The 144,179-nt window shown below is 36.3% G+C and overlaps 4 protein-coding genes across 10 annotated transcripts; 2 read left to right on the top strand and 2 right to left on the bottom strand.

Annotated features, from left to right (window-relative positions):
- The first annotated feature begins 61,601 nt into the window (after positions 1 to 61,601).
- Positions 61,602 to 84,204, top strand: LOC131158822 (uncharacterized). Of its 3 annotated transcripts, none has more exons than XM_058113721.1 (9): positions 61,609 to 61,940; positions 62,177 to 63,111; positions 63,295 to 63,671; positions 70,061 to 71,233; positions 71,329 to 71,487; positions 71,624 to 71,957; positions 81,958 to 82,028; positions 82,142 to 82,264; positions 83,330 to 84,204. In XM_058113721.1, exons 2-9 carry the CDS (start codon positions 62,232 to 62,234, stop codon positions 83,696 to 83,698), a joined length of 3,486 nt encoding a protein of 1,161 aa, XP_057969704.1. In that variant the 5' UTR covers positions 61,609 to 61,940; positions 62,177 to 62,231; the 3' UTR covers positions 83,699 to 84,204. The 3 variants fall into 3 exon arrangements, with proteins under 3 accessions (XP_057969703.1, XP_057969704.1, XP_057969702.1); XM_058113719.1 differs by having other exon boundaries at positions 62,143 to 63,111; XM_058113720.1 differs by having other exon boundaries at positions 61,602 to 63,111.
- Positions 84,205 to 86,563: 2,359 nt separating this feature from the next.
- Positions 86,564 to 105,112, top strand: LOC131158821 (ubiquitin carboxyl-terminal hydrolase 9-like). Of its 4 annotated transcripts, none has more exons than XM_058113718.1 (15): positions 86,582 to 86,838; positions 87,038 to 87,202; positions 94,100 to 94,354; positions 95,773 to 95,917; positions 96,142 to 96,201; positions 96,315 to 96,410; positions 97,529 to 97,574; positions 97,647 to 97,927; positions 98,057 to 98,197; positions 100,672 to 100,842; positions 101,761 to 102,018; positions 102,575 to 102,723; positions 102,811 to 103,362; positions 103,678 to 103,954; positions 104,353 to 105,112. In XM_058113718.1, the coding sequence occupies exons 2-15, from the start codon at positions 87,051 to 87,053 to the stop codon at positions 104,500 to 104,502; spliced, it is 2,733 nt and encodes a 910-aa protein (XP_057969701.1). In that variant the 5' UTR covers positions 86,582 to 86,838; positions 87,038 to 87,050; the 3' UTR covers positions 104,503 to 105,112. The 4 variants fall into 4 exon arrangements, with proteins under 4 accessions (XP_057969699.1, XP_057969698.1, XP_057969701.1 ...); XM_058113717.1 differs by having other exon boundaries at positions 96,312 to 96,410; XM_058113716.1 differs by having other exon boundaries at positions 86,564 to 86,838; positions 97,529 to 97,927.
- Positions 105,113 to 105,637: 525 nt separating this feature from the next.
- LOC131158820 (glucan endo-1,3-beta-glucosidase 11) lies at positions 105,638 to 108,201 on the bottom strand. The gene is made up of 3 exons (XM_058113713.1): positions 107,772 to 108,201; positions 106,557 to 107,650; positions 105,638 to 106,216 (listed from the first exon to the last, which is right to left on the bottom strand). The coding sequence occupies exons 1-3, from the start codon at positions 107,821 to 107,823 to the stop codon at positions 106,127 to 106,129; spliced, it is 1,236 nt and encodes a 411-aa protein (XP_057969696.1). The 5' UTR covers positions 107,824 to 108,201; the 3' UTR covers positions 105,638 to 106,126.
- Positions 108,202 to 127,990: 19,789 nt separating this feature from the next.
- LOC131158819 (granule-bound starch synthase 1, chloroplastic/amyloplastic) lies at positions 127,991 to 135,741 on the bottom strand. Of its 2 annotated transcripts, none has more exons than XM_058113711.1 (14): positions 135,556 to 135,741; positions 133,464 to 133,837; positions 133,255 to 133,335; positions 133,027 to 133,125; positions 132,801 to 132,890; positions 130,396 to 130,459; positions 130,209 to 130,309; positions 129,997 to 130,106; positions 129,660 to 129,903; positions 129,375 to 129,551; positions 129,096 to 129,287; positions 128,874 to 128,960; positions 128,640 to 128,768; positions 127,991 to 128,486 (listed from the first exon to the last, which is right to left on the bottom strand). In XM_058113711.1, exons 2-14 carry the CDS (start codon positions 133,821 to 133,823, stop codon positions 128,370 to 128,372), a joined length of 1,851 nt encoding a protein of 616 aa, XP_057969694.1. In that variant the 5' UTR covers positions 133,824 to 133,837; positions 135,556 to 135,741; the 3' UTR covers positions 127,991 to 128,369. The 2 variants fall into 2 exon arrangements, with proteins under 2 accessions (XP_057969694.1, XP_057969695.1); XM_058113712.1 differs by having other exon boundaries at positions 133,464 to 133,842; positions 135,556 to 135,717.
- Between the last annotated feature and the right edge of the window lie 8,438 nt (positions 135,742 to 144,179).

Below are 144,179 nucleotides of genomic sequence, written 5' to 3'. Positions count from 1 at the left end.
GCTGTTTTACCCAGCATTTTTCAGCTGTTACACATTTACCCAGCATCTTTCAGCTATTTTATCTAGCATCTTTCATCTATTTTACCCAACATCTTTTAGCTGTTTTACCCAACATCTTTCAACTGTTTACCCAACATATTTCAGTTGTTTACATGGTTGCATTAACACTCACAAGCACCATAGTCCATATCATGTTTTATTCACAATACATTACTTACTTAACCAGCATCTCATATATTTAACATATATTTGCACAGAATCTCATGCTACACAATTTAACATTAAAATTCATACATTTCCTGTAAAATAAGCCAACCAACATTTAACGTTTATATACCGAAAATACCTTTCATTTCTTACATAATTATCCTGAAAATATTTTCCACTTTCATCAGTTCATTTTCGCATATACATATCTAATAAACAGCTCTAAACTCAAAAAAAATATAATTTAAACAGTTGGCATTCTAAACTCATACCGAAACATATACATGTATATATAACACAATTTATTTTCTGTTAAATTCATAAAAATTCTGATTTTATATATATATTTTTCTCCTTACTTGGTTTCTTAAACTACGCCAATAGGGATTTCGAAAAATACTTGCGGCGCTCACCCGGACCCTGAATCAAAAATCCTAATTCCATTAAATTAACCTTAAATAAAATATTATTTAAATATTTTCTAGGCTCATAAATTCTAAATAAATAATTATATCCTTAAATATAGTCAATTCACCAAATTTTCCAAATCCCACTTTCGCTTTGGAGTGGGGCCTAGAAAACTCCAATTGGAAATTTACTTATGTCAAAATGATGATGATCACGACTAGGACCCCATGGTAGTGCCTGATCGTTGATTTGACTACAGATTTAATGAGAAATTGAGAGATTAGGGAAAATATACCTTTCCCTAGGAGTGGTGCCTACGCCGCTCCCACGACAAATCCCTCCAGTAGAAATGTCGGTGGCGGAGTTAAGAATCCAACGAAACCTTCCGTTTCTCGATTGGCGCTCGTTAGGCCGATGAAATCGAAGAGAGAGAGAGAGAGACAGAGATAGAAGGAGATAACGGAGACTGGAAGACGGACTGAGAGCTAAAGAGAGGCACAGAAGAAGATGAGGGATTGGATTTCAAATTGAAATCCAATCCATCTTATTACAATTAATATATATTATTTTAATATTATATTATATATATATATATATTTACTTAAACTTATATTATACAATAACCTTATATATATTTATAAATATCTCTATTTCAATTTTTTTTCCACATTATTCCTTTTATTTGTTTATTTAATTAACTAATTCAATAATGATTAATTAATTAATTAATTCATAATTAGTTTTATTATTTTTTTCATACTATTTCTTTTTACTTGTTTATTTAATACATTAATTTAATAATGTTTAACTAATTAATTGATTAATAATTTTTATTAATTAAATTTTTTTAATTTTTTTTTGGCTTATTACATATTTCCTTTACCTTAAATCTGAAAAGCCCCTACTAATTTCTGGCCCTATACCCACAAGGTTCCTAGATCAACTCCCTGAAATCAACATCCTCCAGAACCAAATGTCAGTATTTTTCTGTATACAACACTTCTTATAACTTTAGGGAAAGCAGATTCTAAATAAAATACCTTACCCTAGATTTGGGATGAATTTCAAACCAATTTCCCCCACGATCAGTTCCGGTAAACTTGCAGAGAACTTCGCTAGGAGAGTCGTGGTGGCCTCAGATCTTCAATCCGACGAGAAATAGGGCCAGGATTGAAGAGAGAATGGGAGGGGGGTCGTGAGAGAGAGAGGGTTTCTATGCTGAAATTTCATTCAAAATTCCGAGTTTTAGCTATTTATAAGGCCAAATTCGTCGACGAGACACGTCACCTCGTTGACGAGTCCTTTAGAAAATTCGTCGACGAACTTGCAAGTTCGTCGATGAGTTTCAATTTGCCTTAAACCCTCTCTCGGTATCTTCTCGTTGACGAGATGGGTCTTCGTCGACAAGATCCTGAAGAACCCTCGTCGATGAGACCCCTGTGTTTGTCGACGAGTCCTGTAAAATTTTTTTAGGTTATTACATATACAATGAACGTCGTTCAAAAATATTTTATATATGTATTTATATATGTATTTATATATGCGTACCAACTGTGTCACCTCTGTTTATCTTATGAAATTTTATTTTGACCAGGCCAACCTTCAGGGAGCGACTGAACTGCAATGGTATCTGAGCACTACCTTAGACAAGGTATTTCTTAGGTATCAAACATGGAATTAAGGATCCTAACAGAAAAACACTTTCGTATTGACGCTAGCTTAATGACCATCTTTATTAACTCATTAACGTCTAGATGTATTATATTATTATGCTTTTGTCATATATATATTTTTAGGGTCATCACATTAAAATAATTGTCTGATTAAACACACAAATTATCAGTTTAAGAATTTCTAACAATGAAAGTAAATGATTGTATTCCATTCAAACACAACTGCATAATAGTCACATTACAAGAGAGTACTCTATTGCACAATCAAAATGAAAGTGTAAGAGTGACATGAGATTTGTAGTAGTCCAATTACTAGACGTATATCCACTTCACAAGGAAAAACTAACTTGAGCTCTTCACTAAGTTCAGATACTTCATTACTTAAGAGTATTGCTTAATCACGACAGCTGTCCTAGACTTCACAAGCCATCTCAACTCACTTTAAAGAACCACTGTCTTATCTCACTCAACCTTTTTTGGATAACACTCATTAGACAACAATCGCCATCTTATCTCACTCAAACCTTTTTGGCAAACACTCATTTGATAACCATCCTAAGCTCACTCTCAAGACAACCATTATAATTCACTCGAGTTTTCTCAACTTATTCTTTTAGGCACCAAGCTAAGGATCAATGCAACCACCCATGGGGCCTTAGCCCCATTCGAGAATATATCCTAATTTATGAAGAAATGAAGACAAAACTTACAAGGTCGTATCTTAGTTTTACTTGAAAAAATTGTTATTTAGAATGAGAGAAGCTAAAGATATTCAAATGTGCCTTAGCCTAATACAAAAATATTAGAATAAAATATTTTGAATATGTAATACAATAAATAAGAAAATTAATCAAATAAGCTTATTGCAAATGTGTGTACTTTGATTAGAAACTCAAGGTTGAATGAGCCCCTCGATATATAGTGCTTAGACAAGAGGTCATTTGAGCAAGAACCAACATTGGGCACTTAGCAACTCTTGTCACACATTAAAAGGCCAACTATCAATTTTCTAAGGTATAGGTCTCATTTGGACATATAGACAAGTAACATCTTTGACTTTTGAGAAATGATTAGTTGATTTCAAAAAAAAAAAAAAATCAATTTTGGTCTAAGAAAAATCGATTTTTTTATTTAACATTAAGTTGACAATTTGATAATTTGAATTTTCAATGACAATGTTGTTGTGCAAACTTATGCACAGGGGAAACAAACGATCTTACAATGCAACAACCAACAGTGAAATATATAGAAAACACAATCAAGCAGATTATATGAAAGTATTAAACCAATAACACAAATAATCACATGGTTCGGTAATGCCTACATCCACGGAAGCAAACGATAGTGATTTTTCACTATCTTCTGTCTAAAAACATAGAGTTACATCATACAACATATATATATAACCCTCTCGAGGGTCCCCCCCCCCCCCCCGAAACCCAACCTATGTTGTAACGCCCCCAATAATAATTCACAAATAATTAAAAATAATGACATCATCCATGCTATTTTTTATACCACACATGCCATATCTACGAACCCAGTGGGGTCTCAGGTAATACCATCCCATAATAATTTAAATAAACAAACAACGAAAGCAAAGTATACTGTTACCACCATTCATACCAGAGTACTACCTCTCAACCTTAATATCAACATCTCCCTAATAAAATATTACAGCCCAGAGTAACCATAAACCACTAGATATAACCAAAACAGTGTCCCAAAACTACTCACTTTCAGCTAGCTCGTCTAGGTCGCGCCCTAAAGCTCCTAGACTCGATTTCCTATAGGTCCTGAAAATTTTGATATATTTATTAGGGTGAGACACTTCTTAATAAGTCAGAATAAATTATTATTAGTGTATGACTAACATGAGTTTTAGTGAAATCAGACACCTCACTTAATTTACTTTAGCTGGCAAATATGGCATTTGTATAATATAACCCACACCTACACAGTTGGAAATACACATTTTCTTTAAACCAGTTCCATAAATAATATCATTTACATAAATTTACATATATGCATAAAAGAAACTCCCTTTTGGACAAACAACATCATCATGTATAAACCCCCACGATTGGGTTGTGTGGTCCGAAGACTGGACCTACTCCTGGCTGGCCTACCATCAAGCCTAGTCAAACCTCATGTCTGCAAGTCCGATTTGCCTACCCAGCCTGGTCTAGACTCCAGGTGGGTACACAACCCTTCCGTGGCCAAATCAAATTTTCATTACCAACACTTCTATACAAAACAATGTGGTTGCACTATCTCAAATACTAGTTACGGTACCGTGCTCTCATCACATCTGGTCCTCATGGTTCTTAAACCATATAATGCAATTTAAGTAATAAAATTGTAATGAAATTCTCATTTTTGTAATTCAGTATAAAACCTGCCATATACACATTTTCATATAAAACTTCTCATATCGAAACCCGGCATTTAGCTGCCATATCTAACCCAACATTCAGCCATCATATCAAACTCGACACTCAGCCGTCATATAAAACCCAACATTCAACCGTTATATCAAACCTGACATTCAGCCGTCATATCAAACTCAACATTCAATCGTCATATCAAACCCAACATTTAGCCGTTATATCCCATTTCACAAATTCCACCACATTTCCAGTATTTCCTTCAAATAGTCCAAACTCCATTTTCACGATATAATCCACAAAATACTTAAATTCAATTATGCAGTAAAATATGAATAATCTCATGCCACATAATTTTTAAATTAATAATCCATAATATACCAAACTGCATGGGAAAATATATTTTTAATGAAAACAAGGTCTGATCATCTCCACAATTTTATTTAACCAAAACTATATTTTTATGAAACATAAATGATCAATCAACACATTTTAGGCTTTTCTCAAATACGTATAATAATCCAAAACATCTATATCATTTGCTTGAATCACTCAGAAGATCATATATAACATATATGAGTTCATATACTCGAATTTAATCAGTTCAAATTTAAGACAAAACTGACATAATTTATTCCTCTTATTTGTTCCTGAAAAACCACCTAGAATGATCGGAAATGAACCCTAGCTTTCACGATCCTATCGCGGAAAGCAATCCGGCAAGCCGAGCAAGAACGAGGAGAGTGATTTGGGGGACTTGCTAGAGCCTCGGGAGGCCGTATGAGAGAGAGAGATGCAAGAGAGAGAGAGACACGAGCTGTAACGGCCTGCTCATTTTTCACATATTTATTATTATTATTATTATTATTATTATTATTATTATTATTATTATTATTATTTTATATATCAGTCAGCATCAAACCAAATCCACACATCACACATACCAGCTCAGCAGGTCACAATCCACCCGGACCCGTGGGTACCAGGAATATAATAGAACATACAGCAGAAGCCTACGCAGCAAAAAATATAAAATCATATACGTCTCATCATAATGTGCATAACACATACCAGAGTACTACAAACACTATCTCTCAGTATATACATCCCAAAAATAAATCTAGGGACAATTCCCAAAAAAATCCTAACTGTCCCTACCAAAAACTTACCCTTCCAAAGAGGGCAAACACTGCTCTAAATCAGCGGGTCTTTTCCGACTCTCCTATCAGGGGCTCCTGAAAACGTATAAAATTTAGGGGTGAGACATCTCTCGGTAAGGGAAATAAACTAATACTAGTGTGTGGCAACATGAGTAATTTCGTGTTCAACATATATCATATATAACACATTTAGTACTGTTTCATCAAATCTGGGAAAACATATATATATATAAATCAACATGGCAGAACATACTGCATTTTCATAACATATCCCATCTCATATCATAATAATAATAACATAAAACAATCCTGGTAGGTTAGCTGGCTGTTGTCATGTATTACCCCATATGACTGGGTTGTGTGGCCCGAAGGTGGGACTCGACAATGGTTGGCCGACCACTGCCAAGTTAATAGTCCAGTCTGTAGGTCCGATGGGTCTACCTAGCTGGTCCGTACACCAGGGGCGATAACAGCACACTCCTCAAACATAACCACATCGACCATCCAATCTCACACCACTCCGTATAGCGGTGTTAACACAGATATCATGATCACGAGGACCATGGACACATAGCAATAGTACCGTGCAAGTGCTAGCCTAAACCAAGCCAACCAGGTTCTGATAACATATACATATACTGAAACCGTGATACATAAATATCTCATTTCATTTATTTTCACATCAATTGTATCATTTCACATATATTCATGTATCATAAAATCATCGGCCCGTACGCCGGTATTTCACATTTTAACATAGCACGGCCCGTACGCCAGCAAATCACATAGCACAGCCCATACGCTGGCAAACCACATAATCACATAGCCTGGCCCGTACGCCAGCTACCCATAGCACAGCCCATACACTAGCAAATCACATCACATAGCCTGGCCCGTACGCTAGCTACACATAAAAATCTCGGCCCGTACGCCGGTTTTCATCATAAAAATCCGTACCATCCACATTCCCAAAAAACAGTATATCACAACATTTTTACTCATGCCACACCACAAATTTTCCACATATTCAACATACGTTCATTTTCACAGTATTTTGCAAATATAAAACATATATATAAACATTTACATTTTCCGTAAATCAAATGCTAAGTATATATATATAAAAGCATTTTCTCAAAAACAAAACTAGCTTAGTTTATCCCCTTACTTGATCTCTGAACAGCCCCTAAGAAACTCTTCCTTGCACCCGCAAGGTTCTTAACTCAACACCCCTGAAATTGAAAATTCGCAGAATTAAACCCTAGTATTTCAACGTGTATAACATTTCTTATATCTACCATTAAGTCAAATTTGGCTTAAAAGCCTTATCTCAATTCAGGGATGACTCCCAACGTTTCCAAACAAGACCCCTAGAAACGAAAATTCTCAGTATTAAACTTTAATATTTCCATGCGTAGAACGCTTTTCTCAACTTTCAAAACTCCAAAAATTGAGTAAAAAGTCTTACCCTGAATTTGGGATGGTTTCCTCCTTGCTTTCACCGACGATCCGCTCCGATAGATTTGGAGAGAACTTCCCCAAGAGCGTCGTGGAGACTTCAGATTGTCGATTCGGCGAAAATCTGGCCTGAAATCGATGAAAGAAGGAGAGAGGACCGAAGAGGAGAGAGAGAGAGAATGAAAATTTCTTAATTGTTAAGTTAAAATCGGATTTTTTCATATTTGTAAACCCGTTGGACTCGTTGATGAGTCTGACCTTCGTCGACGAGTCCTTCACAAATTTCGTCAACGAAATTCAGTCAACTCAAAAACCCCTCTCGGCATTTTCTCGTCGACGAAGCCTTGTGTTTGTCTATGAAATCTCTTAAACCTTCGTTGACGAATCCCCTATATTCGTCGACGAAATCCTGCTGAACTCCCTTTTGTTTTTCCCTTCCGAAATGCAATGTCATCGACGAACGTGGATACGGCCTCCTTCTGTTTCCAGTTTCCATTTTCCTTTCCTTATTATTTAAATTTCATTTTAAATTCGGGTCGTTACACGAGCCCTAATTTTTTAGAGAAAGAGGGAAATGTGATTAAATGAATAAAACAAAAGATTCCCCACTTATAAGCCCCTTCCTCGCACAAAAACGTCAACGATTTTGGCCCTGCCAAACTGATATTCTCTCCTTTTCTTTTCTTTCTATTTTATTTTATTTAATTATTTTCTTTTCTTGGTTCAAATTCCTACATATGCAACTTCCCAAGTCAAAATTTGAAAACCAACACTGAGTAACTGAGAAAAATCATCGATGGTTTCATACATACCATCGATGGTTTGAAGCCGAGACCAAACAGTCGATGTAACATAGTATAACTGTGATACCTCATGGAAGAAAGGTTTAAAAGGATTAGATGTTACTACCTATATCAACAAGGTGCATCTTTCTTTTCGGAAGTTTTCCCATAAGAACTACACGGTTAAGCGTGCTTAACTTGGAGTAATCTTGGGATGAGTGACCTTCTGGGAAGCTTTTTCAGGAAGTGTGTGAGTGAGGACAAAACACACTGAAAATGACACGTGTTCGTCTGTGAGACTAGTCATTAGTCTGATAAGGCCCACCACCCTATTGTCTAGTCCAGGTGGAGGAAGAGAGATGTAGTGCTCCCTAGCAGACCTAGGTTGGGGCATTACAAATGGTATCAAAGTAATTACCGAGCCGGAAGTGTGAGGAGATTCACATTGCCTGGGTTTGGAAATGTGGGTTCGCAACGAGGACGTTGCGTTCTGTAAATGGGGGAGAATGTGATACCACATGGAAGAATGGCTTAAAAGGATTAGATGTTACTACCCATATTAATAAGGTACACCTTTCTTTTCGGGAGCCTACCTATAAGAACCCCACGGTTAAACTTGCTTAGATTGGAGTAATCTTGGGATGGCTGGCCTTCTAGGAAGTTTTCTTAGGAAGTATGTGAGTGAGGATAAAACACACTGAAAAGGACATGTGTTGGTCTATAGGGCCAGTCATTAGTCTGGTAAGACCCGCCCTCTATTGTCTGGTCCAGGTGGAGGATGAGGGACGCAGTGCTCCCTGACAGACTCAAGTTGGGGCATTACACTTTATGTTTCCTATAACCCTTTTTGTTGTTGCCAAATGGGGGAGAAGAGGGCAAAATTGGGTAACATATGAAAATATTTGAACTTATAAATCTTTCTGAATTCTCATTGCGCATATTGTCAGGGGGAGCCTTTCCAGGTTGTACCTACTTTTGGATGATGTATTTGTCATCATCAAAAAATGGGAGAATGTTGACCTTATAGGTCATAACCAGTTTTGATTATGGCAAATACTCTGGTATTTAATGTTTATCAAGTTTGTGTGCACGCTTTTACTAGCAAGATCTCTTAATGGCATATGAAGACTTGAAGACTAAACACATAGAAGATTTATGTGTGTTGTAATTTACTTCATGTTTATTCGGGTCTGTAATAGTAATATAGGAAAAGGTCCGTAATAATCACTACATATCATACATGTAGATGCAATAAACTCAAAAGACCTTAGAAGGACCTCAGGCCTTGCACAAACATACAAGATAGTTGTAAGAACCTGACTCGAGATAGGTATATTAAATAAATAAGAAAAGAGAAGGAAAATTAAAAAGGTAAAAATTTGCAGGCCTCGTCAACGAGGCTTCTTTTCTCATCCACGAAGTCTCTTGTGCAGCTCGGCAACGAGATTCAGTAGCCTGTCGACGAGGAGATACCGAGGGATTTTGGGAAATCCTAAAATCTTAGGTTCATCGATGAGTGCAACTTGGTGTCGATGAACTTCCTTCTACAGCTCATCGATGAGAACACCGTCTCGTCGACAAGTCTGGCTGGGTCAACCAAGTTATAAATATCTAAATCACTTGCTTAAGAGTTAAGAAATCAAAATCCTCTCTCTCTCTCTCTCTCTCTCTCTCTCTCTCTCTCTCTCTCTCTCTCTCTCTCTCTTTCTATAACTTGAACACCCTCTCTCCCTCTCTAGGATTTTAGGCTATTTATTGCTAGAATTGACGATCCGACGTTGCTATGTGGATCAGGAGGAGAATCTCTACATTTATAGCTGATCAGAATTTCGTTTCGAGGATTTTTGGGTTTTAACCCAAAATCGAGGTAAGGCTCCGAATCTGTTTTTGTTTCAGTAGATATGTCGAGAATAGTAGTGCAAGGAAGTATTGTTCTTCGTTGTTTAAGTTTTGGGAACTCGGTTCCTAGTTTTGGAGCTGTAGAGTTTGGGTTTTGGTATTCGGAGAAAGGTAAGGTGATTTTATTTATCTCAGTTATTTTTGAAATCAGAATCGCTAAACATTAGTTTACGATTGTATGTATGATTTTCCTACTTATTTGAGAAAATCTATCGGGTGAAAATATGAGATTTTCGGGTTAGAGTTTTGGGAAAAATCAGGGATTTCGGGTATCATCTCTATTTCTGTTGGAAAATCATATGTTGTATAAAACTGTGATATTGAGATGATTGTACCTATATTTGTATTAAAATGTATTTTCAAACTGAAAATGATACGATTTGTTGTATACTAAATAAGTGTGGAATGAACTGTTGTATGTAAAATGTTCTAGCTGTGTGAAAACAGCTGTGATGACTAATTATCATAAGCTGAGAGGTATAGGAACATGAGTTCCAAAATTGTTCCAAGTTTTGTGAAATTTGCCACGTCTCGACTAATTACAGTGGGCAAACGCCATGTCTTGACTAAATACCGAGGGCAAGACTGTCCGACTCTATATCCAAGGGTGTAAAATATCGCCTGTTTATTCTAGTTGGACACCAATGGGTGTGAGTGGACACTGTATTAGCAACGATATCTCTGTGGGGCTTTGGCTAATGCCAGGTTATCAGGTGCTTCGTGTAATGCGGCCGATTTCGGCCGAAGAATGTGACGACACTAACCGTATGTTTTGTATCGTATGTATTGGAACTGGATTGCGAAAAAACTAGAACTATTTTGTGTTATGTTTTATGTTGAAATAACACTTGTATGTCACACACTAATATAACCTATTTTATTCCTTACTGAGAGGTGTCTCACCCCGATAATATAAATATTTTTCAAGTCCTTCGAGTAGCCGTCACTAGTGTCCTAACGTAACAGGAGCGTGGTTGTCAGTTAGCTGTGTATAGTACTTGTGTAAGTATGGATTTTGTAACTGGGTTGTCATTGTTGGGTTTTGTAGACACCCGGGGTACGTACTGTATTTTGGTAGTGTAAACTCTAGTTATGTATAGACTCTGGTATGGTATGATGTATGTATAGAAAGAACATTTCCACTGCGTATGTGATGTGTATGTATGTGTATATGAAAGTGTATAGGGTATACGTGTACCCCACGGGGTCAGACCCTCGTTCATTGTAGTATCATGTATGTTTTAATTGATACATAGACAGGTTAGGTTACTAAATTCACACCTAGGGCCCATCCGCAGGTTCAGGGCATGACAACTTGGTATTTGAGCTGACTAGGTTGCTAGGTCTTGTAGACTTGGTTAGGCGTGAATATGTGTACATACCAGAGTATATGTAATGGTCTGCTTATCTAATCATATAATAAAACATATTTAATAATAAGGTCAACCCGCATGGACAATAGGGACACATGACATTCACAGCGGAAATCTAAGCAACAGTAAATGTAAATCACATTCTCATAACCACAAAATACATAATACCAGATTCATAATAAAAAACACTGTGTTTATATACAATCTCCCAAAAATACAAAAATCTCTTTAGGATCCCACATCAAAATCTCCTGATCGTAGTTCAAATTTACCCTCTATTGGGGTAGCACAACAAACTCAACGGCGGCCTCGATCCACCGGTCCTTCTGGGTTTCCTGAAAATTATTTAATGTTCAGGGGCGAGACACTTCTTAGTAAGGGAAAATAAAATAAACACAGTTATGTGGCAACATAAATATTTGGTGCAATTATACATATACAGTACGTTTCATATGCCTGAAAACATTCATCATAACATACTAAATAATCATATACTTTCGTATTTTCTAATAAATCATACAGTTCATAAAATGTCTGATATAACTAATAATACTGAAAATTCACTCAGGATGTATAGCTAGCTGATGTCATGTATTACCCCCCATGATGGGTTGTGCAGCCCGAAGGCGGGACTTGACAATGGTTGGTCGACCACTGTCGAATCAAAAATGTATGTTAGTACGATGGGCCCACCACACCCTAGTCCAAACCGCCAGGTGGACGTCTACAACTCTACACTGAAAGCCACATCGACTATCCATCTCCCACCCCCTTGTGGGGCGGTTAGCACAAGTCTGAACATAGTAATCTGATATGTATAGCTACGGTTCCGTGCTCCTATAACTGAACTAAACTAACATCCAGGTTCTGATAATATATAATACATGATAATATAAAGTTTAGTGTAAATAGATTGATAGCCTTTTCTGAAATAACATACATACATATAGCCTTGCGCCAGTTTCTTTCATATTTGCGGCACTGCGCCGAACATTCATAAATACGGCCTTACCCCGAAATCATACATAAAACATGGCTTTGCGCTGACTATCAATCACGGTCTTGCGCTGAATATTTCATACATATCATTCTAAATAAGTAATTCATTTATCATGTATTTTGAGAGTATAACGTACCGCAATATTTCATAACTTTTGAAAATCATACTTCATTCATAAAATTGTCATAACCTAATATTTATCATGTAAAATAATATTCATTTCACACAATGCTGAGTAAAATTGTACATTTCATTCTGAAATCATATTTCCTGTATAACAGCAGTATTTTCCCAAATATGCATTTTCTCAATAATATTCAAATATAATACATGCTTTCCTGAAAATTAATTTACTGATAAATACTAATAATTTACATGGAAAATAATTGTTTTAGTTTATTCCCTTACCTGAAACTGAAAAAAACCCCCCCAAAATGTACTCGTCCTGCACTTGCAGGGTTTCCTGTTCAACACCCTGAAAACAACAACTTCTAGAACTAAACTTCAGTATTTTTCCATGAATATCATTTCCTATAACTACGGTAAGACCAAATTTTGCATAAAAAGTATTACCTTAAATCATGGATGAATTCCAACTCTGCCCCACCAACGATCCGCTCCGGTAGATTTGCAAAGAACTTTCTCAGGAGCGTTGTGGTGGCCTCAGATCGTCGATCCGGTGAACAGTGGATCCAAAATCGAAGAGAGAGGAGAGAGAAACTGTAGGGAGGATAGAGAGAGTGTTTTTGCTGATTTTTATGCCAAGGAGCATTGTGTCTCTCCTCCTCCACTTGAACCAGACAATAACGGGCGGGCCTTATCGGACTAATTACTGGCCCCATAGATCAACATGTATCCTTTTTAGTGTGTTTTGTCCTCACACACTTCCTGAGAAAACTTCTTAGAAGGTCACCCATCCCAAGATTACTCCAAGCCAAGCATGCTTAACTGTGAAGTTCTTATGGAAAGGGTCTCGAAAAGAAAGGTGCACCTTATTGACATGGATAGTAACATCTAATCCTTTTTAAGTCTTTCTTCAATGGGGTATCACATTCTCCCCCACTTACAGAATGCAACGTCCTCGTTGCGAACCCATATTTCCAAACTCAAGCGATGTGAATCTCATCACACTTCCAGTTGGGTAATTGCTCTGATAGCATTTTGTAATGCCCCAACCTAGGTATACTAGGGAACATTGCATCTCTCCTCCTTCACCTAGATTAGACAATAGGGGGGTCTTATCATACTAATGACTAGCCCCATAGACCAACACGTGTCCTTTTCAATTTGTTTTGTCCTTACTCACACACTCCTTGAGAAAACTTCCTAGAAGGTCACCCATCCCAATATTACTCCAAGCCAAGCTTGCTTAACCGTAGAGTTCTTATGGGAAGGCTCTCGAAAAGATGCACCTTATTGATATGGGTAGTAACATCTAATCCTTTTTAAGCTTTTCTTTCACAGGGCATCACAGGTGGTGTTCTGTGTTTTTCCTGGAATGACAATTTTAGTAAAATCATGGCAAACCATTGATGATTTTGTGTTAGTGTGGTAGGACAGGCCTAGACCCGTGAGAGTTGTAGTTAACATAATTAGCTTCAATGATTGTGTTAACTGTGTGTGATATAAGAATTCTAATCGATTCCTATCTTACTTTCAGAATGGAGCCCAAGGATAACAACTTGAATAGTGGTTCCAAAGGGACTATGAGTGACGAGGCTCCTTCTGTGCCTCGGGGTTTGATGAGGCAGGTCATGCAGGAGATGGGCGAAGTGTTAGGAGACGTGAGCATTCTATTACAATTATGGGTTGTACCATAAAGAGGTTCACCCGCATGCACCATCCGACGTTTGTGGGAGGACCCGTCCTATAGTAGCAGAAAACTGGGTGTAGAAGACCGAGGAGATATTGGAAGTTTTGCACTGTACTGACCAGCAGAAGGTTCTCTATTCTACCTTTCAACTAGTAGGAGAATCTGAAACATGGTGGACGGTTCTAAGTTTGCTTGAGAAGCAGAGAGCTAGTCCATCTGGTATGACTTGGAGCCACTTCAAGGAGGTATTTTTCAAGAGATACTTCCTGCTTCCACTCATAATACAAAGACCGATGAGTTCTTGAGCCTGACTAAGGGAACTCTGATGGTGCAAATATATGAGAAGACTTGGACGTTCAAGAAGGGTCTGAGGAAGGACTGCTTGTGGGTATGTTGCAGATTCGAGAGTTCTCTATTTTGGTGGATAAAGCCACCATAGTTGAGGCTGACCTCCAATGGGATAAGGTGGTACAAGAACAGAAGAGGAGGCTAGTATCTTCTTGTTTTCAGACTGGTTCTCGGCAAGGACCGTGGAAGAACTATGGTTCAGGTTATCGCAAAAATACCGAATGGCAGGGTCTTTAGGGGGATTTATCTCTCGTGCAATGCACCAGGTGTTGTAAATGACATGATGGTGAATGCCAGTCGTTCTGGGATAACTGCTACAATTGTGGCAAACCGGGCCACATATCCCGAAACTGTCAGGCACAAAGGAGCGATGTGCTTGCATCGAGCCAAAATCGGGGAAGTAATCAGGTACCTTAGGGAAACTATCAGGAAAACATGACCCTGACAAAGGTGTGCTCACTTACTCCAGCCAATCCTGAGCATGCTGGAAACGTGGTGACAGGTACCATGTTATTGCTTTCGAATAGAGTTGTTGTTTTATTTGATTCGGGAGCAACCCATTCTTTTATATCTACAATTTTTGTGAAACTATGTGGGGTTGAAACCCAAGTGATGGATGAGTGGTTGTGTATGGATACACCGACTAGGAGTGTGACGATCTGTAGTAAGATGTTAGGAAACTGCGCAGTGGTTATTCGGTGAAGGCTGCTACCGGTGAACCTAGTAGTGTACGATATGTGTGGAGTTGACGTCATACTGAGGATGGATTGGTTATTCTCTAGTTATGCGGTGATTGGTTGTTGTAGGAAAGTAGTAGTGTTCAGACCTCCGGGGGAGCAGGAATATAAGTTTGTGGGATCGTGTGTGCGTTCGATGCCACAAATTCTATCAGCGATACAGGTGATAAGGTTATTTTTGGACGGTTGTTAGGGGTACCTAACTTGTGTGAAGGAACCACCACAGGATGATTTAAAACTTGAAGATATTCGAGTAGTTAACGAATTTTTGGATATATTCCCGGAAGACTTACCCGGTTGACCTCCTGATCATGAGGTGGAGTTCACTATTGAATTGCTACTAGGAAATGCACTGATTTCTAAAGCTCCATACTAGATGGCTCCAACTGAACTTAAAGAGTTGAAAGAGCAATTGCAGGAACTACTGGATCAGGGCTTTATCAGACCTAGTGTTTCGCCTTAAGGAGCTCCAATATTGTTCGTGAAGAAGAAGGACGGGTCGATGCGAATGCACATTGATTACCACGAGATCAACAAGGTAATAGTGAAGATCTGATACCTGTTGCCTCGAATAGATGATCTATTTGACCAGTTGTAGGAAATGCATGTAGTAACCGGGAAAAAAAAAATTTAAAATAATAATAATAATAATAAAAATAAAATAATAAAAGAAAATTAATTAATTAAATTAACAAGTAAAATGAATAGTATGATAAGGACAAAATATATATATATATATAAAAGTAATTATGATATTATATATATATATATATATATATATAATACAAGCTTCTTCAAAAAAAAAGAAAAAGCTTTGAAAAGTCAAATAAATTCAAACCACAAGCTTAAGCTTTGAAAAGTCAAAAAAAAAAAAAATTCCAATTTGAATTGGATTCATTTGGTGTGCGTGAATGCACTCTTCTCTCTCTTCTCTCTCTCTCTTCTCTCTCTCTCCTATGACTCTCTCTCTCTTCGATTTCGGGCTCGTTTTACGCCGGATCGACAAACCGAAGTGACCACGACGCTCCTGGCAAAGTTCTCTACAAGTCTGCCGGAGCGGATTTTCGTCAGGGAAACGAAGTTGGATTTCATCCCAAATCCAAGGTAAGGTTTTATATTCAATATTTGGCTTTTTGACAGTTGAAGAAAGTGATATATGCGTAAAAATACTGAACTTTAATACTGAAAATTTTCAGTTCCAGGGTATTGATTGGGAAAGTTGGGAATTATCCCTAAGTTGAGGTAAGCCTTTTTAAGTCGAATTTGACTTAGTGGTAGTTATAGAAAATGTTGTACGTACGAAAATACTAAACTTTAATTTTGCGAATTTTCATTTTCAGGGTGTTGAGTTGAGAACCTTGTGGGTACGGGGAAGATTTTCTTAGGGGCTTTTCAGGAATCAGGTAAGGGGATAAATTAAACTAGTTTTGTTTTGAGAAAATGTATGTATATATATATATAGCATCTGGTTTCAGGAAAAATAAATATATTTATATATATGATTTATATTTGAAAAATACTGTTTAAATGATGATATGTTGAATACGTAGAAAATTTGTTTAGTGTGGCATGAGTATAAAAATATTGTGAAATACTGTTTTTTTTTTGAATGGGGACGATATGGATTTCTATGATGGAAAACCAGCGTACGGGCTGAGATATTTTTATATGTATATGTGATTTGCCGGCGTACGGGCCGTGCTATGTGATTTGCCGACGTACAGGCCATGCTATGTGATTTGCCAGCGTACGGGCTGTGTTATGTGGTTTGCCAGCGTACGGGCTGTGCTATGTGATTTGCAGGTGTACGGGCCGTGCTATATTAAAATGTGTAATACCGGCGTACGGGCCGATGATTTTCATGATACACGTATATATGTGAAATGATATGATTGATGTGAAAATAAATGATATGAGATATTTATGTATCACGGTTTTAGTATATGTATATGATATCAGAACCTGGTTGGCTTGGTCTAGGCTAACACTTGCATGGTATCGTTGCTATGTGTCCATGGTCCTCGTGATCATGATATCTGTGTTAACGCCACTGTACGGAGTGGTGTGAGATTGGATGGTCGATGTGGTTATTTTCAAGAAGTGTGCTGTTATCGCCCCTAGTGTACGGACCAGTCTGGGTAGACCCATCGGACCTACAGAGTACTGTTTGACTTGGTAGTGGTCGGCCAACCATTGTCAGGTCCCGCCTTCGGGCCACATAACCTAGTCATGTAGAGGTAATACATGACAACAACCAACTAACCTACCAGGATTGTTTTTATGTTATTATTATTATGATATGAGATGAGAAATGTTTATGAAAATGCAGTATGTTCTGCCATGTTTTGATATGCATATGTTTTCCCAGATTTGATAAACAGTATTGAATATGTTATGTATGGTATATGTAGAACACAGAATACTTATGTTGCCACACACTGGTATTAGTTTATTTCCCTTACTGAGAGGTGTCTCACCCCTAAATCTTATACATTTTTCAGGAGCCCCTAATAGGAGAGCGGGAAAAGCCCCGCTGATCTAGAGCAGTTGTTTGCCCTCTTTGGAAGGGTAAGTTTTTGGTAGGGACAGTTAGGTTTTGTGGGGATTGTCCCTAGATTTCATTTTTGAGATGTATATACTGTGAGATAGTAATTGTAGTGACTCTGGTATGTGTTATGCACATTATGATGAGATGTATATGATTTTATACTTTCTGCTGCGTAGGCTTCTGCTGTATGTTTTGTTATATCCCTGGTGCCCACGAGCCCAGGTGGATTATGACCTGCTGAGTTGGAATGTATGATGTGATGATAATTTATTTATATATAAAAAAAAATATATGTGAAAAAGGAGCAGGTCGTTACAATGCAGGTCTTTTCGAAGATCGATCTACGGTTAGGGTATCATCAGGTAAGAGTTAAAACTGAGGATGCTGCGAAGACTGCTTTCTGAACCAGATACGATCACTACGAGTTTCTGGTCATGCATTTTGGGTTGACTAACGCTCCGATGGTATTTATGGACCCAATGAACAGGGTTTTCCATGAATATTAGGATTAGTCTGTAGTGGTGTTTATTGACGATATCTTGGTATATTCTAAGAGTTCGAAAGATCACAAAAACCATTTGAGATTGGTACTTCAAGTACTACGAGAAAGAAAATTGTATGCTAAGCTAAATAAATGAGAGTTCTAGCTAAATCAAGTCGCATTTCTAGGTCATGTCGTGTCGAAGGGTGGTATCTCAGTTGATCTTGGTAAGATTGAAGCAGTGGTCGATTGGGTGAAACCGAAGAGCATGCAAGAGGTTTGAAGTTTCCTAAGATTGGCGGGTTATTATCGTTGGTTTGTGGAGGAATTCTCTAAGTTATCTGGTCCTCTAACATGGTTGACAAGGAAGGGTGTGAAGTTTGACTGGACCGATGATTGTGAGCAATGTTTTCAGGAGTTGAAACACCGACTAGTCACTGCTTCGATTTTAACCTTCCCATTTGAGGACGGTGGATTTGTGATTTACAGCGACACATTGTTGAAGGGTTAGGGATGTGTGCTGATGCAATAGGGGAAAGTAATTGCTTATGCTTCTCGACAACTCAAGGAGTACGAAAAGAATTACCCCACGCATGATCTGGAGTTGGCAGCAGTAGTATATGTGTTAAAGGTCTGGAGACACTATTTATACGGTGAACAGTGTGAGATCTTCACAGACCACAAGAGTCTCAAATACTTTTTTCACACAGAAGGAGTTGAACACGAGGCAGAGAAGGTGACTTGAACTGATCAAGGACTACGAATGCATTATTAGCTATCACTCAAGGAAGGTTAACGTGGTAGCTGATGCGTTGAGTCGGAAGTCAGAGCATGCCACAATATTTGCAGCAGTAGGTCAGCGTCATATCAGACGGGATCTGGAAAGTCATGGTGTGGAGTTGGTGGATGGTAATTATTAGGCTTTCAGTGGATGGTAATTATTAGGCTTTCATTACTAGCTTGGTGATCTAGCCGATGTTATTTGAGAGGATTAAAGTTGCGCAGGCTAGTGATGTGGAGTTAGTTGAGACTATGGAGAAATTGCAGTAAGGGTTGGCTACAGATTTTAACATCTCCGAGGGAGGTGTGTTAAGATGCGGGACTAGACTATGCGTTCCAAACAATGAGGGTATAAAGAGGACGATCCTGGAAGAGGCCCATCGTTCTTTGTATACGGTACATCTGGATAGTACAAAGATGTATCGGGATTTGTGTGAATCTTTCTGGTGGAGTGGCATAAAAAAAGAGATTGCTCGATTCGTGGAGCAATGTTTGATGTGTCAGCAGGTGAAAGCTGAACATCAGAGGTCGGCAGGGTCGTTGCAGCCATTAAGTATTCCAGAGTGGAAATGAGAGCATATTTCCATGGATTTTGCCACCGGACTGTCACCAGCGTTTCATGGGTAGAATGCAATTTGGGTGATTGTGGACAGGTTGATAAAATCTGCTCACTTTAGACCGATGAAGATTAGTTACTCCTTGAGTAGGCTAGTAGATCTATACATGCAGGAGATAGTCAGAATGCACGAGGTACCGATGTCCATTGTTTCAAGTCGAGACCCGAGGTTCACTTCTCGATTCTGGAAGAGCTTACAGGATGCACTAGGGACAAAGCTTACTTTCAGTACAACGTTCCACCCCCAAGCTGATGGACAATCAGATAGGATGATATAGATTTTGGAGGATATGTTACTAAGGGTGAGCATAATTTGAGGAAAACTGAATTAACTGATTTAATCGGCCGAAGCCAAAATTGGTCAGTTCGGTTAAGGTAAAAAACCCAGTTCGGTTGGTTTGGTTGGGATTCACAAAAAATTTGGTTAATCAGTTTCGATTTGGTTAACAGCAAAAAATAATTCAGTTAACCGATTAACCGATTTATTAAATAATTAAAATTTAAATATAAATTATGAATATAATTGTTATTTGTTAAGGACGGGAGACGGGTTAGGGTCCTAGGGATATCCGGATAGGGCTCGAGCTTGGGAGGAAAAAGGGCGGAGGCCCGACGGGTCTCAAATCGACAGACTCAGTGGAGGGATTTGGGGCTTAGGGATAGGGTTTCATTTGTGTGAAGTTCCTCTACCACTCTGCGCCGCAGCTCTCCATCAAACCACCAACCATCTCCTTCTCGGCTTCTCCATTCTCCACTTCTCACTTCACCAACAATGAATCCCCTCTTCGGTAGCTCGGCTCTCCAACCTCTCTTGGTTTCACGAATCCCTCCTTGGCACTTCCCTCGAGTGGGCGTGGCGATGACTCTTCAGTCTTCACTCAGTGACTCAGCCACTTAGGTACCTTCCACGATCTTCCCCTTTTCCCCTCTTCTCTGTCTTTTTTTCTTGGTGCATTTTTTGCGTTGTAATTCCATGGTGAAAATTGGATAGATGTGATCTCGGCACGTGCTCACAGTATCCTATATATTTTCCCCATTAAGGCAATACTCTTAGCATAAAGGCTGTGTTTATAATTCTGACCAGCTCCAACGAAATCTAGTTCATTACCCCCATCCTTCTCTCCCACTGTCTCAGTTTTTTATGTTGTTTGTTTTTTAAATATTCAAGGAATTTTATGTATGTGCTTTCACACTGTTTTGATAATTATTGTGAAAAATTGATTCCTAATTTATTCTAATAAAATATTCATCCTCATAAATTAATTTTTTGAATTTCACATTCCCTAGCTGTTAGAGCATGCAAATTAACAGATTTTGGGAGGGTGGGGGGGGGGGGGGCTCTTAATTAATTAATTAATTCATTCATTCATTCATTATTCATTTTCAGGACTCTTAATTGATTAATCAATTCATTCATTCATTATTCATTTTCCTCAAATTTCTTGCATAAATTGGGAACTTGGAACAAGGCTTGGGTAGAAGCTTTGTGGATTATGGATTTAGCTCTGTGATTGATTAGATTGATATTGATGAAACTTATCCTAGACAAGAGGTTTTACGTTTTTAGAAAATAACTCATTTCAAAAGATTACGACTTGTCTACACTCGCTAAAGGTAGATTTTTAATTTTTAAAAATTATTTTGCATATTTATATTTGAAAGATGAAAATCATAATCCATCGAAGTTGTTATGTGCCATTTGGATGAAATTGTCACTTTGACTTTGATGAAAAGAAAAAAAAAAATTTGTGTCATATTTCTATTAGTACTGTATTAAATTTCTATAGTTACTTTAATTTTGAATTTTAAGATGTAATTTTATATATTAAGAGCTTTCAATAGGAAATTCTTGCTAAAATTTTATTTTCCTTCATCCCTGTTCTTTTTTCCTAGCTAATTTCACTAACACCAAGCAAGAATCTAGGAAGACTAAGAGTAGAAGAAAATACCCCAGTTTTTACTTAGTTCATTCAAATTTATGCTTACCAAAATTGTGACTAAGTATTAAACCCATGCCCCCACACTCATTTCATACTCTCAATTGACTTGACTTAAATGATATTTGTAGGGATGCTAATTAAAGTCATCTCTACCTAGCATTATAGAAGTTATAGTTTACTTGTTTAAAAAGATCATGTTTTATGAATCGTGCATGATAAGGTGATAAAACATTGATGAAAATGTTAAATTAATATCTTAATAACTTTTACAGATTTTCGATTAACAACTTACTTGGTGTTCGAAAACATAATAAAGTTCATTAATTCACTTTGATTCAAGTTTTTTGTCTAAGTTTAAAATTTAATAAACACAAAAATAAATCTATGATAGACTTTACCCTTCTTTCTTTTTTTTGGCCCATTATGACCCATAATGGTGTTCTTCTATGATGGACTTTACCCTTCTTTTTTATTATTTTTTTTCCAGATATTAAAGAAAAAATGAGCAATGGCTTGCCTATAGAGGTGGAGGTGCCAAACTTGGAGGAAGCAATAATGATGCAAGCTAATTCCCAACATCAGCCTTCAAATCCTAGCATGACAAGTGAGAGTGCTACTAATCCTCCTACTCAATCTAATCAAAAAATGAGGAAGAGAATGAGACCAAGATCTAAAGTGTAGGATCATTTCTCTAAATTTGTGACGAAGTCTGGTAAAATTAAGGGTAAGTGTTATTATTGTCATATTGATTACTGTGCTGATCCTAAAAAGAATGGTACGGGCACACTTAGATATCATATGGTTAGATGTGCACAAAATCCACATGTTGAAGAAACAAAACAGACACAATTAAATTATCAACCAGCCTAAAAAAATGTAAAGGGCTTAGAGGCAACTCTTACAAATTGGAAATTTGACCAAGAAGCAATTCAAAAGGCATTATCTTACATGCTTACTGTTGATGAATTGCCTTTTAAATTTGTAGAGAATACGGGATTCAAGCATCTTAAGAAAGTTGAATGCCCTCGTTTTCGAATTCCATCAAGATGGACAATTTCTAGGGATTATTATGACCTTTGCATGGAAGAGAGGTTAAAGTTGAAAAAGTTTTTGAAAATCTCCTCTCAAAGGGTTAGTTTCACAACTGATACATGGACTTCTTTGCAAAAGGTCAATTACATGTGTTTCACTGCACACTTTATAGATAATGATTGAAAATTGAACAAAAAGATCCTTAACTTTTGTCCAATTTATAGTCATAAAGGTGAACAGATAAGTATGGCCATTGAGAGGTGTTTGCTTGACTGAGAGTTGATAATGTGTTTACAATAACTGTAGATAATGCAAGTTCAAATGATGTTGCAATTGCTTACATAAAAAGAAAAGTTTCAAATTGGAGAAAAGACATGCTAGGGGGCAAATTCTTGCACATGAGATGCATTGCACATATAATTTACCTAGTTGTGCAAGATGGTTTGAAAGAAATGGGGGATTCAGTTGTTCGTGTTAGAGACGTAGTCAGATATGTTAGGCATTCACCTGCTAGGTTGAAAAATTTCTAGCGTTGTGTAGAAGTAGAAAAAATAGAATGCAAAAAGATGTTATGCCCAAATGTTAGCACTCGATGGAATTCTACTTATCTGATGTTAGACACAACTCAAAGATATGAAATGGTTTTTGATAGATTTAGGGATGAAGATCCTTCATTTAGAATTGAGCTTGAGACTAGGGATGGCATACCAAGTAGTTTTTATTGGGAAAAAGTCAGAAAATTTGTGATGTTTTTGGAACACTTCTATGAACTCACTATACGAGTTTTAGGTTCTTTGTATGTTAGAAGTAATACATTTTTTGATGAAATTAGTGGGAGTGATTGTTTTCTAAAAAAGTGGGAAAATAGTGATGACTTGGAATGGAGTTTAATGAGCATGAAAATGAAGGATAAATACAACAAGTACTGGGGAAACATTGAAAAAATGAATAAGTTAATTTTTGTTACATCTGTTCTTGACCCTAGACGTAAGTTGGGATTTGTGCAATATGCTCTTTCTACTATATATGAAGGTGACAAAGGTTTATTGGTGGGGAAAAAGGTTCAGGATACAACATTTGAATTATTTGCTGAGTATAAGAAGTTGTCACAATCTAAAAATGAAGAATCAAACAAAAGTGAAACTTCAAACTCCACATACTCCATTGGTCAAGGTGAAGTAGTAGAATGAAAGTTCAAAGTTTTGTATCAAAAGTAAAAGACTCAAATTGGAGGTGGAGATAATAAATCAAAGTTGGATAGGTATTTTGGGGAGGATTGTGAAAAGGACGTGGAGGGCTTTGATATTTTGGAGTAGTAAAGGTTAAATAGTCAAAGGTTTCCCGTCCTTTAACGTATGGTTCGTGATGTTTTAGCAGTACCCATCTTTACAGTTGCTTCAGAGTCTACTTTTAGCACAGGGGGGGCATGTTCTCAATGCCTTTAGGAGTTCTTTCACTCCTAAAATTGTTCAAACTCTTATCTGTACACAAGATTGGATCTGGGATTCATATACTCCAATTAAGGTTGAAAAAGACATAGATGACCTTGAAAATCTAGAAAAAGGTAATTTTATATTTATATATTGTCAAAAATTTTCATTTGTTCATTGAATGATTAATTATTACAACTTACAAGTGCTTCTATACAATTTTTTAGAGTTGTCAAAGGTTGCATTGGAGTCCACAATTGGTGAATAAGCCAAACTGTTGGCCTTACAAGGCTTAACATCTTATTTTGATGCTAACAAACAAGTAGAACTTAACATATTTGGTTAAGTGATGTTATTTTAGGATTCAATGATGAATGCAAGGTCAAGTGTTTAGAAGAATTCATGAAAGCTTGTACTTCAAAGAAGGATGATTATACGAAGCTTAAAGCAGGGATTCAAAAATGGATTTAAAGATAAAGCTTGAAGATAAAGAAGAACTCAATGAAAAGCTTGAAGTATCTTAAAGCTTGAAGATGAAAAGACCAAAACATGGAGACTCAAAGTTTTCAAGATTAACAAAAAGTTTAGAAGTCTTCATGTAAGTGCTTTAATATTTAAATATCTTTTGAAATATTGTTGGAGCTCTTTAAAGGACCAATATGGACTTAAGAAACTCATTTTTAAATCCTTGAAAATATTTTATGAAAAATCACATCATGAGTGTAAAACTGAAATTGAAAAACCAAAAAGAAAAACTAGTTTTTTGTCTGTCCAGCTGACTGACTTAACCAAGGCAAAATCACTTAGCCGACTAGCAGTCAGCCGACTGACCCAAAATATACTGTGTTTTGCCAGCCGACTGACAATTTCTTGAATTAATTTTTGGGAGACAGAATGGTGTCAACCACTTGTCCAGCCGACTAACCGTGTGATTTTTTAACTACCCAGTCGCCTGTCCAGCCGACTAACCCCACGGGTTTTTATTTTTAAACCCCAACGAGAAGATTTCAAAAATTGGTTTTTCAAAATATGAACGTTGTAGAAACATGGGAAACACTTAAAGTCACTTGGGGAATAACAAAACTAAGCCTAGAATGCCTATAAATACTTCTTTAATCTCAAGATTTCAAAGAGACAAGCAATTACACAACACACTTGTATCAAATCTCTCAACCTCTTTCAAAGCTTTGAATTGCTCAAACTCTTCCTGAAGAGAGATCATCTAAATTGCTTTCGAAATACCAACCCAAGGTTCTTATATTGAATTTTATCAAATCACAAAGGAACCCTTGGTGAATTCTACTCTTAAACTTCAATTCTATTTCTTTGTGGTATTTAAATTATTGAAGTACCTAGAGCTAAAATTGTACTAATCTACTCTGTTTTGAGAGTGCTTTGTACGTAGTATTTTCTTCATATTTTTTGTAGTTCTTGGACGGTTCGAGGTGTTCGGATCATTGGCTAAGTAAGGGGATATTGCTTAGAGAAGCGGACTCTAGCTTAATTAAGGAGTGATCGAACGAGGGGACATTGTTTGGAGAGGCGGGCTCTAGCCTAATTAAGGAGTGACCAAACGAGGAGACATCGTTTGGAAAGGCAGGCTCTAGCTTACTGAAGGAGTGTGTAAAGGTTTTGTTCCGCCCGGTAAAGGAACTGTGATAGTGGAACCCTTTGGTGGTTTGCCAAGGGCGAGGACGTAGGCTGTGTTGAAGCGGAACCTCGTAAAATCTTGTCTCACTCTCTCTTTCCCTACTCTTTACTTTCAAAACATATTTAAATTATGTAGATGGTTTAAATTTGAAAATCATATAAACTACATATATTTGGAAATCAAGTAAACCTTAAAGTTTGATTTTGATTTGGGTTGTGGAAACTAAAAGGGAGTACGTTAGTTGAACCATTCTTTGCGGAAACCATATGGGAATACGTTACTTGGCTAAACACCCCAAAGATAAATTAACTTAAGAGTTTATTTGAATTTTGAAGTTTGGAAAGAGTAATTGGATTTTATATTGAACATCATATTGAAGAAGAAATTTCATATATACAGGGCTTTGTTCAAAAACTCACATTCACCACAGGGTTGAAAACATTAAAAGCTGAAAGTTGCATATATTATATTGATTGTGACTGGATGGTATAAAGATTTGTTTTATATTCCAAGAATCTTAAATCTTAAATGATTTTATCAATCTAAAAGTGCTGTAGTGAACTTATATTTGGTAAATAAATTGTGGTTGTGTTGATTTGGAAATTGTGAGTTTGATTGTTTTTCCTTTCAAAGTGTGGTTGAAGATTGAATGTTTAATTGTGTTTAATTGTATTGTTGATTGATTGTTCAAAAGAAATCAAGTTCTTGTTTGATTAACAAAACAAATAAACAAGTCAAAGAATTGGTTAAATATTAAAAGAAGTTAAGGAATTTAAAAGAACTAAAGAGAAAGTTTTAAAAAGCCAATTCACCCCCCCAATTGGTAAGCTATTCCTAATTTCACCAAACAAAGAAAGACAAAGGGAACTATAACAACTTGCATAATAAACTGGGTATTTTTTTTTAGTATTTTTTATACTATAACATTCTACATGCTCTGATACCATACTAGAATAAACCCAACCATAAACCTAAGCAGCAAGAAGCAGAACTGAATAAACATATCCATATGTAAATATATACAATACCACACCACACAATACCAGAGTACTACATGTTTTCCAAAATATATACATACGTCTGTTCCCCAAAATACCCTTAACTAGCTAGGGTATACAAAAATACTCCCAAAATGAACTCACTCTCCACTGGCAGGGTAGTACAGAAGCTCCTTCTATCTGCGAGCCTGGTCAGCTCGCCTACCTGGATCACCTGAAAAATGTTTCAACACTGGGATAAGCCAATGCTCAGTAAGAAGAAATATGCTATTACTAGTGTGTAACAAATGAGCTACTATATTATGAAATCTATTATCAAATAAACATGTCTAACTGAATATAAGTGATAAAATACACCACCCCTGTCCCTACTGCTTAACATGATAGTATTGGAGTTTATTATTCAAAATACTTCTAGTATAAGTAAGTATGTTTCCTGTTTCTGCAAAACTATACATACGTAATAATAACTGAAAATGTTGGCTATCTTTGTGTCATGACTTACCCCCTCATGACAGGGTTGTGCGGCCCGTAGGCGGGATTTACTGTAGCTGGCCAACCAAGAATAAATCATTATACTCCATAGGTCGATCTGCCCACCTCAACCCATATCTGGATGGGGAGCCTAACCTCTTCAAGGGCCTAGGTGAATGACCTTACCACGTATTATCTAAATAGGTGGTTGCACTCATAAAGTAACATAGTATTTGTAGCAACGGTACCGTGCTCTGTAGCTGCAAGTCCAACAAGGTTTGATACTATATAATATATTTCTATATACAATTATCTGATTTACCATGATTCTGAAATAATCGTGATAACCATGATGTTGCATAAACTGTACTGTAAATTTGATAACTGTATAATCATAACACTGCAACTGCATAATCATAACAATAAAACTGCGTGATCATAATACTGATATTCGTATAATCATGGTACTGAGATTTATAAAATCATGGTACTGAAATATCGTAAAATCAGAATACTGAAATATTGTAAAACATATTTTCGCACTATATTCATATTCACAAGCCACACGATACTTTAATTCATAATTTTCGTAATTAAATAAACTGTATAACATTTTAAAAATACCTAGCATAGCATATTTCCCTTACCTGACTACTGGAAAGCCCCTATAGAATACTAGCCTAACACCCGCAGGGTCTCCTACAAAACACTCTGAAAACAATATTTGCCAGAACTAAATATCAATATTTCATCGCCTACAACATTTTTTATAACTACCATAAGGCCAAAAATAGGTTAAAAGGTCCTACCTTGAATTTGGGATGAAATCCAACTCAATCCCACCGACGATCCGTCCTAGCAAACTTGAAGAGAACTTCACCAGGAACATCATGGTGGCTTTGGATTGTCAATCCGGCGTCTGGTGGGGCCGGAAAAGAAGAGAGAAGTGAGAGGATCCGTAGGAGAGAGAGAGAGAGAGAGAGAGAGAGGAAAGAGAGAGAGCGGTGCAAAAAATGAATAAAAATCCAGTTTTTATCTATTTATAGGGCTAGATTCGTCGATGAGACACGTCACTTTGTTGACGAATCTTTCAGTAAATTCATCGACGAAATTCAGAGCAGCCTGAACCGTCTCTCAGTATTTTCTCATCGACGAAGCCCTATATTCGTCGACGAAATCCTTCAGACCTTCGTCGACGAAACCATGTATTTGTCAATGAAATCCTTCAAATCTTCATTGACGAAACCCTGTATTCGTCGACGAAGCTTGGCCGTTTCCTTGAAATTATTTTATTCCCCAAAATGCAATGTCGTTGACGAAGTCTACGACCTCCTTCTGTTTCTGCATCTATTTTTCTCTTCCTCTTTATTATTAAAATGCTATTATTCTTCGAGTCACTACATTAGTTTCATATTGAGATTATGCTTAAGTGTTTTATCATATAAATTACATGCTATCAATTATCATTATTGACAGTATATAATTTATTGTTTTGACAAATTGTTGAAAACTTAGAATTTTAATGGTTCGTCGTTTTCATATATTTATAGGTTACAGCTTTTTGTGCGATGGTAGGAAGGACTTGTAGTAAATGAATGGGTTGGGTTTTGGTGGAAGTCATATAAATTACATGCTATCAATTATCATTATTTTGGTTTGTTGCAGGTGAAATAAGTACATGGAAATTGTAGTTTGTAATGTAAGAAGTTGAACAGTGGGAGTTTCTAATAAAAGAAGCCATGAAATTATTGCCGTCAGCTGATGTATGAAGCATTGAAGCCCTAGTCTTTGTTTTAATTTTTCAGAAACAATTTATATTTCATGTTTGTTTTTTAATATTATTTTGCACAAATTTTTTAAATTGGTCTGTAATATAATATTAGGGACATTGAACTCTTGAACTCAAAGCCAAGTAGACACTGCAGACCTTTAAATTTCATGTTTGGTCAATGATTATATTTTTTTAGGAAGATTTTCTAGATTGTTTTAGGAAAAATTTCAAGATTAGATTGATTAGAATTTCATGTTTGGTATGTAGACGATTTTATTTTTACATTGATTAGGTTTTGTGTAAGCAGGGTTCTATTTTTACATTGATTAGATTTTATCTAAGCAAGGATAAGACACCTAGCTGACTAGATTTGGGCCTCTGATGGTTTCATTATAGATTTTTTTTTTCTTCAAAATTAAGAGTGTAACGACCCGAATAATAATGATTTTTAAATAATAAAGAGGGAGGGAAATGGAAATAGAAACAGAAGGAGGCAGTAGACTACATCGACGATATTGCATTTTGGATATAATAACCCAAGAAATTTTCCAAGCACTCGTCGACGAACACAGGGGTTTCATCGACGAGGGTTCTTCAGGATCTCGTTAATGAGAAGATACCGAGAGAGGATTTTTGGGAAGTCTAAAATTCGTTGATGAGGGTGCAGATTCGTTGACGAACTTTCTACAGGACTCGTCGACGAGGTGACGTGGCTCGTCGACGAATCTTGCTGTATAAATAGTGCAAAACTTCATATTAATGCAAAAATTCAGTGTCGTTCTCTATTCTCTCTCTCTCCTATGGTTCTTCTTCCATCTCTCTTCGATTTCGGCCCCATTAGTTTTCGGATCGACAATCTGCGGCCACTACGACTCTCCTGGCGGAGTTCTCTTGAAGTCTGCTGAGGTGAATCGTTGGTGGGATCGAGTTGAATTTCTTCCCAGAATTAGGGTAAGGCCTTTTATTCAGTTTTTGGCCTTCTGGAAGTTGTAGGAAATGATGAAGACAAACAAATAATGGTGTTTTGTTATGGTGAATGTTGTTTTTAGGGAGTTGAGTGGGAAACCCTACGGTGTAGGACCGATATCTAGTAGGGGCTCTCCAATAGTCATGTAAGGGAAATATGCTATGTTAGAAAACTCTTTTACGATTTCAGCACGGATTATAGATTTTTATCAAATTATTATTCAGATTATATATATATATATATATATTTACAGTTTCCAGAACCTGTTAATATTAATATTTATTTGTGTGGCTTGAGTTGATAACAGCACAGTACTACTATATTTATAGAATTTGTGAATACCATGTTTATAGTTATTAACAAAAAAACCATGATATTTGCATGTTTATAGAATGACGAATTTTTCAGTGTACAATATATTTAGAAATATGCATTTTTAGTAATTTCAGAATAATACGTTTATCAATACCATGATGCCCCAATTTACAGATATTCAGACAACAATTCAGTTATACAGAAATCAGATTTTCAGTCAGTTTTATTTCGAATTTCAGATAAATTCTATGGGGTTATGGTTATTTTAGAAACCATAGTAAAAATAGTATGTTACACATATCAGTTACCTATATAGTATTAGACCCTAATGGATCAGACAGCAGAAAACGGTACCGTAGCTACAGATATTCAGTTTAGAGTGCAACCACTTTACTCAGATAGTAAGTGGTATGAGGTCGATCGTGCCCACGTCGGGACAGGCTCTCCAACAGATATGGATTGAGGGGGCCGATCAGACTATCAGAGTTCAGTTGACTTTCCCTGATTGGCCAGCCAAGATAGGTCCCGCCTTCGGGTCGCACAACCCTATCATGAGGGGTAAAATCATGACATACAATCATCCAGGGAAATTTTTCAGATATTATGAGTACTATCAGACTTTCAGAATTAGTAGTATTAATATGAAAAGTAATTTCATACAGAATGACATGTTCAGTTATGTAGTTAATGGTTTTATTATACGTTATGTAATATCAGCATTTTTAGATTCAATTATTCATATTATTTTTAAATCAGATAATTTTTACCAAACTATAGCTCAATAGCCATACCCTAGTAATAGCATATTTTGTTTTACTGAACGTTGGCTCATCCTAATGTTGAATTATTTTTTAGGTGAACCAGCTAGGCGAGCGGAGCAGGCTCGCAAGTAAAGGGGCTATTGTATTGCCCTTTTTTAGAGTGAGTATTTTTGGGTAGCATGTTTTTTTTTTATAAACCCTTGGTATCAGTAAGGGTAATTTCAGGAAAATAGTGATGATTGTGTATTGTGGGTTGGTTTGACACTCTGGTATTGTATTATGTGTGGTTTTATTTTATATGATTGGCCTTCCGCTGTTTAGGTTAATGATTGAATTTAAAACTAGGGAAAAAGATTTTATTTTATCAGCAGGTCGTTTCAAAGAGTTTCTTAATTAAGCTGACGGTGGATAACGTAACACTGTAGCAGTGTAAATTTTATTCTTACAGTTCAATAGTAAAATGTCATTTTTATTAATAAAATTAATAGATAAGGTGTTTAATTAAGCTGGATTTGGTAAAAAAAATTTATAATTGTATTATGTTTTTAGCAATTAATCCCAAATAATTTTGGTTAAATTCGGTTAAATCGGTTAACTGAATTACCCGAATTGGTAATTCGGTCAGGTTCGGTTCGGTGTGATTCAGTAGTTCGGTTAGTTCGGTTAACAGCATCATTTAACCAAACTTTTCGATTAATTCAGTTAATTACCCAAATTTGACCGAACCGACCGTTTGCTCACCTCTATATGTTACGAGCTTGTGTATTGGACTTCGGTGGTAGTTGGATTTAGTTTCTACCATTGGTGGAGTTTGCCTATAACAACAGCTTCTAGGCTAGTATCAGGATAGCACCGTTCGAGGCATTGTATGGTTAAAGGTGTCGATCTCCTTTGTATTGGGATGAGGTCGGTGAATGAAAAATATTGGGTCTTGAACTCATACAGCATGCTTCTGAGAAGTTTAGATTGATTAGGGATAGGATTAAATACGCTCCGAGTAGGCAGAAGAGTTATGCGGATGTTCACTGCTGTGAGTTGGAATTCGAGGTAGGGGGTAAGATATTTCTAAGAATCGCTTCGATGAAAGGGTTGATGAGATTTGGAAAGAAGGGCAAGCTGAGTATAACGCCCCGAACCCTTAAACCCGGGTTCGGCACTTTATACCTAATAAATCCCTAATAATCCCTAATCCATAACATATTCAGCGGAAAACATAAACATAATCTCCATATAATATAAAAACCATAATCAATAATACCAGAGTTTACTACCCCTATATAACATCCATACTATCCATCTAACACCTGCATTACCATAAATACATACCTCTCCAAACATTCCACTATTTTCACAATCATTCCTTTCATAACTGACTTAAAACACAACAACATGAAACATAAAATATATACATCCTCAAGTATTAACAAACATATACCCTTTCTCTTTATGTTCCTAAAAAATGCTCTCCCTAAACTCAACCTCAAGGATGTCCTAAAAAAGAAATAATCATATTCAGTTGAAACACATTTCAGTAAAGGAAGAAACAATATATTAAACACAGCGTGTGGTTAACATAAGGTACATAAATATCATTTTAATAATGTTTGTAAAGCATTTTCATAAACATTGAAATCATTCTCTGAATCTAAACAATCACACGCAAATGTTTAATGTAATAACCTGAAAAAAAATAATAAAAAATTAATTTAAATTATTAATTAAATAATTGGTTAAACACTATTAAATTAATGTACTAAATAAACAAATAAATGAAATAGAAAAAAATTAAATTAAATTAAAATTATTTATTAGTAATTAATTAGTTAAATATTATTAAATTAGATTAATTAAATTAAATAAAATGGTGGTGGTGTGTATATATATATATATATATATAAATGTATGAATATATAAGGATAACATATATATATATGTAACACCCCGACCCCGAGGGGCCTGGGATATTAACTTTTTACTACTGATTTACAGCGGAAGCAAAATAAACTCAAATTTTTATTAAACCAGAGCACTAATATTCCATATTACAATCATTTATTTCAAAAGAAGGAAAATTACACAAACATAAATATCTGAAACCATACTAATATTTTTAATCAATCTTTATTTTTCTAATCCCCACCCGCATGCTTGCTAAGCCTGATTCCCGACATGTCCTTCAGAGTTATCTGAAATAAAATATGATTGGGATGAGACGACGCTCAGTAAGTAAATAAGATTATTATTAGTGTGTGGCCAAAATGAGTTTTTAAAGAATTTCGTAAAACAATAATGAATACTATAACTTCAAGATTTCTTTTAGAATAAACATAAATTTAACAATTTCTGCATAAAACTTTTGTCATCAATTTCAACAGTAAATTTTTAAATCATATACTATAACTGCTAAATTAAACTTTTAACTTTAAAACTGTAAAAATATTTAATGATAAACATACATATACTTTTCCTTATACGTTTTCCTTAGATCGTCATATAAGCACCAAAATGATCCTTTTCACGTAAACTTACACTTTTCCTTCAAATTATCAGTAACTTTGTACACGTAATTAAATATGTATAAACATATATCGTAAAAACCACCCTTAGGCCTGTTTGCCGTAAGTCATGTTTACCCCCATGACTGGGTTGTGCGGTCCGAAGACTGGACTTAGCTGGCTGGCCGACCAAACTAAATCAACGTACGTAAACTTTAAGTGAGATTTTCCTTATTAAGTCCTGGACTTAAACCAGGTGTGCACTCAGGAGAAATCCACTAACATAAATAACCACTCTGTAAACAGTGTGGGTGCACTCTGATCCGTATAAACTTTAAGCTGCGGTACCGAGCATCTATAACTTTGAACTTCCGTTGCCATAAGGGGTTTTAAAATCATCTTATTATAATTTATGCAAATTTAAAAATAATATCGTGAAAATCTCATCTTTACTCATATTTTCATAAAAATGTAACGTAAAAATAAACTCATGCCACACAATTTTTGTGTTAAAAATATATATAATTTTATTTTTGAATAGAAATAAATGCTGAAAATTTATCCAAGGGGATTAGAACATTTCTTAACCCAAATATAGATGCAAGTATATTAAAGATAGAACTGGTATAATTAAATATGCGTAAAAATAAACTCATAGAAATTTTGTGGAACTAAGTAACATAATTAAAATTTTACGTACATAATAAACTCGGGTATGAATTTAAAATAAAAAGAAACTAACATAATCAAAATTTACTTACCTTCTTCTTTTACTGTGTGCTACGAACACAATAATTATCTTTAAGAAATGAGATCGGAAAAAGTGGGTGATTAAGAATTTATTCAAAAATTCTCTCTCCACCACAAATTCTTTCACTCACTAATCCTTCTCTTCCTTGGAAAATTGTTGTGAAAAATCAAGGTTGAGAGCTCCCTATTTATAGGAAAATTTTGGGGAAGAAATAGAATTTATAAAAGTGTGGGGAGATGGGTGAAATTAAAATTTTTAAAAATTAAAGAATGGGCAAGGGATGGGCAAGGTCTGGGTTAAGTGGAGGCTATTTGGGAGTGCTTGCCACCATTCCCACTAAATAAATTTTTAATTAATTACTTACCTAATTAATTAATCCATTACCTAACTAATTATTTTATTATTTTATTATTTTTCTTAATCATTATTATCATTATTATTATAATTGTTATTAATTTTAAACTATTTTTAGTATTTATTTATTTTATTATTTATTTTTGAACAAGAATTTAATTTGAATTTTGAAAACTCATGTGGGCCCCACACGGTCTTGTGGGCCCCACACAACTTCGAGACCCGAATGGATCCTACGTAACTCGAATAATTCTTATACGATTTTTATGCATCCTAAATAGCTTCGAGACTCGTGTAAACCTCCATACGGCTTCGGGACTCATGTGGGCCCCACACAGTCTTGTGGGCCCTGCATATGATACTTACATTATTATTATTTTATCATATATTTCTACAAATTATGTCAGTCAAAACATTATTTTATGTACATATTTACGTATATAAACAGTGTCTACCCTGTTTATCCTATGAAATTCCATTTTGACCAGGCCGACCTCCAGGGAGCGACTGAGCCGCAATGGTCTCTGAGCACTCGCTTAGACAAGGTCTTTCTTAGGCATCAAACATGGAATCAAGGATCCTAACAGAGAAACACTTTCTTTCTTTTTTTTTTTTTTAATACTAACTATTATTATTATTATTCATTTTTTTTTTTCTTGGGTTATTACAATATATATATAAGTATATATAATATAATGTGATATTGTTATAATTTATATTATAAAGTAAGTAAAATTAAAAAAAAAAAAAAAGGAAGTAAAGGCCCAAAGGCTTCCTGCGAATTGCAGGAGCTTCCCGCGCCGGCCTTCTTCCTTCTCTCTCACCTCTCCACTCCTCGTCTCCGTCTCTCCCTCTCTTTTCAATTTTTTTGCGGATATTTGACCAATCGAAAAACGGAAGGTGCCGTTGGATTCCTAACTCCGCCACAGACATTTCTACTTGAGTGGATTTGTTGTGGGAGCGGCGTAGGTATCACTCCTGGGGAAAGGTATATTTTCCTTAATTTCTCAATTTCTTGTTAAATCTGTTATTAAATCGATGATTAGACACCACCACGGGGTCCTAGTCGTCGTCGTCGTCATTTTGGCGTAGGTAATTTTTCAATTGAGATTTTTTAGGTCCTACTCCAAAGCGAGAGTGAGATTTGGGAAATTTGGTAATTTGGCTATATTTAAGGGTATAATTATTTATTGAGTATTTAAGGGCCTATAAAATACTAAAATAATATTTTACTTAGGATTAATTTAATAAAATTATGATTTTTTATTCAGGGTCCGGGTGAGTGCTGCAGGTATTTTTTGGGGTCCCTATTGGTGTAGTTCAAGAAACTAGGTTATGGGAAAAATATATATTAAACCAGAATTTTTATGAATTTAATGAAAAAATAAATTGTGTTATATATACATGTGTATGTTTCGATATGGGTAAAATGACAACTATTTAAATTATATTTTTTTCGAGTTTCAGGATTGTTTATTAGATATGTATATGCGAAAATGAACTGATAAAAGTAGGAAATATTTTCAAGATAATTATGTAAGAAATGAAAGGTATTTTCAGTACATAAACATTAAATGTTGGTTGACTTATTTTACAAGCAATGTATGAATTTTATTGCTAAACTGTGTGGTAAGAGATTTTGTGCATATATATGTTAAATGTATGAGATACAGGTTAAGTAAGTAATGCATTGTGAATAAAACATGATATGGACTATACTGCTTGTATGTGTTAATGCAACCATGTAAACAACCGAAAAATGTTGGGTAAACAGCTGAAAAATGTTGGGTAAAACAGCTAAAAGATGTTGGGTAAATATGAAACAGCTAAAAAATGCTGGATAAAACAGCTGAAAGATGTTGGGTAAATGTATGACAACTGAAAAATGTTGGGTAAAACAGCTGAAAGATGCTGAGTAAAATAGCTGAAAGATGCTGGGTATGAAATGTAATGAAATGAAAAGGGAAATGAATGGAATGAAAATGAAATGTGAAATGTGAACAATGTAAAATGGGAAAGAGTCACTTAAAGTGAAATGAAATGCAATGTTTAAGCTATGAATATAAACGAATGTGTATGATTGAATAATGACATGAAAAAATAATGTATTATGATATTAGAAGTATTTATGTATATAGAACATGTTACGTTTGGGCGGGGTGCACTCTTTGCCTGAGGGCTTGCTGAGTAAGGTGAGTGCACTAGTAGCTTCAGAAGTGGTAGTAGTTGCATAACGTACTAGGACAGAGGGAACCTACTTGTATGGGCGGATAGATTTCCCTATCCTTAGGGCCTTTGCCAGTAAGCTATTGTTGAATAGTGTGAGTGCAAGATCAATTTAACACTTGATGTGACAACCCAAATAAAAATGGAATTTGAATAATTAAGAGGGAGAGAAATAGAAACAGAAACAAAAGGAGCTACGTGTTTGTCGACGACATTGCATTTGGGGGATAAAAATAATTTTAAGAGATTGCCTGGATTCGTCGACAAATACAGGGGTTCGTCAATGAGTGTAGAAGAAAATTTGTCGACGAATATAGGGATTCGTCGACGAGAAAATACCGAGCGAGGTTTTTGGCTGCTCTGAATTTCGTCGACGAATATAGGGTCTCGTCAACGAATTTTAATGAAGGATTCGTTGACGAGGTGACGTGTCTCATCAATGAATTTGGCCCTATAAATAGCTAAAAATCTTATTTTTATTCACTTTTAACGCTCCTCTCTCTATCTCCTCTCTCTCTTCTACGTCTCTCTCTCACTTCTCTCTTTGATTTTGGCCCCGCCAGTCGCCAGATCGAAGATTTGAGGCTACCACGACGCTCCTGACGAAGTTCTCTACGAGTTTGCCGGAGCGGATCGTTTGGGAAACGAAGTTGGAAATCATCCTTGAGTTGAGTTTCAGGGTATTGATAAGGAAATCCTAGGGGGGGTCAGGCTAGAATATATTAGGGGCTTTCTCAGTAGTCAGGTAAGGGAATAAACTAAAACAGTTACTTTCCATACAAATTATAATTAATTATGAGTAAATTTATTTTCAGAAAAGCATATGTTATAATTGTATATTATGGATGAAATGTACGTTTGGGAAATACTGCTATTATGTTGAAATGTATACGTATATATGAGATGCCATAGAATTACGATTTAAGAATAAGAAGTATGATTTTATACAGCACATATGTGGCATGAATATTATTTTATGTGAACGTATTATGATATGAAAGATTTTATGAGCAAAGTATGTTATCAGGTATTATGAAAAGATATGTTATGTTAGGATGATTTTAACGAATGTATGATAATCGATTTATTTTCAGAATGTATATACCTGAGATGATTCGGCACGAGGCCGTATTTACAATATATTCGGCACGAGGCCGTATTTATGATATATTCGGCACTAGGCCGTAATTATGATGTATTCGGCACGAGGCCGTAATTATGATATGTTCGGCACGAGGCCGTAATTACGATATATTCGGCACGAGGCCGTAATGATGTTATGTATGATCATGTACTATATGTTATCACAACTAGGATGTTCGTTTAGTTCAGTTCAGGGGCTTGATACCATAGCTTATAGATCAGATTAGTGCTAACCACCCCACAAGGGGGTGGGAGATGGATAGTCGATGTGGCTTTCAGTAGAGTGTGGACGTCCACCTGGCAGTCCAAACCATGGTGTGGTGGGCTCATTGTACTTATAGACAGATTTGACTCGGTAGTGGTCGGCCAGCCATTGTCGGGTCCCGCCTTCGGGTTGCACAACCCGTCATGAGGGGTAATACATGACACTAGCTAACTATTCATCCTGGGTATATTTTCAGTATTATAGTTATAACAGATGTTTTATGTATGTTATGATTTATTAACAAGTATGAAATTATATGATTATCCAATATGATATGATGAATGTTTATGGTGTTATGAAATGTACTGTATACGTATAAGTGTCTTAAATATTCATGTTGTCACACAACTGTATTTAGTTTATTTTTCATTACTGAGAAGTGTCTCACCCCCGAATATTAAATGATTTTCAGGAAACCAAGAGGGACCGGCGGGTCAGGGCCGCCATTAAGTGGGTTTAGCTTCCCTACTAGAAGGGTAAGCATTGAACTAGGATCAGGAGATTTTTGTTGTACGATCCTAGTGTTATTTTGACTTTTTTTGAAAAATTATAAATAAATACAGTATTTTGGGAATGTAAATAACTCTGGTATTATGTTTCATGGTTGAATGATTGAGATTTTATTTTACTGCTGCTTAGGTTTTCGCTGTGATTGACAGGTGTCCCCACTACTCATGGGTTTCGAGTTGATTTTTCCATTTATTACGTTATATTTCTTATTAAGAAATTTGAGGTCACTACACTTGAGGTCTTACTGAGTAAGGTGAGTGCCCTAATATGCTTTATTAGTGACCTTAGGGTTACCTAAATATCATAGCAGAGGGGTGCTACTTGTATGGGAGGGTATCACCCCTATCATTGGGTAATCTCGTGGGTTAAATCTTTTGCATGTGTTTAATTAGGATCAGAGAATGGTTTCAAAAATTGTGTTAACGATTTTTAAATGTTAAATATTATGTTGTTATATACCTCATGTTAGCCACACGCTGTGTTTAATATATGGTTTCTTCCCTTATTGAGATGTGTCTCACCCGAATATAAATGTATCTTTTTTCAGGATTTCTTCAAGATCGAGCTTTGAGGGCTCAAGGTTTTATAGCATTATTGGGCAATAGAAAAAGAAAATGGTATATTTCTATGTTAATTTGGGATGTATAAAATTTATATTTTATGTTTTATGTCTTTACGTTTTAAGTCTGTTAAGAAATGATGGATTGTGAAAATACTGAATATTTTTGGGAGATATGTGTATATATGGGAATGTAGGTGATGGATGATTTATTATGTATTATAGTTAGAATTAGTAAACCCTGGTATTATGTTATATGGATATTATGTTTATGTTTTCCGCTACGTATATTATGATATATGGATTATCAGGATTTTATTAGGTATAACGCGCTGAACCCAGGTTTAAGGGTTCGGGGCGTTACATTTAACCCACGAGATTACCCAAGGATAGGAGTGATTACCCGCCCATAAAAGTAGCACACCTCTGCTATGATACTCAGGCAACCCTAGGGTCACAATTAAAGCATATCAGGACACTCACCTTACTCAGTAAGCCCTCAAGTGTTAGATTGATCTCGTACTCACACAGTTCAACAATAGCTTACCAGCAAAGGCCCTAAGGATAGGGAAATCTACTCGCCCATACAAGTAGGTTCCTTCTGCCCTAGTGCATTATGCAGCTATTGCCACATCTGAAGCTATTTGTGCACTCGCCTTTCACAACAAGCCCTCAGGAAAAAAGTTTGCCTCGCCTAACCGTAACGTGTTCTACATACATAGATACTTCTAATATTATAATATATTATTCATTTCTATCATTATTCAATCATACATATATGTTCATGTTCATAGCTTAAGCATTGCATTGCATTTCACTTTACATAATTCTTCAACATTACATCATTCACATTGTCATTGCATAACATTTTCATTTCATTTCCTTTGTACTACAGCTGGTCTTTAGCCATCATCAGTTAGTCTACAACTCTTTTTAGCTGTTATTAGTTAGTCTACACAAAAGTGTGCTAGATCTGCAACATGGCTGTCTTTCAGCTGTCTTACGTTTACATGGTTACATTTAACATACACAAGTAGTCCATTTCATATATTATTCTCAATGCTTTACTTACTTAGCCTGCATCTCATGCATTTAACATATATTTGCACATAATCTCATGCCACACAATTTAACAGTAAAATTCATACATATTCCTATAAAATAAGTCAACCCATTTTAACATTTATATGCTAAAAATAAAATTTCTATTTTTTTTTTACATAATTATCCAGAAAATTCATTTCATTTTCTTCAATTTATTTCCACAAATACATAACTAAATAAGTGGTCCTAGACTCAGAAATCATAGTTTTACATGGTTGGCATTTTAATAATTCACACCAAAACATACATATAATATAACGTAAATTATTAGCTTTAATTTCATAAAATCTGATTTAATATATAATTTTCTCTTACCTAGTTTCTCGAACTACGCCAACAGGGACCCCGAAAAATACCTACGAACCCTGAAATTAAAAATTTTAGTTCCGTTTCATTAACCCTAAATAAAATAATATTTTAATATTTCCTAGGGTCATAAATTCAAAATAAATGGTTATACCCTCAAATATAATCAATTTACTAAATTTCTCAAATCCCATTATCGCTTTGGAGTGGGGTCTAGAAAATCTCAATTGAAAATTTACCCACCTCAAAATGACAACAATCGTGACTAGGACCACGTGGTGGTGCCCGATCGTCGATTTAGCAGTAGATTTAAAGAGAAATTGAGACATTAGGGAAAATTTATCTTACCCCAGGAATGGTGTCTACGCCACTCCCACGACAAATCTGCTCCATTAGAAATGTCGGTGACGGAGTTAGGAATCCAACGACACCTTCCATTCCCTTATCCACAGCAAATCCGTTCGAGAAATTGAGGAAGAAAGAGATGAAGACGAAGATGGAGTTGCAGCAGGTTGGGCCTCCTCTCTGTTTCTGTAGTTGCGTTGATCCTGAAGCTTCCCAGCTTCAGGATCTTTATATATATATATATTATTATATTAACGTATATTAATATGTTATATTGTATATTTTAATTAATGATTATTATTATTTAATTAAGTATTCAATTTAGTTAATTATTTAATTTAATTTAATCAATTTTAATTTTAATTTTTTAATTTTTTTGGGATCACTACACTGAGCTTGAGGTATATTGGGTTATTCGAGACACTTGAACGAGTGGATTTAATAGCCCACAAGATTACATTACCTCCAACGCTCTCTAGGACCCATGATGTGTTCCACGTATCCATGTTAAGAAGGTACGTGTCGGCCGTCATATGTGATTAGTTACGAATCCCTAGATATTGGGGATACTTTAGCGTATGGGAAGATACCCGATCATATTCTGGACCAAAAAGTTCAAAAGTTGCGTACCAAGAAGATACCGTTAGTGAAAGTGTTGTGGTGGAATCACGCGATTGAGGAAGCTTCTTAGGAATTTGAGACGGATATACGTCAGAAATATCCACAGTTGTTATGAGTAGTAGCTTTGGTAGCAGGATCGGTATGGGTATGTATGTAATATCAGTTATAGTAGAAATGGCATGTGGTTAGTCTTTAGGAGAATTTTGTAATATTGTGAGCTTCCAAGATGGTATGTATGTAACCATGGTATTCCTCTACCATAAGTGAGGGTATGTATGTATTTGGGACGGGGCTGCTATGTGGGTGGCCGCCAGCTATTTCTAGAGTCGGGTATGCATTTAGGTATGTTGTTGAGTTGGTAAATGAGAGATTACAAATTTTGAGGATGAAATTTCATAAGGAGGGGAGGTTGTAAGAATCCGACTTGAGATAGGTGTATTAAATAAATAAGAAAAGAGAAGGAAAATTAAAAAGGTAAAAATCTACTGGGCTCGTCAACGAGGCTTCTTTTCTCGTCGACGAAGTCTCTTGTGCAGTTCGGCGACGAGATTCAGTAGCCCATCGATAAGGAGATACCGAGGGATTTTGGGAAATCCTGAAATCCCAGGCTCATCGACGAGTCCAGCTTGGCGTCGATGAACTTCCTTTTACGGCTCATCGACTAGAATGCCGTCTCGTCGACGAGTCTAGCCTGGTCAACCAAGTTATAAATATCTAAATTACTTGCTTAAGAGTTAAGAAATCAAAATCCCCTCTCTCTCTCTCTCTAGAACTTGAACACCCTCTCTCTCTCTCTCTGTAGGATTTCGAGTTGTCTGTTGTCGGAATCAACGATCCAACGTTGCTACGTGGATCAGGAGGAGAATCTCCACATTTATAGTGGATCGAAATTTTGTTTCAAGGATTTTTGGGTTTTGACCCAAAATCGAGGTAAGGCTCCAAATTCGTTTTTGTTTCGATAGATATGCAGAGAATAGTATTGTAAGGAAGTATTGTTCTTCCTCGTTTAGGTTTTGGGAACTTGGTTCGTAATTTTGGAGTCATAGAGTTCAGGTTTTGGTATTCGGGGAATGGTAAAGGGATTCTGTTTATATCAGTTATTTTTTAAATCACAATCGGTAAACATGTAGTTTACGATTATATGTATGATTTGACTACTTATTTGGGAAAATCTATCAAGTGAAAATACGGGATTTTCAGGTTACTGTTTTGGGAAAAATTTGGGATTTCGGGTATCATCTCTATTTCTGTTGGAAAATCGTATGTTGTATTAAACTGTGATTTTGAGATGACCATACCTATATTTGTATTAGACTGTATTCTCAAACTGAAAACGATACAATTTGTTGTATACCAAATAAGTGTAGAATGAACTGTTGTATGTAAAATGTTTCAAGTGTGTGAAAACAGTCATGACGACTAATTACCATGGGCAAACGCCATGTCTCGGCTAATATTATGGGTGAGAGTGCCCAGCTCTATATTTGAGGGTGTGAAATATCGCCTGTTTGTTCTGATTGGTCACCGATGGGTGTGAGTGGACACCATATTAGCAACAATATCTCTGTGGGGCTTCGTCTAATGCCAGGTTATTAGGTACTCTGTGTAATGCGGCCGATTTCGGTCGAAAAGTGTGACGACACTGACCGTATGTATTGGAGCTAGATTGTGGAAATACTAGAACTATTTTGTGTTATGTTTTATGTCGAAATAACACTTGTATGCCACACACTGATATAACCTATTTTATTCCTTACTGAGAGGTGTCTTACCCTGATTATACAAATGTTTTTCAGGTCCTTAGAGTAGCCGTCACTAACGTCCTAGAGTAACGGGAGCGTGGTTGTCTGTTAGCTGTGTATAGTACTTGTGTAAGTACGGATTTTGTTACCGAGTTTTCATTGATGGGTTTTGTAGACACCCGAGGTACGTATTGTATTTTGGTAGCGTAGACTCTAGTTATGTATAGACTCTGGTATGGTATGATGTATGTATAGGAAGAACATTTCCGCTGTGTATGTGATGTGTATGTGAAAGTGTATAGGGTATACGTGTACCCCATGAGATCAGACCCTCATTCGGTGTAGTATTATGTATGTTTTAATTGATATAGAGACAAATTAGGTTAGTAAATTCACACCTGGGGTCCATCCGTAGGTTCAGGGCGTGATAATAGCCCTCAATATCACTTATATTATAAGGGGAATTAATTGAAGTGAATAGGACATAAAAGGCCAAATTTGTGAGGTTTCTGGCGACCAAACCCTTGGTGTTTAAAACACCTCGGGTGACCGAACATTTGACCAGTCTAAATATTGACTTGGTTTCGAGCGGCCGAATCTAAATGAACCTAGCATCCACGGGCGATCGAATTGCTACTCTGACTTTTCCCACAAACTCAGCAGCCCGAACTTATACGTTCAAAAAGGTCTCAGGCAAGCGAAAATATGAGTTCGGCAAATCGAACTTAGGACTGGGTGACCGAAACGCGAACAGAATGGAAATCACCTTCGTTCAGCCAACCGAACCTTGACTCGGGCACCCGAACTTCAAAAAACTACTTTTTTCATTGAGTTTGTTTGGGCGACCGAACCGTGGATCAGGCACCCGAAAACTCTCGGGTTATTTTTATTTTTACCTCGATTAAGCACGGTTAAACAATGTTAACTTTCTTAAACATAATTAAAACATTTTTAAAAATTACCAGCGTGTCCCCAACGACTAATTTTTGTCCCTTGTCTATATATAGTGTTTCATTTGTAAGGATTAGGGATTGATTAGCAAAAGTGACTAAGCCAAAAACTCTTTGAATTTTTCCCAGTCTATATTGTTCATACAACTTCCAAATACTCTTCTACTCCGCATTCCTTGATTATTTAAGCCTAATAAAAGTAGTTAAATTGTCTGTGCTCCACTCTAAAAAGCCCACAACTCTCATTTAAAGTTTGTATTGCTTGATTTTTATCTTGAGAGTTAGGCTAGAGTTTTTCTCACTGATTTGAATAAACAAATCTTGCATGGGAAAACTCATTGGCTTTGGGGTCCTTACATTGATATTGCAAGATTCCTTAAGCATTATTTTTTTTGGTGTGCAAAAATTATTTTCTACAAGATCATATTTGAATATCTCCTTGTGCTTAATATTGAGAAAAACTATTTTTGAGATATTCTAAATTTTCATTGGCTTGAATCTTTGAAACTCTAAATTGAGATTGAGATTTTATCATTACTTAGTTTCAAATATTTGCTTGTAGATACACTCTTGTGCTTGATTTGAGATTATCACTTTTCTGAGTGTTGATTGCACATATACACCATTGAGCTTATTGTTCTTACATAATTAGTGTGTTCTGATTATTATTGGTACATATCTGCTTGATTGAGAAGCATTTTATTTGTACGCATCTTGTATTGATATACTGTTATATTCCATGCGTGGCTTGAGGGGGCGGTAATTCAGTCCGGAAGGATTGGTTGTAAAGGTTTGAAGTCAGCCCTCTGCTAATTGACCTGGTTGTATTTAGGTGTCACTCCACTCGTTAAGTGAACCCATAGTGTAATCTTTGTGCTTGTGAGCCAAGGCAGGGACGTAGGCAGTTTGCCGAACCTTGATAACATTTTTGGTGTCGTCTCTATTTTACTGTTTTATTATGCATGCTTAGTTAAATTACTTGTGCAATTTAATTTCTACTATATATATATATTGATTTATTTTACATGCACTAGATTGACCTTAAGTTGTGTAATACTGTTGTTAGTGGATTAACCTAGGGGATTAATTTTTAAAATACCAAATTCACCCTCTATTGGGATTACAGTAAAGCCAACACAAATCATATACATACCCGTTCATTCTCGTGTCATATACATACTCATTTATTCCCATATCATTTACATACTTTCTCAATCCTCATAATCATATTCGTATTTTTTCATGTCTCATATTCATATTCACATTTCCTAGCCTATGGGTGCCCACCAGCATATAGCACGTCGCGTCTGTAACTCACGACTGTTCATTTCTTATATTAATTTCACATTCTTTCATTTCTCATATTCATATTCACATTTTCCAGCCTATGGGTATCCACCAACCTATAACACGACGCGTATGTAACCCACGACTGTTCATTTACTTTTCACTTTTCATAACATTTTTTAGCTTATAAGCATCTACCAATATATAATACTCATCGCATTTGTAGCTCATGGCTGCCCTGAGGATATTCACATCGTCATGTTTTCATCCCATATAACCGGTTTGTGTGGCCCGCATGCTGGACCTAACTGCATTGGCTTACCTGGTTAGATTAAAACAGGAAACTCGTCTGTAGTATGATTGGCCTACCCAATCCTGGTCCGAACCCCAAAGGATAACACAACCCTTCTCAGGCCCAATTGACTGTCTCGCTACACTTTGTTCTAGACTTGTGGTTGCACTAAAACAATGCTAGCCACGGTACCATGCTCAGAATACTATGGTCCATCAGGGTTCTCATTTTCACCTTTATGTATTCATATTTCATCATTTCTGTATATCCCATCATAATAATAATATTCTCAACATTTTCTGTATCATTCTCATCATATCAATAATATACTCAGCATTTTCTGTTTATAACAGCTCTGTGCATATCACGTATATTATTTTTCCAGTAAAATATATCTGTATAACACATTTTATCATATCTTTGTAAAACATAACTGTATATCTCATATTTCATTATTTCTATATACATCATATCCATATAAATCTCATGTTTGTATCAAACATATTAGGGTTTCTCACATTATCATTTCTGTATAAAAACATCTTCATATAACGTATATGTACTTACATTCCATTTTATCACAATCCCAGCATAAAATATTATTTCACATTCCTCATGCCACACAATTCGTCTAATATTCACAAGGAAAATATCATAATATATAGTCCCCAAGGAAAATATTCATATCACCGTTTCCGCAAAACTATACTCCAAATTCACATTTTCACATATTTCACTTAACCAGCAATTTCAAAAATAACTGTTATAATTTATCCCCCTCACCTGGCTTACTGAGAGACCTACTAAAATTCCTAATTCCATGCCCATGGCGTTCGGAGCTCAAAACCCTGAAATAATTTTTCCCTAGTTCAATCAACTCAACCCTAGAATAATAATTATTTTAATATTTCCTAGACCCACTGTAATGACCCGAAGAATAATGGTATTTACGTAACGTCCTCAAATTCTATCCATTTTTTTTATATATAAATATCCATACCTAAGCAGCGGGAACATCAATCATACAACCATTCACATATATATACACTATACAATACCAAAATCCAATGTATATTCACCATAGCCATACAAGACTAACCCCTCCAGCATCATCTACCCAAAAACATACACAACTCTGTCAAAAACTTACCCTATAACCAGGGTAATCAACACTCTCTCTATCCGCGAGCCTGATCTGCTCGCCTAACTAGCTCACCTGAAAAATGTTAAATTAATGGGGTGAGTCAACGCTCAGTAAGTGGAAATATGTTATTACTAGTATGTGGCAACTAAGCTAAGAGTACTTTTAAATAATAATTGAACTGTAATGAAATAAATAATCTGTAAAACATATCTTTCTTTCACAATTTAAAATATACTGTATCGTCTGTATTTTTTACTTTTCATATTGATAATACCATACTATACTTATCATATACTGTAAAACTGTATACATATACATAATTGTGCTTTATCCCTAGGACTCTGTACGTCATGATTTGATCCCTCATGATAGGGTTGTGCGGCCCGTAGGCGGGACTTAACCTAGTCGGCCCTCCAAGTAAGTCATCATACTCTACACTACCTCAGCCCGACCAAACTGCATCCACTCCTAAGCGCGGGACTGGCTGCTACCTTGTCTAACCGGCCCCCTCAACCAAGCGTACTGGGGAGTTGCATCCACTCCGAGCACGGTTAGACGGTACCCACATATTATCTGAAATATGTGGTTGCACTCTATCTGTATATAGCAACGGTACCGTGCTCTGTAACTGTATCTGTCTGTAATCTTTCTACAGGGATCTGATACTATATATATATATATATATTCTTTTACTATTTTCATCATGTTTCCAAAATTACCATAACGCTATCTTTTTGTACTGTAAATACTGTAATCTCTGTATACTGTATCTGTAGCATCTTTATGCTACCTCTGTATATCTATCTGTATACTCTGTCTATATACTTTGTATGTTATGGTAATAGGAAAACATGGCATGCTATAACTCTGTATATACTGTTATGTATAAAGTTGTGATATATATACTGATATGAGTAAAACTGTATACATGTATATGTGTGTGTGTGTGTGTGTGTATATATATATATATATATCTGTATCATGAAACTATTCGTATAAAAGTTGTATATGCATGTAAATTTCTCTGTATAATCTATATGCATTTAGTATAGTATGATACATTATAAAAGCTGTATAAATTCTTCATCACGTGAAAATCTACTCAAGCCACACAAGCATTTAAATTCATATTTTGTAAATACTATATAATAAACTGGTATAAATACGTGTTTATGAAATCTTTGATAACATTATGAAAACTCCTAACATAGAATATTTCCCTTACCTTAACTTTGAAAAGCCCCTATAAAATTCTAACTCTATACCCGCAAGGTTCCTAACTCAACATCCTGAAAACACAATCCCTCAGAACAAAATATCAGTATTTTCTTACCTACAACATTTCTTATAACTGAGGGAAAAACAAATACTGAATAAAATGCCTTACCCCGAGATTGGGACGAAATCCAAACCGACTTTTCCAATGATTAGCTCTGACAGACTTGTAAAGAACTTCGCCAGGAGCGTCGTGGTAGCCTCAGATCTTCGATCCGGCGAGGAATAGGCCTGGAAACGAAGAGAGAAGTGAGAGAGAGAGACGTAGAGAGAGAGAGAGAGAGGAAAGAAAGAGAGGTGCTGAAAATGATAAAAATCTCAGTTTTCCACTATTTATAGGGTCAGATTCGTCAACGAGACACATCACCTCGTCGATAAGTCCTTCATTAAATTTGTCGACGAAACCCTATATTCATCGACGAAATTCAGAGCAGCCCATTTTTCGCTCGGTAGTTTCTCATCGATGAAACCCTATATTCGTCGACAAATTTCCTCATGCACTCATCGATGAATCCCCTGTATTCGTTGATGAATTCTGTGAAAAATTTTGGGTTATTACAATTTAAATATTAATGAGAGAGAAAAATGGAATTAATAAAAAGGCGGCAGCAGACTTCATCGACAAATGCGACGTGGCAATTTGGGCTTGTCGACGACGGTGTGCTTCATCGACGAGAAGATACCGAGAGTGGGTTTGGACAATTCTGAATTTCGTCGACGAGGAGTGAGTTCATCGACGAATTGTCTTCGTGACCTCATCGATGAGATGACGTGGCTTGTCAACGAAGGCCAGTGTATAAATAGGCCAAACCTTCATTTTTTTGGCTGAAACCCTGCAAGAATCTCTCTCTCTCACTCCTCATCTCGTCTCCCCTTACTTCTCTCTAGGATTTTGGGCCGATCTTTTGCGGTTTGATGATCCGAGGCCACCACGACACTCCTAGGGGAGTTCTCTTCAACTTTACTGGAGTGGATTGTTGGTGGGGCTAAGTTGGAATACATCCCAAATTCAGCGTAAGACTTTCTACTCAATATTTGACTTTCCAACAGTTGTAGAAAGTGTGGTACGCATAGAAATACTGAAATTTAATTCTGGAAAATATCATTTTCAGGGTGTTGAACGGGAAATCCTGTAGGTGCGGGACTGTTTATTTTAGGGGCTTCTTAGGAATCAGGTAAGGGGATAAATTAAGCTAGTTATTTTATGAAAATTATAAGTAAAATTGTATAGCATTTGATTTCAGGAAAATATATGTATATAAATATATATATTTATATATATATGAGTATTATGTTGGGAAATACTGCTAAAAATGATGATATGTTCTGAATATACATAATACCCATTTTGTGTGGCATTAGTAGATTTTATGATGAATTACTTTTTTCTAGGAACATGATAATATTATAGATTTTTAAATAATGGAAAATCGGCGTAAGGGCCGAGAGTTTTATATGTTTTGCCGCCGTACGAAACGAGCTATGGATATGTTTTGTCGGCGTACGGGCCGAGCTATGGATATGATTTGCCGGCATACGGGCCAAGCTATGTTAAAATATGAAATGTCGGCGTATGGACCGATGATTTTCATGATGTATATATATGCAAAATGATGTGACGATTAACTTGGCAATTGTTAGTAAGAGATATCCATGTATCACAGTTTGATTATATGCTATATGTTATCAGAACCTGGTTGGCTTGGTCTAGGCTAGCAGTTGCACGGTACCGCTGCTATGTGTTCATGATCATCATGATATTGTGTTAATGCTGTTGTACGGAGTAGCGTGAAAACGGATAGTCGATGTGGATTTAAGAAGTGTGGACGCCCCAGGTATACGGACCAGGTCTGGCAGACCCATCCGACTTACAAATTGTACTTTTGACTTGGCAGTAGTCAGCCAACCATTGTCAGGTCCTGCCTTCGGGCCACACAACCCAGTCATGTGGGGGTAATACATGACAACAGACAGCTAACCTACCAGGGTTGTTTTTGTATTATTATTATATGAGATGATTTATGCTATGAGAATTCAGTATGCTCTGTCATGTTATGATTATACATGTTTTTCCCAAAAATGATACATACAGTCTTACTGGTTATGTTTATGTATATAATTATATGTATATCACAGAAATGCTCATGTTGCCATACACTAGTGTTAGTTTATTTCCCTTACTAAGAGGTGTCTCACCCCAAATTATATGAACTTTTTAGGAGACCCTAATAGGAGAGCAGATAAAACTCCGTTGAGATTGTACAATTGATCTGCCTTCTCTAAAGGGTAAGTTTTGGTAGGGTCGGTTGGATTTTTGTTTGAAATGACCCTAGGATTTTCTTTTTGGGACGTATATACCTAAATACAATGGATGTAGTAACTCTAGTATTAAGATGGATGGTTTTGTGTTTATGATATTATGATTTTGTGTTTTCTGTTGCTTAAGCTTCCGTATTGTGTTTCTGATATATCCTTGGTACCCACGAGTTCAGGTTAATTATAATCTGCTGGATTGATTACACTGGTTTGTATTATTTAAGGAAAAAAAATAAAATGTATGGAAATTAAGCAGGTCTTTACAGTTTGGTATCAGAGCCTAGGTTGCTAGGTTCTAAAGACTTTAGAGTGCAGCTGAAACGATACCAAAGTCTGGGAAAATGATTTAAGGTTTTGTTCTACAATCTAGAGGCAGGACTTTCGTGGTGGTTTCTATGTTTTTCTTGGGGTGACGATTCCAGGAAAACCATAGTAAACTATTGACGGGTTATGTTCCTAGAATGTAGGACTGGGGTTAGAAATAAGCTAAGAATGTTGAGATAAAAGGTTAGGTTAAGTCGGTAAATTATAAGGATAGGATTTCTGAGTTGCGTTTGTTGTTTTTCAAGATGGATCCAGGAGGAGGTAGTGCCCATACGAGCAACAGTGATGGGGCAGGGCCCTCAAGTGCATGTGGGATACATTCTGACGCAATACTACGCAGTGTGGCTCAGCAGGTTATGGGTGAGATCGCTAGGAATTCCAGAGAGTAGGGAGGTCCAACTACAGGCATTGGGTGTACTATAGAAAAGTTTACTAAGATGAATCCTTCGACAATTTCAGGAGGGGTTGATCCTGCAGTTGCTGAAAATTGGATGTAGGAGATTGAGAAAGTTTTGGCTGTGCTACAATGTATAGAAGAACGGAGGGTCCTTTTCGCCACCTATAAGCTGACAAGAGAGGTCAAAAGGTGGTGGACTGCTGTAAGACTTCTGGAGCAACAGAGGACGATGTCGATAGCCATGACTTGGGATCGGTTTAAGGAATTGTTCTTCGTTATATATTTTCCAGCTACTGTCAGGGAGGCTAAAGTGGAAGAGTTCTTGAGTCTGAAGCAGGGATAGTTATCAGTCCACTAGTATGCGGCTCATTTCATTGAGCTTTCTCGCTTTACCCTGTATATTGTCCCTAATAAGGTGAAGAAAGTAAGGCAGTTTGAAAGAGGCTTGAGGCAGAGTATATTCAAGCAGGTGGTAGTGTTATGGATCCAGGATTTTGTTGAGTTAGTTGATATAGCAACCTGGGCAGCGGTTGGTGAGCATCTGGATGTAGAGAAGCAGAGACAGAGGAAGAGATCTGCATCTTCGGGCTACAAGTAGGATCCTAAACAGAATCAGTGGAGGAGAGGAAATCATGGTAGAGGATGGAGGCAGGAGACTGGAGGATGCGAGGTTTAGGTAGTACAGGGTCCTTATGTTTGTCAGACTCATGGGAGGAGACACTGGGCAGAGTGTTGAGCAGGTGGAGTGGTTTGCTATCGCTACGGTAGACCGAGATATATGGTGCGAGACTGCCTTACACCACCAGATGCAGCTCCTACTCTTAGACTATACTGGGGAGGTTATCAGGCGTCACGTGGGGGTCAGCAGAGGAATATGACTCCAACTAGAGTGTTCGCTCTGATTCCGGGTGATGCTGAGACGACCGGTGACGTGGTGAAAGGTATGGTTAAAATGCTTTATTTTAAATTTATTGCATTGTTTAATTCAGGAGCTACGCACTCATTTGTGTCCTTGGAATGCCCTAGACTATATGAGGCAGAAATATAGTTGTTAGATACTAAGTTGTTGGTATCTACATCGACTGGGTTAGCAGTGAGGTGTAGTAGGGTACTCCGGGGTTGTTCAGTTGATATTCAGGGGAAAATCCTGTTCGCCAATTTAATAGTGCTAGATATGCATGGGTTCGATGTAATATTTGGTATGGATTAGCTAGCAGCTAATTTTGCCAGCATAGATTTCCATGCACGATAAGTGATATTCAGACCTCTAGGAAGAGCAGAATTCAGGTTCGTAGGGTCACGTGTACAATCCCCGCCTCAGCTAGTTTCAGCTATTCAGGTGAGGAGACTACTACTGAGCGGTTGTTATGGGTTTGTGGCTTTTGTGAAGGAGATGTCAGAGAATGAATTGAAACTTGTTAGTATACCTGTAGTAAAGGAGTTTATAGACATTTTTCCAGATGAGTTGCCAGGTTTGCCACCTGATCGCAATGAAGATTTTCCTATTGACCTACTTCCAAGTACAACATCGATTTCTAAAGTACCTTACCGAATGGCGCCAGCGGAGTTAGCATAATTGAAGAATCAGCTGCAAGATTTGTTGGATAAAGGCTTTATATGACCTAGTGTATCTCCGTGGGGAGCTCCAGTTCTATTTGTGAAGAATAAAGACCGGTCTATGAGGATGTGTATAGATTATAGGGAGATTAATAAAGTGACAATTAAGAATAAATATCCTCTACCCCGTATAGATGATTTTTTTGACCAGCCCCAGAGTACACGGGTGTATTCGAAGATTGATCTTAGATCCAACTATCATCAAGTGAAAGTGAAAGTCTAAAATGTCTCGAAGATGACCTTCAGGACCAGGTACAGGCATTATGAATTTCTTGTTATGCCGTTTGGTTTGACGAATGCTTTTGTGGTATTTATGGACTTGATGAACAGAGTCTTCCACCAATACCTAGACTAGTTCATTGTTGTTTTTATTGATGATGTACTAGTCTATTCGAAGATCTATGAGGAGCATGAGACGCACTTGAGGCAAGTTTTACAGACGCTACGGGAAAAGAAGTTCTACGCTAAGTTTAGTATATGTGACTTCTGGCTTGAGAAGGTTGTGTTTTTGGGGCATGTTATTTCTGGAGATGGTGTTTCCATGGATCCTACTAAGATTGAGGCAATAGTGAATTGGGCTAGATCGAGAAATGTCCAGGAGATCAGGAGTTTCTTGAGGCTAACTGGGTATTACCATTGTTTCGTTGAGGGATTCTCAACATTATCAAGACCTCTGACACGACTGACTAGGAAGAATGTCAGATTTGAGTGGGACGACAGCTGTGAGCAGAGTTTCCAGGAATTGAAGCAGAGGTTAGTCATAACACCAGTATTGGTCATCCCATCAGGGGGTGAGGGTTATGTCATTTACAGTGATGCGTCCTTTAAAGGACTTGACTGTGTATTGATGCAGCATGGCAAGGTGGTGGCGTATGCTTCTAGACAATTGAAAGAGTATGAAAAGAACTACCCTACTCATGATCTTGAATTGGCTGTAGTAGTACACGCATTGAAGATTTGGAGACATTATCTGTATGGCGAGCGGTGTGAGATCTTTTCCAACCACAAGAGTTTAAAGTGTCACTTACAGGGAACTGAATATGAGGAAGAGAAGGTGGTTGGAGCTTATTAAGGATTTTGATTTCACTATCAATTATCACCCAGGGAAGGCTAACGTGATAGCTGATGTTCAGCAAGGAATTGTGGGATGAAATGGGTGAGCGGCGAGTTGTGGGACCAGAGCTTGTTCAGCAAGCTTGTGATAAGGTTCAGTTTATCAAAGATAGAATTAGTGTAGCTTAGAGCCTACAGAAAAGCTACGCTGATACCCGCCGCAAGGAATTGAAGTTTGATGTTGGCAATCATGTATTTCTGAAAATAGCTTCGCTAAAAGAGGTTATGCGATTTGGGAAGAAGGGTAAACTTAGCCCTAGGTTTATCGGTCCATTTGAGATTTTAGAGAAAGTAGGGCCGGTTGCCTACAGGCCAGCTTTACACCTATGTTGTCCAGGATCCACGACGTATTCCACATTTCCATGTTGAGAAAATACGTCCTAGAGCCTTTTCATATTATCAACTATGGTGAATTAAAGCTCAGTGATTCACTGATGTATGAGGAGGTGCCAGTACAGATTCTGGATAAGAAAGTATAGGAGTTACGTAACAAGAAGATTCCTCTGGTAAAAGTTTTGTGGAGAAATCACGTAGTTGAAGAGGCTTCTTAGGAGTCCGAGGAGCAGATGAAGCAGAAGTATCCACAATTATTCTAAGAAATTTAACCGGGTAAAATGTAAGTAGTTAGATAGTATATCTTTTGTAGGTACATGTAATAGTTTACTTAGTGTAGCATTTTAGTTTTGGGGGAATTTTCTTTTGTATATGTAATCTCCCAAGATTCAGAATGTAACCACGGTATTCCTCCTCCATAAGTGAGGGTAAGTAATAAAATAAGCAGACCCTTTTTCTTTTAAGGGATGATGAGTTACATGAACAGTAAATTTCAAGGACAAAATTTTATAAGAAGGGGAGAATGTAATGACCAGAAGAATAATGGTATTTAAATATTAAAGAGAGAGAAAAATGGAATTAGTAAAAAGGGCGGCAGCAGACTTCGCGTTCGTCGAAGACGTGGCAATTTGGGCTCGTCGATGAGGGTGTGCTTCGTCAACGAGTAGATACCGAGAGTGGGTTTGGACGATTATGAATTTCGCCGACGAGGAGTGAGTTCGTCGACGAAAGCTAGTGTACAAACCTTCATTTTTTCGGCTGAAACCTTGCGAGAATCTCTCTCACTCCTCATTTCGTCTCCTCTTACTTTTCTTTATGATTTCGGGCCGTCTTCTACCAGTTTGACGATCCAAGACCACCATGACACTTTTGGGGAAGTTCTCTTCAACTCTACTGGAGTGGATCGTTGGTGGGGTTAAGTTGGAATTCATCCCAAATTCAGGGTAAGGATTTCTACTCAATATTTGACTTTCTGACAGTTATAGAAAGCGTGGTACGCGTAGAAATACTGAAGTTTAATTATGGGAAATATCATTTTCAGGGTGTTGAACGGGAAACCCTACGGGTGCGGGACTGTTTATTTTAGGGGCTTCTCAGGAATCAGGTAAGGGAATAAACTAAGTTAGTTGTTTATTAAAATTATAAGTAAAATTGTATAACATTTGATTTCAGGAAAATATATGTATATAAATATATATATGAGTATTATGTTGAGAAATACTGCTGAAAATGATGATATGTTCTGAATATACATAATACCCATTTTGTGTGGCATTAGTAGATTTTATGATGAATTAATTTTTTTTTTCTAGGAACATGATAATATTATGGATTTTTAAATAATGTAAAACTGGCGTACGGGCTGAGAGTTTTATATGTTTTGCCAGCGTACAGGCCGAGCTATGAATATATTTTTCTGGCGTATGGGCCGAGTTATGGATATGTTTTGCCGATGTACGGGCCGAGCCATGGATATGATTTGCCGGCGTACAGGCCGAGTTATGTTAAAATATGAAATGCCGGCATACGGGCCGATGATTTTCATGATGTATATATATGCAAAATGATGTGACAATTAACTTGGCAATTGTTAGTATGAGATATCCATGTATCACAGTTTGATTATATGTTATTAGAACTTGGTTGGTTTGGTTTAGGCTAGCACTTGCATGGTATCGCTACTATGTGTTCATGATCATCATGACAGTCGATGTGTTTTAAGAAGTGTGGACGCCCCTGGTGTATAGACCAAGTCTTGCCTTCGGGCCACACTACCCAGTAATGTGGGGGTAATACATGACAATAGTCAGCTAACCTATCAGGGTTGTTTTCGTATTATTATTATATGAGATGATTTATGCTATGAGAATTCAGTATGTTCTGTCATGTTATGATTACACATGCTTTTCCCATAAATGATACATACATTTTTACTGGTTATGTTTATGTATATGATTATATGTATATCACATAAATGTTCATGTTGTCACACTAGTGTTAGTTTATTTCCCTTACTGAGAGGTGTCTCACCTCAGATTATATGAACCTTTCAGGAGCCCCTAATAGGAGAGCGGATAAAGCTCCGTTGAGATAGTACAATTGATCTTCCCTCTCTGAAGGGTAAGTTTTGGTAGGGTCGGTTGGATTTTTGTGGGAAATGACCCTAGGATTTTCTTTTTGGGATGTATATACCTAAGTACAATGGATGTAATAATTATGGTATTGAGATGGATGGTTTTGTGTTTATGATATTATGATTTTGTGTTTTCTGCTGCTTAGGCTTCTGTATTGTGTTTCTGATATATCCTTGGTACCCACGAGTTCAGGTTGATTATGATCTGCTGGATTGGTTACACTAGTTTGTATTATTTAAGGAAAAAAATAAAATGTATGGAAATTAAGCAGGTCGTTACACCCACACACTCCCAATAGCTAATTAAACATTAAAAATAATTAATGGATATAATTTCATTATCCTTACCCTAACCTTTGAGTGGTGCCTAAGAAACCTAAATTAAAAATCTAGTCCAATTAAAATGATGAGGATCGACGCTAGGATCTCGTGGTGGTGTCCAATCGTCGATTTGACTAAAGATTTGAGAATAATTTTGGGGGGGAGGGGGAAAGAGAGAGAGATTACCTTATCCCAAGAGTGGTGCCTACGACGCTTCTACGATAAATCCACTTTAGTTAAAATGTCAGTGGCAGATAATGGAACCTAGGGGTATTTTCCGTTCTCCAATCAGCGCACGTTTGGCCGAAAAAATCAAGGAGAGAGAGAGGCAAGAGAGACGGAGACGTGAGAAGAGAGAGAGAACGCAGAGACGCTCTCTGCCTTTGCACCTTCAAATTTAAGTTTCCTAAACTCTCAGGAAACTTAACTTATATTATAATATACTATATTATATTAATATATTATATTATAAAAGTTAAATAGTAATAATAATTATTAAATTAAATAATTAAATTAAGTTAATTTTAATTTTAATTTAATTTTATTTATTTTTGGATCACTACCTCTAAATATTTTTTGGATCGTTACAAAATATCATTAAAAAAAAAGAAGATATTTTGCATACTCAAATAGTTCGACATTTGTAAGTGCACATGTGAATGCATCTGTATGAGTTTATGGGCTTGCTTCTATGTATGCATCTATTATATCTGGCCAGTCTTTTATTGAAGTTAAAATCAAACACTTTACATTTATTTAAATTTATATAAAGCTTATAATTTGTTGAGTTATGACTCATATTCAAATGAGTTATTCACTTGAAGTTGAACCCTTCATGCATAAAACCTTTTTGTTTACTTAGACTAAGTCTAGTGAGGTACATTAGGGGGAATGCGGGCAACCCTCCTCCAAGACAATACAATACATTTTATTAGGGCGTAATGTAATTGTATTATCATATAAAGGTAGTATAGGATTTTTCATATGGGGTTGTATTTACATATTTTAGTCGAAGGTTGAAATCCTAAGGCAGTTTCTGCTTAATGATAGGGAAAATTGCACAGGAACTCATTGGACATAAGCACATTGGCAAACCACGTAAATTCATGTTCTTATTCTTTCGATTAATTTTCTTTATTTTTTGTATTTATCGTGTGTGTATGTACGCATAACCTTAGGGCATGATTTCACAATAGTTTTGTCTATTAAAATCCAATCCCAACAAATTTGTTTTCCTAAAAGAATAAAAGTGGGTGCATAAATAATTATTTTTGGTGCTTATTTCAACACACACACATGTGCAAACTTTTAATTAATAATTTTAGACTATTTTCGTTATCTTTACAATTTAGATCGTGATTTGTAGGTTTGATCATGATCCTTGGTCCCCTAAAAAAGAGAATAAAGATCATGATTTGTTGGTTTGATCATGATCCTCAGTCCCCTAAAAAAGAGAATAAAAAAAGTTTGGAGGACTCGAGATTGACTCCGAGTGATCAATCTGATGTTTAAAGTCACAAACTACAAACAAAAGTAGAGCATGACAACGTGTATGAATTGAGTATTTTTTAAGTGCCTTACCTATTCCCCACGTCTGCATTTTATAATTGTTTAGGTATCATTTCTACTAATGCTACTTTATCCATTTAAGGATAAGTTATACGAGAGTTATGGACTTTTATCCAATAGTTACATGAGATTGTATAATCCTTTAATCCAACTTTTAGTTTTTTTTTTTTTTTGGGGGGGGGGGGGACATTGCACGTATTTATTATCCCCTAAGTGCCTTTACATTGCACGTATTTTATTATCCCCTAAGTGTCTTTAATTTTGTCACCGGACAATTGTCTGCTAATTTTGACCAAAATTTTTGTCACATCAATTTTACTATCCACCCCTTTATTTATATATAAAAAAAACAATGAAGATATCAATATAATTAATTGTTCTCTTAAATGTATCTTAAGCATTGTTTTCAACCAGCAATTTAGAATATTTTATTTCACAAAAAATGAAATAAAATGACAATTAACTAGCAACTTAAATAAATTTATTGGAAATGCTTAAAAGTAGATTTACAAGTTTGGAGATGCTTTAAATAATTTGAAAAAATACTTACGCCGTGTTTGTGAGCATATATTACGATCTTCAATTTTTATTTATATGAATTTTTATTTTACAAGATTTAAGAATAAGTTATCTTAAGTTGTGTATTGTTGGCAAGCATAGTTGATAATAATTTAAATTAACAATTTAGTTATTTCGACATGCCCAACAGTGTTATTTTAAGCTAAAAAAACGTGTTGAAGTTTCATACATATTATATCATGCATCATGTTATTTTAAAAGTGTGCACTTTGCACCTTGAAACTAAGTATGCAATGTTATCGTTTGTTAGCTTATAATAAATTGATGATTTATGTCTAACAATATAACAATGTTGTTATAAGACCAAAAAAAATGATATTGATTCTATCTCTCGCTTTCATTTTGTTCTCTCTTAAATGCACTTACTGTTGAGAATTCCACTTGTGAGTTTGTCCCATATTGGAAAATTAGAGTGGATGATGAGTGCTTATATACATTGTTGGGTCCAATACCCAATAGGCTTAAGCTTTTGGGTTAAGTTGATGTTCACCCATGTGTATCAAGTCCACCCATGCGTTCCTCCGGTCCTAACAAGTGGTATCAGAGACGACGGTTCATAACTCTAGGTGAGCGACATCGTAAAAGTCGAGACGTGAAACTAATTCTCCTGACGTGCTAATAGTTTGAGGATCAAGTGTGTGGCTGAGGCCAGTAAAGATCATCTAGGTTGGGGATGGATCCGCATAGGATCAAGAAGTAAGAGGTAGGATTGGTTTGGAGGCACGTGGAATGCAATCTGATGCACGTAAGACGCCAGTGGTAAGGCCTACTTGAGCAACGGTTGGAGACTTGAGCTTACTCCTAGAAGGGAGATGATTTTCGTTTAAGGGGAGCAGTTGGAACTTACAAGTGAAGGTGAGATTGTTGAAAATTCCATTTGTGAGCTTGTCCCACATTGAAAAATTATAGTGGATGATAGGTGCTTATATGCATGGGTGGGCCCAAGACCCAATAAACTTAAGCTTTTGGGTTAAGTTGGTGTTCACCCATGTGTATCAAATCCACACATGGGCTCCTCCCGTCCTAACACTCACACTTCACACGTCACAAATTATAACCTTTATAATCACTTGTAAATTTAAAAAAAAGTGCACCACTAACCTTAAGTTAATTCAACTATAAATGAATGGGAAATTAAGCATATACTTATAAAAAAATCACATTTTACTCAATAACCACTGTTCACCCTTCAATGTGCGTGTCAAAGAGAGAGTGAGAGAAGTTATTATGTTACATATGTAATTTTGATAATTGTCAATCCTGCTTACAAACCACTTGTAGCTTACGTATAAAAATTGTCGCAAAATTTGCAAGACATCATCTATATGTTGTCAAAACACCATTTGATTTCGTAAAACATGGCCAATAATATTGAAAACAAAAAAAGATATTTTGTTTTGTGTCTTAGTCTTGCCTAAACTTATGTAACATATTGTCAATTTTAACCCACTAAACTTCATAGTTTTGCTCGATAAAAGGATTCTCATATGATTGTTATAAGATCAAAACAAACTTCTCTGTATGACTTCATGATATCCATATCATAGTGGATCACAATTTGTGTGAGACTTGTGCTAAATGTTAGTACTCTTATATTGATTCTGATACCAAATATAACAATCTCACACAACTCTCGTGAGACATTATCTACTTTGGTTCATTAAATAGCATATCTTTGTCTTATAAAGTATGCCTTACAAGGTTGAGACATAATCCTTTTATATAATCAAGATCTCCCAAATATACACCTATTGTGGGATCATGACACTTGGTTCGGCCTACATACTCAAGATCATGGCAGTCGCAAAAACTTATGCCTCCACCTAAAATCGTAAACACAATCATCATCACTTTGAGAGAGCCATCATTAACACATAAACCTTTGCATTTGATTGAAATCGTCCAAGAGCAACATGAACTTGGATGGCTTGAACTTCGTATCTTCCTATCATCAATATCAATTGCCACCAAATCAAGCTAATCTCTAATAAACACTATACAAATGATTCATATATTACATGCATTTTTGGGTCATGGTTTAAAGATCCTTTCGCATACTAGGCTTTTTTATTCAACCACCAATTCCTTTAACAATTTTGATGATTCAAGGGCAAGTATTAATCCAATACACACAAACTAGAAGTAACAAAAATTTTGACTCATATGTTAATAGATGCAACTAGAACTAGGCGCGTCAATTGAAATGCAAACCCTAATTTTGTCTATAGGCAAACAAATGAATAATTTGTATTGTTCAAATTCACATTAACCTTTTTTCTACTATTTTTTTTGAGTATAATATATATAAAAAAATAATTAGCATCATATGTTTATAATGAACAATGTGACGAACAGAAAGAGAGGAGAGACTTTAGTCTTCGAGTCCAGCAATATTAGTGATAGCAAGATTCATAAACTGTCGTAATTCCAATTTTTTTTTATTTTTTAATACTAGAATAGAAATGTAAATAAATTTTATTTTTTGGCCCTCGTGAAAATGACATTTATCGCATCGGGTTCGGGGATATTTCGGAGCCGAGCCGCGCGAACACGAACGAGACGGACGCCAATCCGTTCATACCTGGATTTCGCTACCCTCGTCGCTTCCGCTCCGTCGCGTGGGAGTCAGACGGCCATCTTCATCGTCGTGTTGCAGTGTCCTTCCCTCCCCACAAAGTCCCAACCCCGACTCCGCCTCTCTCTCGCAGACAGTTCTTCAGCCGTTCCTTTGTCCAACAACCACCTCACGCAAGCTTCAACGAGGTCTCAGCGCCGATAAACCGAACCAGGTACACGCAACCAATCCACCGGAGCAGTTTCGTCATTTTCTCCGCCATCGAATCCACAAGTTTCCAGCAGGTATCTTTTTTTCAACTCCATTTCCTTTTGATGCTTCAATTGGGCGAGACTAATTAGAAGCCCCGCGTGTTAGATTCTAAATTCATTCCCTTCGGCTCACAACCGCGAGATTTAGGTTTAGGATTGGGATTGATGTTCTTCAACATGATTTATTGTTGAATGCTTTAACTGGGCGAGACTAATTTGAACCCTTGCTTGTTAGATTCTGAAACCGTTTTCATTCCACACACAATTAGTTCTAGGGTTTCGATTGCTGGGGTTTTTAGGAATTAGGGCACGAAACAGGAAGCTATGAAAGGGCGGTCGCACCGTCTTCCGATCTCTGACCCTCCCGATGACTGGATTGACGAGTCTTGGACAGTGGATTGTGTGTGCGGAGTGAATTTTGATGATGGGGAGGAGATGGTTAATTGCGACGAGTGTGGGGTGTGGGTGCACACCCGGTGCTCACGCTATGTGAAAGGGGATGCTTCATTTGCTTGTGACAAGTGCAAGAGTAAGAACAGCAGTAGGAATGACAATGAGGAAACCGAGGTTGCTCAATTACTGGTTGAGCTCCCCACTAAAACAATGAGAATGGAGAATGATATTAGAAACTCCTGTCCCCTGAGCAATCCTCCTCGACGACCTTTTAGGCTTTGGACTGACATGCCAATTGAGGAGAGGGTACATGTTCAAGGCGTTCCTGGTGGGGAACCTGCCCTTTTTGGGGGCCTGTCATCAGTTTTCAATCGGGAATTATGGAAGTGCTCGGGCTATGTGCCCAAAAAATTTAATTTTCAGTACAGAGAGTTTCCTTGCTGGGAGGAAAAGCGGGAGGCTGATGATGGAATTGAAGAGGAAAATGAGAATCCTGTTAAAAAAGGTGCTGGTGTACTGTTTTCGTTGTCAAAGAAGAATGTGTTGACAACCCCTGTGGCTACTTTGGTTGGCATGAGAGGCCAAACTGGAGAAGATGACTGTGAAGGGAAACTGTGTGAGGATTTAAATGTCAAGCACATGCAAAATGGTGCGAAGGAGAGAAGCTTGCTTCGGCCCATTGTTATCCATTCGAGTAAGCGGAAAAAAGAAGATCTGGGGACATCCAAGGATCGGAGTGGAAAGAAGAAGGTCAAGGCCACGGACAAAGAGTCCGATGTGCAGAAGAGAGGTACACAGACGACCAAACCAGGTGATTTCCTGTCCTTTGCAAAAGATTAGGATGCTATCTTCAATTATTTTTGGTATTTCTTATTTTCTTATCATTTGAAAAATTGAGGATACATTTCTTTGCAAGATTGATGTATCACAGTCCACTTATTACTTTAAACGCCATGCATATGTTTACTACTGTTTTGGTTTTGGTTTTACTCAGTGTTTACACCCAACAATGGTGCAAAACAATTGGAATTTTATGAAGACAGAGGTCCCAAGATTCCCAAGTCTGATACTCATAACACCAAGAGCGAGAATTTGAAGGACAGTGTGGCCCGAGAGCCTGTATCAGATGATACATTTGCAGTGGGCGATATTGTTGAGAAGCCCCAAAACAGCTTGGCAGTTAAAGAGCAAAATCCAGAAGCCTTTTCCTCTGACATCTCTAAGCATAATTCTTCAATTGGAGCAGGAGCAAAGGAAGACAAGGCTGTTCATCAGGTTCCTGCAACAATTGAGGGTTCTTTCAAAATGAATGATGGCACAGGATCAGTTTTAGAAAGGAATGATATTGGGAGTGCTCTTGTAAATGAAGAGGTATGCTTTAATGTGGTGCATGTCTTCTGCTATCAGTGTAATTAAGATATTGTCATCATTGTTTTACTTGTGGGAATTTTTTAGTGTTTTATCCATACTGTCTCAAACACTGGTAGGTTCAGGAATTTGGTTTGTTGTTTTAAACAGATATCTTATCCCGCAGTCAATGGCTACCATTGCCTCCATCACGCTCCCAACCTAACCTGTAATTAAATCACACTACTATAGGAAAATTTTGGTGATAATTTCCGTAAAATATAGACAACATCACTATTTTGTTATTACCATCGGTCTGGTTGCTACAGTAACAGAAGTGAGGATGGCACTGCCAGTGCACAAATATCCATCCCTGTATCACAGCACAACTGCTCTGGCCACAATCTTTTGTAAATGCCGTGGTGCCACTACCTCAGCATCCTTGCTACTACTATCATGTTTTCCCACTCATCCACTATTCTTCTTTTTATGTTTTCAGTTTTCACCATTATAGCAAACAAATTAAACAATGTGTTTCTTCAATTGTAATCATTCAAGAATGATTGCCCTGAGCCCTCTGCTCAACTCTGATGTTTCTTCCGTGGATATTCCTTTGGGGTAAACACTGTTGGGTTTGTTGATAATCTGACAAGTGTATGTCGTCCTTCACTTTGATCTGTATTGTGTTCTCTAGGATTGGTAGTTTTAAAGTTTTTATCATGTTAATGGTAGTGGCACAGCGTTCTACAGGTCTAATTCATTTACCACCAGATCTGGTATAATGCAAATGTGGATTGGCCTGTTCTGTTTCAGCTTTACATGTTGAACTATTTATACAGAATCAAACTATAGTTATTTCTTTCTACTTCCAGATAAAAAGTGACAAAAATTATAGGAAACAGTGGTTCTGTTGAAGGATTTTGGGTCAAATCATTTTAGGCAATATGGACCTCGTTGATGTTAATGTTCAGTTCAACACTGAAACACCAATAGAACACCCGGTGGGTCCATGGAAAACTAGTTGCCAGTGGTCTCCACTCATCCTCAATACACAAACTCTCCAGTGATCGCTCTAAGATGCAGGTTTTTTTTTTGTTATTTTTATTTATTTTTTGTTTGTTTTATTATTATTTTTTAAACTAAAAAAAAATTTAAATCTGTATAAGCATCCACAAAATTGCCTAGCAAGGTTGCCTCCTGGGGAAAAATTGTGCTTCAGAAAATTTCTAAACAATGGTCAAAATCCAGCCTCATCTAATTTGTTTATCTTCTGCCTTGGTGCTAGATTTCTTTTCCTTAGCTACTCACTTATTGCTAAAAAGCCATTTGTGCTGGCTCCATAAAACTCATTTATCTATCTATTTTGGTGTCAATATTATTATAAAGGAGATTTGTTTTTATTTACCCAATATTCACACAATTTAACTATTCACACATGCACTCCCAAATATATTTGGTTTATAAGATTAATCTTACATTTGCCTTCTTCCCTCTTGATATATTATATTAATTGTCTATTATGGAAATATTACTGTATACCATTTTGTCCAATCTTATTCTTTTGTTTGTAATGCTGTCTTGTGGGTTGTGACTTGTGAGAAACAACACTATTCATTTGACACACACAAATAGAGAGAGCTTTGCTACTTTCTTTCCTTTTGTGTTAAGCGAAAAAAACATGGTTTTTAAAAGAATTTGATGGGGGTATTGTCATTAGGGATCCTACAAGTATTTTGGAGGATATTGTCGGTTTCTTTAGAAATTTATACGAGGAGGAGAACCCTTATCGTCCTGTTATTGAGGGCTTGGATTGGTGCCTGATCTTGGTTGTTTGTTGGTTTGGATGGTGCGAACTTTCAAGGGATGAGATTTAATCAGGCCGTGTTTAGAATGGATAGGGAAAAAAGCTCTAGGTGCGGATGGGTTAAATTTGGTCTTCTCTCAAGATTGCTGGGATGTGGTTGGGGTGGATCTCTTCAAGTTGTTTCAGGACTTTCTTGCTAATGGGGTAGTCTCCATGAGTATGAATTCGACTTTTATCACCATAGTTCTGAAGAAAGGTTCTTCTGTTAGAGTTGGTGATTTTGGGCCTATGAGTCAAGCTAATAATAGGACTAGATAACATACCAATTGAAGTTTGGAAATGTTTAAGGGATAAATGAAGTATATGATTAACTAATCTATTCAACACCATTGTAGAAACTAAGAAAATGTCGGAGGGATGGAGGAAAAGTAGGATAATACCTTTTTATAAAAACAAAGGCAATATTCAAACTTGTAATAACCATCGCGGAATTAAGATCATGAGACATACGATGAGATTGTAGGAAAATGTTATTGAGCAAAAAATAAGACTAGAAACGAGGGTTTTAGATAATCAATTTAGTTTTATGTATGAAAGGTCGGCAACAAAAGTTATTTATCTTTTAAGAAGATTAATGGGAATGTTTAAGGAAAAGAAAAGGGTCATGCATTTGATTTTTGTTGACCTAGAGAAAGCATGTGATAGAGTACTTAGGGAAGTCCTTTGGTGGGTTTTAGAGTAAGCAGTAATTATAATGAAGTCTTTAAGGATATATATGATAGAGTAACAAGTAATGGTAGGACTGTGGCAAGGGAGTCTTAAAGAATTTCCTATTACAATAGATGTACATCATGGTTCTACTTTGAGCCTTTATCTTTTTGTGTTAGTGATTGATGAACTCACTAGGATTATCCAAAACAAGATCTCTTAGTGTATGTTTTTTGCAGATGATATTGTCATGATTGATGAAAGTAGGAGTAGAGTGGAATCTAAGTTAGAATCTTGTAGAACTGCATTAGAGTTTAAATGTTTTAGGATGAGTAGAAATAAGATAGAATATATGAAACGTAATTTTAGCAGCGTAAGGAAGTGTACTAGAGATAAGGATGATAAACTTGATAGTCAATAAATTAATTGCTCTAGTAGATATTGGTATCTTGGATATATTATGCAAGCGGAAGGAGAAATTGAGGAGGATGTGGTGCATAGAGTTAAAGCAAGTTGGGTAAAATGGAGGATTGTATTAAGCGTGTTGTGAGGTTTTAGAATATCTTTAAAGTTAAAAGGAAAGTTTTACAAGACGACTATAATACTAGCCATGTTTTATGGATTAGAATGTTGGGCAACTAAAGGGCCGTTTAATATCACTGTCAAAAATTAGAGAAGCAAAAACTAAAAACTAGGAACAAAAATTAAAAACTAGAAACTAGTAACCTGTTTTGTAAGCATTTTCAAAATTAATGCAAATTAAAAACTTAATTAAAAAATGCTTGTTTTCATCTTTAAATCAAATAATATTTTAAAAATATGATTAAAATAATAAAATTACGAATAATACACATTAAAAAATTACTATAATTAAAATAAAATTTATTATATTATTTTATTTAATTGTTCTATTTTCAAAATTCACTTTATAAAAATTTTATTGGACATGACAATTGAAAAATGGTAAAAGTATTTTGTAATTGGCTATATTTTTAATTATATTTAAGTCCATATGATCATTTAATTTGATTTTAATTTAAAAGTGTATAAAATGAATAATTTAATCCAAAAAAACTATTTCTGAATTGTAAAGGTTTTGGCAACAGATTTCCAAAATAACAGAAAATCATAAAATTTGGTTTTTAGTATTTTGTCTAACAGCTGAAAACTGGCAACAGACCAGAAAGCTGACATCATAAACAAATATGTTTTTATAATCTATTTATTCATTGTGGAGAAATAAAAACAGAAAACAGAAAATAGAAACGATACCAAACAGGCTCTAAGAAACCTCATATGCAAAATGTAAAATTTGCCGAAATGCGAATGTTCAGGTTGATGAGTGGAATAACATTAAAAGATAAATTAAAGAGCAGACATGTATGCAAAAAACTAGGCATAACACCGGTCGGTGACAAGATAAGGGAGGGGTGGCATAGATGGTTTGGGCATTTGAGACGCAGACTAAACAACACACTAGTGAGGAGGAGTTAGTTATTGATTTTGGTATTAAAAGGGGTGTTGGTGGTAGACATAAAATAACTTGGAATGAGATTGTGATGAAGGACTTAATAACTCTTAAGCTAGCAAGATATATTGCCCTCGATTAGGTGAGTTGGTAAAAAAGGATTCATGTAGCTGACCCCACCTAATGGGACCTGAGGCTTGTTGTTGTTGTTAGGTTGACTATGAGTGTTTGTAAGATCATTGCTAAGGTTCTTGCTGATAGGATGTAAGAGATGATTGGGAGTACCATTTCTAGTTCTTAGGCAGCTTTTGCAGGAGGTATGCATGTATTGGATGCCGTTCTTGGGGCAAGTGTGGGGGATGCTAGGATGTTTAAGAAGCAGAGCTGCCTGCCTAGTTCCGCCTTAAACAACTCTGATCCTCAGTTCTCATTTGCGGAAAACTGACTCTTGACATGTGTGTTTCAACTTGGGCATACTTATGTGTGCATATATATAAATATATATATATATATATATGTATATATATTATTATTAAAATACACCACTTATTGCAATTTATTAGTAAATAAGTATGTTAAAAAAAAGCTGCTTTTGTGCAGACTTAGGGGGTGTTCGACAAAATTAAGCATTAAGCACTGAATGCTGAATTCAGTTCTGAATTTGTGAACTGGAATTAGAACTAAAATGAACCCCTGAATGCTGAATAATTTTGGTCGTTTGACAAAATGTGCATATGAATAATTTTTTTTACGATTTCAACCCTTAAACATTTTTATGAAACCTAAAAAAATAAAAAAAAAAGAAAAAATTTTTAGTTATAACTTATAAATAAAAACCAAATGTATATAAACTGAACAAACTGACAGCAATTAAAAGTTGCAGGTCTGTTTTTGATGTATTGTGCAAAAGAGTGAAAAAATTTTGAAACGTGCTTAAAAATTGCTGGTCTGTTCTTAATCCCTCTTCCTTTTCTTCTTCTTCTTCTTCTCTCACATTCTAAAAAATATTAGAGAAAATTATTATGCTGACAGAAATTATATAAACTGGTATCACAGAAGAGGATCCTCATCAGCAAAGCATTCTCATGTTCCTAGATTCCACCAGAATCCTGTGCGTGATTGTGTGTGGACAAGAGAGAATAGGAGCAACTGTGTGTGGAGAAGAGAGAAGAGAGAATAGGCGTGACTGCATGGAGGAGAGGTGCGATGGCTGTGCGTGGAGGGCCTGGAGGCTGTGTGTAGCTGAGTGTGGAAAGTCAGAAGAGAGGACAGACATGACTGTGCATGGAGAAAAGAGGAGAGAAGGGCGTTTAGGGTTTGGGCTTTGTAAGTAATTTGGTGTTTTTAGGGGGGGCTAATGTGTTCACGTGTGGCTTTAATTTTGTGCTGACCGAGTCAGCATATGAGGGAGATGCTGATTCGGTCAGAGCCAATTCAAAGTTTATTCAGATGCTCAACAAACACTACCAGTTCACTGAATGTTGGACCATTTAGAGTCACCCAGCCTCTATTTAGAGGCTATTAAATGCAAAAAAATGCCCCCTTACACTTGTTCTATAGTCAATTAGCCCAGAGTTGACGTGCTAGTCTTTGATGTGAAGACCTTAGAGATCCTGTCCCCCAGGCTGCTGCATGATTGATCATAAATAGTTATCAATCTATTGCTCTAGAACAATAGTCTTTATCTTTTCAACTAGGACGACTAACTTTGATATTAAGAAAACTTCATTAATTCAATTAAAATAAAATGCTTATTGCAATTACTAAGCAAACAAATATGTTAAAAAACGATTTCACTGTACGAGTTATAACTAATTTTACAATCACCCCCGCAAGCTTCCAGTGCAACGACAGAAGCCTGTTAAGAGATTTTTTTCCCTGTATTTTCTGTATTTGTTGATCATGAACAGTAATCAATTTATTGTGCTACTTTTAGAACTGTAGTCTTGATTCTTGCGTTGCTCTCATTTTTGAAACTCCTACTCTTGATTCTATGAGTTTCATGTTCTTTTAAATGCCTTTCTTTTGGCAATGATAAAGTCATGATGAATTGTAATCTATTTATCCTTCTTGGCAAGCAGTTTTGATTGCCAGAAGATAGATATTGCTCTAAGAAGAAATGTTATGATGGTTCAGTTACTGGCTTACTGCTGAATCGTAGTCTTGATTCTTGCATTGCTTTCATTCTTGGAACTAGTACTCTTGATTCTATGAGTTAAATGTTTTTTTGGATGCCTTTCCTTTGGCCAATGACAAAGTTGTGATGAGTTGTATTTATCCTTCTTGGCAAGCAGTTTTGAATGCCGGAACATAGATATTGCATTACGAAGAAATATTATGATGCTTCAGTTACTGGCTTACTTATTTTTGAAGTTAATCTGACTATTTTTACTTGTATGCTTTTGGTTGACATTTCATTCATAATTGCATTAGGGGGTTAGCACGGATGTTAATAATTTGGATGCCAGTGTAGAGCATTCTTCTAAAAGTGTTGTGATTGATGTACACAAGACAAAACTCTCTGAAGATATGGCTAGTGCTGTACTGGAAATCAAAGACGATCTGATTCTGCAAAAGTCAAATGGCAACATTTCAGTGAACTCTGGACAGCCTCTTGTTAAAATGAAAACAGAAGAAGATTTTGTTAACTGTGGAGGGGTCATGCTTTCTTCTCCTTCTGTTGAAGTAAAGTTGGAGGAGATCAATCACATGGCTCAGCAAGGGGAATCCGGTGATCACCTGCCTGAAAATACTACAGTGAATGCTGCTTTGGCAAGCAGCTCGCCGTCCAGTGACTGTAAGGTTCAAGATATTGACAGGAGTTCCAATGCTGTCAATGATTGTCATATTGACAAGCCTGATGAGTTATCTGCTGATCTTCATCAGTGTAAGCGAGAACTTGAGTGCTCAGAAAGTTCCATGGTTGTTCAAAAAAGTTCTAAAGAGCCCAGACATGCTTCAGAACTTCTTGAAGAGCCCTCAAAATCTGGTAGAACAAGCTCAAGCCCCTGTGTTCTACAGAGTCAGTGTAAAACAGTATCAGGTGTTGAAAAATCTTCCTCCCCTTCATCCTCTGTTATGGTATCCAAATCACCGATTTCTGATAATTGTAAAACTGTGAATTCTCACAACCTTGCTTCTGTTACCAAACAACGGGTAACGTGTAATATTAGTATGAAGAAGGATCATGCTGCTAGTGACATAGTGGGGGAGGAAGACAGGCATGGAATGCTGAGGAAGACAGTGAAGGATCGTCCAAAATCCTCTGCAAATTCTGCTTTAAAAGCATCACATTTGAGCAGGATTCCACATGCTTCTGTTTCCAAGCAGCCCTTGCCAGATTCTAAGGATCCAGCGATGAACTCATTTTCCAAGGCATCTGCGGCGCATAATGTTGCAGTTACTTCAGGAACTGGTGAATCTGCTGGTTCACTGCAAACACAGAGGTCTTTACCTGCAGAAAATAAGATTCCTGGCCCTGGTTTAGCACAAAGAGGTGAAAAGTTTAGCCAGTCCACTAGCGTTCCATCTTCTAAGTCAAATCATACATCATCAACACCACACTCTGCACCGTCATCTGCTCCTACCACCCTAAGTGATGAAGAGGTGTGTACAGAAGTGCCATTCTTTTTTATCAAAATGAAGTTATGACATGATAGCTTGACTTTTGATGTGATTTTCTTTTTCCCTTTTTTTGTCAGCTTGCTTTACTTCTGCATCAAGAACTCAACAGCTCTCCTAGAGTACCTCGGGTGCCACGTGTGCGTCACACGGGTAGCTTTCCTCCGTTTGCTTCTCAAACTGCTACAAGCATACTAATAAAGCGTTCTTCCAGTTCTGGAGGAAAGGATCATAGTCTGGTAAGGCCCTTACTTTTCTATGTTCCTTAATGGAATATATGAATAAATTCACTATGTATTTTTCAGTGTTTGAAAGCAAAGGTTGTTAATATTTGTTTGGTTTCTGTTACAAGTTCTGTCTAAAACATTGTTATAGGTTTCTAGGAGAAGAAACAAGGATGTACCCAAAGATGGGGCTCACAGTTCTCGTGAAATTGATGATGAAGCTAAGAAAACTGATCGAACACTGCCATCACCTGATCAGAGGAGACAGGATTTAGCATATACAGTGGATGCTTCTATCAAGAGGAATATAGATGATGACTCTTTAAAAGCAGTAGATTCTGTCAAGAAGAATATCCCTCCTGCCCCAACCATGGCTGCAAATAGTGGTCCCTCTTCCTCTATTGAGGCCAATGACTTAATTTTGTCATCCACACATAATTCACCAAGGAATACATCTGATGATGAGGCCCATCAAACTCTGCCAGGTAGCTGTTTATCTGAATAATTCTTTTTGTTGTTGCAAATTTTTGGTCAGGGTTGGGTACTCCACAGTTGGTCCTGCAAACAAAGAACATAGGCCGAGTAGAGTTCTGATGCGTAAGTTAGAAAAGAGCTATAGGGATTCAAAAAAGGGGATTAAGGAGTAAGAATGATTTTGTTTTTTCCCCCGTTGTTCATACTTTCTTTAAATAGAGATCAACTTTCATGGAAGTTTGGGGCAATTTTCCCTCAGATGGTTACTTGGTACTGCAAATCAGCATATCACTGACTTGTAGATGGAACTTTGATAGGCCTGCTTTAGTCCTTGCTTCACCATGTGAAATGTTAAAGTGGCACCACCATTCCTTGACCTGGTTAATTTTTTTGAAGGGACCAAGGTGGTGCACCCTCACTCGGAAAAGAGAGGACTGGCTGTTCATGTTAAAGTCATCGCTAGAAGGGGTGTGCAGGAATGTAGGTTGAAAATGTTGCATTTCTTGGCAAATTCTGTGCGTTTTTTTTTGAGATTGGCTAGCAGTACCATTAATAGAGAGTAGTGCCATTAATAGAGTTTTTTGGGCAAGAAAACTTTCTGCATAAAAGCAGAGAGTCCAAGGAAACATCCTCTCTGCATAAAAGCAGGGGTAGGGCTGCATACATGTGATGACCTTCCTGCTACCTCGCAAAGTGGGGAGCCTTGTGGTCTGGAGAGTTGGAGATGCCTTTTTTAATGGGTGAGAAGACTGCTCCACGACTAATTCCTGCATATGCACTCGGTGGTGATTTGGCATACTTGGAATTGTCAATGCTTCTACAAGGGTTGGCATACTCAGATCCATGTTGTCAATGCTTTTAAAAGGAATAGTTTCTAGGACAAGGATGCACTGGAGTCTAGTGGTTGTGGAGATGATCAGTTCGGAGAGTGCTTTTAACAAGTTCTCAATTCTTGGATATGGTCGGTCTTGATTAATTAGAACGTAGCTACTTCTTCTTTTGCTTTTGATGGTACTACTTCATTAAATATTATTGGTTCTAGGCTTTGAATGTCCTTAACACTTGGTTGACCAGTAATTGTGAATCATTGTAAACTCTCAAATAGTTTGTGCTCTAAGCTAAAGTTAGCCTGATTACAACGCTTCGTGCATGGCTTCATTATTTGTTGCTTTGAATTCAAACAACAGTGCACACCCTGTAATGCTTTCATTTAGAGAGACCAAAATCGGGCAAGTTCCACTCCCATATGCCATAGAGCTCCCACATAAAGGGTTTATATTGCATCCTCTCCAACCCCATGCTCATCTAGGAGGGTGCATGCTCTTAAATATTGTAGAGGTTTATGGCCAATGTAGGCTTGAACTTGCTCAACTCAATTGACCATGTCATTAGCCTTCCGAAGTGTGGAGCTTCTGTTGCACTTGCTTGATGGGGTGGTTGGTCACTTTAATGATTGTGCGGACATATAAGTAGGCTTTAGCTTCCTTGTGAAATTATAGAGGCGTAGTCCGACTTCTTTACTCATTGATATCATAATTTTGGTCCCTTTTTATACGAGGAACATGATTATTCCTCTTCCTTGACTAGGATTGGACTAACATTGTAGCCAAAACTTGCTAGGTATAAGCAAAAAAACTCACTAGGCACAAGTTTGGTTACTCGAGGTGATATTTTGAATCTTTTAAGTTCTTCTGAGGCATTGTAACACTACTCATTCTACTTGAACTCTAGTACCATTTTGAGTGAAGAATGGGAGGCATGTTTTGGCTGCCTTGGAGATGAACTAGCTTGGGGCTACAATTTTTCCTATGAGATTCTAAACTTTGTGGATATTCCAGTTGGTGATGTGCTTGACAAGGCTTATTTCTTCTTCAGATGTGCTTCAACTTTCCTCCTTTTTATTTTTATTTTTATTTTTTTATTTTATTTAAATTTTAACCACAAACTGGTGAAGTTATAATAGAAAACCTTGAAGGCACATTTGGTTAGATTAAATTTCATCTAGTATTTGTTTCAAATTAGGAGACCTATGCAGGCTCTCTCGCTCCATGTTTGTGCTCTATTGCCAGAACTCTTAAGACAATTTCTCCTTCTTTTGCAATGTGAATTTGCTTGGAGCATATGGAATATGCTTTTTGGTGTTATGGGTGAAAGCTAGGTTTGTCCTCCTTCGATTGAAGATTTTTTAGATATATCCTTTAGGATTTGGTATAAGGAACGATGGACAACATTATGGAAGTGTGGTTTTTTCGTGGTATTATGGTACTCAAATATTATCTGGGAAAAAATTAAACTACATGTTGGTTTGGGAAAAAATTAAGTACTTAGCCTCACTGTGGTGTGTCGGTCATGGATTTTTTAAAGAGGTGAACTTCCAGGATTTTCAAAGAGATTGGAGGAACATGCTGACTTGATAATCTCTTCTCTTGGGCATTTTTATTTGTTTAGTTTGGGATTGTCTTAGTTTGTCTCAGGAGATGCCTCATTCTTTGTAATGCCCCGACCCTCTAGGAGGGCCCGGAGTGCTACTAAACATACATAACATACATTTCTCTGATACCATACATATACAACCCACCCAAATAAGGGGAACGGGTGTTCCATACTGATCATCATATGCATACACAGCGGAAATTACATACTAATGCATCAAACACATACTAGAGTTTCTAACTGTTTCCCAACATACATACTACATCCATACTTTGCTATTACAACCTCCAAAAGGAACATAGCTACTGTCTATGACTCACCGGTTCTGACAAAACAAACAACGATGAAAAACCAGCTTGGTGGTACGCTAAACTTGATCCCTCGAAGGACTTGAAACATGAATTGTATGATAGGGTGAGACACCTCTCAGTAAGACGGATTATATTATCATCAGTGTGTGGTTAACATGAGATTTTGTGTGTACATATTACGGCTAACTTTTAAATCATTTAACTGGCATTTTAAGACTATACTGAATTGTATATCTGAAAATATATACTGCTGGCTCAATATAGTTCTTTCTATAGGAAATATGCCCATATATGCCTAGAAGATACAACCTGTACTGCTGACTTAGCATCGTCACGCTAAACATAACATACGACATGCTTACCCCCATGACGGGTTGTGTGGCCCGGAGGCTGGACCTAGCATATAGCCGGCCGGCTATACCTAAGTCAAACATAAAGTAGTACGATGGTGCCTACCCTATGCCCGAAGGCAAGGTCACCCGGAATTACTGCATCGGATGAAGACCTTAATTTCTGCATCGGGGAGTACTTTACTTAGGCCACCAGTCGCCTTTCCCATACCACACTCTATCTAAGATGTGTGGTTGCACCTCTACAATATATATATATATATATATATATATATATATATATATATAGCTCCGGTATCGTGCTCATAACATAACATCATATCAACAGGACTCTAGAGTCATATATGATAATTTACATCGTATAAAATTGAAATCATAATTCATTTTCATGAAACTACAAAAAACATTAGTTGTTCGTAGTTCTGTAAAATTATATGTTGTATACTGTCTTGGTAAAAACAGGCATATTATATCTGTCATAAACTGTCTCGATAAAAATCGGCATATCATAAACTCGACATCTAGCTGTCATATTACATATCGACATATAGCCATCGTATCATATCTCAACATATAGCTGTCGTATGATATCAATATTACACAAAACTTGCTCATTTATGCCAATTAAAACTGTACTTATGCCACACAATTTTTCATCAGGTAATTCATAAATACACAACTGCTTGATAAATAAATACTGTATTGAAAATAGGGGTATGAGTATCTCTAAGTTGTTATTTTACTAAAAATATAGATATATAACTAAATACAAGAAAAACGAAGATAATCAACCCTACCGCCTTTGGTTTGTTGTAAAATACCCCTATGGTTTCAAATCCCAAATTCCCAACCAGTGAAAACGTTTAGAAAGTTGAGTACTTTAATCTAAAAATATCATAATTGAATTTAATCGGTTGGTTTTGGAAATAAAGTCGGTTAACTGAACCGTAGGCTCGAAAACCCTAGAAAAGCCATAATTTTACACATATAAACATTTCCAACATTTTAAATCGGTAAAATCTGTAAGATTAGTTGACATAATATAATCCCCTTACCTGTTTTCCTGAAAAACGCCCCAAAAGGCCGAACCCCTAACTTTTTGGAGTGGGGCTCCAAATGCCCAGATAAAAAATTCACTCCGCTAGACTTGTAGAGAAATACTCCTTGATCTTAGTGATAACTTCCTATTATTGAATATGGCAACGATCGGCGAGAAAATCGAGGAGAGAGAGTATAGTTCGTAGATTAGAGAGAGAGAAAGAGAGAAAAGATACTTGGTTTCAAAATATCTTATCTTTCTTCTCCTTCAAGTCTTTGACTCGACCGCCCTCGTCGATGAAGTGGAGCATTCGTCAACGAGCCGCAGAAGGTCGTTCGTTGATGACCATAAGGCTTCATTGATGAACCTGAAGCCCGAAATTATTCCGGACTCTCGGTATCTCTTCGTTGACGAGGACTTGAACTTCGTCGACGATCCCTAGAAAGGCACTCGTCGACGAAAACTGGGATTCATCGACGTCGACGAGGCCATGCTGTCCTTGTTTCTGAATTTTCCATCCCTCTCTTTTATTTATTTATTTCTTGGGTTGGGTTACTACATTCTCCCTCTTGTAAATTCTTTATCTATTAATTATACCCTTTTTTTTTTTATCAAAAAAAAAAAAAAAAAATTCATCCAATACTTTCTTAGTACTCCAAAAAATTTCCTCCAAGTTCAAGATGTGTTTCTAGCTTGTTGACTTTTGACCATGTCGTCAACATGAGCTTCTATATTTCTTCCAATTTGAAAGGCATCCTTGTGACTCTCAATAGTAGAGTATCTACTGGTTAGTCAATCTTGGCGAAATGAAGATATCCTTGAGGCAGGCTTTGTTGCAATTTGTTTATATTTTATTTATTTATTTTGCTAGGTGAATTTGTTAAGATTTGTGAAATCTATGTAGATAATCTTTCTTTACTAAAACAACTTCAGCAAGCTACTTGGGATAATTTCTCTCCCTTATGAAGCCGCTCTAGAAAAGATTATGAATCCCTCCAATTGATTTTTGCATTTGGGGGTAAACTTTTGCTTCTTCTATTTCACAATTCAAGAGGCTGGATGATGCAGGGGCAGCATCAAGGTTCTGCAGCCATGGAGAAATTAGAAGAGAAGAAGGAAGGGGAAGGGAGGAGAGAGGAGATACCAGGGGGAAAACTCACCTTCATTTCCATTAAAATTCATCAAAAACTGCCTACATCATGGCTTTCACACACTATTTATAAGAAAGCCTCTAAACATATGAAATTACACACATACCTCTAAAACTGCATCACATTACAAACATACCCCTAGCATACACAATTACTACAAGCGAGCCCCCAATATAAATAATCCTAGTACAACAAACTACACGCATATAATTAAACAACTAAATAAATAAGCACATTTGAGTTTCATACCTAATAAACCATTAACCCTATTCTTTGACATAGGCCTCCTAATTGAATCGAAATGATCCATCCAAATTGCCGCTTCTCGTCCTACTACATCAATTCCCTCCTTTTGGTAAGAACTTGACTCCGTTGAGTTGGGGAAAGTTCCAAGGAGTCCATCACCATGAATAGATTCATCTCGTTTCATAAGAAAGGAACTAGCAGTACGCTTCAACTTGGTGAGTGGAAGAATTCATGATGGCATCAACTTATACTTATTTTTGTCAATGGTGAGAGAATAAGAATTTTCATATCCATCATGCTTCACCTTCCTATCAAATAACCATGGTTGGCCCAAAAGAATGTGACATATTTTGAGAGGAAGGATATCATATTGCACTGTCTCCATAATGGAACCAATCTTGAAGGTTAGTAAGCAGCGATTATGGACATTCAAGTTGGTTTTAGTCACCCAAGAAATTTTGTAAGGTTCGAGACTAGGCTCAACTTCCAAATTTAACTTCTTCACTTCTTCTTCAAAAACTACATTGTGCAACTACCAGGATCAATAACCAAAGTACAAAGTTGTTTTTGGCATATCACTTGAGTTTCAAAGATGTTGGTCTGCCTCCAATCCTCTGTCTCTTTAACCTTATGGGAAGAGAGCATATGTCGAAGTACTAAACAGGATATTGCTATCATTACCTAAGTCACTTAAAATTCAACTTCTTTAGTATCATCATCATCATCATCATCATCATCATCTTCTTCCTCTTCTTCCTTTTCTGCAACAACCATGAATTAGTTAGGACATTGTGCAGCTCGATGTCCAAAACCTTGACATTTAAAGCATTTGAGTGATGGTTGGCTTTTAGAAGTTGTTTTAGAATGCTCAGGATTCTTCCAAGAGGAGAGGTATTAGTCTGAACACCTTTTACCAAATTGCTCAACTGTCTTCTTTCGTACCACTCCACTAGTACTCTTCTCGACCTGAAGAGCTGATGTAGCTCTAGGAATATTCCATTGCATGTCCTCTATCTGAGTGGCAACCTGCACTGCATCCCCAACTGTGATGAGACGACATGCAGCGAGTTTGGAGGCAATAGCTGGTTTCAACCCTTTTCTGTATAAAGCTATCATAATGTCCTCTTTCCATTCTATATTGGCACGAGTAGCCAAATGATAAAATCTACTAGTGTATTCCATCACTGTCTTTTCTTCTTGCTTCAAGTCAGAGCTGGAGATGAACATGTTGCTGATAATTGGAAGGCACAAATTGCTCCTGCATGGTTCGCTTGACCTCATCTTATGATGTAATCTCACCAAATCTCCTTCCTCTAAAGATTTCCCTTTGTTTAATCCACCAAATTCGAGCAATTCCCTTTAATTTTGGTTCAGCAGAGTACAACTTTCCAGCCTCATTCATGTCATGCCATCGAAAATAGTACTCCAAAGAATACACCCAATCATCAAATTCATCAGGAGAACCATCACCATTAAAATCTGACAGTCTGAGGGACAGCAGCAATTCTGCCATCTTGTTTGGTAGGAAATTCCATAGGCCTTTTACCTAAGGCTGCAATTTTGGTTGTTAGCCTATTCAAAGCACCAATAATAGTTTCCAAAGCATTTTCCATATTTTGTACCCTACCGGATAACAACTCCACCTATGCAGACAATTCAACATTGGCCACCATGATGCACTAATATGAAGCAAATCATCACAAATTTCACTTTCAATTATTTAAGAATAATCTTCAAGTCACCTTTAATCTTGAGTATCACGCAAAAATGAAACAAATTCACCAGAAAAACTCACAAATAGCAGCAATAAAACCTGACTTTTGATGCTGGCAGCGACAATTTCTAGGGTTTTGTGCCAAATTATCTTGCTTGCTTACACAATTTCAAGTTGGGAACCAAAATATCATGCTGCAAATCAAAATATCATGAGAAAACACCAATTTATCGTGGCTGGGAACGAATTTCTCGTGATTCTGGCTGCGGGAGGGAAGTCCGGCAGAATCCCACTTGCAGTCGCCGGCACGTGGGGCATGTGAGTTGCCGGAGGCTACCTTCCGGCAAGGATTTTGTGGCGAGTGGTAGATTGAAGGGTGGTGAGTCAAGTGGTGGTGGTGGCGTGAACAAAACTCCAGCAATGGTGGATTTTGAAGGGGGCGGCTGGAGAACTCCAGGTGGCGTGTGGGGCTTCACGGCTGGTTGGTTGGTGATGAAATTGAGGGGAAAGGTTTCTGCGCCGGGGGGGGGGGGGGTTCTTTTTTGGTGGTATGGGTGGTGTTGCTGATGGCGGCTGGAAAGTGGTGTTTGAAGAAATGGGGACACAGTTGGAATTTTTTGAAAAGTTCTGAAAATGCAGAACTGCTTTCAGTTTTTATTTTTTTGTTAAACTGAAATTTTAGATAGGAAATGATGAGACGAGAGCGTAAGTGCGTAACAGAGAAGAAGAGATTAAAGTAGAGATTGGAAGATGATGAAGAAGAAGCGGAAGATGGAACAAACAGAGATTAATTGCTGGACAGAGACTGCTGCGAGTAGAGGAGACAGCAACAGAATTTAGAAATCTGAGAGTTGAGAGAATTATGGGAGAGAATTAAGAGAAGAAGAAGAAGAGAAGGAGATGAGAAAAAGACAAGAAGAAGAGGGCAGACTGCTGTTGGGCTTGTTTTTTCAGGTGAGTTGTCTCCTCCTCGAGGTTAACATCACATTGATGGTCCTGATCAGGTTAATTTCATCATCATTAGGTTTCCTTTCTTCTTGCTGTCTTATTTGGGTGATCTCATGAATCTTTTTTACATCCCTTGTCGGATGAAGGGATCTATTGCATTCTTCAAGTGTCGATAATCCTTAATATCATGCTCATAGTCTTGATAGAATTGGTGTGCTTAGAGTCCGCTTGAATGGGTTTAAGCCACTTTTTTGAGCTACAATTGTTTGTCTTGCACCCCCTCTTTTTTTTTGGTTGTGATTCCATATCCATCCTTTCTTTCCCTTTCTTTCAGCCCTTTCTTAGCTTAGCCTTTCCCCTAGTTTGCATGGTGTCCTCTGCTTTGCAATACTTTTGCAATCTACAATAGTTTGGAAAATGCCTGTAGAAACCTCTTGGAGAGGGAGCACTCCCTGCAAATTTTCTCTCCTAGGTTTTGATATTGAAGTGTCAAATATACTCATGCAGATCTAGCCTCTATGATACAAGCAAAAGTTTTTTGCATCCAGCTGCTGCTAATGAACAGTTAATGAATAAAACACTAAATTAGCGTGCTGCCTTGTCGAGGTTGATTTATTTAGGGTTGTGGTGAAAGCTTTATATATTATTGCATCAGGTGCTCCATGAAGAACCATTAAGGCGCTGAATGTCTCGTGGTGATCTAGTAGAGCTCCATTACTTGCATCTGAGAAAACACTGGGATAATGGTTCTTCAATGATTTGTCGGTGAATTTGGGGGTTGGATGAGGGGTAGGCGCTTGCTCTAATCTATTCTTCCAACCAATTTCTATAATCAGTTGTTTTTGGTTCTTTGTTGTTAAGGAGGTTGGTTGAGGGGTAGACGCTTGCTCTAATCTTTTCTTCCAATCAATGTCTATAATCTCAAAAGTTCTTTTTGGTTCTTTGTCGATCACAGGCTCCTGTCCAGGCAACACATTTGGTAGGGTGCTTTGGGGAATCCATGCTAGTGCGCCCCTCAGAAATGCTTTTGTTTGGCCTAGGAAGCCTGGGGTGTGGTGTTGTGTTGTGCTCTGTTCGTGGTGTGAGTTGCTTTGGGCTATTAGATTTTGCACATTATGAGCTTAAATTCTCATTTGGTCTTGCATATTGTGGATTTGTTCTAGGGAAGCGCAATGTATCCCACGGGGCATGCACAGGTGCTGGATTTGGTTGGCCTGATGGGTCTTCAGGACGGGAAAATACCAAGGGATGGTCATTCCAGTCTTCAAGGGCCTGATAATATGAGTGTTTCAATGGGAACAAGAGTGACTGATTCTTTTTTTGTTTTGATTCCCATAAGTGGTGTCAAACTGATGCAGTTTCAGTAAAATCTTTCGGTGCTCCAGTCAGAAAAGGGTTACAGACGCAAGAAATGGGAGTAGTGAATAAGAATGGACTTGCCTTTTTTTTTTTTTTTTGGTCTTAGGATCATGCTTTCTTTGAGTAGAGAGGAACTTTCATGGAAGTTGTGAACAGGTTTTCCTTAGAAAACTACTTAAAGTGGGAAAAGTGGGTCTTAATTACTGACACATGGGCTTCTTGGCATGTCAGTTGTGGGGATAGTTTTTATTTTCTAGGTGGCATTTTGCCCCGACCTCACATGTTCTAGTCAAAAGACCTTATTGCAATTATTGTCATTGTTGTTGTCGTTTTGTTATTCTTGTTTACACTTGACAACTTATTTCAAAATGGTTTCAATCCAAATTTTTAACTACTTTGATTTTCTCCCTCATTTACTAAGCTTAATATTTATTTGTTAATTTTGTTGCTCACACTACAGGCTTGATTAGTGATATAATGAGCAAAGGTGAGCGTATGACTTATGAAGAACTCTGTGATGCTGTCCTGCCAGTATGTTTGCTTCCACTTTACACATGCCTCTTGTATATGCTTGTTTTGCATCGTAATGAGGAAAGAAAATGGCTCATCATTCCTCCCTTTCTTTTTGTGTATTTTCTTTCCAGCACTGGCACAATTTGCGTAAGAACAATGGTGAGCGTTATGCATATTCAAGTCATTCACAGGCTGTTCTTGACTGCCTGAGGAACCGAAATGAGTGGTCCCAATTGGTTGATCGGGGTCCTAAGGTATGCTTATGAAATTTGTCTTCAAAATTCGTGCCTTAATGTGTGTGAATGTGATTCATTGACTTGTCACAGATCCCTGGGGTTGAGATTTGACTAGTTTAGTAGGAAACTAATGGCCATCTTAGCTCAACCAGACTGTAGAACCTATTTAACAAGTTTTGGTTATTTTTGGTCATATTTTGTTATTCCAAAACTAGTAACTGGATTATGTTGCCTTCTTGCTGTGTTCTTTAACTAATTGCATAGCAAGTGGCCCTCTTTTTTTTCTTTTTTCCCCAATAATAAATAAATTTATTTTCTTTCCTGCGGATAAAACTTACTGGTTTGATTTTAATAATAAAAGTTAAATAAGAGTTATATGGTAATGACTAGTTTGATTTTAATAATAAAAGCTAAATAAGAGTAATATATTAATGACTGGAAAACGTAACTATTTCTACGAGTATGCATATCTGTTTTCTCTCTTTGGAAACAGTGGCTAGTTTGCTTTGCACAAATGAAATCTAATTAGCAAAGAAATCTGAAGAGCTGATGATAATAAGCTGTTAAGAGTTGAATTACATAAATTTGTTGGGAAAAAAGTTAACCCAGGAAAATTACAATGTGTACAGCCTACGAAATGCAAGAAAGATTGAGGAGCTAAGGTTGTGTTTGTTTGAATTGCTGACATGGGTTTTTGAGGATTGTTAACTATTAATGTCGAAAATGAAGTAAAGGATTGCTAACATGTTTTCTTTTTGGGATTGTTGTTAACTATTAAAATTAAAGAAATGAAGTAAACATTTAGGATTTTGTCATTGCAGTAATAAATCATGTTTTGCATCTCAACATGGGGAAAAAGCTGTACATGCTCCTCAAGTGGGTGAATTCAACAGACATCATCCTGTTTCCTGTATCTCTTTGCCCTAGTTTTTGTGTGTGTGTGTATACTTAAGATTTGCCTGTGAACTCTTCTTTGTAAGTGTAAACTAAGTCTGAAGTTGAATAATTACAATTTTGCCTGTGAAATTGCACTTTGTGATTGTAATCTAAATGTGAAGTTGATTAATCCATTAATCCTTTCAGACCAATACGAGTAGGAAGAGACGCAAACTTGATGCTGAGCCTTTGAATTTTGACTTAGACGATAAAGAGTACATCAAGGGCAGAACTGTGAAGGAGGCTGAAGGAAAGAATTTCGATTCCCACCGAGAAGAGTTCCCAAAGGGAAAGCGCAAAGCACGGAAGCGCAGGCGACTGGCTCTGCAGGGAAGAGAGATAAGGGATGTTAGAAAGATCCGGAAGGCAGATGTGCTTACTGATGATGATTTTGGTCCTTTTTCCAATTCCAGTGAGGAGAGCATGTTCAGTGAGGATGAAATTCAAGAAGGTGGAACATGCCTTGGTGGAAGTGAGGCTTCCATAAGCTCAGATGAGATGGGAACCTTGTTGTAGTTGAAAGTGGTTGATTTGTTCTGTTGATTTTATTTCACAGCTTTGGGAAAAGGGTTGTCTGCTATGGTGGAAAAGCGCCCCTTTTTCGTGTGGCCAATGTATGCTTGAAATCATCCTGCAGGCTTCTTTGGCATACCTTTCTTTCAATCAAGGCAGCTATGCTGTATATGGAGCACTCCTGCAACTTAGAAGACAGTTTCCCTTCAGGCCTATGCGGAACGAGGATTTTGTTTGAGACCTAATGCGAGTTCTCCCTATTCAGCTTTAATGGATTGACTTCATCGTGAGTGGGTCTCGGTGCTGAATGATAGCTGGTGTGGATTCAAATGTGTATTGTGTAAAATTAGTGTACATAGGTGTATTGATGGGATTGGGGGGGGGGGGGGGGAGAGGGTAGATGCATATGTGAGAAGCTTTTCACGTTGGAGCTTATTAGCTATTCATGTAGATTTTCAGCAGCTTGCAAAAATTCTCAAATGGAATGTAGTACTTGTAAGTTCATTTCCTCTTCTGCATGTTTTGTATTTTGGTTGTGAGGGTATGGCAGTGCCCTCCCAACTACTTGTCAGTTTTTGTGTTGCAAAAAGATGCACACGAACATTTTTTAAGAAAGAAAAAGATAATTCCAATTTTGTAATTCATACTGACGACCAACCCAATAAAAAAGTTCTGCCTATTGTACTATCCATAGGCTTTGGGAAAAGGACTTTGTGCTAAATCTATAATATAAATGTGTGAAGGAATGAATTTTGATGAATCTATATAATGATTCCTTCCCCTAATTCAGAGCAACATAAGAATATAGTCGCACTACTATTAAAATAAAGCTTTACATATGAATGCCCTAATTCAGAGCAACATAAGAATGTGGCCGTACTGTATGTCTTGATCACATTAATAAATTTCAAAATATGGCATGTACCCTTCCCGTCCATTATGCTGTTTTTGCACCATCATGTCTCCTGTATTTGCCCTGCATAATTGCATTGGGAGCTTTGTTTTACATTCATATTTTCAAATGCAATATGAAAATATAGATGTAAAGCATTTGACATTAGAAAGGCTGCTGTTTACAGAAGGGATCTAACCTTTTTTTATTTTTATTTTTAGTGGGGCACAACTTTGTTAGGAATTCCAAAAAGACGTGAAGGTTAGGTTCACATACAGGGCATTGAGTGGATCTAGATCCTTAAATGTCAATCATACTTATTCTTTTTAACACTTCTTTTTGCTACTTGACTGCCTACCTGGTTTATAAACTTGGTTTAAGTATTTTCTTCTTTTATATTGTCGAAAATAGAAACTTAACCTAATTATCTACTATTAGATTTTACTATAGGGTTGAGCTCATAGAGGACATTAACTAAAAGATTTCTCAGTTACATCTTTTTTGACAAGATTTGGGTTTTATAAAAGAATATAAATATGTTTTATCAAAGAACTCTCTCTCTCTCTCTCTAAAATATAATTTTTGTTAAGAAGACATTGGAAGCATTCTTCTTCTTTTTTCTCTTTCCATTGATTTAATAAAAATAATAATTACTAGTGCTTTTGAATATCAAGACAAAGATATATTTATACTTGGGCAAAATAGATTCACCTCTCCTAAGGTTTGACAAAAAGATAGCAACCTCCCCTAAAGTTTCAGGACTTTCATTGACCTTCCCTGTGCCTGAGATTTCAAGAATTTTAGAGATCTCTTTTGAGGTTTGATAAAAAGATACAAATTTTTCCTTATATTTTGCAAACAGATAAGTTTGAATATTTTTTTACTAAACCTCAAGGGAGGTCTATAATATTTTAAAATCTTAGGGGAGGTTTCTGAAATTTTGAAAACCTCAACAAAGATAAGTGTCTTTTACCCTTATATTTTTAAACTACTAAGTTCTTGTGTATGATATTCAAAATGAGTAGATTAGTTTTCAACATACAAATATATTTTTGTTATATTTTTAATTTTTTTTCTTAAATTCAAAATACTTTTTTCACAACTTACTTATAAATTTTTTTATGTACACAACAACAACAACAAAACCAAACCTTAGTCCCACTAAGTGGGGTCGGCTATATGAATCCTTTTCCGCCAATTTATGCAATCATGGACCATTTCTTTTGATAGATTCAAAGATATTAAATCCTTACTCACTATCTGCTCCCAAGTTATTTTAGGTTTACCCCTACCCCTTCTACTGCCCCCCACAGTAACTAAGTCACTCTTCCTCACAGGTGCACTATAAGGCCTACGTTGCAAGTGTCCATACCATCTGAGTCGTCCCTCCCTTATCTTATCTTCTATAGGAGCTACACTTAACTTACCACGAATATGTTCATTCCTTAATTTATCTTTCAATGTTATACCACTCATCCATCTAAGCATCCTCATCTCGGCAACTTTTACTTTTTGGATATTATGTTTCTTCGTCGCCCAACATTCTGATTCATATAGCATGGCTGGTCTTATAGCTGTTCTATAAAATTTCCCTTTTAATTTTAAGGGTATTCTACGATCACATAGAACATTTGAAGAAAAATCATTTCCATTACATTTACTTTCTACATCGAATACTATTAAAAATAAAAAATTTATTTATATAATTAAAAATACTAAAAAATAAACTGTACAAAATTATCTATTCATTGATTTGGTATATTTTTTATTTTATTTTTCACTTTCTTAATTAATCAAATATGAAAAAATAATCTCTTCCCTACTTTTCTTTCATTTCTTTAACATTTTCTAAGCTCAAATAGGAGGAAAAAAAAAAAGAGAATAATTTCTGTGTGAGGAGATAATTTTCCCCCCTGAAATTTAAAAAAGAAGAAAGTGAAAATAAAAAAGAAAGTAGAAGCATACAATTCTTGGCCAAAAAGAAAAGAAAAAGAAAATGAAAAAACTTGTTAATTCTGGTTCGGGCTTTTGGCCGTTCTTTGGTGAGGCTATAAATTGTGCGCGACTCAAAGTTCGGAAGGTCCGAATGGTTGAAAAAGACGGTAAGAAGATTTCTGAAGTCTTGTCTGCAGGATCCGTCCGCCCTGCAATCTAGGGTTCGTCCTACACGTTCCTCTTCAAATTTTCGGACATTTTCGCAACAGTCTCTTCTTTGCAGCCCGATTTCTTCTGCGATTTTCACTAATTCACGGTTTGTTCATTTTCTCAATTCTTGCTCGGAATCTGAGCATAATCTATGTTCTTCATCACTCTGTTTACCCCCAAGTTTCTTGTATCAAAGCTTTTGTTGAATCTGGCACGGATTTTGTTTGGTGATTTCTTGAGTTTTAATTGAATTTACAGATCTTTGCTTAATAATTTTTACTGATTTATTCATCTCCGCCTTGCAGGCTTAATTGGATCATGACGATTCCTGATTCGGGCCTTCTGATGGAGAACGGAGCAAGTTGCCTGCCTTACACTCCGGAGGAAGAGAAGCGAATCGTGACTGAGTTGACAAATGCAGCGGAGTCCAATTTGAAGGAAGGGAACTTGTACTACGTTGTTTCAAACAGGTGCCTGGAGTTATCATTGATTTTATTTTTGATCCCGCGGATTTGAATGTTGTGCGTTATTTTGTGCTCGAAAAGATAAATTTATCTCTGCGTCTTTTTTGTTTTATTTTGTTTTTTCGTTTAATTTGTGCTCACCAGGAGATTCGTTGCTTTCTTTCTGTTTGTTTTGTTTTGTATTTATTTTTGTATAATAATCATGATATACCTGAATTGTCGCACCCTGTGCTCAAGCACAAGAAAAAAAAATATAAATATTTTGGTTTGATACTGAACTATATGACTCAGCCAAAGTGCATAATCGGCTGATTACATGCAGGTACTTGGTGTGAGTCTAGGTTTGTCACTTACCTTGATTTTAGTGGGCTATGTGAAATTAAAGGATGGTGCACGTGTGGAATGTGAGAATTCTTGTATTCCAAATGCTTCTTTATAGTTACTATAATTTTGTTTGAAAGGATGGTTCATCTTTTTGTTGAAGTTCTAGAAATGTAGTTTCATTTCTTTGTAAAATATGATGAAACACATGAAACACTCATGTGAAGCAACAGTAGAAAGAAATTTTGGTCACTTCTAAAATTTCCCTAGTAAAGGTACTAACAATGGAAATGTTAGTTGTTTCACTGATGTCTTTAGAATGAGGTTGGAGCTGCAGTGAAGGTCTTATACACTAGAATGGAATCAGGAGAGAAATTTCTGTTTTTTATTAAATAAACCAATTGAAAGCCTATCTTAAGAGTATATGGGAGCTTTTGGTGGCTGCTTCATCTTTCTGCTGTTGTAGCCTTTCTTCCAATGATAGCTTGTTCACTTGAAGCAAAGGTGCTGATTATATGGCTAGGTCAAGATTCTTAGAGGTTTAGTGGGGGTATGTTGCTTGTATGTTAGCCTATTTACATATTCATATATTAATTCCACAACACTCTGTTTTGTTTTATGGAAAATGACCATTGAAATTACTTTCTACAATTTTTGATGTTTGATTCTTCTACAAAATTTTAGTCAAGGAAATAGGTCATCTGGTTAATGGAAAAAGAACCTTCTAATGAACAGCATTGTTTCAATATAAAGTTGTTTAGTGGAAGTTGCTAAATGGAGGTTCAACCTGACTATGTTCACTTGACAACATTCAATTCTACCCTTTAAAGGTTAATTTCTAGGAAAGCATTTACTATGCAGAATATTTTTTGTAAGGAGGATTTTCTATGAAACGAACTACGAGCAACAACAAACCAAGTGTTAAGTCGCACTAAGTGGTGTTGCCATGAATCCTTTTTGGCTTCCTTGTCGATTTACACAACCTTGGGCAATTTCAATTTGAAGGCTGTTAAATTTCTACTCATTATCTTATTTCAAGTTATTTTAAGTCTATTCTCACCTTCGTCTCCCACTAACTCTCTCATCTCTGATACCATTTGGCCTACTTTGTAGGTTCCCAAACCATTTTGGTTGCCCTCTCTTATCTCTTTTTCAATAGGTGCGATGCCTAACTTACTGTCAATATCTTTTAATGTTCTATCACTTATCCACCTTAGGATTCTCATTTTAGCAACTTTTACATTTTAGATATGTTGTTTCTTAGTTGCCCGACATTTTAATCAGTATAGCACAGCTGGTCTTTAAGCTACCCTATAATTTTTAAAATTTTTTTTTTCTTATTCTAAGGGGGCATTTAGCTTATAGAATTTTGCATCCAACAAAGTTTAATATTACTGGAATATTAGATTTCTGTAATCATATTACCGTTCAAGCACAATTCCTCTGTTTGGTTCACTAATAATCAAATTCTTTGGAATGTTGTTCATTTAACCCCCCCTCTAAAAAAAAATTCATCTCTGATCTTCAGAGAACACAGTATTCCTCCACTGTAAGCTCGATTTGCCAAAATCCATACTGCCAAAATTGCTGAAAATTTTGAGGGAAGAATGTGTTAGAGATCTGGTTGAGCCCCTGCCATCAAAATCACTGCCCAGCCTACAGACCACTGGAAGCCAATGCCTAGCTACTCGTCGTGGAAATCATCAAGATCTGGGGAGCATTCGTGATGGCTTCACTCATCCACATCTCATGTTCTCTGTGGAGACATTCAACTACTTACTATTGGTTTCCGCACCAATAAGCCAGATTGTCACCATCATTGACTTCTTTATTGCTTGATCTGTCAGTGGAGCTGAGGGGGCTTAAGTGGTCGTCTAAGGCGCCAGCGGCCTTCGCATTGCTGTTTTCCTGATGTTGGGAGATGTGCACCTTGATGCTGCCGACCTTGGAGGGGGAAAGAACCATGGTGATGTGAGGTAGAGATGTGGGTTTTTGGTTGACATTGTCAGCATAAGGGGGGGAGCAAGGTGTTGCAGAGGTCGGGGTGCTTTAGGTGCTTTGGGTCAATGGCAGAGGAGAGGCACTATGCTCTTCCAATTGCAACTTCCCCCTATCAAGTATACATTACCCTAACTTAAGAAAGTTACAATACGACCTCTTAAATGGTAATAATATTTTCCTAAAATGTAGTTAAATGATATGATTGGTAATGTTGAATGGAATTCTAAATTTCTTTTGCAGACCAAACATGGGTAGATAATCACGTTACCGGAATATATAGTACTAGTATTCACATTCCATGAACCAAAATTCCCCTAAGGGTATTCTACGATCATACAACATGCCCAAAGGACTTCTCCATTTTATCCAACCTAGTTTAGTTCAATGTATTACGTCTTCTTCACTTTCTTCCTCAACTTGCATAATAGATCCAAGCTATCGAAATCTACTGGGGTTATTAATTTCTTGACCATCAAGAAATGTTCTCTTTATTTTTGCTTTGCTTGGAAATGCCCTCGTATTGGCTAATATTTACCCTCGTTGGTGGGTGTGTGTTTTCCATACTCATGAAGGTTTTAAAAGCGATGCATTGCTCCTGCTCATCCAAATGTTTCTTGCTGTTATGTGATTTTTGTTAAAGCAATTCTCTTAACATATGTTTCTCTTTATTTTCTAGGAATACATGCTGCTAGAATTCTTTGACTTAAAAGGCGTTCTTGAGGTGCGCCTTGATGCATTTTGAGGTTAAAATACCCCCAGATATAATATAAAAGGCGAAAGTCCCCAAAGGCATATGTGTTTTGGAATTGGGCGTTTGCATGGGCCAGAAATACTCACATTTCACGCCTCAACAGACGAGGCATGCACATTTTGGGTCTCATTATTTGTGCAATAAAAAGCTTCCATGACATTGGCTTACTCTCTCTTTCCATCGGTCGATGTTCTCCAGGAAGACTCCTCCTTCAACAGGACGACTAGGTTGTCTCTCTTCAGCCAATCTAGCACCACGACTCTCTCTCTCTCTCTCTCTCTCTCTCTCTCTCTCTCTCTCTCTCTCTCCAATCATCGACCAACCTCAGATCTTTTGCAGATCTGTGCCCTTGTTTTCTCAGGCGATTTCTTTCCCACGTAGAGGATCTAATTCCGGTTTTCGATACCCTTCTACCCACAGCTGCTCCAGATCTTGGTGCAGAAGCCTCTCTCTTTGACACTCAGCTGCTTCGGATCTTCATGCAGAAGTCTCTCTTCTCAGAACCTAGCTGCTTTACAAAAAAGCATCTCTATGTACAGACTTATCTCACTTCAGAGAGAGAGAGAAGAGAAGAGAAGAGAGAGAGTTGTGACTGAGTCAAACTTTTTTAATTAAGAAAGGCGATGAGTTTGGAGTTAAATATTTAAGCTTGGATGGGCACGTGGCAGTGGCCCTGTAATTCATTGCCGATACCCCACAACTAGGACTAGCTTGAGCTTTAGACTCTTTAAGCTATTTTTTGGGGTAAAATTTAAAGAAAATGCTTTATTTTAATTATCAAATAAAATTCATATGATTTTTAATATGTATAATTTATTTTTATATATTTGTAAATAAAAAATTAAATTCTCAAAAGGCTTACACCTCAACGCCTTGAGGCTTATGCCTCACCTTGTTACGGTTAAAATGCCTTGCCTTACGCCTTTGCCTTTTAAAACATTGTTAGAATTATTTACAAGGGAAAACATGTTTAGCATGCAGGCTTCTCTGATTTTGTATGGCATAATATACACACATACATACATACATACATACATACATATATATGATGTGCAGAGGCGATAACATGTTTATCTATTTTTGCACCTAGCCATATGTTAAATTTCCCTGGGTTTTTGGACAACTATTGCTTTTTAAGTAAATATAAGATTATATAAGAGATTCAGAGACACTCTTGGTGAAGATTATCATTTGAAGTTTATTATTGAGATTTGTTCTTATATGGGAATTGGGAAGCTAAAATCACTTTGATTATCATGAAGTAAATAATGATTATAAGGATGAGAAATATAAATTTTGAAATAAACTATAATTTAGAGTTTAGACAATGACAACAACATGGGGGTGATACCTGGCATGGTTATGGTGAATCTAATGCAGTTATCTCATGAATAGTGTATTTGTGTTGAAGTTTAAATGGATGTCTCATTCTTGTATTAAGATTTCTAAAATAAAAAAAGATTACATAACATTAGCTTTTTTACCATACTGATGGAGCAACGCGGATTGAGGTAGGAAGAAAAGATTTGATAGCACTCCCATTTTTAGAGGAAAATTTCTTTATTCATGTATAATGGTGGAATAAACACGGGCTTTTACTCAATGGTAAGTATGTGAGATCTAAACCTAGCCAAAGATTCAATCATGGAAATAGCCTCCCCGAGCATGTAGGTAAGATTGCATGCATGTAGCCTATCCTAGACCGCGAATGCTTCAGAGCTTGTGAGTTTTAAATATTTTATATGCATAATTGCAGAAGGACATGCAAATGATCCCACCTGGCAAGAGATAGGCTTAGTTATTGTTGTTAGCATATTTACCATCGTGGTCTTAATTTTCTACAGAATTGTTGAAATTTCCATTGAAATTTCTGCTACTACCACCTCTGAAATCAAAATGGCAGTCAAATTTTCGCCTTGCAAAATCGCCATCCAAATTATGAACCAAAATTTATTAAAATTGCAACATTTCAGAAAATTTTTTCAAAAATTTGACTATGGAAAAAAATTTACCTGAAATTGAAATTTGAGATTCAAAACCCTAATTCTCTTTTAATATATCTTCTTTTCTTATTTAAAATAAAGGTCATTACGAGAAGGGTATGAATAATAACTTTCATATTTTTGAAACTGCAAATGGACATTAGCTACGACATTTTATTTGGCCTTTAAATTCTAAACTAGTTGTATTTGTGTAATAACTAAAATTTAACTGATTTCTGAATTTTAACTATATTATATGAATATGTTTAACGTGGTCATTGCATTGCAATTAGTGTCCCCATACCTGTCACCGATGCATCTTATTTACTGTATTTTAGTTGTAACTCTTGCATTATATTGTCGTAGTAGTTTCTTCAGCCCCCTCCACCCCCCCCCCCCTCTCTAGGGGCAAAAAAAAAACTCCATGCTTTCTTCAAGTTTTCAATATTTTTGAAATTGAAGCTGAAATTGACATTGACTTTGAAATTTCCATTAAGAAATTCCTGTACTTTTGGAGTTTAGAAATTTATTTGAAAAAATTGGAATTTAAAACCTCATTCAACATGAATGTGTTATATATGTCTGAAAAATGCCAATTAACATACCTGTGGTTACACAACAGCCTTTTTATGCTGTGCTTAATGTTGTCACCCCCACTGCAGACTCTGAATACAAGGTGCTGCTCAGAGGGCACATCAAGGAGGCTTTTATAATTTTATTTGATTTAAGTTTATATATGTAAGAATGATTGCAGTTCCTTTACACATGCCTGCACACAAACTTACGATGAACTAAGCAGAATATTTTGAAGGGTTAGAATTTTTAAGTGGCTAAGCCTCTGAAAATTTATATTTTGGTTCCTCTTAGACTCCACCTGTGATGATGACCTGACAAAGTGCATGTCCTTTTTTGTTTGTGTGACAAGGAAATCCATACATATACTGGATTGCCTACTTTATTATCTTTAACTGGATTGGAAAGAGTTTTCTATGCTGGAAACAGTGATTGAGTTCTTTCATCAAATTCAAAGATTTTAGTGTTGTGCAGTATGCAGGATCTCCTGCTTGTTGAACTAGGATTGAGCTTTTGCATGTTGATTAAGAAATGAGTTCTTTCCTTATTGAATTCAACAATATTTTATTGTTGGTTAATATGTATGAGCCATGGGCTTATTTGTAATGCGGCTTTTAGATATGCTGATTGAACATTCATGCAAGCTGCACGATGACCTAAAATGACAATAATTCCATTGTTTGATCTTGTAGTGAAAATACACATTTTTATAGATTTGTGAGTTTCTACAACTTGCTGGGCAGTTATAACTTGTCTTAGTTTTGGCTGTATTGGGTTTGTTAAAGATGGTCGAGGAAAGACAGAGTCGCGGGGATGAAAATGACACCGAAGTTTGCAAGACTATTGAGTTAATTTGGGGAATGGGATCCACTATTATGCTTTCTTTTGAATGATTCAGCTGTGTGGAATCTAAGGAATTGGATTGTAACCAAGGAATTTGATCAGACCAATGTTGAAAGTGTGGTAACTTCAGGATTTTGACAAAAAATTTGTGATGACCGTTATAAGTTTGAAAAAAATATGTTGTATTTTTATTTTAAGTTTGTTGCCTTTTCCTGAATTGTCATATTGCTTATTATTTTCCATTATCTAATAGTTCCTGTGATAGTTACATTACGTTTTTGGGGGGGTTTGTTCTTCCACTTGTGACTGATGGGAGCTATTATTTTTATGGATTTCACCCTGAAAATCTCTTTTATTTATATATTTTTCTAAGATCTTTTGTAATTAACTTCAATTGTGGTTGTGATGAGATTCCATTTGTTGTTTGAGCAGGTGGTTCACAAGTTGGCAGAAATACATTGAACAAGGCAGTGGTGAATATTCAATTGGTGGCCAATTCCCCAATTCTCAGCATATGAAAATTATTCCATCGAAAATGGTAGAAAGACCTGGACCTATCGATAATTCGGACCTTGTTTTGAATGAAAATAATTGTGAGGGTGATGATTTAGAGCTTATTAGGACACTGGAGGAAGGGCATGATTATGTATTAGTTCCTCAAGGAGTTTGGCAGAAGCTTTTTGACTGGTAATTAGTTAGCATTTGTATTACCTTATTACTCAGATACTCTTGCTGTATCATTGTTGACATACTTTCCTTCCTAAATACACCTGATTAATAAATAAGAAGCTGTTTGGGACAACTTATAAAAATGACTTATGTGACTTCAGGTAAATTATGTTTTCCTATTTTAATTACCAAGAAAAAAAGGTTATGCGAGCCATATGTCACATTACTACACAAATCATTTTCACAAGTCACCGCAAACACCAAGCCATGTGAATGTTAACAAACTTCTATTTCTCCGAGTGGATAGATTTCTCTCCTTGTCTGGTACTTCTAAGGTGTCTTTGCATGCTTTTTGTAGCATTTTATGAATGCTTTGTCATGTAATGAACATCCAACTTTTTTCTCTTGTTTCTCAGCTCTTAAAAGCAGTTGAGATTTTAGTTAAGGCTTTACATGGGTTTGTGCTGAGAGAATAGTTGGTATTTTTTGTTGTAATACTGCAGGCAGTGACGGATCCAGGACTCTACAGTCAGTGGGGGCTGAGGCTCTCATGTATAACACATTTTAATTTTTTTTTAATTTATATATTTCATAATATTTAAACTTTTAAAATTATTCATTCATAATTATGAACTATTATATTTTTAATTTAGACATGACATTGGAATACTGGCAAAAAAGGGAAAAAAAAACTCAGTTTTTTACTACATTCATTTTGAAAAAAGATACACCTTACAATTATCCTTGATGAATTTTCATGTTTTGGATGCTCCATAATCAACTTATTTGCAATATGCTACTGAAAATCTCTCTCTGGTTCTCAATATAAGTGACTAAACAATTTAGGGTTCAATATGAAAAAGAAAAAAACACTGGGATTTACCTAAAGTTAAGACTCATAATAAATAACTCATGTTGCTTTTAAGAGCATGGATTTTGTGCCTAGGATTTGAATTTGTTTGGATTTAGACCAAAGTCACAAAACTCAGTACAATTTTGGATTACATTTTGTCCAAATCCACACATATCCAAATCAGATACATCTCCCAAACACAGGGTCAATGTTCTGAAATATTTTATGACATTTTTTGAAAATTATAGGAATCTAAACTTGTTCAGTTGAATTAGTCCCCAAATAAAAACTTTAAAAAATTGAATTGCCCTCCCTAATCTTGTTTATTTGAACTTAGAATCCATGTTGAGTGAGTGCAATTCTAAAAAATACTACTTTTTTAATCCCATTACGTAGATATGTTATAATTAATTTTTATAAATTGAGTGGGGACTATAGCTCACACTTGTCCCAATGTGAATGTGGCCCTGACTATAGGCACCGCTGCTCTAGTTTGTGTCCATACTCTTATGGTATAAATGTTTAAATTTTGGTACATTTCTTTTGTTTATATGTACTTATAAGTTTTCATTGTGTTTGCTAGGTATAAAGGAGGACCTGCATTACCTAGAAAGTTAATTTCTCAGGGTGATCTTAACAAAAAATTCAATGTGGAGGTTTATCCTCTGTGTTTGAATATAACTGATTCCAGAGACAACAGCCAATCTGTTGTAAAGTTGAGTAAAAAGGTAATACATTTCTATATTAAAAATTTTCAGTGAATTTCTATCTATATTCCATATGATGTGGCTATTTTTTAAGTTTAAGCTAAATACATGCAGCATTGGCTCGATGCTTTGCATTCTGGGTTGCTGTTACTAATTGGGCATCTGTTTCTAAACCTTAAAGACATGCCTGCGTAGGGAATGTGATTGTTGATTATGCTGCTTCTAACTTGGTTGATTTGTTTCAGGCTTCTGTAAAAGAGCTTTATGAAAGGGTGTATGCAGTTAAAGGAATAAAGCAAGAGAAGGTCTGTTGTATGATATTTGTCTTTAGGTATTCCTTCGTTTACCTTCAATTATCATACTTAATAGAAACTCAACTTTATATTTCCTTTTATTTTTTGCGGCAAAAAATCAGCAGGTTCGTATTTGGGACTATTTTAATAAGCAGAAGCATACAATATTGACCATTTCAGAACGAACTCTGGAGGAGTCAAACTTGCAGATGGACCAAGATGTGAGTACCCTAGACAATTCGTTGTTGTGGGCATATGTGGTTCATTCCATCTTTAGATAAATTTCTGCACTAATATTTAGGATGTGAAGCATGCAGCTATATGTATCAGATGGGTAATAGTCCAAGAGATGTTTAGGGCCTATTCAGTTGTGGAAAACAGTTTTAAGTTTCCATTTTAGTTTTCCAAAAAATTACAAAAAAGTTAGCTAAACTTTCATTTTACAATGTTTTTATGAAATAAATGAAAATAACAATAAAATGTTTTGGCTCTATTTTCTTGTGGAAATTGTTTTGTTTTCCACTTCAGATTTTTTAAATAGTTACACAAATGCTGCTTCCAAATTTTATATAGAATATTAGGATAACATATTTTTATTGTTTTTTTCCTGGATTTCTAATTCTTTACTTTGCATTATGGAGCATGGAATTTGGATCTTGAATTTTGATTTGTGTGAAATATGTATTGAGTTTCTTCCAAACTTGCCCAAAATCCATGATGTCATATGCTATCTTATATAATTTTGTAAAATTGAAAAATAAGTTGTCTTTTTTGTATTATTTTTGAAATTTATAAATAAAAAATGAAACATTATTACTTTTAAACAAACTCTTTATTTTTTACCTTTTTAATTTGAATCTTGAAAAAATAACGGAAGATTATTAGAATTTAATTGACATAAGAATTCAAGAATATCCTTGAATCATGTTGATAGAAAAAACTAAAAAGGAAGCTTCCCTCAAATAGTCTTGAGAGGCTTATTGTTATTGTTGTTGTTGTGTTGTAAGCCATCTATGCATGTTATGGTCTCCATTTTTTTTTTCCCCTTTTAAATTCTCTGCTGTGTTTTTAGGATCTGATTCAGGCTAACTGTATTTGCTACCATGATGGAAATACAACAATTTCCCCTACTATCTCTATATGTGTGACCAACTTATTTTATCAACCTGGCCATGGCTGTGTTAGGATTTGCTAAAGGATTATGATTACTTCTGGTGATTGATAATCATGAATATTGAGATAAATTAATGGGTACTTTGGACAGACTCCTGCCAAATGATGAGGAAGAAGTTTTGGTTTACCAGTTGTCTGTTTGTTGATATGTCCTTTTTCTCTGCAGATTCTTTTGGAGGTGCAGCTTGGTGGAAGCTGGCCATCTGGGTTTGGTATGGATTCTACTGGAAATCAGTTAGCTTTGGTACCAATAGAACCTTCAAGATCATCGATGACAATTGCAGGGGGGCCAGCGCTGTCTAATGGCTATTCAACAGGTCACAGTTCCAATTTGTATCAGGCTAGTGCTTTAAGCTCAACATTTACAGATATGGAGGAAGGATATGATGCTTTGAATACCACTACAAAAGGAGATAGGGGAGGCTTGTCCGGACTACAGAATTTGGGAAATACTTGCTTTATGAACAGTGCTATTCAATGCTTAGTCCATACACCACCTCTTGTTGAGTATTTCTTGCAGGATTATACAGAGGAGATCAACAAGCAGAATCCCTTAGGGATGCATGTATGTGGCTGCTCTTAGTTATTGTTTCATCCTGCTTTTTTAATAAGAAATTAATTTAGATTGAACACATTGTGGAAGCTTACTTAAATCATGTAGCATAGGTTCCTAACATCTGTTGTAACTGTGCAGGGTGAGCTTGCTCTTGCATTTGGTGAGTTGTTGAGGAAGTTATGGTCCTCTGTCCGAACTGCAATTGCACCACGTGTATTTAAGGGAAAGCTTGCTCGGTTTGCTCCTCAGTTCAGCGGCTATAATCAGCATGATTCACAAGTTAGTACTGCATTATGTCACATCACTCCTATGTTTAATGCTTTAGTATGTGTATTTGAATTTCCCTGGAGGCTCCATTTTCTGTGTATACTTTTTGCCTTGAGGGGTTTGAAGGAAAATTGACAAAGGATCAATTCCAGCAATACAGTTAATTTAGGTTGGGAATTAATGTTTTTCTGATGCTTTTTCCTTTTCTAAGCAGGCGTTATAATTACATTGTAGTTGTACCATGTTTACATCTATTGATTCTCCATTTTATTTTATTTTCTTTTTCAATTCTGTGGAGCTGATTGAGTAATTGTAATTTTTCCATCACCTCTAATCCCTCATGTAGGCAAGTGTGTAGGCACCTCATAATGGGGCATAAGGCTTGTCTGTTGTTGTATGAAGTGGGATTGTGTGGATCTTGTGACGCTAAACTTATTGTGATGGTGCCAGGGGTTATATTTGTACTTAAGCATTTACTGATTTGAACAAGACTTCTCTTTGAGGACAAAAAGAAGTGCATTCATGAGAAGTCAAATGGTTGTGGGTTATATATGTATTTATTTATTTTTGAAGAGTACTTGTTTATTACTAGTTATCAATGTTTTAAAAGGCAAAGGCATAATGAGAAGTGTTTTAACACTGATGACACTAGGTGTGAGCCTCAAGGCTTTATAGATAAGCTTTTTGAGAGTTTTATTTTTTTATATGTTGAAAAAATAGGTGAAATTAGAAAACTAAAGATAAAATTTGAAAAAAAAAATTCAAATATGATTTGTAATCTACTGTTAATCCAAAGCATACAAACTTAAGTTCATTCTAGGAAATCATGCCAAGAGATAATCACAATATTACAGAATTCAAATTGTTTTTATGATCCAAGATGTAACTCTAAATTGTTTTGGAAAGGTCAAGGTTCAAAGAGCTTAGAGATTCACTCATATTAGAGCATTCCTTAATCCTTTCATATATACGCCCGATTAAAGGTGCCTGCCCTAGTTTACTAACCAAATCTGAGAAAAAAAAAATTCATAAACCGAAATGCATAAGCGTCAACTACAAAAAGTGCAAAAGGCTCCTTTTGCTCAAAATACATAAGCCTTTCTGTAATATGTGTTTGCCTTTCAGGAGTTGGATATTTTAGACTATGCCCTGGCCTTTGGGGCATTTTAGGCATGCCTTGTCTTGAGATGATCCTTCATTGTGCCTTTTAAAATATAGCTCTACTTAAAAACCGGATTCACATGACTGAAATGTGAGAGATCTGCTGGTTAAACTTGAAGAAATTTCTTGAGAAACATTGCCTATTTCTTGAGAAATATGTGGCCGTGTCTTGGGAGCACGTGGCCAATCGTCAGCTGCCCCTGCTTGCCAGATCTGGGCCATGAGTTTACTTGTGTGTTTCTCAGGGCAGTGATTAATTTTCTTAAACAAAGAAAATGGCCGCTTGTTTAGATTAGTTAATGGCTATGAATGGTCAACAACTGGAAAGTGTGCATTATAAAGAATTATCAGTCTTTTGAGGTGTGCTAATGAAGCCTTTTCTATAACTTTATTAATGACTGCATCGTTGAGCCGGTCCAATTGGCATTGAAAAGAATCTCAAATTGATCTTTGTTATGGCATGTATCTGCGATTAAACATCGATCCCATTGTATGATGAGCATGGAGATTGGATGTCTAGCGGTCAGATGTGCTAAGGATTGGCTTTCTTCTTAAGGCTAGTCTGTTGTCATCAACTTTTTGTTGCACAAGGGTTTGACTGTCTTGTGATGGGAAAAGTTGCAAAAGTTCTTCCATATGACTTGTCAGCATGAGAAATTGCCAATGTTTGTTGAGCTTAGCATTAGCGCTGGGGATTCTTTACACTGGGTGAGGTGAGTGATGGCGTGTGGTGGGTTTCATGGACAGGTAATTTTTGGGAATTGGTGATCTACATCCCAAGCGGGTGCAAACTTTTATAAGTCTCTTGATGCATTGCAGTTATAGTGTCTAGACTGCAAGTTCATCTGAATAGAAATTATACTGTTGCTCTTCCACATAAATTATGAACCTCTCTTTCAAACTAATATGATAATTGTGTTTATTGACTGAGTGATGCTTTGTATTACTTGGAATGACACTGGAATTTTGCTCTCTAAAAAGTCGTCATTTTAACTTATGTTTGCATTTTTACGAGGTTTCCAACTCTCAACTTGAGCAACTTAATATGCATGATGACTTAAAATTTGATGTCCCATTTCTGTCTTTTCATGTTCTGTTAAATTGTTTAATGAACTAGTTGAAAACAATATTTGAAGGCATATATTTTTCAACAATCAATCATATCTTGGTTCCAGTTTTTTGTAATGTGTTGTTTAGCTGTCCAAAAAACCCGTTAGAATTAGTTTTTTTTTATTTCTTTTATTTTTTGAATTTCTTAGTTTCTACTTGCTCAATGTATGTGTTTTTATATTTTAAATGACCATTTTTTAATACTATTCCTTTAGGAACTCCTTGCATTCTTGTTGGATGGGTTGCATGAAGATTTGAATCGTGTTAAACAAAAGCCATATATTGAAACAAAGGACTCAGATGGTCGCCCAGATGAGGAAGTTGCAGGGGAGTGTTGGAAAAATCACAAGGCACGGAATGATTCGTTAATTGTGGATGTTTGCCAGGTGAGCAATTTATTTATCTATTTATTTGGAATTTGATCGCATTAATTTTTCTTTGAAATATATGCGTAAATAATGTGCTATTTGTTCACATAATGCTTCTACAATAACTGTTGAAATATTGAGTAAAGCAATCAAATTACTTGTTTTTTATTGCTTAGAAAATATTTTAGCATAGACGTTGTGGTATTTTGATGTGATGCAATGTATGCAATATTCTAACACATACCAATATGATAATTATTTTCTATCTTTCGTTCATTGGGATACAACAACTAAGCCTTACTCCTGACTGGTTAGAAGTTATCTTGTTGCATCATTTGAAGGCATTGCTTTTTTACGTTGTTTCACATTTATTTTATAATTATGAACCTGGGACACTTTGAATTTGTGTCCATTGTTTATTTCACTTAAAATTCCAAAAAGTTGAAGTAGGCATGGTAAATGCCCACCAGATCAACTTGCTTTCATCAGCCATTAGAATTCATTGAAAAGTATGTGCTGAGACAGTACTTAATAAATTTCCTCTCTCGAGTCATGGTTGTGTTACATAGGTTTCTTATGGAAGCATTTATGCTGTGCGCTCTGTGACTGGTCTAGATCTTATTATCCTTTAAATTGCCTGTTGATTCTTATGGAGCATACTGGCGATTGACAAGTCCATCACAGCAGGTGGATGGAATTATTTTGTATATAAATTGATTTCATCATTTGTATCTTTGCAACAATTTTATTATTTTATTTAAATTGTCCCTTGGACTATTGTTTTTTCTTTGCCCTGGAATCTTTTGTGAAGTGTATCTGAGATATGTCACATGTTGGTATACCTGTGTTCTAGAGTAATCGTTGCTTATGGAACCTTAACACTTGACTGTATTATTTGGTTACTAAAGGAATTAAATGTGTTGACAATCTGCACAGGGTCAATATAAATCGACATTGATTTGCCCAGTTTGTGGCAAAATTTCTATTACTTTCGACCCCTTCATGTATTTGTCATTGCCACTGCCTTCCACAGTCACTCGGATGATGACAATAACTGTGTTTTATGGCGATGGGAGTGGTCTTCCTATGCCTTATACTATAACAGTGCTGAAACATGGCTGTTTTAAAGACCTCAGCCAGGCATTGGGTTCTGCATGCTGCTTGAATAGTGATGAAAGCCTTCTGCTTGCCGAGGTAAGCCCATGTTGTTTTTACTGATTCTTTTTCTTTCCTGTAAATAAGGGCTCTATGTGAAGGGGAGCTTAGGCACAATGGTAAGGTTATCGCCGTGTGACCTGGATGGAGGTCACAGGTTCGAGGCGTGGAAACAGCCTCTTGCAAAAATGTAAGGTAAGGTTGCGTACTATAGACCCATTATGGTCCGCCCCTTCCCCGGACCCTGCATACGTGGGAGCTTTGTGCACCGGGTTGTGTTTTTTTTTTTTAAAGGGCTCTACGGACTACAGCCCTAAATTTAAGGTTTATAGGGAGATGATGGGTGTTGGGGTAATGGGGAGTTGTGGGTCTACAGCCCTGGGCTCTACAGCTGCATTATAAATTTATTAATGGGGACCATTAGTTGATAATTTACTTCAATTTAAACTTGTTGAAGAAGGGAACTTTTTAGGAAGAATGAGGCAAACAACACAGGTTGAAAACTGCCCATCCTCCCTTAAATAATAGTAGAGATTATTTTGTTTATAGTTTCTGCCGCTCCTGCACTCTTTAACACTAGTATTTCAATTTTCAGGTCTATGAACATCGGATATATCGATACTTGGAGAATCCTTTGGAACCATTGTCTTCAATAAAGGATGATGAACATATTGTGGCTTATCGACTTCCAAAGAAGCGAGCAGGATTGACAAAAGTAGAGTTGATTCATAGATGCTTAGAAAAGTAAGTTTTGATGTTAGGCATAATATTGCCTTTGCGGGTCTGGAAAAATATTTTTCCGATCCATGATTAACATTCTAGTTTTTCCAGATGCACACCTGATAGTTTGAAGGCTGGTGAGAGGAAGCTTTTGGGAACACCACTGGTTACTTACATAGATGACCTACGAACTGGAGCAGACATTGATGCTGCTGTTGACAGAATGCTCTCTCCTTTAAGAAGGAAAACAAACTTTTCTTCTACAAATGCCAAGGAGAACGGTATTGTTTCTGAAGCTGTTGATAAACCATTGAACAACTGCAGTACTCGATTTGGAACCGGGGATGACTCAATGGATGGCAGAGACTCGGAAGAAATGTCCACCAGGGAGTTGTCTTTTCAGCTTTCCATTACTGATGAAAGGGGTTTGAGCTGCAAGCCTATTGAAAAGGACTCTATAATAAAACCCGGTCTATCTGTAAAAGTTATGTTGGATTGGACTAACAGGGAACATGAATTATATGATGCCAGCTACCTCAAGGATCTCCCAGAGGTTTGCAAGAATGGGTTCACTGTGAAGAAAACCAGGCAGGAAGCAATTTCCTTATTCTCTTGCTTGGAGGCATTTCTAAAGGAGGAACCTCTAGGGCCAGATGACATGTGGTATAGTACTTTAAAAGACATTTTTCTATGGCAGAGTTTCACATTTGCAGATCAATTACAATTTCATATAAACTTAGTGGCGACACGTGTCCCACCAAGGTTCAATTTTAATGTATAATATAGATATATTGTTATTTAATTCTTGGTAGCCTGGAGTTCAGATCTTCAATTTGGGTTCGTATGAATTTAGACAAAATGCAATACAAAATTGTATTGACTTTCGTCCAATCCCTCACATTCAAATCCTAAGCCTGAAATCTATGCTTCCAAATATTTTTAGGCGCTTCTCTAAGCATTTTTAAAATTTTGATGCAGGTATTGCCCTAGGTGCAAGGAGCATAGGCAGGCCACCAAGAAGCTAGATTTGTGGAGGTTGCCAGATATTCTTGTTTTCCACTTGAAACGATTTTCATACAGCAGATACCTGAAGAACAAACTTGATACCTTTGTGAATTTCCCCATCCATAATCTTGATTTGAGCAAATACGTGAAAAGCAAGGATGCACCTTCGCAATCTCACATGTATGAGCTATATGCCATCAGCAACCATTACGGTGGCCTAGGTGGAGGGCACTACTCTGCATATGCCAAGGTAAAATACATGACCCCAGCTCGGTTTATGGGAATATGAAACTAGTCTGATGCTTTATTATTTTTTGTTTTAGCAAGATAAACACATTTTTGGATTTGTTTGGAACTTGAAAAAAAATAAACTGAGAAAGATACAGGAAAATGTGAGAGAACAATATCTATAGTAAAGTAGCGAAAAACCTTTGGTTTTTCCTAGTTTTCAAGCAAAGCTTGAATAAATTTTCATCTTAAGGGTGTTTGAGATATAAGGACAAAGGAAAATTGATTTCTTCATTATTTTTCCCCCTTTTTTTTTTTTTTTTTCACAAAATCCTTTATCAGAACACAGCCATTATGATTCAGTATCATTTAGAATTTGGATCACTTTCACAAGTTGGTTTAATTGTATCAATTGTGCAGTTAATAGATGAGAACAGATGGTACCATTTTGACGACAGTCACGTTTCCCCGGTTAGTGAAGCTGAGATCAGGACCTCGGCTGCTTACGTGCTATTTTACCAAAGAGTTGGATCAAAGGTGGAGCAGGGGCACCGTCACTCTGTTGTGTAGATGCATGAAGGCCCTGTTTGGGGTGTGGACAGTTGCATTTTGCAGATTTTGCAAAGATCATAACCATATTTTGCGGGAAAAAAGTTGAGAGATTTTGATCGTGGTAAGTAGCTGCGCTTGCAGAAACATGGGTGCCATTTGAACGAAGAATGGGGACATGTTGATTCACATATATGGATGTAAAACCTGTGGCAGAGGATGTGTTGGTCGGAGCATTGTTGTGGATTAACGTTGGTTTTCTGTTTATTAGTTATTTTTATTGATCAAAAGCATGGCAGGAAGTAACATTGATTTACCTCACTATTATAATTTATGAAAAGAAATTTTGGCATCTCTGTGAGGTAACCAGCTTTTGTTTTGAGATGCCTGAATAAGCCTGTGTTTAATCATGTAGTGCATATATTAAAATATGTACGCCACAGCTGAATCTGATTCTGCGCTGAACCTCGCTGTGGGGGTTTTCCAGGCGATGGTTGACTTCACTTTATGTTGAGAGTATGGATTTTGAAGGTAAATTTTGATATAATGTAATATAAAATTATATTAATTTATTTTTTAAATTCATGTATTCGAATTTAATCATGAATGAGTATGATTTTGAATTACTACCTTTCACATCTTTTAATTTTCTGTTCACTAGTGACTTTTGTCTGCCCTTTTCATTAACCATTCCCATTTGATTCAGACATTGGCTGTGACAACAAATTAGGGGAGTGCAGCGAAATAGTAAAAAAAAAGAAAAAGCAGGTGCTTCGTTTTGACAAATCTCCCTCTCTCATAATATTTTGGTTTTTGACAACTAAATGTTTCACGAACTGCATACAATGTTCTGTGATTTTTGGTAATCTTGAGAATGTTTTTCAGTAATTGTACCATAAAAGATGATAAATATGAAAATGGGCGGCGACTGATAAATTTATCAATTTGTTAATTCACTTGTCCTAAATTTCTTTTTTATTTTAATTATATAGTTGTGAAAAAGGCTCGGAATGATGTAAATCACATTGAAAGTTACCTTGTATTATGAACAATCCATGAGCAGAAAGCGGTAGGGTAAGGCATGTCCAATATAATCAAATGAGAATAATTTGCAGCGAGACCCATTTGAAGCAATTTTACGTTGGCACATCCACAATGGAATAGAATAATATTCTTATTGTCGCTACCCTAAGGAACAAATGGGATACAATCATACCTGATCAATGCATATGTGGTCTACCACATAGCACCCCTAACTGCCATAAAAAGCAGCATATATAGAAAATATAAAATCAAAAGGGAAGAAAGCAGCAAGCAATGGTTGGGTGACAACCCAAAAGGAGAAAAGTGACGCCCATAATTTTTGTGCTTTCAGCGGAATTGAGGAACCTACCCCTGCCTACACCCTTCAACGATCAGTGTTGATTAGAGATTGAATAACTACAAAAGAGTAGTGATGTGGGTGGATGTGCAGAAATGGTCGCGTACAAGCAAAGACAAGAGAATTATCTATATGGCCTTTCCTTTCCTCTCTTCCTTTCTCCCAATCTCCCTCCCTCCCTCCTTCAATCTCTCTGCGGCTACCTATGGCTTATCCGATACGAGAGAGGAACAGTGTAATTTGATGCCCTACGAATTTTCAAATTTAATATTTGTTTACACCGCTCTGGAAGAAGAACAGTGTAATCCAGCTCAGGCATGGAAACAAGACGAGGCTCATCGAATGAAATCTCTCCTGCAACCAATATATACAACGCATTGATCAGTCTATATTAACAGAAACTACCCATCAACCAGGAAGAAAAATGAGGCAGCAGAATTAACGATTAATTGGAAATACAACTGTAAACGAAGCTGAACTTACTACTAAGCTACTGTCTGTCTATTTAAGGTTGCCAAAAAAATTATTATTACCATTGGGTGTCTATTCTTCGAAACGAGAAAGCCTTACTTTAAGAATTTAATGGTTTACTAAACAAAAGGTATTATCATAGAACAAGTTAACAATCTAAATTCATTAAAACAAAAAAGGAAGGGGCGCACGTTAGATAAAATCAGTAAAGCTGCAGACTCACCGTGGCAAAAGAAATTGACAAATAACCCGTGGAGGAGCTAGCCGGCGGCGACTCCTGCAACGGCGGGGAGACGGTACTTCCGCTACTCCCGCCGGTACTTCCGTTGAGTGCGAGCTGATACGCGGGCGTTCCGTCGGGCTTAAACAGCCCGTAATTCCTTTCCGAAGTCGGTCCCGGTTTCATGTTCTCATTGAACAGCGCAAAAACGTAAATGTTCAAATCGGAGCTCGGCCTTGACGGCGTCCCTTTCTTCTGAGCAATCAGCTTCATTAGATTCCCGTTGTACTTCTTTGCATTCTCCAGCGTCGCTCCGACCTCGTCCTCATCGCCCTTCGACGGCCATCCCGTCTCTGAGATATGCACGGAAAGCTTACCGTACCCCAGCGAGGCTAGAGCAGTATAAACGGCGTCGATCTGCGCGAACAACATGTTGTCGTAATGCAGATTCGTGCCTGGATCTACAACTCCTTGATTCGGTTGAAAAAGAACGAAATCTATTGAAATCTGCTTCGGACTCCCCTTGTAAGCGAAGTAAGGATAAGCGTTAATCAGGAACGGCGATCCAGATTTTTGGAGGAAGCTCAAAATAGGCGAAATGTATTGGCTCAGATCTTGCCGGAAAGCGCCGGCGGACGGCGGATAAGAGGTCTCGAGAATCGCTAGCGAGTGCGCAGTTGTAACACAGACCTGCTTGTCTAACCGCAGATTAACCAAAGCTTTGTGCACGCCTTCCATAGCGGGAAGGAGGCTATCGCTGAGGGAAGTGTCGTTGAAGGTCAAGATCTCGTTCCCGACAGTGATGCAAGTGATATTAGTAGCTGGCAAGTAAGGCTGAAGGTTGGATTTGATCCAGGCCTGAGCTGCGTCCGGATCTCGCATCTTGGATAAGTACTCGTTTCTGACCCCCACTATGAACTCGACGCCCGAATTCGCAAACGCGTGGAGGACTTGGGGGTCAGCGTCGTAGAGCTTCACCTTCGTGGCGCCGATCGCTCGGACCAGCGGAAGGACGTCGCTTGGTTGCGGCAAGTTGTTGGCGATCAGGCCGTAGTTGATGCCCATAGAAGCAACCATCGCAGGAAGTAACACCAAACCTACACAATTTTATATGAATAAAAAAAGAAAAAGGAAAAAGAAATTAAACAAACAAACAAACAGCAGATTTAGCTTGGAGATGGACACAAAATGAATGATGAAACAGAGAAACTAATATACCTGAGAGTAGAGGCAGCACTGAAGAACAGCAGAACGTAGTGAGGTGGTCCATGGTAGCTAGCCGCCACTTGCAGGCGGAGAAATCGCAAATCGGGGGAGATCGGCGGAGACGGCAGTGCGGGGGCGGCCGGTGGAGATGATTGGCGGAGGAAGGGAGAAGAATGTTACTCTCAGTGTGGGGGTGTATAAGTAGAGGTCGGGAATAAAATATCTTGAGATTCCGTCGGTCGTCAATATTATAGATATTTGAGTGCCGGAGGAAGGGGCGGCGCCGCCGCCGTGGGTGGCTTGTCACAGAGACAGGGAGAGAGAGAGAGTGGACGGTGATGCTGTTAGGGAGTGCGCAAAATGGACACGCAAATGTGAAAGTGAAGGTGCTGAGGCAGCAAAATGGGATAGTGGAGGAGGATGTGCAACATATAATATAATAATAAAGTGTTCTTAAATTTCAGTTTCCCCATCTATACCTATTCACAATTATTCACCCCTTGCAAAAATAATCATACTTATTTTTTATATAATAATTAATAATAAAATTAATGGTTTGATGATACTTTTAAATTTAGATTTTAAAATTTGTGAAAAAAAATATACAAATTTTGGCATTAGGGAGGTCATAGGCCAACCATTCGATCCTATTCAATAAGCGGAGCTCGTTAATTGCTTGTTCTCCAATCGGTGATATGGGTTTCAGTCACACATTTATGTTTCAAGAGTATCGTGTCCTTTCTAATAATAAATAGAGTACGTTACATAAGTTGGTACCATTTTAATGGAATCAACATGACACCCTTTGATCACTGAGTATTGTTCCTAAGAGCATTCGAGATTTACATATTTAGTAATTGATTATATATCTTGTTCGAAAAATTGAAAACCACAAATAAGCGTCTTGCTTTCGAGATGATGAGAGACCTATATATATATATATATATATATATATATATGAATTAAAATACAAGTTGACAAAATAATTAAAATCATAATTTTTTTTTCAAAAATAATTGAAAATTGTATAAACAAATCAATTTTTATAATCCAATTCTAAAATAGATATAATGCCAAATAATCACTTAATTTTATTCTGAAAACTAAACTTTTATTATTAATTTAGCACAAGAAATTATCAACGGTACAATTATATAGCATTTTAAAGATATTTAGCTATAAAAAATTTTCAATCTTTTAAATAAGAAATCAATAAGAAAATGAAACTTTAACTCCTAATTATATAATAGCTTTTGACTTATATACCATTCACATTAGATTTTATTAGACCTCAACCTTTGTTTTAGTCTTCACTTACAAAAATTCTAATAATTAAAAATTAAAACGTGTATGTTCGATATTTCATACTCTCATATTTAATATATTCTTTTTCAAAAAACAAGAAAAGTGAATTTATCTCGTGATATTAAAAAATAAATTAATCTTCATAACTATTCGTAAGTATTAAAAAAATCTTTATAACTATTCCAAAATACTCTTAATCTATATTTAGGAAGCTTTTGGATTTGAATTTGTATATATTTAATTTAGATAAAATGTAATGTAAAATTATATTAAAATTTATCCAAATTTAAGCATTGAAATGCATTCTTCCAAACACTACTTATGATTATATGCTATAATGTCCTCACGAGCATGGTGCGATGGAAAGACACTGACACATAAGAATAGAACATTGTGTGTACGAGTCTGGTTGATGCACTCAGCGCTAACAGTGCTAATAGTTGACTAGGTTTGACTCAGTCTAGTAACCTGTAACCTGACATGAGTCCTTGGCTCGGATTTGACGAATGTCCAATCGGTGCTCAGAAATCATGTCCGCATCTAAATTTACATGGGAGGTGCATCGGGGGGGAAGGTAGCTGCCCTGTGAATTTGGTGCTGCACCGAGGGGTTCGAAGGGCTCGTCAATGGTAGGAGTTCCTACAAGAATCAATATATATATATATATATATATATATATATATATATATATATATAACTACTATTTTGAAACACTCTATATTCCTCAATTCTTGTTTGTCGGAGAAAAATGTATAGAAAGGAAAAATAATTAATATAGTGTAAACAAAATATGTTAATACGATGCGTATATAAGGTGTTGGGCTTAACGTTGGGTAAACCGAAGTGGCGGCCTAAGTGGCGGCAACGGCATGTCAGTAGCGGCGGCGCCGGCCGCCATTCTTATTTGCATTATACGTCGGCATATAATTCCAAAGTGGGGATTAGGATGCCTGTGACTAGATGCCGTTGAATTAATTAAATTTTTTTAAAAAAAACCATGCATTTTATCATTTCTTTTTGCTTTATGGAATTTATTCACTAGTTAAATTTCTTATTTTTTTTTTTATAAAGTTCAGGGGAGGTATATAATATTTTTAAAACCTTAGTGGAGATTTTTGGTATTTTCGAAACCTTCGAAAACATCATTGTCTTTTTGTTGAATCTGAGGAGAGATGAGCGTCTTTTATAATAATTTTTAATAAATAAGTTATTTAGTTTTTGTAAAATCATATGATTAATTAACATATGATTATACTTTTCTTATGTTTGGAGAGATCTTATATTTAAAGTTGTACTAGATTTTGATAAAATGTAATACAAAATTATATTAAATTTTGTTTAAATTTACCCAATTATAGATTTAAATCTAAGGTCCAAAATTTATACTTCCAAATGCAGCGTTTGTGATGATTTTGTTTGTACTTGTTAAACTTTTTATACGATGGTCTAGGAAATAAGTAAAAGAAAAGAAATATTATTTTTATTAAATATTTATTAAAATTTAATATACATTGTTGGTCCACAACCTACAAGTTTAAGCTTTTAAATAAAGTGATAATCTAACATGATATCAAAGTCGATTTTCTGAGATAATGAACTCGCTCATCTACCTTTTTCAATTAAATATTAAGGTATTCTCTCAAGTAGAAAGTCGTAACCTTTAAAATTCGAATTTTGATCATTTAATTAAGATAATTTTGAGTTTACTACCTAAGCATTCTTAAGAAATAATGATTTATGTGCTAATTTTAGTAAGAGCTTTACAAACATGCATTTTAAATTTAACGAGCTTAACTGAAACCCAAAGAAGCACATCATCATATCCCTAACGATGATTTGCGCGAAATTCATCAAATTAAATTTGAAATACATGTTTGTAAAATTGTAAAAGAGCTAGCATTATCTAATTATGAACATTTTTCCCAAAAGGCTAAAATTTTTAGCACAAAAGTCGCGAAAATGTCAAAAATTATGAATAAAAATGATCAATTGGGGTGTGATAACTAATTAAAAAACAGCAAGGATGCTTGATTGGTAATTAAAAGAAGGAATGTACCTTCAGTTGTTGCTGGGGTAGGTAAAGGTACAATATAGATTTCAAATGAATGGGAAGGGGAGGAGGACTATGGAGAAGAACACAACTGATTAACCACCAAACTAACTAACTAACCAACTGACTAACAAAAACCATTTGAATCATTTTCCTCTTGTCACAATTTTCATAACAAACTCGAACTTTGGTGGTTCAAAATCAAAAATGGTTTTTGGATTTTGACATTGTACCAAATTGAATTGACAATTCAATGTAAAGCAAGGTATAAATATGGTGGGGGCTTTGGTTAGTTTCATATGGCATCATCAATTAGTTACTTATAGTTATTGCAGTTGGTGCCCTTTGTCTTGAGAAATCATTATGTTAAGTTCAACCACCAATTATACTTTATAATTACAAATGGTTAGGCGAGGATGATGACCACGATCATTATTATTGAGTCTTTAAGTTTTATTAGTTGAGATTAGTAACTTTTTTTTTGCGGTCATTTCAATAATTAAGGATAATTTTAATACAATTTTAGTACAATAACATCGTTGAAAATAAATACCAAATTGGTATTATGATCAAGATAAAGATTTTTTTTTTTTTTTTCTACAAAACAACATTCATATCAAATTACTAATTAACGAACATCTTCCGAACATTGTAAAAAATAAATAATTTTGTATCGTTATCATCCTCTTTCTAATTTCCACCCCCCTCTTCCGACGTAGCTTATCAAGATTGATTTATGAAAGGGGAAAGGAGAAAAATGAGAAGAAAAAGCATATATATATATATATACATATATTTGGTTGTAATAGCCCTATTGCAGTTATGTAATGGTTGTAGTGGCTATTCCATGACCATACGAGTTTGTAACACATGTCACTGTCACGACTATGATTCATAATCCCATCAATTTAGCACAACGATATCAGGGACCAAAAGTTTGTTGCGAAACATATTATGTAACGGGAGCAGCAACTAATTAGAACCATTGTTCATAGTGTTTGTTTTAAGGTTGGTAACATGGTACTTCTAAGAATTCTAGCATAGAAAATGTTCCCTAAATAAATGGCATAATAAAGAAGCCTGAAAAATATGGGATGCTTCATGTGTTTAGAGAACAAATAAGTGAAATCTTTTAAAGAATTCATCTTTATATATTTTTTTAGACTTTATATAATGAAATATGTGCTATGTTGGGGTTTCTCTAAGAATTTTGATAAAATGGTTGTTTTAGGTTACATTGCATTTATGAGCATTCATGTATTTCATGCATAGTCATACACAATCTTTATCATAAGTATTGCCATTGAGAGTTGCTTATAGAGTCGGTGTATCAGAGTTATAGTGCCAAGAAGACCATTGAGATAAATTGAAAATTTTGGGTTTCAACATTGAATAGAATAAAGCAATTTCCTTGCATCCTTATAATACTTGATGAAGAGTTGGAATTATGGGAGAATACTTGGAAAACTAAATGTTGGGTCTGGAACAGAGCCATTGTCGCAACGTCCCGGAGAAGGGTCTGGAATGGCAACGAATAATAATATTATAAATTGAATATAGTTGCCACTAACATGTTTTTCAATTAGGTGCAGTTAGGTCACCTAATTACTACTTATTGATTGAACTCTAGACTAATCCTAGGTCAAGAAACTAGTAGTCTCAGTCTGCTTTACCAGAGTTAGGATCGGGAGTTCAGTTATGCGAGGGAAAGGTATTAGCACCCCATACACACCCGTTCTATGAACGCTACCTAATTAATCATGAATTACCCCTAAATTAAAGCTAATGGTCTTTAATTAACCCCCTTTGAAATAAACAAACAAATAAACAAATAAATAAATAAATAAAATTTAAAATAAAAAGAAAAATCAAAGTGACATTAAAAATGTTTAATAAGACCTCCAAACGAGGGGATTTTGTTAGATAAACCCCCTTTAGAGATAGTACATGTGAAGTCGGAAATACCTCTTTACCTGTTTTAAAATCATTAAGACGCACATACACAAAAATAAAATAAAATAATCAAATTCAAAGAAAAAGTATCTTTAAAACATTCCCAAATTTTTTTCAAAAATTTTGAAAAAATTTCAACATTTTTTTCTAAAATTTTCTGAGATTTTTAAAGATTTTTCCTCATTTTTTTTGGTATTTTATTTTCCACTTTTAAAAAAAAAAAAATTGAGCCAAAATAACTGAAAAATATTTTCCTGACTTCAAAAATATTTATTTTCCAAAATTTTCTTAAAATATTTTTTTTTCAAAATTTTCTTTATTTTTCCTAATTTTTAATGATTTTTATTATTATTTTTCCTCCAATTTTATAAAATTTAAAACTAATTAAAATTTAAAATAAAATAAAAAAAAAACTAAATGGTTTAGGAGGTTTGAACCGGGTCAACTGGTTCGATTTAATGAGGTGTCATGTGTTGCAAGGTGACGTCAGCATGACGTCACCCCTGCCATATGGTGTCATCCAATTTCCCCCCTTTTTCCTTCCTCTTTTTTTTTTTTTAAAAAATTATTTCTACAACAAGGTGACGTCACCCTACAATGCGGCACAATCCGAGTGGCTCAAATCATTTAACAAGGATTGCTGACGTGGTCAAGATCTACCGTTTAGAGAAAACACAAAATGGACAGCCAAGATTCGGCGACGTCGATCTTGAAATGCTTGGCCAAGAATGCGACATGTGTCACCATGCGGTGGTGACACGTGTCCCACTACCTTAGATATAAAAACTAATTTTTTTTTTCATTTTTTCCCTTCCTCTTCTCTCTCTCCTCCCCAATTTCTCTCTTCCTCTCTGTTCTTCTTCTCTGTTCCTTCTTCTTTCTCTCGGCTCTCTTTGAATCCTCTTCTTCTTTCTCACTTCTATTTTCCTTCTCTTTCTTTCTTTTCTATCAGCTTTCTTTCTCTTTATCGGCTTTCTTTCCTTCTCCTCTTTGTCTTTCTTTGCTTTGTTTTCTTCCTCTCTTTTTCTCTTATGTTTTCATCTATCTCATTCTTCTTCTACTATTCGTTTCTCTCAATCTCCTCTTCTTTTCTCTTTCTCTTCTATCTCATTCTTCCTCTATTTTTTTCCCATTTTTTCAAGTTTTCCTTTTGATTTTTATTTTATTTTGCAGGTCAAATCTATGCATAAGAAGCAAAAAGCACCATGCTCCCATATTCAAATATGGACCGAGGACCCTTAGATAAGTTTCCTCGCATGATTTTCTTTCGTTTTCCTTTTTCGTTTTCTTTTATTTTCTTACGAAACAAACACTACCCACTATCTTGAATTGGATTTGGAATTAAGCCTTGTTTGGGTCTGTTGGGTTAGGGTTTGTTTGAGTGAAAGCCTAGTTTGGCTCAGTTTGACTCTGTGGTGAGTCAATCTTATTTTGGGCCTCTGTTTGATTTCCGACCCACTATTGGGCTCAACCTATCATTTGGGTTCAGACCCAAAGTTTATTTAAACATATTTGGGCTCAGGCCCACTGTAATAACCCAAAATAATAATAATAATAATAATAATAATAATAATAATAATAATAGTCATTTAGTTAGTATCAAAACGAAAGTGTTTCTGTATTAGAATCTTTGATTCCATGTTTGATGCCTAAGAAAGACCTTATCTAAGCGAGTACTCAGAGACCATTGTGGTTCAGTCGCTCCTTGGAGGTCAGCCTGGTTAAAATGGAATTTCATAGGATAAAACAAGGTAGACACTGTTTGTATACGTAAAAAAGTACATAAAATAATGTTTTGACTGACATAATTTGTAAAAATATATAATAAAATAATAATAATATAGGTATCCTATGCGGGGCTCACAAGATTGTTTGGGGCTCACATGAGTCTCGAAGTCGTGTGAAGGTTTACACGAGTCTCGAAGCTGTGTAGGGCTCATAAAATCGTATGAGAATTATTTGAGTTATGTATGTAGGATCCACTTGGTCTCGAAGTTGTGTGGGACCCACAAGACCATGTGGGGCTCACATGAGTTTTCAAAATTTAAAATTAATTTTTTTTCAAAAATAAATAATAAAATAAATAAATACTAAAAATAGCTTAAAAGTAATAACAATGATAATAATGATTAAATAAATAAATAAATAAATAAAATAAATAATTAATTAATTAAAATTTAATTAAATGAGAGTGGTGGCAAGCACTCCCATATGACTTCCATCCCCATCCCATACTTAGTCCATACCTAACCCATCCCTTGCCCATTCTTTAATTTCACCCCTCTTCCCACATTTTTACAAATTCCTATCTTCCCCAAAATTTTCCTATAAATAGTAAGCTCTCAACTTTCATTTTTCACAACAATTTATCCAAGAAAGAAAATGATTAGTGAGTGAAAGAATTAGTGGTGGAGAGAGAATTTTTGAGTAAGTTCTCACTCACCCACTTTTTTCGATCTCATTTCTTAGAGATAGTTATTGTGTTTGTAGCACAAGGTAAAAGAAGAGGTAAGTAAATTTCATTATATTAGTTTTTTTTATTTAAAATTCATACCCGAATTTATTTCGTAAGCAAATTTCAATTATGTTAGTTCCATAAAATTTCCATGAGTTTATTTTTTTACGCATAATTAATTATATCAGTTCTATCTTTAATATACTTGCATTTATTTTTGGGTTAAAAATTGTTCTAACCCCCTCGGGTAAATTTTCAGCATTTCTTTTTATTCAAAAAAAAAATATATATATATTTTTAACACAAAAATTGTGTGGCATGAGTTTATTTTTATGCTGTATGTTTCATGAAAATATGAGTAAAGATGAGATTTTCATGATATTATTTTAAATTGTATAAATTATAATAAGATGATTTTAAAACCCCTTATGGCAACGAAAGTTCAAAGTTACAGATACTCGGTACCGCAGTTTAAAGTTTAAATGGATTAGAGTGCACCCACACTGTTTATAAAGTGGTTATTTATGTTAGTAGATTTCTCCTGAGTGCACACCTGGTTCCGGACCAGGACTTAATAAGGAAAATCTCACTTAATGTTTACGTACATTGATTTAGTTTGGTCGGCCAGCCAGCTAAGTCCAGTCTTCGGACCGTACAACACAGTCATAGAGGTAAACATGACTTACGACAAACAGGCCTAAGCGTGGTTTTTATAGTATATGTTTATACATATTTAATTACATGTACAGAATTATTAATGATTTGAAGGAAAAATATAAGTTTATATGAAAATGATCATTCTTGTGCCTAAATGACGATTTAAAGGAAACTTATAAGGAGAAGTATATGTATGTATATAATTAGCTATTTTTATAGTTTTATAGTTAAAAGTTTAATTTAACGGTCACAGTATATGGTTATTAAATTTTACTGTTATAGTTGATGGTAAAAGTTTTATGTAAAAATTTTTAGATTCACATTTATTTTAGAAGCAGTTTTGAAGTTATCGTATTAAATATTATTTTACGAAATTTTTAAAAAACTCATTTTTGCCACATACTAATAATAATCTTATTTACTTACTGAGTGTCGTCGCACCCCAATCATAATTTTATTTTAGATAACTCTGAAGGACATGTTAGAAATCAGGCTTAGCAAACATGCAGGTGGTGATAGAAAAAAATAAGGATTGATTAGAAATATTAGTATGATGTCAAATATTTATGCTTGTGTAATTTTTCTTCTTTTGAAATAAATGATTGTAATATGAATAATTAACACTCTGATTTAATAATAATTGAATTTATTTACTTCCACTGTAAATCAATGGTAAAAAATAAATATCCTAAACCCTTCGGGGTTGGGGTATTACACCCACAATTGGCCTTTAAACACACTTGGGCTCAAGCTCACTGTGAACTTTTTAATGGATTTGGGCTCAGGCCCACAATAAGTTTTTAAACAAACTTGGGCTCAAGCCACTGTAGACTTTTAAATGGATTTAGGCTGAGGCCCATAATTATTTTTAAATAATTTGAGCTTTTGAAATTGGGCTTCAATATTTATTCAAAAACACATTTGGGCTCGAGTATTAATGGACCTAGATCCAAATTGGATTTGGGTCTCGGGTCTACGGGTCCTTAAATCAAATGGGTCGGGACAACTCGGCCAAGTGGATCGAGTCACTAGGCTTAGTTCAATGGATTGGATCCACAAATTGAATTCGAATCTAGACCATTTTTTAGCATATTTCCATACCAAATTAAATATAGAAAACAAAGCTAAAATTGACACCTACAGGGTCTTTAACTCCTCCTATCTCCGTAACTAATGAATGTGGAGAAAGGCTCGAGACTAAGCTCGCACCCATTCATGCCAGCAACATTAGGTTTGCATTCAATCCCAAGGTTTAGACAAACTGGGAGTGAAAATATGCAAGTGCCACCAATCATAATTCCTAATACTGAAGAAAAGGGGAAAGCTAATGCTAGAGAACAAGCCCTTAGCTCTTAGGTGAATCGTAAATATGAGGTATTGGAGGAACGATTACAAGTTGTGGAAGAAATAAGTGTGTTTCGATCAAAGGATGCTTTTCATTTGTGCCCAAGGTGGTTTTACCACCAAAGTTTAAAGTTTTGAATTTTGAAAGGTTCAATGGGTCCACATATCCAGTCACTCATTTGAAAATATATTGTCAATAGATGACTGCTAATGGTGACAAGTTGCTTATCCTTTGCTTCCAAGATAGCTTGACTATGGCAAACATGTAATGGTATATCCACATAGAATATACGAAGGTTTGCACTTGGAAGGATTTAGCTTATGCCTTCAATGCTCAGTACATGCATGCAATTGAAATGATTTCGAATAGGTTGAATTTACTAAATATAGAGAAGTCGAGTGAATCATTCAAAGAGTATGTCTATCGTTGGAAGGAAGTAGTAGCACAAGTGCATCCTTTGGTTGAGGATGAAGAGGCGATCTCTTTATTTGTGAATACCCTCAAAGATTCATACTTCAGTCATCTCATTGGAAGCACTTCCTAAAGTTTTATAGACTTGGTAACCACTGGAGAAAGAATTGAAGGAGCATTTAAGATAGAGAGGATGGACAAAGAAATAGGCAAAAAGAAGGATGGAGAAGTACAAGCCATACAAGGTCGCCCTTATAGAGAAAGCAATGTCAGATGGACTAATGATAACACAACATTCAATCCCATAGTAAACAGTTTAGTTCAGCGGAGTGCACAACCCCATGATTTCTTTTGGTTTGTCATCAACTCCTAGGTAGTAGAATGTTCAGGCCCTAGAAATAATATTTCCAAGGGAGACAAGGAGAAAGGACATTTAGCCCATCCCGACGACTTATGTGAAAATTTTCTTGCAACTGTTAAAAATTTAGTTGGTTGTCCTGATACCAGGAGTACCAGTGCAACCTCCTTACCAAAAAGGATACGATCCTAATGCCCAATGTAAATATTATGCTGAAGCGCCAGGTCATTTGATTGAAAGATATTGGTCATTTAAATATAATGATTCGAATCTTGATCATTTAATTAGGATAACTTTAAGTTACTATCTGTGTCGAAACAATGATTTATGTGCGATTATCCCATGCAAAAAGTACAATTGTAGTCTCAACCTCCATTTGTACGTGTCCTTAGTAATAGACAATAAAAAAGACACGCCATATATGCACGAGCTGTGGGAACTGAACACTATTCCTTCTTGGCCACTCACTTACCCAATTTTGATAATAAAAAAAAATGAGCATGGGATATATTACGAAAGGAATTTTAGTAAGAGCTTTACAAAAATATATTTTAAATTTAACGAGCTTAACTAAAACCCAAAGAAGCATATAATTGGATCCCTAATGATTATTTGTATGGAATTCACCAAATTAAAATTGAAATACATGTTTGTAAAATTGTAGATAGTTAGTATTTTCTAATTACGAAAAATTTTCCCAAAAGGCTAAAATTTTTGGCATAGAAATCAGGAAAATGTGAAAAATTATAAATAAAAATGATCACTTGGGTTGTGATTAAATATTAACTAATTAACAAAAAGCAAGGATGCTCGATTCGTAATTGAAAGAAGGAATGTGCCTTCAGTTATTGCTGGGGTAGGTAAAGGTTAAATATAGATTTCAAGGGGAGGAGGACTATGGAGAAGAACACAACTAATTAACCACCAAGCTAACTAACTAACTAACTAACAAAACCCATCTGAATCATTTGCCTCTTGCCACAATTTTAAAAATGGTTCTTGGACTTTGTACCAAATTGAATTGACAATTCAATGTAAAGCAAGATATATATTATATATAGTGGGGCTTTGGTTAATTTCATATGGCACCATCAATTAGTTACTTATCATTACTGTGATTGGTGCCCTTTGTCTTGAGTAATTATTAGCTTAAGTTCAACAACCAAATTGATTTTATAATTATAAATAGTTAGGTTAGGATGATTGAGTCTTAAGTTTCATTAGCTAAGATTAGTAACATTTTTTTTTTTTTTTTGGTTGTCATTTCTCAAATAGTGTAGTGTTTGGAAGCATGAATTTCAAGCTTAAATTTGGATGAAAAGTTATATAATTTTGTGTTTTAGCTTGTACAAATTCATGCAAATTTGAGTTTAAGAGCTGAAATTCAAACTGAGTCATCTACACTAGCATTCTTATGAAATAACATTTTGATTCATATAATATAATTGATCTTATAGTCACCAAGCAAAACTCTTTGTGAAATTTTATCATGGAGAGTACTTCTACTTTCTATTGCTTTAAACTTATATATATATATATATATATATATATATATATATATATATATATATATATTTTTTAAAATTTTAATTTCAACTTGCAGAATAGATCCAATATATCGATACTTACAATTATTATGAATTTCATTATTGTCAAGTTTTAAATTTTTTCTCCAACAACTTTCCTGAAATAATAAATATTACATTATGTATATTGTTTTATTTTCTTTATCTCCAATTTCATCATTTTGAATATTTCTAATTAGTTCATCTATCACTAAGATAAAGAAAATAAAAATTTAAACTAGACCCTCAATTTACAGATGGAAATTTTTTTAAACCCTATACTTGATTAATTATTGCTGGTGTGTGTATCTATTTACATCCTAAAAGATATAAATATTTTTGCTTATGACTTACCTTTTTTAATTAGTTTAAATCCCACCATCTAAATTCTTTGTATCATATTATATGGTTTTTCTATGTTAATAAGTGCAAGTCACTTTTTTTCATCTTTTTTTTTTTTTTGTAAAAGAGGACGGCACCTCCTTACTTTATTAGAAAACCTCTAACTTAAAGCAGAAAAAACCCGTGGTTCCAGCAAAGCAAATTACAAACATATAGAAACAAAATGTATCGAAAAGGAAAAAAGGAAAACGAAGACAAAACAACACATTAGACTCTTAAATTAGGAAGACTAATTTTATCAAGTCGTATCTTGTCTCTAACTAAAGAGGTAAAGAATCAAACTCCAGATATCTCATAGTGGTGTCTTCCTCTCCCTGACATGCCAAGAAATTCGCAGCCTTATTTCCTTCTCTGAATTGGCAAGCAATGGTAAAATTAATCATGGAAAGAGTCTTAAGCAACTCTTCCCAAAGATGCCACAAATACCATACCATGCATTTCCGAGAACGAACCCAATCGACCACTACATTAGAGCCACATTCAATCTCCACATTCATATAACCCATCTCTTTGCACATCCGCACTCCTTCCGTTAGGGCCCTAAGTCCGACTTTATTATTAGTACCATAGTCAAAGAAGGACGAATAAGCACCTAGGAAATCCCCGCTGCAAACTCGAATCACACCACCCCCTCCACAAGTCCCTGGATTCCCGCGAAAACTACCATCTACGTTCAGCCTTACGAATCCGACCCGAGGAATCCCCCACCTAACAACACGAGGAGTCCGTGCCTTCGGAGTAATAATTGGAATCTCAAGAGCACTTAGAACTTTGCTATCCTGAGTTGAAAGGGATTCACTTGTTCTCATATTCTCCAAAATCCTCTTAAGCTAAACCTTAATTGCCAACCAAACTCCTTCAGCCGATTCCTTAGCACCTTTCATTCGGGCTTTACAACGATGCATCCAAAGTCTCCAAGTTATTAAACTTGGTAAGATACCAATGATTACACCCCTCTAAATCGATTTCTTACCATAAGTAAACCATTGTTGAACACAACAAATCTAAGAAACTGCAGTCGTACAAGGAACTCCCAAGGCTGTAGCGGCAAGATCCCAAACCTTCACAGCAATCTCGCTCGAACAAAGCACATGATTCAAGGTTTCTGTTTGCCCCAGCTCACAACAGTTACACCGAGAAGCAAGAGCAATTCCCAAGGATTGAACTTTCTCATCCAACGGGAAGCTATCAAAACGAGCTTTCCAAACACATATGCTGACCTTCTTTGGCAAGAGATTGTGCCACAACCAATACACATCCCTTACATGAGGCCTTTTGACTCAAATTAAATCCCAAGCACGACGTGAAGCTTCCTTTATCATTGAGTTTCCAAATTAGAATATCCTCACCTTGTTGGGCTTTTGTGGAGCCTAGTTGCGTTCAATTTGGATGATGACTCGACTTTTCTTTAATGAGAGTTTTCTATCCTAAGACTTAGTCCATGGAGCGAAGAATTGGGTCGTAAAGCCCAAGGCATACTCATGGGGGTCCGGGGGCAATGACCCATGAAAAAATTTTTGGGCCCGTTTTGTAACTCATTCGGAACCCTATGCGCAGCATATAAAATGATTATTTTTGGGTGATCAGGATAAGTGGTCACACTTCACGAGAGCGCGAGAGAGAGAGAGAGCATTGTACCGCCGCACTCTTTGTATTTTTCTTTCTGATAATAGGGAAATCCCTACAACTTCGTGGACGTAGGAAAAATTGTCAAATCACGTAAATATTGTCTTGTGCGCGATTGATTTTTCTTTGGCGTGTATTCTTTCTCTGTTTTGTTTTTCACAGGTTTCGGAAATTTGTTGTTAATTCCCAACAATTGGTATCAGAGCCTAAGGTAAGGTTTGAGTGGGAGCAATGGCAGAGGAAGCAAGAACGGCGTCTGGAATAGAAAATTTTTATGGTACAGACTTTGGATTCTTGAGGATGCAGATCGAGAATTATCTCTATGGGAAGAAGTTACATCTGCAGCTTCTAGGAGAAAAATCTGCTACTATGAAGGATGAAAAATGAACTCTCCTTGATAGACAAGTACTGGGAGTTATAAGATTAACTCTGTTTAGGTCTGTTGTACACAACGTTGTGAAGGAGAAGACTACAGCAGATCTGATGAAGGCTTTGTCTGGAATGTATGAAAAACCGTTAGAAAATAACAAGGTACATCTGATGAAGAAATTGTTTAATTTGAAGATAACAGAGAATGCATCAATAGCACAACACATCTGAATGAATTTAATACTATCACAAATCAATTATCGTCTGTAGAAATTGATTTTGATGATGAGATTCGTGCACTGATCGTTTTGGCTTCGTTGCCAAATAGTTGGGAGGCAATGAGGATGACAGTAAGCAACTCTACTGAAAAAGAAAAACTGAAGTATAATGATATACGAGACTTAATTCTAGCTGAGAAGATTCGCAGAAGAGATGCGGGTGAAACCTCACAATCCGGTTTTGCCCTAAACCTTGAGACGAGGCAGAGGTAATGACCGAAATTCAGATCGGGGTAGATCAAAATCCAGAAACTATAATCGAAACATAAGTAAATCTGGATTTGGCCAAAATGGACAATGCTGGAATAGTGGGAAAACGGGTCACTTTAGGAGACAATGCAAAAGTCTTAAGAAGAAGAATAAGGATGATTCCGCTAATGTTGTAATAGAAGAGGTACAGGATGCATTACTTCTTGTAGTAGACAGTCCACTTGATGATTGGGTTTTGGACTCAAGAGCTTCGTTTCATACCACTTCACACCATGAAATCATACAAAACTATGTACTAGGAGATTTTGGTAAGGAGTATTTGATTGATGGTACATCCTTTGATGTTGTGGGTATGTGAAACATCCGGATGTCATTGCCCAATGGGTCTGTTTGGTTACTGGAGAAGGTATGACATATTCCTGACCTGAGAAGAAATTTGATTTCTGTCGAACAACTTGATGATGAAGGGCATGCAATATTATTTGCTGGTGACACTTGGAAGGTTACAAAGGGAGCCAGAGTATTGGCTCATGAAAAGAAATCTGGTACTCTATACATGACCTCAAGTCCAAGAGACACAATTGCAGTTGCTGAAGCAAGTACTGATACAAGCTTATGACACCGCAGACTTGGTCACATAAGTGAGAAAGGGATGAAGATGCTGCTATCAAAAGGGAAACTACTAGAATTGAAGTTTGTTGATTTTGACTTGTGTGAAAGCTGCATCTTAGGAAAGCAGAAAATGGTGAGTTTCTTGAAAAGTGGCAGAACACCAAAGCCTGAAAAATTGGAGTTAGTGCACACAGATTTATGGGGGCCTTCTCCCGTTGCATCCCTTGGAGGTTCAAGGTATTACGTTACTTTCATTGATGACTCAACCAGAAAGGTATGAGTTTATTTTCTGAAAAATAAATATGATGTATTTGAAACTTTTAAGAAGTGGAAGGCTATGGTTGAGACAGAGACATGTTTGAAAGTAAAGTGTTTGAGATCAGAAAATGTAGGAGAGTACATAGATGGAGGGTTCAAAGAGTATTGTGCTGCACATGGAATCAGAATGGAAAAGACCATTCTTAGGACACCACAACAAAATGGTGTGGCTGAGCGCATGAACATAACTTTCAATGAGTGTGTTAGGAGTATGAGGTTGCATGCTGGACTACCAAAAACTTTCTGAACTGATGTTGTTAGTACTACAACTTATCTGATAAACCGAGGACCTTCAGTTCCCATGGAGTTCAGACTTCCTAAAGAGCTTTGGAGCAATAAAGAGGTAAAGTTTTCTTACTTAAAAGTTTTTCGTTGTATTTCTTATGTTCATATTGATTTTAATGCTCGTAGTAAACTTGATGCAAAGTCCAAAATGTATTATTTCATTGGCTATGGTGATGAGAAATTTGGCTATCGGTTTTGGGATGAACAAAACAGGAAAATCATTAGAAGAAGAATTGTGATATTTAATGAACATGTTATGTACAAGGACATGTCAATTGTAGTGTCAGATGTCACAGAGATAGATCAGAAGAAATATGAGTTTGTTAACTTAAATGAGTTGACTGAAAGTACTGTCCAGGAAAGGGCTGAAGATGATAAGGAGAACATAGGATCACAAGTAAATCAGAATACACTTGTAGCTGCAGTCCGTAGATCTTCCAAGACCATTAGACCTCCATAGCGTTATTCACCTGCTCTAAATTATCTCCCGCTAACTGATGGTGGTGAGTCAGAGTGTTATGATGAAGCCTTGCATGATGAAAGTTCAAAAACAAGTGGGAGTTAGCCAAGAAGGATGAGATGGATTCCTTGTTAGGGAATCAGACATGGGAGTGGACTGAATTGCTAGTAGGGAAGAAGGCTTTGCACAACAAGTGGGTATACAAATAAAGAATGAACATGATAGTAGAAAGCGCTACAAAGCCAGATTAGTTGTCAAAGGGTTCCAGCAGAAGGAGGATATTGACTTCACAGAAATATTTTCTCCAGTTGTGAAGATGTCAACAATTAGACTGGTACTGGGAATGGTGGCCGTAGAAAATCTACATCTTGAGCAGTTAAATATGAAAATGACATTCCTTCATGGTGACTTGGAGGAAGACATTTACATGATTCAGCCATAAGGGTTCATTGTCTAGGGACAAGAGAATTTAGTCTACAAACTGAAAAAGAGCTTGTATGATCTAAAACAAGCTCCAAGACAGTGGTATAAGAAATTTGATAGTTTTATGCATAAAATTGGGTTCAAGAGATGTGGAGATGATCACTGTTGTTATGTTAAGTTCTTTAACAATTCTTACATCATTTTACTGTTATATGTAGATGATATGCTCAATGCAGGGTCTAGCATTGAGGAGATTAATAATCTGAAGAAGTAATTGTCAAAACAGTTTGCAATGAAGGATTTGAGAGCTGCAAAGAAAATCCTTGGAATGAGAATCATTAGAGACAAGGCTAATGGTACATTAAAACTTTCACAGTCAGAGTATGTGAAGAAAATTTTTAGCAGGTTCAACATAAATGAAGCTAAACCAGTGAGCACACCCTTGGGTAGTCATTTCAAACTAAGCAAGGAACAATCACTGAAGATAGAAGAAGAAAGGGACCATATGAGCAAGGTGCCCTATGCCTTAACTATTGGCAGCTTGATGTATGTTATGGTGTGTACAAGACCAGACATTGCACATACAGTGGGAGTTGTGAACAAATTCATAAGTAGGCTAGAAAAGCAGCATTGGGAGGCAGTCAAGTGGATTCTGAGATATATGAGGGGTTCATCAGATACATGTCTTTGCTTCACAGGTGCAAGTTTGAAACTGCAGGGTTATGTAGACGCTGATTTTGTTGATAATAATGATAGTAGAAAGAGTACTACTGGGTTTTTATTTACTTTGGGTGGTACAACTATATCTTTGGCTTCAAATCTACAAAAGATTGTTACTTTGTCTACTACAGAAACTGAGTATGTTGCAGCAATTGAAGCTGGAAAGGAGATGATTTGACTATATGGTTTCTTAGACGAATTGGGTAAGAAGCAAAATATGGACATTCTACACAGTGACAGTCAGAGTGTAATTTTTCTTACTAAAAATTCGACTTTTCATTCAAAGTCGAAACATATACAGACAAAATACCACTTTATCCGTTACCTTGTTGAAGATAAGCTAATAATACTAGAGAATATCTGTGGATCTAAGAACCCGGTAGATATGTTGACTAAGAGTGTCACTATTAAGAAGTTGAAGCTATGTGCAACTTCGGTTGGTCTTCTAACTTGAGGACATGAGGATGAATTGCAGGGATGAGAGATTGTTCATTTGAAGGATTGCAGTTGATATTGGTGATTGAACTAGTCTCCAAGTGGGAGATTTGTTGGGCTTTTGTGGAGCCTAGTTGCGTTCAATTTGGATAATGACTCAACTTTTCTTTAATGAGAGTTTTATATCTTAAGGCTTAGTTCATGGAGCGAAGGACTAGGCCGTAAGCCCAAGTCGTACTTACAGGGGTCCGCGGGCAATGACCCCGGAAAAATTTTTTGGGCTTGTTGTGTAGCCCATTCGAAACCCTGTGTGCAGCATATAAATGATTGTTTTTGGATGATTAGGGTAAGTGGTCACACTTCGCGAAAGAACGAGAGAGAAAACATTGTACTACCATACTCTCTGTATTTTTCTTCCTGATAATAGTGAAATTCCTACAACTTCGTGGACGTAGGCAAAATTGCCAAACCATATAAATACTGTCTTGTGCGTGTGATTGATTTTTCTTTGGCGTGTACTCTTTCTCTATTTTGTTTCTCACAGGTTTCGGGAATTTGTTGTTAATTCCCAACACACCTCGTCTCCCACAAGCAATATTCTGAATGACTTCTTCGGTTTTGTCATTAGCAACCAACTCTACTAAGTGCTGCATATCCAAGGCACCATCCACCCACACATTTTAATATTCAACAAAGGGTTTTGGATATTGTTAAATTGCAAACAAGGCAGGCCACTAACCAACCAATTATCAAACCACAACGAACCCTTTCCATTCTTTATCTTCAGCTGTGCGTTCTCCGTCACCTGAGGTAAAACCCACATAACAGATCTCCAAAACCTAGAACTCGAGTCTTTAGGAACCACCAAAGAGATATGTCCTTGTTTCACATATTTAGCACGAAAAAATTTTATCCAAAGATTATCTATAGTCATGAACCTCCAAGCAAATTTCATATGCAGAGATTCTTGAACTTCACCAAAATCACGAACACCTAAACCACCCTCACTAGTGGGCTTGCACAGCTTAGACCACGAGCACCACTTCACTTTCGGCTTTCCATTTATCTCACCCCAAAAGAACGTTGAAAGGATTGAATTTATCTTCTTTTGATCTGCCTTCGAAATGTCTAATACCGCCAACAAATGAATTGCCATACAAGTTAGAACATGCTTTAAAAGAATTAGACGACCACCTTGTGAAGGCAGCGCTACTTCCACCCTACCACCTTACTTTTTATTTTTTAAACCAAAGGCTCCAAGGATCTAATCATTAAACGCTCAGAAACAGCCGGGACACCTAAATAAGTGACCGAGAAATCACCCTCCACAAATCTTGTTAATCTTATCAGACTCCACCTTTTTCATCTTTTTCAAATGTTCAATACATACATATTCCTCACTCTACTTATCCATATCATATCTTCAACTCGAATTTATGCTTTTACTAGATCTTCATCAAATAACTTAATAAAATAAAAATTTATGATCACTTTTCTTAAATATGTTCTTGCCTCTTTACACCTTTAGTGGTTGTCATACTTTAAGCCACATCATCTTTATTTCAATTGCTTTCGATTACTCTTTTCACCGATCATATCTTCCTCAAGAATCTCTCTCACAACAAATTGCTCACCCTACTAAATGGGGAAGTATTATGAGTCAATTAAGCTTAAATAAACAACTTTTTTAAAAAACATTTTTAATTACAATCTCAAACATTATTAGTTAATTTTTAAAATACCATAAGTCTAAATTACAATTATTCATTTTTCTAAATCATTTATAATCCTTTATTATTATTATTATTATTATTATTATTATTTGTAATCTGTACAGCCAATGGAATGCATAGCTGGGCTTGAGACCTTCCTCTGTTGGGCAGTGCAAGTCATGAATTTCCCTACTACAGTCAAATGCATGAATTTCCCCAACACCCTGTTAGCATAATGCCAGGCTTTTCTGTCACTCACATGGAAAAATCACATCCAAATGATTTAATGCTTCTAAATTGTTTTTTTTTTTGTAACTATTAAATAGACAAAAGAGTTGCTTATTTTATCTACTAGCACTGCTGCACTATGGTGCAATGCTCAGATGATGAAGGAAACAAAAACTAGCTAATAGGTTGAGACCCAACTTGTTAGTTTTGTACCATCTTAATTTTTTCCCCCCTTTGCAAATTCCCCATACAAATATACCATAAACTGCAAAATGGCACTTGGTTTTCAACGGGCATATGCAAATACTTCACTTGAAAACTAACATGTACCTGCAGATCAGCTAAAGGAGAGTATTCAAGTGCGGGAGTTAAACCGAAAGTGTTATTTCGACTTATTGAGGCTGGTGCTGGATGGAGAAATTTCTAAGAGCTCTCAAGGAGTGGCAACATTTTCCTTGGCAAGAGGAGCAACCTCCTCCCCTTCAATTCCAGGTTCATTTCCGTCGACCTCGAGACGCAACAGCATCTTTTCCCACTGCTTGGCTGGTCCCTGCATGCATTTGTAAACCACACATCTCATTTTCATTTCTTAACTGTGTTGAGTTTTTTTGATTGATGTGATAGAAATATGGTTTCTGTTCCAAGTTGGCAACTCATGGAGGAGAAACAACCAAATAGAAGGAAAAAGTTTAGCAATGCTGACCTTCCACGAAAGATCCTGTGCCATGCAATTTTGGATCATCTCCTTTAAGGCAGGGGTCTTATAGGTTGCAAGAGCTCTCCTCACAGTAGTAGCTACTGCAGTTACATCAGCTGGATCAACTTCATCGCACTGAAAATATATATCGCAAAAGTAGGATTAATTATTATCACAAAGGAAGCATAACAGAGGGGCATCAATGGTTGTTTATGCAGGGATGTCATATCCTTTACTTGCCTCGACACTGAAGGCTCCCATCTGAAATCCTGTAAAACCCTCTACAACAGTATCAACAAGTCCACCAGTTGAGGCAACAAGGGGCACCTGTTGCACAAGCCAAATGTCAATATTAAAAAATTTAAAAGATTTAAATATGAGTTGGGGAGGCGGGTGTTGGGCGGGGTTTGTTTGGTTGGTTGGTTGAGAGTAGAGATGGGAGGGGAAGTGTTATGATCTCACCGTTCCGTATCTCATGGCGTGCAGCTGTATGAGACCGCATGGTTCAAATCTACTTGGGACCAACATAAAATCAGCCCCAGCGGTAATCATATGGGCTAAGGGGACATTAAATTTGGCAATCCCTATAGCCTTGTCAGGGTATTTTGTTTCCAGCTGTTCAAGCTGCTTCTCCAAATGCTTTTTGCCAGTTCCCTGTTTAATCAATAAATGTTGTCAATGAAGCTTCTGCGGCCACAGCTCCAGTATGGGGAATCTAATTCTTCCAAATTTGATACTTACAAGGATTACTATCTGAACATTCTCATCTATGAATTGTGGAATGGCTTCCGCCAGAATATCTGAACCTTTCTGCTCCTCTAGCCTGCCAATGAAGCCTATTAAAGGGATATTCCTGTCTACTGGTAACCCAACTTCTGCTTGGAGGGCTTCCTTCACAATGGGTTTTGCGTCCATAACCTGACAATGAGCTTTAAATTCATCTGAGAACATGCTTTCATTGCTTCGAATGTTTGACAGTAAAAATCACAAAAGAAATTCATATTTTCTTCCAAAGACAGTTCTTACAGTTGTAGCATCATATTTGACATCAATGTACTTGTCCTTGGATGGATTCCATTCTTGGGTGTCCATGCCATTCACAATACCAGTAATGCCAGTTTTTCGAATGATGTTATCCAATTCCACACCCCTCTCAACTCCAGAAACAAGTTCCTGGGCGTAATATGGGCTCACTGTCACCACCCTGTCCGATTCTAATATTCCTGCCTTCATCCAGTTGATTTTCCTTCCCCTCACAGGTTTTTCATACCTGCAAAATGGAAGGATTACATATTTCATGAAATCAATATCAAAGGGAACATCCTATCAGAGACCAGATTATGGCTCAGTTAGAAAATCATACCCATCTATGAAATCAAATGAGCCCCTGAATTGGTCAGGCAAATTCAGAAGCGAGAAATCTGAAAAAGAAAATCTGCCTTGGTATGCGAGGTTGTGGATGCAAAAAACAACCTATCATCATTTAACAGGCACAATGTCAGTTCTGGAGGAATCAATTTCACACCTGAGCAGATGCAACTTGTGTGCTTGGAATCAAAATCAGAGACTGCTTACCTTGGCATTTTTGTAAAGTCCCCTAGATTTGTAGTGTGCTTGTAGGTACATTGGAAGAAGAGCTGTGTGCCAATCATTGGCAATGAAAACAACATCCTCCCCTACATGGAATCATGGCAGTAGGCTCAGATGAAAGTTATTCCTTGATGATGGACCTATTCGTTAAGATTGAAAGAAGAAAACGCACCATATGGTCCTGAGTAATATTTGCTGCTGTTCAAATTAAGAACCCTTGGTGCTTCAAGAGCTGCCTGAAAGCAAATAAAAAATAATTCTAAACTACACCATCATTGTTTGTCACTGTATAAAAAAGCTGTTGAACAAAAATGTAAAGGATGACTAAATAAACTATATTCAGTTTACCAACTCCAATTTAGATTTTGGACCCAAGTATTTATGTAACTTGGCAGAGCAGCGCTAAACATCAGCCCTTGGGATTCATCAATTAATTTATTTTACATAGGACTGATTCTGTGAGCACATGTATCTGACAATTAATTTGCCAATTTAACAAGTAGATAACAGGAACAAAATTTTTGGGTAATATTCCTTTGCTTTGTAAAGTAACATCTTCCATCTACACAGCTACAGAGGTACTATACGTGGACTCTTACTCTCACTAGATTAAGTAGACTTAATACCAATGATTTGTTGCAACTGAGACCTCACTAGGCCATTAGTCCGAATATTTACGTTATATGTTTGAGACCCAGCAAGACCCGTGATCATTTGTTTCTACATTGCAGGGTGGCTAGGCAGCTTTGGGTTTTTCTTTTCTCAGTCTTTGAGGAGGCCTTCGAGCTTCCACGACAGTGGATGTTTTCCTAATGGTAAGGTACAATGCAGGGGCGGATGCAAGGGGGCTGGCGGGGGCAGACGCCCCCCCAAGCTCCCAGTTGGTTTATCGTTTTCACTTTATCCTTTGGAAATTGCCAGATAGTGCATGCATGTTTAAACCGTCCTATCCCTTCCAATTAAATCCTCCCCCCAAGCTAAAGGGGCACACACACACACACACACTGCTTAAATCATATGAAAGATACTAAATTGTAAAGATGTGATCACTTATTTTGTTTTGTTTTATTTTATTCTATTCCAAATATACATATATATATATATATTTTTAAAACTAAATGATATGCACCTAAATTTCTTGTATCATAATCTAAAAATTAGTAACAGTATTTATTTCTATTCTTGTATTTTTTTATATTTATTTTTGCATAAAGAAAAAGATATATTATAGCAAGAACTTACTAATAATATCAAGTTAAAAATGAATACAGAATTTGATAATTCTTCAAAGAACAATTTTAGAGAATAAAAAGTGGGAAAAACATTTATCATAAAAATATGTTAATTTTATTTCAAGGACTTCACTGAAAAGAGAAGTTTTGAGACATTAACAACTTAATATTTGGCAGTAATTTTATTTCAAGGACCTCACTGAAAAGAGAAGTTTTGAGACATTAACAACTTAATATTTGGCAGTATCAAGAGTTTTTAAAAAGTGTCCATCACTTTTAAATTGCATTAAGGATTGGTGGAAACAATAAAATTAGTAATATATCCTCTTGTTGCTAGATTAAGTTAATTTATTTTTATTATTCCTATTTCTAAAATTATAATCGAGCATGCTTTTTTTTTTTCCCAGCTCTGAATTTTATTAAAATGAAAATTGTAATAAGATGGAAGATGACTATCTTATGAATTATTTTATTATATGCAGTAAGAAGATAAATTGCACAAAAGTTTGGTACTGGTTCGATGATTGATGACTTTTGTGTTATAAAAGAAGTGACGAGTACAATTATAGGATCATTACTTAAGTTAAATTATTTGTTTATATTTAATCTTTTGATTTTTTATTTTTTTTCGTATATGTCATGCTCATATTGACATTTTTTTTAACAGTTATTGAGATGTATTTACTCACAATTCTAATTAATAATTTTTAAAATTCTTGTATAGTAGATAATTTAGTTAAAAATTAACAAAGTCATAATAATTACAAGCATATTAAAAAAATTTCTATAAATTTTTTTTATACATATATTTTGGCCCTCAATGGTACAATGGTTTTGGGAGGAGTAAGGAAAAGATTTGTGGAGATGTGCAGTCTTTGGCATTTTCTGGACATTGTAGATCAAAAAGAATGCAAGGGTTTTCAATGGCAAATTAAATTCTGTGATCCTTTGGGATAGAGTCACTTTCAGGGCTTGGGTATGCTCTTATCGAATCTCCAAAGGGATTGGAGAGGTGCCTTTATGTAATGTTTATATTTTTATCGTGTTTTCCTGCTTTGTTTAGGAGGATTTCTTATCCTCCTTCCGGTGTAATTTCTTATCCTTTTCTTTAATATATCTTCTTTTTGTATCCCAAAAAAAAAGTACAGAGGCAGCATATCTCCAGGAAAATATGATTTTCATTTTGTGCAATTTTCAAGACATCTCTTGCGTGCTTTTGTTAAATAGCACAAACACTATTGCACCCCATGAGCAGCAAATCAAAATCACTGCTGACCAGCCAACTTGAAATGATCTGAACATTGAAAGAATAAATGAAACTGTAGGAAATAAAGGGAACAGTAACCTGGCAGAATAAGCTGAAACGAAATTGGTTGTCCTTGTAATCCTCCCCTGCCCTTGGGCCATAGATTTTGGACCCAGTTTTCCCCCACACCTAAAATTCAAAAAGATTTACATTGGAAACAAGATCCAACAAATCCTTAAAAAGTCCTCGTAAAATATTATACTTAAAAAAAAGAATTCGGGCCTTCACACTAAGAAAAGAATTGATGATCAAGAAATATATATACCTTCTCAAGGAACATTGGGTGATCAACAAAAACTCGATCAACTCCTCGCTTGTAGCAGTGGAAGAATCGAACAGTTTCAATTCTGTCTCCAACTTTTATCTGGATGCAAGAACCATAAGTTCAGGCAAATTATTTGAAGCAATTCCACTAAACTGGTATATGGAAGCAATGAAAAGAAGAAATTCTGTAAAAACAGATGTTTTTTTTAAAGAAAAAACTTGAGCATACCTCAACTGCAACATTGGTATCCCAACAATCTCTATACTGATCATAGCGTGGAGACACAGTCATAACTCGGTGTCCATTAGCCTACAAATTTTTACCATGCCAAATGAAGCTAAATACAGTTCAAACATATGCATATGCAGCATCTTAAGAGAAAGCATAAGAATAGAATTACATTGGCAAATCAACTGAGAATGAAAATGCATGCTTACCGCCATGGCTGGTGGCAGTCCTCCAAGAACATCACCAAGCCCACCAGTTTTGCTCCATGGACCTACCTCAGCTCCCATAAAAACCAAGTTCATCCCGTGTCCACATATAATGGCTCTTGAAGGCATCTCAGTTTCAGTTTTATCTCCTTTACTTTTTTCTTGTCTAGCATTTGCTTTTGCACTGGTTCTCATTCGTAATAAATCCACCTTGTTCAAAGATCTGAGCCCATTGTGAGTTGTGCTTTGGTTCCTTAGTCCAATTTGTGCTAAGTTGGTTGCCTTACTTTCTGATCCTAGAGTTCCTTGGCAGTTGACATGAGAAGTCCTTGATACAAATTGCACGGCAGCCAGTGTTGCCATGGTAAATCCTTGTTCTGCACTAGAGTGGAAGCAGTTAAGAGAAATTGCAGAATCTAGATTCTTGAACATGAAAGAATCAAACTACTGCAAGAAACAAAATAATTGCAAAAAGTTCCAATGTGATCTGTGAATCCATATCCTTAATACTTGTCCGGAGAATTTACAACAAAATTAATTTCAACATGTTTGTTTAATTATACATCCAACTGGCTATCTAATTAAAGGGATTAAAGATCTCCAATAATTCATTCAGGTGATTGGCACCAAATTGCCAAGATGATTGAAAGTGCCTTTTGAGAACGGGGCATCCTGCGACACAGATATATAAATGTGTAACAAGGAAATAGTGCATGCATGCAGATACATGGTGCAGGTAAGTAGCCAATCATCAAAATTTTTATTGCCTTTAGTATCAACAAAAGCACAATCACTAAAAATATATATATATAATAATAATATTCCAGGAAAGAAACATTCCATGCAATGGAATGGAACTGATCACTTTATTTCCGCATAGTTTACATACAATTTTTCACTCCACTCTGCTCCCCTAATTTGTTCCATTCCAACATAACAAATATTGCATGAATTGATTGAAGTAGCTTCATGCAGCAAGGGTTTTACATTTACTTATAGCCCCTGTTTGGAACTTAGAATGCATTAAGGAAAGGAAAATACAAAAAAAAAATCATTTTTTCGTGGTTAGTTATCAAGTAAATTGTGAAAGAAACTAAAAATATGCCAAATTAATTAAAAATACTTGACTTTACACATCATTAACAGTTGATCTTTTTCATTTTTAATAATGATAAAACAAATTTTCATTTTGTATGAATTTCCTACTAAATTTCCTTTCCCCTCCTTTCCAAACGTAAAATCCTAGATCCAAACAGACCCATATAGTTGATGTATACAATTTTCCATCCTGCAAACAGTTTTGTGTATAAGACATGACACATGAGATAAACTTAAAAAAGGCAAAAGTGGTTGGGTGATCATAACACGAAGCGCTTTGATGGATTCGATTAGCCCAAATTTTCTGATTCTAATATTCAGCAAAAATTGTGTATAAGACATCAAAAATGGGGAAAAAATTAATAGAGGCAAAATAGCACTGGGGATCATAATTTGAAGCGATTTAATTGGATTTGAAAGCAAAAAGGTTGTTTTAATTTTGGGATTAAGTGCAAGAACAGTACTTAGCATGTAAAAAGTCAACAATGGCTTTCGAGAGCCAAAACCTAAAAGCGGTTTTAGCATCTGAAAGCATGATAAGTACTAATTTTAAAGTGATAACCAAATCATTGCCCAAAAGAAGCATATAATATTTGCTCCAAACTTGTTCTTAACACCCGACCCGGCGAAAAAAAAGGAAAAGAAAAATCTACATCAGAAAAGAGCATTGATTTTCTCACAATCCACCGGATGAATAACATGAATTCAATGATAATGAATTACAAGTCAATACGGCTTAAACAAACATACGCCGATCTACAAAGACTACAACAGAAACTACACCAACTCGAAGAAGATCCTTACAGGTGAATACAATCGCAGCATAAACAAATAAATAATAAGCAGCAGAGTGAGGAGCCAAAACAACAATCAGTGAAAGAAACTAAACCAGATCAAGCGCCGACTAGAAACTAGAAATTCAAGAACATCAAAACGGAGCGTTAAAGTGGGAATCGACCAAGAAAACATCTGCGTAGCTTAAATCAAAGAGACATACCAGTTCAGGAGAGCGAGAGAGAGAGAGAGAGAGAGAGAGAGAGAGAGAGAGGTTCTAGGGATTTCCGGGGGGCAGTCTGATCGTCACTCGTCACTCGTCAGTGATGATTACTGTGGAAGGAGGGGGAGTGGCATTTTGTAGCAGGGGGAAAGAGCAACTGTCACGGCGAAGGTGACAACGGGGGGGCACGTGGCAGTAAGGGAATGGCTTAGGTCATTCCTAGATGCCAGGCACCTCAGGATTCGATCAGCGGGGCCCGGATTCACGTGGGGAGGCGGGGCCCACCTCGAATTACCCGGTATATGCCCGCACAGGAAAACTCGCACCTCCCCCTGGAAAAGGCAGATATTTAATTTTTTTATTAATTTTTATTTTTTTTCCAAATAAATCACGATCGCTAGAAAGAATTACACTTTTTATTATTTTATTATATTAATTTTTTAATCCTACGGCCCATATTGAAGCCACTGAGACACGGGGTGGCCCCACCCATCCCACCACTAACAAAACAACATAGTAAAACGACACTCAGGCTTTCGTTTTCAGGGACTATGATTTTCACGGGGTGGCCCAACCCGGTCCCACCGACAACATGCTAGTAAAACGACACTCGTTCTTTCGTTTACAGGGACTATGTTTTTTATTATAATATAATTTATGCGATGAACTATTTTTGGTTTTTCCAGAGTTTTAAATAATAGTAAGAAGAAATAAATAGAAGAGAAGTGAGGCCGTTAATGTCTGTATCAGGGTATTTAAGAAAATAATAATTAGATAATAAATATATAAATGCATTAAGATGAGTGATTCAGAGGAGAGGAGGTTGTCAATTCAACTTAACTCTCTGGTAGTCCACCTATATTTCTTCAACCACTATTTTTCCACCTCCACTACCTATTTATTTTTTTCTTTCTTTCTTTTCAAACAAAAATTTAAAACCTTTAATTTTTTTTTTGATAAAAGAGGACGACACATCCTTTTTTTTTATTAAAAAACTCTTCACTTATGACGGAAGAATACTGTGGTTCAAACTTTGAGATTTGGAGATAACAAAATCAAATCCTAAGAATCTAAAACTGACTTAACCAACTTAATTAAAACCAATAAACCAATAACCAACAACCAAATAAATAATAAGAACTAAACAACTATAAGTGGAAAACAAACAAAATTCTGAAAGATCTCAAAAAAATAAACCATCTACTACAATCTTCACAAACACTAGTGTTAACTTTACCGTGATCCCAAGAGGGGGATGAATTGGTATTTTTAAAATTTAACCCCTAGGTATTCTTCCTAACAACAGTACGTTCACAATCCTATGGTCAATTTAATGCGAATAATATAAATATATCATAAATTTAATGAAACAGTTTAATTAATCGCACAAGTACCAGAAAGCAGTAAATAAATGATGACACACAGATATGTTATCGAGGTTCAGCCAATTGCCTACGTCCCCGCCTTGGCTAACCAGCACAAGTATTATCACACTAACTTGCTCACTTAAACGGGTGGAGCGGCACCTATACAAACCAGGTCAAATTACCACAGGACTGACCTCAACCTTAACCAGGTCAATTAGCACAGAGCTGACCTCAACCTTTACACCAATCCTTACCGAACTGGATTACCGCCCCCTCAAGCCACGCCTGGAATCTCTCAGATATACAATCAAAAGGTACAATGTATGAGCGCTTTCACGTAAAGCAAATTTGTACCACAAATGCGCACAATATTACATACACCACGGATGATTTAATAATGTAAGCTCAATGTGGTCTAAGTAGTTTAACTTTCAAAGCTGTTTTCTATCAATGTAATGAGTACGTGAGAGTATCAATAATAATCTATGTATCTCAAAATATTCAATCAAATGTGTTTACATATAATACCAAGCAAGCCTTAAGAATATCAATTAGAGAATATCTCAATCACACGAATATGTATATGCTTGGATTGCAAAATAGATAATCTTTGTTTTCAGCAAATGATATATATACTTGTATAAATATTACCACAAAGATTAGTGTAACAAACACAAATATCTTTTCACAAATAGTTCAATAAATTCCATAAGATATTTGAATAAGCTTGAAATATGTTTTTGCAAACCAAAAACAAATACAAACTTCCAAAGATATTGCAATGATAATGCAACACTCGGAAGTTTACCATAAGTCTTCTTAGGGTAGGCTTGTTAGCAAAGCCTCCTAAGAAAACTTAAGTTATGCTCTCAAGAGAAAAATCGATTCAAACACTTCAAATAATGAGAGCAAAACCTTTTAGAATATACACTCAAAGCACTTACAAATGATTTTGAACTTGAAGAGGTAAGCTAGAATGTTTGTAAAAAAAAGTATGAGTAATACGAATCAAAAGGAGTATTTTTGCTTGAGAGAGAAATCTTTAGTCCTTTTTCGCTAATCGCTCCTTAATTCTCCCAAATGAAACAGTATATATAGACATACCAAAATATTTGATCGTTGGGGACCTATTAGGGATTATTGGAAAAGTTTAATGACACTTAAACCATTTTAATCCTGTTTAAAAATTATTTATCCGCTGTAAAAATTATGGCAACCCGAGAGGTCCGGTCGACCAGAAATGTTTCGGTCGACCAAGTCTCATATGGTTCGGTCGACTAGGGGAATATTGAACTAAGGGCTCGGTCGACCAGGAGAGAGCGATTTCCCAATTTTCCGAGTTTCGGTTTACCAAGACATTTTGAACTACATGGTTCGGTCGACCAAACAGCTGGGAATTCTCCCGAAGACCCTCCGGTTGACCAGGTAGTTGTAGTACAAAAGTGATCGGTCGACCAAATGGTCAAACTAATGACCCTAGGGGGTTTCGATCGACTAGGGCCTTTTGAACTACCTAGTTCGGTCGACCAAGAGGTCAAAATGTTGACTCCCAGGTGGTTCGGTCGATCGGGGTCAAATGAACTGTAAGGTCTTGGTCGACTGGGACCTTGGTCAACAGTTGACCCATGTATGGTTCGGTCGACTAGGCCAAAAATGAACTGATTTGACCGGTCAACCGAAAGTGCATCAAGTGTGCATTTCGGTCCCGTCTTGACACAATCAAGCCCTATTTAAGTGCCTAACAATCATATGTGTACATGTGTGTGTCCTAGGGTCACTTGGGTCCAAAATAGAGACACCGAAAAAGTCCGGTGTCGGTCGACCTACACCCTAAGGTCATACTAAGGTCAATTTGCATTATGCTTTGGTTTGAACTTACAAGATAAACCATGCATGTGATGTGTGTTCTTATTACAAACCGAATACCCTATTTACTATTACAGAAAAATTTTACTAAAAATATTACAATTAAGAATATGAATTTGTCTTCAAGCTTTGATCTTTTACGTGCCATTAATGATCTGCTAATATAAACCTGCACATGAACTAGATATACATTAAATATAAGAGTATTTGTCATTATCAAAATCAGGGCGTGACCTATAAGGTCAACAACCAGTACAAAGTATCACGAGAGTAAGGAAGGAAATCTCAACAAATCCAATCGAATCATTCCCCTAACTGGAAGATCTTGAGAAATAGATCATCTACTACAACCTTCACAAACACCAGCACAAAGCATCACGAGTGCAAGGAAGGAAATCCCAACAAATCCAATCGAATCATTCCCCTGACTTACTGTGGAAGATCATCCTGACAACTATATGCTCGAACAGGAGCGGCTCTTCCTAATATGGAGCCCTATGCGAATGATTTAATTAGGGGCCCTTAGTATTTTGTTTAATTTTTATTTTTATTTAAAATTAATTTTTCTAAGTACATCAAGTAATTTTAGCTGCACTGCATGTGCACTCCACCCACCAAACACGTGAATTCCATGAAACTAACAGAGATGGAGAATGGTGAATGCATGCATGGGAATGGGGTAACGAAATTGAGAATGAATAGTTAAAATAAATCCCAGGAGAGAGAGAGAGAGAGAGAGAGAGAGAGAGAGAGAGAGAGAGAGAGAGAGAGAGAGAGAGAGAGAGAGAGAGAGAGAGAGGTCATGTGCGAGTCTATAATCTATACATACATATAGGCGCATAGGCTTTATTATGTGCAAGGGTACTGAGTATTGACACAGTAGCTAGTAACTATAAATAATGTTAACATTATTATATTAAAAAAAATTGGGGGCCCCAAAAGGAAAGCACCTTAATGACCTTAATGAAGAGTCGGCCCTGTAATCGAAATATACCAGATTCACCCTGTTTGATAAAGAAATCCGCACTTTGATTCGCCTCTCTGTACACATGTTCCACTTTGTAATGTATGTCTCTCAAAGCTAACACAAGTTCTTCCCACAATTCCTATAAGTTCCAAGCCGAACACTTCCCAGAATTAATCCACTGAACCAACAAAGCAAAGTCACAGATAATCTCCACTTGATCAAATCTGAGATCTTTGAACAGATTAATCTCTATAATAATCGCTTTCAATTCAGCCATATTATTGGTTCCATAACCTTGTAATGAGGAAAAAATTGCTTTAAATAATCTTTTTTCATCTCTTATGACACCTCCACCACCATAATTACCTAGGTTACCTCTACAGCTTCTATCCACATTCAACTTAACCAAACCTATCCCAGGTTTACACCATTTGACTACACGGGGAATACAAACCTTCACATTTTTTTACTTGAATATCCAAAACACGAAGGACTACAATATATGTGCAAGAAGCAGGTGCACATTTATATAACTTGTCCGCAATGGATCTCATCCAATATTTAATATCAAGCCACACAGTTCTCACCGAATCATGAATTGATTCCATTCTGACTCTACATTGACGAGTCCAAAGTCTCCAAATGATGAGACTAGGTATGAGACCTACCAAAATGCCTAACTGTGAGGCCTGTTTTACACAACTAAACTAGAAATTAACTCTAACTTTCCATGTATTTGTTGCCATACAACTAACACCCAACGCCACTACTATTTGTTTCCAAACCTCCTGAGCAAAAGATCCTGTGCAAAATACATGGTTTAGAGATTCAATCTTGGCATTTGAACAACAATCACACCGAGAGGCAATCTGAACACCAACTTCTTGAATACAAGTATCAACTAGATGACAAGCGAACCAAGACTTCCACATACAAATTGACACCTGTTTTGGCAACATAGGATGCTAGATCCATTTTGAAACTAAGAATTCCTCTTTACGCTCCCTTATAATTTACTAAGCACTTGTCATAGTGAATTTCCCATCTGTTGAAGGTTCTCAAATTACTGTATCTAGACCTTCCTACAAGAAATAGTAGAGTTCATTACTTCCTCATTCTGTTCTTCACCCGACAGATCCACTAATAAATTAACATTCCACCCATCTCTATCTCAACAATCTCGTGTTCATAGCTTATGGTTTCTGATTTCCTGAACCTTAGCACAAAAGGGACCGGAGGCTAACCAACAATCAAACCAGAAAGAGACCAACCCTTCTTTAATTTGAACCCGAACATGCTCTAATACTTCAGGTATCACACGTGCAATCGATCTCTAAAATCTGGTTCTTTATCTGGCTTCATTTCTCTCAAGTGGTGTCTATTATTCAAATACTTGACTTTAAAGAATTGAGTCCACAGATTATCCATAGTTAACAATCTCCATACAAACTTCATATGCAATGATTTTTTTACTTCCTCAAAATCCCTAATACCCAAACCACACTCACAAACAGGCTTAGATATACTAGGCCAAGAACACCATTTCCTTTTCCTTTTATCATATTTACCCCACTCTAAAAAAAAAAATTTGATAACAGAGAATTTATCTTTGTGAAGACAATATTAGGAATGTCAATTACCGCCAATTAATGAACCACCATTGATGATAATACATGCTTAATTAAAGTTAAGTGGCCCCCTTGAGATAAAAGTTTAAATTTCTAACTCACTATATTTTTCCTCAATTTAGCAACTAGAGGCTCTAAAATACGGGCTGTAAACAACCTGATACCAAGGGAACACCCAAGTATGTAGCAGGGAATCCTCCTTCCGCAAAGCCAGTCATCCTTAATAAGGATCGCTTCCGAGCATAAGTAATTCTCTATGACAAAAAAATACTTGACTTGTCTTTATTTATCATTTGATCAGACCAATCCTCATATTTCTTAAGAGTCTTGATAAGCATTTGAATGTAACTTCTCTTACCATTGGAAAAAATAAGAATGTCATCTGCATAGAGTAGGTGAGATACCAAAGACATCCCAGGGGGATGATAGTAAGCCCCTGTCTTATTCTCCATAAAATTTTTCTTAAGAAGCCAAGAAAGAACTTCCTGCAAAATAATAAACAGATAAGAAGATAGAGGGTCTCCTTAGCAAAGCCCTCAAGAAGGTTTAAAGAAACCTTTATAAGTGTCATTCATCATAATGGAGAACCAAGGAGAAGAAACACATTTTGCCACTAAACCACAGAATCTCTGGGAGAATCCAAAGCTTTGCAAAACCAAATTTAAAAAATCTCAATCGATCTTATCATATGCCTTAGCTATGTCAACTTTGATCATTACATTTCCACCATTAAACTTCTTATGTATTGAATGAACCATTTCTTGTGCCAATGTAATATTTTCAAATATACTTCTACCAGGAATGAAAGCTCCGAGCTCTGGAGAAATCAATGAAGACAATAAAATTTTCATTCTTGTAACAATAATTTTTGAAAAAATTTTATAGATAACACTACAAAGACGAATAAGCCTGAACTTGTCAAAACTCTAGGGATTCTAAACTTTTGGGATTAGAGTAATGTAAGATGTAGAATAAAATCTAAGAAGAGGAGACCCAGCAAAAAAATCTCTAACTGCATCGATCACCTCTTCTTTTACAATATCCTAACAATCATGGAAAAAAGCCGAACCAAAACCATCCGGACTTGGGCTACTATTTCTCGAGATAGAAAGAATAACATCCCTTACCTCCACCTCGGACGGTGCACGACAAAGAGTAATATTCTCCTCTTCAGAAACCATAGGAGATATAATATCATCAAGGTAAGCTGTTTGACTGGGTCCTACACCTGTTAAGAAAGATTGAAAATACCTTACGATACCCTCATGAACAGCCTCCATAAAATTCAACACTTCTCCATTCGAAAGCTTCAATGAATGAATCATAGCCTTTTTCCTCTTTTAGTTCACAAATGCACGAAAGAACTTTGTATTATTATCCCCTGCCTCCAACCACTTCTTTTTAGCTTGCTGAGAAATAGGAATCTCCTCCCTCTTTTCCCATGCTTCCAACTCGAGTTTAGTAAGAAAGAAATCTTCCTCAGTTTATGGCAAATACCCTTCCTGAAACTGAGCTTTTAGAATCGCCGTACTTTCCTCCAGTTTTTTAATGTTCTCATGCACATGTCCAAATACCTGCTTGTTCTAGTTTCGGATTGCAATTTTTGTATGCTTCAATTTAGCAGCAAGTCTAACTAAACCTGTGCCAAGGAATTCCTCCCTCTAGGCTTCCTCCACGCAAGGCTTAAAAGACTGATGAGTGCTCCACATATTTTGATACCTGAAGGGAGAAGGACCATACCGATGCAAATCTCTATGAAACCGAATAATCAAAGGGTTATGATCTGAAGTCCTCCTATTTCCATACTCAAAATAAATATTTGACAAAGATTGGAGAAGAGTCAAATTATAGAGAACCCTATCCAATTTTGCCCAACTCCGAGAATGTCCATTGTGACCATTACACCAAGACATGTTGCTGCTAAAAACAACAAAATCCATAAGACCACAATTGTCTGAGCTAGTATTAAATTCCTCCATAGTCGATAACGGCCTTATATGACCACCAATACGTTCTGAATTTGAACGAAAGATATTAAAATCCCCCGCCACTAACCAAGGGAAATCATCCCTCTTTACAAACTCCAAATCATTCCAAAGATTCTGGCGATCTATTTGACGACATTTAGCATAAACAAATGAAGCCAAGAAATTTTGGTCCACAGAATTAAAAATACCTGAAATAACTTGATCAAACATATGTTGTAACTCAAGATGCACTTCCTCTTCCCAACACATCCAAAGTTTACCCCCCACTGATGCATTCGCACAAAAATTCAAAAAATTTAGAAAGCTAGCCCATTGCAACATCAAATTTTCATCATAAAATGGCTCTGAAAGAACCAAAATTGAAGGCAAAAATTTCCTCATTAACTTTTTTAAACGGCTTTTATACGTGCCTAAAGCCCTCACGTTCCATACTAGAATTGTATTAATCATAAATCAAGTTTCTTTGGACGGGTAATAACCCGTTGAGACTTCTTTTCACTTTGCCCATTAATATCCTTCAACTTAACAAGCGGAACATGTAAATCATCATTCGAACAATAACCTTTTTTCAATGGGAGTTTCTCCAAAGTATTTGCCTCCACCTTCCTACCCGATTCACAATTATGTAGGACATACCTGGGCATGATTATACACTCTTGTTCCAAGATTTCTGAAATCATGTTACAAGATGTCATCAACTGATCTGGATCCTCCACCAGTGGGGCCTCTTCCTAAAGGTGGTTCAGGACTTTTTTCGTACGCCCATGTAGTGTTACGTTCTCATGCTGTTAACCCATCATCTTCCTCT

Source organism: Malania oleifera, chromosome 6 (assembly GCF_029873635.1).
Source record: "Malania oleifera isolate guangnan ecotype guangnan chromosome 6, ASM2987363v1, whole genome shotgun sequence".
Classification (NCBI taxonomy): domain Eukaryota; kingdom Viridiplantae; phylum Streptophyta; class Magnoliopsida; order Santalales; family Ximeniaceae; genus Malania; species Malania oleifera.
Note: the sequence above shows the minus strand (reverse complement) of the source record. Positions and strands in the feature narration are given on the sequence as shown.

What these genes read in the sequence shown, in the direction of transcription:
- LOC131158820 (XM_058113713.1), bottom strand. Translation starts at nt 107,823, where the DNA reads ATGGACCACCTCACTACGTTCTGCTGTTCTTCAGTGCTGCCTCTACTC. An exon ending in AGTGCTGCCTCTACTCTCAG is followed by an intron (nt 107,651 to 107,771) that starts GTATATTAGTTT and finishes AAAATTGTGTAG; the next exon opens with GTTTGGTGTTACTTCCTGCG. An exon ending in TGTCAATTTCTTTTGCCACG is followed by an intron (nt 106,217 to 106,556) that starts GTGAGTCTGCAG and finishes TATTGGTTGCAG; the next exon opens with GAGAGATTTCATTCGATGAG.
- LOC131158819 (XM_058113711.1), bottom strand. Translation starts at nt 133,823, where the DNA reads ATGGCAACACTGGCTGCCGTGCAATTTGTATCAAGGACTTCTCATGTC. An exon ending in GACTGCCACCAGCCATGGCG is followed by an intron (nt 133,336 to 133,463) that starts GTAAGCATGCAT and finishes AAAAATTTGTAG; the next exon opens with GCTAATGGACACCGAGTTAT. An exon ending in TGGGAGCCTTCAGTGTCGAG is followed by an intron (nt 128,769 to 128,873) that starts GCAAGTAAAGGA and finishes ATATATTTTCAG; the next exon opens with TGCGATGAAGTTGATCCAGC.
- LOC131158821 (XM_058113715.1), top strand. Translation starts at nt 87,051, where the DNA reads ATGACGATTCCTGATTCGGGCCTTCTGATGGAGAACGGAGCAAGTTGC. An exon ending in TAATTGTGGATGTTTGCCAG is followed by an intron (nt 100,843 to 101,760) that starts GTGAGCAATTTA and finishes CAATCTGCACAG; the next exon opens with GGTCAATATAAATCGACATT. An exon ending in AAAGCCTTCTGCTTGCCGAG is followed by an intron (nt 102,019 to 102,574) that starts GTAAGCCCATGT and finishes TTCAATTTTCAG; the next exon opens with GTCTATGAACATCGGATATA.
- LOC131158822 (XM_058113720.1), top strand. Translation starts at nt 62,232, where the DNA reads ATGAAAGGGCGGTCGCACCGTCTTCCGATCTCTGACCCTCCCGATGAC. An exon ending in GTGCTCTTGTAAATGAAGAG is followed by an intron (nt 63,672 to 70,060) that starts GTATGCTTTAAT and finishes TAATTGCATTAG; the next exon opens with GGGGTTAGCACGGATGTTAA. An exon ending in GAGGAAAGGATCATAGTCTG is followed by an intron (nt 71,488 to 71,623) that starts GTAAGGCCCTTA and finishes ACATTGTTATAG; the next exon opens with GTTTCTAGGAGAAGAAACAA.